This window comes from Stomoxys calcitrans, chromosome 4 (assembly GCF_963082655.1).
Source record: "Stomoxys calcitrans chromosome 4, idStoCalc2.1, whole genome shotgun sequence".
NCBI classification, from domain to species: Eukaryota; Metazoa; Arthropoda; class Insecta; order Diptera; family Muscidae; genus Stomoxys; species Stomoxys calcitrans.
In genome coordinates, this window is record NC_081555.1 from 97171776 (window position 1) to 97276287 (window position 104512).

At 37.5% G+C, this 104512-nt stretch overlaps 3 protein-coding genes across 8 annotated transcripts; 2 read left to right on the plus strand and 1 right to left on the minus strand.

The window, feature by feature from the left end:
- The first annotated feature begins 1485 nt into the window (after positions 1–1485).
- On the plus strand, positions 1486–9663 carry LOC106093352 (ubiquitin-conjugating enzyme E2 G2). Of its 4 annotated transcripts, none has more exons than XM_059367633.1 (6): positions 1486–1633; positions 1682–1981; positions 2087–2168; positions 2295–2413; positions 2490–2630; positions 9191–9663. In XM_059367633.1, the coding sequence occupies exons 2-6, from the start codon at positions 1939–1941 to the stop codon at positions 9307–9309; spliced, it is 504 nt and encodes a 167-aa protein (XP_059223616.1). In that variant the 5' UTR covers positions 1486–1633; positions 1682–1938; the 3' UTR covers positions 9310–9663. The 4 variants fall into 4 exon arrangements, with proteins under 4 accessions (XP_059223616.1, XP_013115853.1, XP_013115854.1 ...); XM_013260399.2 differs by having other exon boundaries at positions 1693–1981; XM_013260400.2 differs by having other exon boundaries at positions 1702–1981.
- Positions 9664–23821: 14158 nt separating this feature from the next.
- On the plus strand, positions 23822–79231 carry LOC106093351 (MAP kinase-activated protein kinase 2). Of its 3 annotated transcripts, XR_001222337.2 has the most exons (8): positions 23822–24245; positions 61303–61527; positions 61844–61983; positions 62057–62121; positions 65462–65668; positions 68438–68853; positions 68951–69108; positions 78660–79231. XR_001222337.2 is itself a non-coding variant. In XM_013260398.2 (7 exons), exons 2-7 carry the CDS (start codon positions 61348–61350, stop codon positions 69044–69046), a joined length of 1104 nt encoding a protein of 367 aa, XP_013115852.1. In that variant the 5' UTR covers positions 23822–24245; positions 61303–61347; the 3' UTR covers positions 69047–70419. The 3 variants fall into 3 exon arrangements, 2 of the variants coding, with proteins under 2 accessions (XP_013115852.1, XP_059223614.1); XM_013260398.2 differs by lacking the exon at positions 78660–79231 and having other exon boundaries at positions 68951–70419; XM_059367631.1 differs by lacking the exons at positions 23822–24245; positions 78660–79231 and adding an exon at positions 61164–61231 and having other exon boundaries at positions 68951–70419.
- Positions 79232–98559: 19328 nt separating this feature from the next.
- Positions 98560–103369, minus strand: LOC106093349 (protein arginine N-methyltransferase 1-B). Its single transcript, XM_013260395.2, has 4 exons — positions 103171–103369; positions 102247–102926; positions 102014–102190; positions 98560–99446 (listed from the first exon to the last, which is right to left on the minus strand). Exons 1-4 carry the CDS (start codon positions 103259–103261, stop codon positions 98919–98921), a joined length of 1476 nt encoding a protein of 491 aa, XP_013115849.2. The 5' UTR covers positions 103262–103369; the 3' UTR covers positions 98560–98918.
- Between the last annotated feature and the right edge of the window lie 1143 nt (positions 103370–104512).

Here is a 104512-nt window from a genome sequence, read left to right on the forward strand (position 1 = left end):
AGTTTAGAACCATCCGTATAGAAGTCTATGTAACTTCTGTTACCAGGGATATCGTAGTTGCAATCGGTTCTAACAGGAATAGTGGTACAGTATCAAAAAGCGGCTCAGGTAGGGTGTAATCCACACTGCCTGGAACATCGGATATTGTATCAAGTATCAATGAGTAGCTCCCTTAACCTCACGGCAATGGTCGCAGCAATTTGGGTAGCCACAATGTCCAGGGGCATAAGATGTAGCATTAAATTCAGTGCATCAGATGGTATAGTCCTCAGTGCGGCTGTGATGAACAAACAAGCTATCCTCTGGATCCGGTTAAGTATTGAGCAGTAGGTGGATTTTTGAAGCGCCGTCCACTAGACCACAACACCATATAGCAGAATAGGTCTGACAACTGCAGTATATACCTAATGTAACCCGGTACACGCGGTCTAAATCCCCAATGTCTCTCTTGTAGGTGTATAGGGCAAGAGTGGCCTTTCTTGTCCTTTAAAAAATGTTGGATTAAATCATAAACCGCCATATTCCCAATACTTAATGGAGCCTTAAAATAGGATTATTTGACAGTTCTTTAAAAGAAATCTGACAAATAAACCTCTTTCAAATCCACATAAAGTTTTGTGATTACCCAAGGGGGATTTAAAAAGGTGATCTCACGCGAACAGCTGCTAACAGCCGGCCAGATTTGACGGTATTAAGATGACAGATTTTTGTTTCCATTCTCTTTGTTGCTATCTTCTTTCTCGCATATTCTCTGCTCATGTACGCGCACGCATACACACACTCACACAAATTTCTGTGTGTGTTGGCAAAACGTCGATCAGATAGCGGATTGCTACCGTATGATTAGTGGTTGTTGAACAAATGAGACCACCTTTAATTGTTTCGCAATGGTGAATACCGGTTAAAGAATTTAACTTTCATAGAAAGTTTGGTCTTTTTATTTATTTTCTTTTTAAATTTCATTAAAATTTAAGTTTCATACATTTCTTTCGAATTTTTGAAAATAAGAAAATGGCCTTCATTTTTTTTTGTTTTTACTTTTTTGCAAAAATTGCGTTGAATTTACAGTTTTTAAAAACTCCCTATTACTTCTAGGTATGATTTCCCTTGTCATTTCCCTAAACTCTCCATGCAACTGAAAATTTGAGCTCATATTCGATTTGCATAGATGAAATGAGTTGCCAATTATTAGCCGTTACAACAAAGCAAATTTATATAAATTTAATATAAATATTTATTTAAAATAATTTAAATATACTTTATCAAAAAGACCTGAAAATCCCACAGAATTGTTTTATTATAAGGTATAATTTTATGAGTAAATTTATACTTCCAACGGCATACGAATAGCGTAGCCAACCCAGCCATTAGCAATAAAACATCACTGAGACACCCTGTTAAGCTGTCATTTCTTTATTTCTTATTCGCTCTCACCATGACCCCCTTTTGACAGTTTGTCATCGTTTTTTCTTTGTATGTAGTGTGACGTTTTTATTTAGATCTGTTTTTGCCCCTATACTTGAAGAAAGAAAAATTTATTTTCCCCAGAACATTCTCCATTATCGTAAAAAATACAAAGCAAAATTAAATAAAAATTACCAATATCAGCACAACACATCAAAATTAAAGCAGAGTGAGTTAAAGTTGGAAAAAAAATTAAACCAAATGTTTTTGTGGGAAGGTAAACAAAAGTCTCGTCAGCAGGCACACACATCACATCTCACACGGTCGCTGCAGCAGCGCAGCTACTTAATCGTAGAGACGTCTCATACCATAAATAAGGAACAATAACGACGTAACAACGAAAAGAAACAACAGAGCAAGCAGCCAGCTGAAGCAAATGTAAAATTGTAAATTTCCCGCAAAAGTAGAGAAAGTGCAAGGAAAATAACAAGTGGTGACCGAAAGGATAGAGAGTCAACCCACAGAAACATAAACATGGCAGGTTCAGCACTTAGAAGACTTATGGCAGAATGCAAACGTAAGAGAAAAAAAGAAAGCAAAGTCAAGCTGGCCAATCTTTGTGTTATTAGGTTACCCCCATTGTTGCATTGATGCGTAAAATGTTTTTTTCAAATCGTTTTAGAACTGACTTTGGACCCACCAGATGGCATAGTGGCAGGGCCAGTAAGCGAAGATAACTTCTTTGAATGGGAAGCGTTGATAGCGTAAGTTAATCTTTTGTCATACCTTATCGAGACAGGCATATGTTTAAGAGGTTTTCAATTCGTATCTACTACTTGGAGGGCTAAACCAAAGATGAAATTTTCTGTTCTTTTTGTTGTTTCTTGCAGTGGTCCCGAGGGCACATGCTTCGAGGGTGGCGTCTTCCCAGCCCGTTTAGTATTCCCACCCGACTACCCGCTTAGTCCGCCAAAAATGAAATTCACCTGTGAAATGTTTCATCCGAATAGTAAGATGTGTGCTTTATATCCATGCTTGTCATATATTTCATATAAGGATGTGTGTGTGTGTGTGTTTATTTATAGTTTTTGCTGATGGACGTGTTTGCATATCAATATTACATGCCCCCGGCGATGATCCCATGGGCTATGAATCATCCGCCGAACGCTGGAGTCCTGTGCAAAGTGTGGAGAAGATATTACTCAGTGTCGTATCAATGTTAGCTGGTATGTGAAAAATTAGGGAAACTATTGATGCAGTACCGATTTTCTGTACGCAAGTTATGTTGCAATTATTCACAGTTTGTAGCAAATGGGCAGGGGTACCATTTCTTTTACTACTCACTCCTGCAAACTGACAATTTATGCGACTAAAAATGTTTAACGTGAAAATTAGGACCTATTTTTAGCCTCTAAACACATGCTCTAATTGGTTTGCCTTGATTTTATTTTATATCTACACTTTTATTATATATCGGCTTATTTTAATTCTCCATTTAAGCTTTGCTTGTGTAGGTCAAAAGTGGACTAAAATTAAAATCCATTGTTCTAGAAAATTATTCAAAAACCGGAATGAGAATTAATTTTGACTCATGCATGTGGTGTCTGAAACCGGTTTCGTTTATTACCTAAACTGCAAATCTGATCAGTCTTTGTTCTGTTTATGCAGCAATTCAATTGCTTTAAAACAGTTTGATGTAGACTAAAATTTCGTGCACAGAACCCATAGTTTAAAACATGCCCACTTTTTGGGTTTTCTGGCTTACGTTGTGTACAAGGAAATTTCATTGGAAAATGCCGTTAAAAATGGAAAATCAAAGCTTCACCAAAATACAAATCAATGTGTAATCCCATGGCAGCCGGTTGCCTCAGTGTGCAACACACCGCTACAACAACAACAAATCAATGAAAATTTAATACCAGCACAGTAGGATGGCATGGGAGGCATCACCTTTTGTAATTATTGTTATAACCACATATCTATGTGGAGGTAGCAATCCTGGTCAAGCTCCATAGGTCAGCAAGCTTGTTCCGGTCCAATGGACCGATCGCCGCGGGAACAGGATGGCCATTGGTTATTTAAAGGCGCCAATAACTCACCTTGTCATATCGAGCATCATTAGAACTGGGTATTTACGCATGAGATCGTGATTGTTCGCGATTGCAATTGCAGCTACTCCGTATACGAGTAACTCAACTATTCGCAGCGTGTGAACGCATAGATTCTCGTGATGACGATGTATATGACACAAATCGGAGCTCAGAGTTCCAACCCATGTGGTGCGCATGTTGTTGTAGCAGTTTATTGTGTTCTATCTTTCGTCTGTTTGATTCTGTTGAGTGTCAAGACCCAGGAACTCTGCGACTAAGATGGGGTCTGTCCACAGGGATCTGGGTCTGAGTCGAGTGGGTCTGGTCGGGCAGTTAAACAGGTGACGTGTATCGTGCGGTCCCTGGTTACAATCGGGACATACATCTTGCACGTCGGCATCAATCCTAGCTCTGTGGGAATTGAGGCGGCTGCATCTGCCGGTAGCTAATTACCGCATCTGCTACCGTGTCTGCATGAATGTTGTTTAGGCCCGCTTGATATGCCGCTTGATCTAGAGATTCTCTCTTGTAGCGCTGAACCTCACGCCTAACTTAAGGCTTCTGGGCGATAGATATCTATCCACAAGATGATGATTTGGATGGTTTCTGCGATAACAGCCCAAAAGGGATTGATTGGACAGCATGTAGTTATGTCTTCGCACTGGTAGGATCTTTGTCTCCTGATGGAGGTGGTCCACATGAGAACTGAGGAGACAGCCCGTCGCAGTTCGGAGGGGTGCCGGGATCACCTTTAGTTGTTGTTGTTGTAGCAGTGTGTTGTGTTTCATCCATTCGTCTGTGTGGTTGTTGTTGTAGCAGTGTGTTGTACACTAACAAGAACTTCTTAAAAAAATTTTCAGCGGTGGTTATCCCCTCCTTTTGCTGGCGACATTTGTGAGGTACTATGCCATGTAAAAATTTCTCCCCAAAAGAGGTGTCGTACTGCGGCACGCCGTTCGGACTCGGCTTGAATCGGGCATCACTCATTGATATATGAGAATATGCCCCTGTTCCTTAATGAAATGTTCATGGGCATATTTGAAATATTTCAAATTGACTTAAATGGTTTGAAGCTCCTCAAGGATTTCTTCGACATAAATTCTGTAGTTATAAACCTTCGATCAACGTCATTATTCCCGTCGTATGTTGTGGAAATGGCGTCAACATGTCCTCCGTTGTCTCTGCTCTCATTCCCATGTCGTCTAAAAAAGTTTCAGTTTGGACGTGGGTTTTTGAGAGAAACTTTTTTATTTTAGTGGCGTCATTAACGCTATCGACCTGTTCGCAACATGTCCTCCGTTGTCTCTACTCTCATTCCCATGTCGTCTAAAAAAGTTTCAGTTTGGACATGGGTTTTTGAGAGAAACTTTTTTATTTTAGTGGCGTCATTAACGCTATCGACCTGTTCGCTTCCAGGAGACACGTTTTGCCGCCCTGGTATTTGTTGTTGCTACAATGTGTTGTACACCGAGGCGGCAGTCCTTGCCGATGAACGATTCCATCGGGTCAATCCGGTACGTACAACCGGCTGCCATGGGATTCGTTGTTGTGGTTGTTGTTATAGCAGTGTTTCGTGCTCTATTTTTCGTCTGCTTGATTCTGTTGAATGTCCAGATTCAAGATTGGGTGCGTCCAGAGGTATCTGGGTCTGAGACGAGTGGGGCTGGCTGGGCAGTTAAACAGGTGATGTGTGTCATGTGGTCCCTGGTCATAATCGGGACATACATTCTGCACGTTGGCATCAATCCTGGCTCTGTATGAATTGAGGCGGCTGTAAAAACCGGACTATAGTCAGAATTCAGAATTTCCACCACTGTTGTGTTAGCTTCGTCTTCTGACTCCACCAGAAGTTCTTCCTCACAAGATTCGTTAGAACTTGTCATGCTGAGCTTCCGTACGCATCCAGGGGCAGGCGAGAAAACTGTGGAACCACTCTTCATCAGGACCCGAATGTCGATTGTTACGCAGATACCTGCCATCCCGGCCCAAACCTGCGAGGCCCAAGGGTGAATACAATGCGTCTACCAACGCCCCCACATGTGGTAACCCACACATGAGTACCAATTTGATCCCACGTATTTGGACGTGTTCACCTCCTTGGTTAGGAGCGGAGCACTACCTAAAACTCCTTCCGATCTATGGGTCACGGCACCCGGTTGAAAACGCAACTCCACGCCGAGCTTATGCTCTACCCGCGATTTGGGTACAAACCACAGCTACCACGTTGCCTCACCATTGTCAGGCTGGAACCAAAGTTCCAGGGGCTCCTGACACCCGTGGTACCAGATTAAAGTCTCTGGTCAGACTTTGTAGCCTTAAAAGACTACTACCAGTTGAACCCCAAACAGTTCCGGGCTGGTCACCTGAATGAGAAAAAATCGGCCTAAGCCGACCTCAAGCCAGCATACAAAAGAATGCATCAAACATACAACGAGACGATATACACAAACAGGACACGGCAGCTCTCACGGGCTACGCCACATATATCAGCATCAACATGGGACTTTACAATCAACGCGGCCACCCTCACGGGTGACCGAACACAACCACAACAGCTAAGGGAACCAACAATGGGCAAACACCGCTGCATCAACATGGGCAAGGCAGGTGCCAGGCCATGTCATGCGCAGCACCAAATCACACAGTCGCGCCAGCACAGCATCGCCTCGTTATGGATAACTAGCGTGTATTCATGCCTCCACTAAGTCTAGTCCGCCTCCTAAGAAATACTTCCCGGGAAAAGGTGGCCAGCCTAGCAACAGTAGTCTCGTCTTCAAGGGCCCTACTGAAATCCCACACTGCCTCGCTAATCCCCATCGCGCCTAAATCTCTAATGTCTGCATAGTACGGGCATTCTGTCAGTACATGCCTCCAGTCCTTAGGTATCCCGCAGTCGCACAAATCAGTCGCGGACAAGTTCCTCTGATGCAAAAATGCATTAAAGGAACCAAGTCCCGTCAGAATGAAGCTCACACTTAGGCCGAAGCCAAAGTCCGGGCGGTCTCGTACGAACGTCGCGTCACGAATAAATTCGTAAGTCACCCGACCATTGTCACTGTTCGTCCATCTAGTCCTCCACCTATCAACAAGACGCTCCAAAAGGAGTGTCTTGAGCCGCCTAATATTCCCATCTGCAAGCTCTGAAGCGGTGAGCCAATCCTCACACACTAATGGAATTCCCTTTTTCAGACTATACAGAACGGCCATGTAACTCACGAGTAAATCAAGCGGGGCGCGCCAAGCAATACCTGTAGTGCGTCTGTCGAAACAGTCCTGCACATAGGAAAGCAAGTCAGCATTGCCACCCTCTGACAAGAGAGGATCTTCTTTCGTCCTAAGACAATCGCAGCAATTCCGTGCCATACAGGCGCTCCATAAGTTGCGCAAGCAACAATTAGACCACCATATATGGATCGAACAGCGCGACGACTAAGACCCCAATCGCTTCTCAGAACACGCTTAACCATACCGGCTACTCCAGTCATCTTCTCCTTCACCCGATCCAAATGGACCAGGAAACCCATTCTCTCCGAGACAGTCACTCTCAGATATTTGACGAGGACACTAGGCACTTGCGGTGTGGACGATTTATCCTTAGATTCTTCACAAACTGCTGCTGTCGAAGTACTTTCTGAGTTTCTCCCTTACCCTTTCTCCCTTCATTTTGTGTGCTCTCATTAAGTACCCTAAAAATAAAAATTTGGTATCCAAATTTCGGATGGGGTACCTAGGGGGACCGTCCCACCCTAAGACCTACCAAACATATATTTAGACCAATCACGACAATATGGGACTCAAATGAAAGGTATTTATGATAAGAAAACGTATCTGATATCCAATTGTCGGACCAAGTGCTAGGGGGACCACCCCTAGCCCCAAAACACCCCTAAATCGGACATATTTCCCGACCATGGCAATATGGGACTCAAATGAAAGGTATTTGCGAGTAGAATACGAATGTGATATCCAAATGTCGGACCACGTTTCTGGGGGTCCACCGCTTTCCCCAAACAGGACTTATATGCTGACAATGGCAATATGGGGCTTAAATAAAAGGTATTTGAATGTAGAATACGAATTTGATATCCAAATATGGGACCAAGTGTTTGGGGAGCCGTCTCTACCCAAAAACATCCCCAAAGGGCACAAATTTACGACCATTGCAATATGGGGCTCAAATGAAAGGTCTTTGGGAGTTAAGCACGAATCTGATATCAATATTCTGGAAAAGTTTATGTGGGGCCACCCTACAACACCAACCAAATAGTAAGTATTTTCTGACTATTGCAATATGAGGCTCAAATAAGAGGGTTTTTAAAGTGGAACACGAATCCGATATATATTTTCAAAGCCAACTCACTGAGTGACCGCCCATCCCACAAAACAACCCCCAAGCCGGTCATGTTTGCCGACTATGGAAATCTGGGGCTCAAATTAAAGGTATGTGGGAGTAGACCACGTATCTGATATCAACATTAGGTGTCATTTGTCTAGCGGACGTCCCACCACCATAACAACTCCCAAATAGGACATATTTGCTCACCAAGACAATTTGGGTCTTAAAGATAGTGGAACTAAATACTCATAGTTTTTAGGGCCAATACCCCAAACCGGACATATTTGCTGACTTTTGCACCAAGGAGTTTAAATGAGATTAGAAAACGAATTTGATATCCAATTTTGAGGGCAATGGCAATATGGGGTTCAAATAAATGATATATAGATATATGAGAATAGAGCATGTTGCTAATATATTTTCCGGGCTTAGTGTTTGGGGGACCACCCCAAGCCCCAAAAACACCCCTAAATCGGGCATATTTACCGGCCATGTCAATGTGGAACTTAAATGAAAGGAATTGGGGGGTAGAACAAGAATTGATACCTATTTTCGGCACCAATTTTCTGGGGGTCTACCCCTTTCCCAAAATATCCCACAAACAGCAATTTTTTACTGACCATCGCAATATGGGGCTCAAATAAAGGTATTTGGAAGTAGAATACGAATTTGATATCCAAATGTAGGACCATGTTCTTAGGGCATCACCCTTTCCCAAACCACCCCCCATAGGGAAAAAATTTTTCGATCATGCTAATATGTGGCTCAAATGAAAGGTATTTGAGATTAGAAAACGAATTTGATATCCTATTTTGGAGCCATGTGTTTGGGGGATGCCTCATCCTGTAAACTCCTCTTAAGCCAATAGCAATATGGGGTTAAAGTTGCGAGAAGAGCACGATGCTGATATTTTTTCAGGGCCAAGTGCCTGGGGGACTACCTCTCCCCCGAAAACACCACTAAATCAGACATCATGAGAATATCGGCATGAAATGAAGTATTTTAAGAATGGAGTACACCTTACTTCCAAACATAAATTCGGAGACCAATAAAGATCATGTGGGATTCAGATAAAGGCACTTATATTTGTAAACTGTTAGTCAAGTTTGCATGGTATTTCACTAAAAGATCTTTAATTGTCGGAAATAAATATTCCAAGGAAACTTTTGTTCCATATAAAGTAAAAGAAGGCTCAGCGGAGCGGGCCCGGGTCAGCTAGTTTAATATAATTATTTAAAAATTTCTATAAATAATATTCTTTATTAGCATAGTGTAATTGGTAGTTGATATGGTTCAGTGCATAAACTCGTTTAAACTTAACCAAACTAATTTTTCCACCCATTTGCCAATTTTTTTGCAGAACCCAACGATGAGTCTGGAGCCAATGTTGATGCGGCTATAATGTGGCGCGAAAAACGTGAGGAGTTTAATAAAATCGCCAAACGTTTGGTGCGTAAAACCCTGGGTTTGCCCTCATAAATAAACATACCACAAAATTTTAGAAATATGCAAAACGATTTAAAACAAAATGTAACTAGAGAAACATCATTGATTTATATATACAAAAAAAAAACTAAAAAAAAATATATAGTAATAGAAATGTACGTAGGTTTGTATCAGCTACAGACCTTTAAATGATAAAATCACCATTGTAACAAAAAAAAAAAAATAGAAACTTTAGTTAAAAACAAAACAAAATCTGTAATACTAATCTAAACGATAATTTTGTGTTCCCAAACACCAAAAGGATTTCACAGTAAACATAAATTTGATTACAAAAAACAAAACACAAAAAAAATGAATAAAACAAAAGAAAATATGATTTCTCAAATACGTGATTAATCTGTCATAGATTTTAAGAAATATAATGATTTGAATTGGAAAAAGAAAAAGGCCAAAGGCAATTTGAATTTGTTTTGGAGGTTCATGAAATGTTTAGCCAGCTACCACACAAGACTCTCTCTACGTACATACTAATAATGGCTATTTTTATTATAAACACCCATCTGGTTGATACGATTTAAAACGTGCGACCTTATTGTGGATTTTAGCAGGTAATAATAATAATAATAATAAATGCGCGATCTAAAATTCTTGGCCGGCTCTATGTGTGAATGTGCAATTGTATGCCAAAGATTATGGTGATGCCCAATTTATCCACATCTCTATAAAATTGGTTTGTTGTTTTTATTATTAGATAAATCATTTTTATATGAATTTTGTTTTTCAAACAAACTCCATCCCCTCCCCCCCCCCATTTCTGATTATTTCAATGTATTTGTTTACTCTTTTCAGTCTGTTTCTTTGATGGTATTTTCATTTAATTAGCAGCAGATCTAAAAGTTAACAAAATTTTTCAATTTAATGCTAAAACACCTGCCAGTATTGTATTCATATTTGGTTCTTAATGTTTCAATAACGCTCTATTTTGAACGGTAAATAGTTCCCCATTTTAGTTGTCGGGTTACTGTTGAAGAAAACGCCTAATATTTTCAAGTTTTCCTTCATAAAGGTTTTGAAAAAAGTTGATTTCCTTAAATTTGATATAAATTTCGAAATGGGTGTAAGTTTCACTATTAAACGTAAAGCAAACAAGTAAGCAGATAAAGTAGGATTTATCCACCTACGTATCAAACCACAAGAAACTGATTTGGATTACACTGTGGAACAAAATTCAACTTTTTCAATAATACCGAGAAAAACTGCACAGGTTATGGAAAGAAGAGGCAAAAAGAGAAAACACCTGTATCGGCGTTTTGAAAGATTGCTTCGAAAAGCAACCAAACAAGAGGGGGGAAGGTTTCTCCCTTCGAGATATTTTTCTAAATATTCGGCTAACGGATAACTTGTTATCCTTTCATTTTAGGTATATAGTGCGTATTCGGCAATATTACTGACTAGACAGCGAACAACATTATTGTATTGGTTGCCTAAAAAGTAATTGCGGATTTTTTAAAAGAAAGTAAATGCATTTTTAATAAAACTTAGAATGAACTTTAATCAAATATATAATTGCCATTTTGTTCGATAACCTTTTGCCATCTTCCTGGCAAATTTAGTATTCCACGCTCATAGAACTTCTGGCCTTTATCTGCAAAAAACTGAACCAAGTGCGATTTTATAGCCTCATCGTTGCCGAAAGTTTTACCATTTAAGGAGTTCTGCAAAGATCGAAATAAATGGTATTCTGATGGTGCAAGGTCAGGGCTATATGGTGGATGCATCAAAAGTTCCCAGCCAAGCTCACTCAGTTTTTGGCGAGTGACCAAAGATGTGTGCGGTCTAGCGTTGTCCTGGTGGAGTATGGCACCTTTACGATTGACCAATTCTGGTCGCTTCTCCTTGATGGCTGTATTCAATTTGTCCAATTGTTGACAGTAAACATCCGAATTAATCGTTTGGTTCCTTGGAAGCAGCTCAAAATATACCACACCCTTCCAATCCCACCAAACAGACACAGCATAACCTTCTTTTGGTGGATATCAGCCTTTGAAGTGGTTTGAGCTGGTTCGCCATGCTTGGACCATGATCGTTTTCGACTAACGTTGTTGTAAACAATCCATTTTTCATCTCCAGTTATGATTCGTTTTAAAAACGGATCGAATTCATTGCGTTTAAGGTGCATATAGGTGCACAAGCGTTGATTCGGTTTGTTAAATGAATTTCTTTCAATACATGTGGTACCCAAACAAACAAATGTAAACAAAATTTCGCGCACTTTTTTTCTAAAGCAAGCTAAAAGTAACAGCTGATAACTGACAGAAGAAATAATGCAATTACAGAGTCACAAGCCGTTGAAAAAATTTGTCAACGCCGACTATATTACTACTATATTACCGACAATTACTTTTTGGGCAACCCAATAGAACATTTTCCCTCCACCAACAAACTAACCTTCATTAATGTTGTTGTAGCAGTTTGTTGTGTTCTATTATTCGTCTTCTTGATTCTGTTGAGTGTCCTCCAGAAACTCTGCGGCTTAGATGGGGTGCGTCCAGAGGGATCCGGGTCTGAGACGAGTGAGTCTGGCTGGGCAGTTAAACAGGTGAGAGTGGCATGTGGTCCCTGGTCACATCCTGCATCAATCCTTGCCCTGTAGTAGTTGAAGTGGCTGCATCTGACGGAACGTAATTGAGCCAGAACTACTCTGGTGTGCCGGGGAGGTCAATTTCTTCAGGTGCAATGGGAGGCGGTCATTCTGCAAGGACTGTATTCACCCGGTAACTATTTACTGCATTTGCTATCGTGTCTGCATGAATTATGTTGAGGTGGCAATCCTCGTCAAGCTCCTGCAGGTGAGCAAGTTCGTTCCGGTCCAAAGGACCGATCGCCGCGGGAACATGATGGCCTTTGGTTATATGCAAATGCAAATTTGCCCATGAACGTTTCATTAAAGAACAGAGGCAAATTTCTCACATATCAATAAGTGTTGTCCGATTAAAGATTTTTGAAGCTCAATGATAAGGGGCCTCCTTTTTATAGCCGAGTCCGAACGGTGTGCCGCAGTGCGACACCTCTTTGGAGAGAAGTTTTACTTAGGGTAGTATCTCACAAATGTTGCCAGCATTAGAAGGGGAAAACCACCGCTGTACCTTTTATTTAACTCGAACCCTAGGATTCGAACCCAGGTGTTCAGCGTCATAGGTGGACATGCTAACCTCTGCACTACGGTGGCCTGCGGCTATTGGTTATATAAAGACGCCAATAACTCGCCTTGTCATATAGACCATCACAGGCACTCAGTATTTGTGCAAGAGCCGGTGCCGCCCGGCTTCTCACTAGGACTCTCCATTCAATACCGCTGATTGTCCGCGGCTGCCGTTGCAACTACTCCATATGGAGCATTCCACTATCCGCTTCACGAGACAGCAGTGAACCCCACACAGATTGCCACTCAATGTTGTCAGACTGTGTGGTGCTCACAGCTATTCCGTCCCGGGCCGTTGTCATAAAAATCCAAGATGATCTGATCATGTCCGTCTGTCCGTGTATCTTTCTGTTTGACTGCTGAAATCACGCTAGAGTCATTAAAAATACAGATATTGTGATGGAACTTTGTACAGACTCTTTTTTTTTGTACCTAATCAGGAAAATTGCCAAGATGGTTTGTTTTGGACTATATCTTACTAAAATGGCCGCCAATCTTAGCGAATATGGTTCAGATAGGACTATATTTGGATATAGCTGTCGTATATACCGATTTCCGATTTATGTTCTTGGACCCATTAAAAGCAAATTTTTTAACCGATTTCGCTGAAATTTGCCACAATAACTGAACAATCCCATGGCAGACGGTTGTACGTACCGGATTGACCCGATGGATGCCTTCATTGGCACGGGCTGCCGCCTCAGTGTACGTGTTCGTCTTTTTTTCGTCATGGGAGAGGCACAACCCGGGGTGCCTTCTCTGCAAGCTTCTAGTCCGTGTGGGGATTGAAAAGAACCCCGGATCCTGGTTCTGTTCGGGTTGCCAGAACCGCCTTGATAATCGATGGGTGTCGGTGAGGTGTAACCGGTGTATGGAGTGGTTCCGATTTTGCTCTGGCCTTTCATCACTACGGTAGTATAGTCATACTGGATATGTCGCAAGGTACTGTGCGAATATAGCCAACAGTGGGTCACAAGCGTCGTCGTCGTTGGACTATGTGACGCCCACGACCTCTCCCGTGCGTCAGTATACGCAGCAGCAGCATTCCAATCACTATATTGCCAGGTCAGTGTATCATTTTTGTAATTGAATTGCAACGGTCTCCTTGGCAAGATCGATGAGATTGTGGATTTTTTTTATGATTTTATGAGGAAAAATATATTGGTCGCAGAGATCCAAGAGACAAAGCTGGCCCATACCTCCAGCATGCACAGTTGTCACGGATACAATGTGCTACGTAAGGATCGCTCAAGGAATTGAGGTGGGAGATTGGCCTTCGTGATACACCATTCCGTGCAATATAGACCCATCTCGCCTGCGCCTGGCGCTATGGACCCCTACATGGAGTGCATGGGGATAGCCGTCAGGTCCGGTACTGTCGAGTTAGAGCTATACAACGTGTACATGCCGCCGGTTGGTAGCTGTATTCCAATTAAAGGACAAGCTTACAACCCCGACATAATATCCCCACTAGGACTAAATATTTCCATTGTATCCCCTGATCTCCTGAGTGACGTATCCTGGCAACCCGTCATCTCTTTGAGGTCAGACCACCTACCCATAATTCTCACCATCGACCGACCACCCGACTTCATAACTTTTGAGCGCCGGACGTTTATCGATCAGAAGAAGGCCGATTGGGCTGGCTTCAGAAAGTATACCAATCGCCGCTTCAGCGAACTGCCAACCCCCTCGGATGTGCTAGTGGCCTAGAGGAAATTCCGAGACATCTTTAACACAGCAGCCGCTCGCTCTAAACCAGCCGGTCGAATACCCCAAGTGCGGCCCAATTTCCCGGCACAGGCAGTGGTATTCGCGAACGAGCGTGATGGGATTCGTTGTATGGACCCCACTAACCCCAGAATCAGCGACCTCTTATAGTTCCCGATGTCTGGAAAATTGGCAGAGTGACCTTCTCTCACCAGTAGCAAAGGTTGAGCCATTACTCCTCCCGAGCCTCGTAGGAGAATTTCCATTCGCCGAGCATCAACATGGATTTCGAAGACTGCATAGCAAAACAACAACTTTGCATGCCATCACCGCAGACATTTGCCGTGGCTTCAATCAGCCCAGGCCATGTGATAGGACGTTTTATTTCATTCGACACGGTCAACCATGCCAAATTATTTGAGGACATCGCCAACACGTTCCTCCAGGCCTGAAACGCGGGGTCGTGAATTATCTGTATGGTCGCCATACAGATAATTGTGGAATTTAGCACCGTAGAGTGAAACGGGGAGTTCCCCAAGATGGGGTTATATCTCCGACACTGTTTAACCTCTACCTATCCTCCATTCCACCCCTCCTGAGGGCAGAGAGATCGTATCATATGCGGACGATTGTACGATCATGGCTTCAGCCCCCCACCCATTGTTGACATCTGCGATAGGTTGAACGTCTACCTCATTCACCGTGCAAAACGTGGAGCTTTCAATCTGCCATGCCATGACGTGTGATGCGCATTAAAGTCCCCTAGAACCAGACGATTATGGCCAGATAGCAACCCACTTATTTCGGGGTTGTAAGGCTGGCCAATAATCGGGGCACAGCTACCAACCGGCGGTAGGTACACGTTGTATAGCTCTATCTCGACAATACCGGACCTGACTGCTATCCCTATGCACTCCATGTAGGGGTCACTAGCGTTAGGCGCAGGGGAGTTGGGTTTATATTACACGAAATGGTGTATCACGAAGGCCAATCCCCCATCTCCATTCCTTGAACGATCCTTACGTAGCACATTGTAACCGTGACAACTGTGTAAGCTGCAGGTGTTGGTCATCTTTGTCTCCTGGATCGCTGCGACCAATATGCTCTTCCGACTCATAAAGTCCACAATCTCATCGATCTTGCCACAAAGTCCGTGGCAGTTTAACTGCAAAAACGATACACCTCCCGGCACTGGCCTGGTAATATTTGGGCTGGGATGCTGCCGTTGCGTAAATTGCCTTACGGGAGAGGTCGGGGGGTCACATAGTCCGACGATGACGCTTGTGACCCATTGCTGGCTATGTTCGCACAGCACCTTGCGACATAGGCAGTATGACTATACTCCCGTGGTGAAGTGAGGCCAGAGCAAGATCGGAAATGTACCCACTCCATGCACCGGTTACACCTCACCGACACCGACCGATGATGAAGGCGGTTCTGGCAAACCGAACAGAACCTTGTTGACCACGTACAAAGCAATTGGCCGGTCTGTGGTAAGTTATGCAGTGCCAGTGTTGTCTGCGATGGCTGTCTCCTCAGTTCTCATGTGGACCACCTCCATCAGGACACAAAGATCCTACCAGTGCGAAGACATAACTACATGCTGTCTAAGCAATACCTTTTGGGCTGTTATCGCAGAGACCATCCAAATCATCATCTTATGGCTAACGGCTGAATGTAGTCCTTAGAGAAGGACCGCCTCCCATTGTATCAGTTCTGGCTCAATTACGTTCCGGCAGATGCAGCCGCCTCAACTCTTACAAAGCAAGGATGGATGCCGAAGTGCAAGATGTATGTCCCGAATGTAACCGCGGGACACGCACGATGCACGTCACCTGTTTAACTGCCCTGCCACACCCACTCAAACAAACTATACGCGAGTTAATAAAAAAGAAGGAAACAATTTTAAATTTTACCTCTAGAAGTGAATCTATGGATGATTTGAAAAAAAGACACACAAAACAAATCTAAAAATCAAAAAGTTGATTTCGCAACATACGAATGGTTTCGTCGAGAAGGATTTTATGTCGGGCAAAAATAGTCTAAAGGCCTTAAATCGCACGATCTAGGCGGCCAATTGACCGGTCCGGAACGTGAAATAAAATGTTCATCGAACTTGCCTCTCAATAAGTCCATTCTTAAGTGTGCTATGTGGCACCCAATTTTCCGGCGTAAGCAGTGGTACCCCACTAACCCCAGAATCAGAGAACTGAATCTGGAAATAAAAAGGGTAGTCAACGAACATAAGCGGAATTTGTGGCTGGAACACTTGGAGCAATGTAACTTAGGCACCGGATTAGGCAAGCTGTGGTCTACTGTTAAGTCACTCTCGAACCCCGGTAGATGGGATGACAGGACCTCAGTCACTTTTGGCGAAATAACACCGAGACTGATCCGAAGAGATGCGCCAGGTAGTTCAACTGTCAATTTATTGTGCCTCCCGAGAGTGATAGTGCAAGGTGGAGAGCTATTCGCCGCATCCGTGGTCTCTGAGCCGATGGACAGCCATCACAATTTACCGTGGGCGAAGTTACGAATGTCATCCATGGCGCCAAGTCATCCAAGGCGTTGGGCCATATTTGACAAAGTTGTTGGAAAATAAAACACTTCATGCAAAAATTCGGCCTAATCGGATAAGAATTGCGCCCTCTAGAAGCTCAAGAAGTCAAGACCCAAGATCGGTTTATATGCCAGCTATATCAGGTTATCGACCGATTTCAACCATACTTAGCACAAATCCAATAGGAACTACGCCCTCTAGAGGCTCAAGAAGTCTAATCGGGAGATGGGTTTAAATAGCGTCTATGTCAGCTTAGACAGATTTAAAATAGGTTGCCCAAAAAGTAATTGCGGATTTTTTAAAAGGAAGTAAATGCATTTTTAATAAAACTTAGAATGAACTTCAATCAAATATACTTTTTTTACACTTTTTTTCTAAAGCAAGCTAAAAGTAACAGCTGATAACTGACAGAAGAAAGAATGCAATTACAGAGCCACAAGCTGTGAAAAAATTTGTCAACGCCGATTATATGAAAAATCCGCAATTACTTTTTGGGCAACCCAATATATCAGATACGTGTTCTTTCCTAAAAAACGTCTTTTTTGAGCCTCATATTGCATTGGTCAGCAAATATTTCCTATTTGGGTGGTGTTTTTGGGGTGGGGTGGCCCCATAGATACTCTTCCCGAATATTGATATCTGATTCGTTCTTTATTTCCAAAAACCTTTCATTTGAGTCTCATATTGCTATGGTCGTAAATTTGTCCGATTTTGGGGTGTTTTTTGGGGGTTGGGGTGGTCCCCCAAACACTTGGTCCGCCAACTGGATATCAGATACGTTATCTAATCTTAAATACCTTTCATTTGAGCCCCATATTGCCATGGTCAGTAAATAAGTCCTGTTTGGAGGGTGTTTTGGGGAAGGGGGGGCCCCCAGAAACTTGGTCCCACATTTGGATATCAGATTCGAATTTTACTCGCAATTACCTTTCATTTGAGTATAATAATGCCATGGTCGGTAAATATGTCCGATTTGGGAGTTGGGGTGGTTCCCCAAACACTTGGTCCGACAATTGGATATCAGATTCGTTTTCTAATCTTAAATACCTTTCATTTGAGTCCCATATTGTCGTGATTGGTGTATATATATATTTGGTAGGTTTTGGGGGTGGGGCGCCCCCTCCCCCTAGGTACCCCATCCGAAATTTGGATACCACATTTTTGTTTATAGGCTACTATAAGAGAGCACAAAAATTTCGCTTAAATCGCACCACCCATCTCCGAGATCTGGCGTTTCTGAAAATTAATGTAAGGGGGAGGGTCCGCCCCCCTTCAGATATCCCAAAATGTAGTACCCTATTTTTACAAACAAACAAACAAACACAAATTGATTTTTATATATAAGAAGATTAGACCAATATTTCGATGGGTTACAAACGAAATGACGAAGTTAGTATACACCCATCCTATTGTGATGGATATAAAAATGGATTTTGGAAAGCGGGCTCTAATTTCATCAAACATACATATATGTGGACACATGTCTGTTAAAAAAGTACAATACATACGTCAAGAAAACGTGGCGCATCAAATTGGCCCACCATCATCACCCTCGTAAACATGCAGATCTCAGTCTTCTCTAGGTTTGCGCCCTACGTCTAGCACAGACGTATGCCATCTCCAAGATTCTTTCGGCCCTTCTGCATAGCTTATTCGGGGTCTTACCTTTCAGAAGTGTGTATAACAACGTCTGACAACAATTGCGGCTTCCCATCGATCAAGATGTCGAATTAGGAGCTCGGAAAACAATTGCGGATTCGAGGGTCTCAATATGCCAAAACGGGAAATCAGTTTATATGGTTGCTATATAAGGTTATAGAACATAATGGAAACCTACATGCGAAGTTTCAACCTAATGGGATAACAATTGCGTCTTGCAGGGCTCAAGAAATCGAATCGAAGGACCACATTATATGGAGGCTATATGCAAATCTGAACCGATATGTTCCATTTGTTATCTCCAACGGCCTACATCAATAAGAAGTCTCTGTGGAAAACTTCATTTTATTTGGTTCGACCACTGTCGTAATTTCCACAGACAGAGGGACCGACGAAGGGGCATGGCTAGATTAACTTAGAATGTCAAGACGATCAACATGTTCCGAGGTGTTTCAAACGGAATAACTAGATTAATATGCCCCCCATGTGGGGGACATGCAGAGGTAAGCATGTCCGCCTATGACGCTGAACGACTGTGTTCGAATCCTGGTGAGACCATCAGAAAAAATTTTCAACTGTGGTTATCCCCTCCTAATGCTGGCAACATTTGTGAAGTACTATGCCCTGTAAAACTTCTCTCCAAAGAGGTGTCTCACAGCGACACGCCGTTCGAACGCGGCTATAAAAAGGAGGCCCCTTATCATTGAGCTTAAACCTGAATGGGACTGCACTCATTGATATGTGAGAAGTTTGCCCCTGTGCCTTAGTGGAATGTTCATGAGCAAAATATACATTTTGCATCCTTTGGTGGTGGGCATACAAAATCCATGGGGATTTCTTGTTATGACTTCCTATTATCCTAATTTAGCTCCTGCCTATAAAGGGAAGCCGTGCATACAAGATTCAGCCAAAACTAAATTGGCACGCTTTTACTTATTTCTAGTTGATTTCGTTATAATTTTGTATGAAAACGCCCATATGGTTTCAGTTTTACCACATTCCCTCAAATTCTCTAGCGTACTCTCTCTTCTTCGTGCAGCAGGGATGGAAAAGTTAATACTGTAGTACTTTTTCGACCCAGTTTCCCAAAAGAAAATTCTAATGTATTTTTTATGAATTTTAATAAATATAGTTTTCTTTAGGTGCTCAAGAAGTTAAATCGAGAGATCGGGTGATATGGACCGATTCAGGCCATACTTGGCAAAATGTTGAAAGCCATTGTAGTGGTCATTCCATCCAAATAGGATAAGAATTGCCCCTCTTATAGGCTCAATAAGCAAATTAGGAGATCTGTTTATATGGAAGCTATATAAGTTTTTGACCGGTTCGGATTTTATTTGAATCTACTTTTGTAGGCCAACGTAGTGCAGAGGTTAGCTTGCCCGCCTTCGACGCTGAACGCCAGGGCTCGAATACTGGCGAGTAAATAAAAAAAAAACAAGTAAAAGAGTGCTAAGTTCGGCCAAGCCGAATCTTGGAAACACACCACCATGGATTCTAAAATATGGGAGCTAAATTTGGTTATGGACTGATTTGGACCGTCCTTGGTATAGTTGTTGAGACGCAAAACATCAAATTTCAGCCAAATCGGATAAAAATTGCGACTTGTAGGGATCAAGAAGTCAAATCGGGCGATCGGTTTATATGGGGGCCACATCAGGTTATTGACCGATTTGGACCGTACTTGGCACAGTTGTTGGGAGTCATAATAGAACACTATGTGCCAAATTTCTGCCAAATCGTATGAAAATTGAGGCTTCCAGGGGTTCAAGAAGTCAAATCAGGAAATCGGTTTATATGGGAGCTATATCAGTTTATAGACCGATTCGGACCGTACTTGGCACAGTTGTTGGCAAATTTCAGCCAAATCGCACTAAACTTGCGGCTTTCAAGGGCTCAAGAAGTCGAATCGGAACATCAGTTTATATGGGAGCTATATCCAAATCTGAACCAATGTGGCTCATTTGCTATCCCCAACGACTAATTCTGGCGTCATTTCACCTCTTCTGATCTTCTCAATATCTATACTACCTACATCAGGCCGAGGATGGAATATAACTGTCATATATGGGCAGGAGCTCCACAATCATCCTTGGAACTACTTGACCGGGTTCAACGGAGAGCGATGGTGTTGATTGGGAACAGTAGAGTATCAAACTCTATAGCTTCAGTCGGAACGTGGGTAGCATTGTATTGCTCTATTGTTATCGTCATACCTTTTAAGTACCACTTCGATATTTACTTTTCCATCCCTGTTGTGCAGTGAAATACCTTTCTCTCTCTCTCTCTCTCAACCGAATAAACAGTGTTGCCAGCATTAATGATTTCTCCTTAGATTGCCAATTTATTTTTGAAAATGGGGACTAATTTTTTGACTTAGGGACTTGGGGATTTGATGAGGATAAGGAGCAAAAAATTGGTGATTTTTGTATGGTGATGTATTTTTTATGTAAGTTGTGCTCTTTCGCCCCAAAAACTACCTTTTAAGTACCACTTCGAATTTTGCTTTTTCCATCCCTGTTGTGCTGTGAAATATCTTTCTCTCTCTCAACCGAATAAACAGTGCTGCCAGCATTGATAATTTCTCCTTAGATTGGGAAATTATTTTTGAAAATGGGGGTTAAATTATTGACTTGGGGATTTGATGAGGAGGAGCAAAAAATTGGTGATTTTTGGGGGAGGCATTTTCGGACCATATTTTGTAGTTTATTTTTGTACCCACCATCATAGGATGGGAGTATATTAATTTAGTTATTCCGTTTGAAACACCTCGAAATATTCATCTAAGACATCATATAGTACATATATATTCTTGATCGTCTCGACTTTCTGAGTCGATCTAGCCATGTCCGTCCATCCGTCTGTCGAAATTACGATAGCGTTTAAACACGTAAAGCTAGCCGCTTGAAATTTTGCACATATACTTAATATTGATGTAGGACGTTGGGGAAAGCCATTGGGCCATGCCGGTTCAGATTTAGATGTAGCTCCCATATAAACCGATTTCCCGATTTGACTTCTTGAACCCCTGAAAGTCGCAATTTTTGTCCGATTTGGCTTAAATTTTGCGAGCGGTGTTTTGTTACGACTTCCAACAACTGTGCCAAATACTGTAAAAATCAGTCCATAACCTAATATAGCTCCCATGTAATATATTTCCCATCATATATTTCTAAGTTTTACCTACATGCCAAATTTCAGACCTCTAGCTGCATCTGTACAGAAAGTACAAAATGGTACCAATTTTGGTACCAAAATGTACGAATTACAAAAAGCTTATAGTCACCCATTAAATTTTTCCTAGTTGTACCTGCAGACCAAATTTCAGACCTCTAGCTCAATCTGTAAAGAAAGAACCAAATGGTACCAATTTTGGTACCAAAATTTACGAATTTTGAATAGATCATTTAGTCATCCATCATATATTTCTTAGTTGTACCTACACGCTAAAGTTCAGACCTCTAGGTCCATCTGTTAATAAAGTACCAAATTGTACCAATAGCAATTGCGGTACTAAACGTACGTTTTCTCCCATTATCAGGACTATTTTTTCATTTTTTCTTTTCCAATTCGTCCTTTTGCACCATATGTCTTTTAAGTCGAATTTCTTAATTCTATTTCTATCCATTCGCACCTAAATGTACAAATTTCCAAAAACTAAGTTTTGAAATTCAGAGCTCTAGTTCAATGTACAAAGAAAGTACTAAATATTAGTACCGAATTTCGGTACTAAACGTACTATTTCTCCCACTTTCGGTAGGATTTTTCAAAATTTTTTTACCAAACCATATTTTTTCGATACGCTCTTTAATTTGAGCTAGAGCTGGCAAACTATCGATATTCGCAACAATTGATGTCTTCGATATTTCTCATCGATACTATCGTTTATTTCCCATCACCTATATTTCAAATGAAAATTAGAGGTAAAAATCAAGTGATCGATTTATACAGAAGCAAGGCACCGACTGAATAAAACCAAATTTAACAAAGTCAGTTGGATGTCATGAGATATCATTGTACAAAATTTAAGCCCAATTGGATGAAAATAGCGCCCTCTATAGGCGCAATGTGTCTGATAGGATACATTCAGTGTCGGGTCGATTATTTTTGTTCAATTTTCCAAAGAAAAAACACCCAAAAGGAAGAGAGATAGACCCATTGATAAGTATACCGGTCTATCTGTCTGTCCGTCTGTCTATGTTAATTTGTGTACTAACTACAGATCGCAACTTTCATCCGATCGTCTTCAAATTTGGCGTGGGAATGTTTTTTGGCCTAGAGACGAAGCCTATTGAAATTGAAAAAATCGGTTCAGATTTGGATATAGCTCCCATATATATTTTCGTCCGATTTGCATTAATAATGCAATTAAATGGTAATTTTTAAAAAAAAAATTCTCTCGAAATTTTACAGGGAGGATTTTCTTACGACTCCCGACATTACAGGTGAATTTTATAGAAATCGGTCCAGATTTGTATATAGCTCCTATATATATGTTCTTCCGATTTGCAGTAATAATGCAATAAAATGGTCATTGGTTAACCGATTCCCTCGAAATTTAGCAGAAAGGATTTTCTTATGATTCTTGGCATTACTGGTGAATTTCGTGGAAATCGGTTCAGATTTTGATATAGCTGTCATATATGTATATCGCCCGATTTTTACTTCTAGAGCCACTGCAAGCGCATTTTTTGATCAATCTTGCCAAAATTTTGCACAACGCTTTTTTCGACGAGTACCAGAAAACTGCTCGAGATCGGTTTAGAATTAGATATAGCTCCCACATATATGTTTGTCAAATTTTGGATAATTTGAAATAATGTTGTCATTTGTGAACCGTAGTTATTACAGTTCGAACATATTTGCTCGATGTATGATGCGGATTGTTTAATAACCCATCTGAAAACATCCGGCGAGGTCCATTAAAATTGTTTCAGAATTAGACATAGCTACCATTTTTTTACCTATAGGGTAGGTGTAGGGTATTATAAAGTCGGCACCTCCCGACTTTTGCCTTTCCTTACTGGTTTTTATACAATACAGTGCAAAGCAAGTGCTATCGATTACTATTGCGATATTTCCCCTACACCTGATTTGCATTCTTTGTAAACATACCCTATTTCGCTATCCCTGTTTTACAAACTTAAAAATTTTATATCAATGCCTTCATGTGATACACATCCTTTTGTCGGTTTGGCTGTCAGTAGAAAATATTTGTGCCCAAGAAATGAATTCTCACTTTTTTTTAAAGCCTTTCACAATTTTTTGAGATTTTTATTGGGGAATTTTCGGATACAAGGTATGGAAAAACTCTGGCAACCCTGCTCACAAACATGTACAACACACACCACTACAAACAGTGACCACCAGAAAGATGAAATGGTTTTCACAACTTACTCTCTCACAGAAGTATCTTGTATCTCGCAGATACCCGTGAAGTAAAGAAGTGCGCCCAGTAAGTGCGGGTGTTACGAACGAATTCGTTCCATTATTATTTTTATTTATGACTACCTACTACTGCTGTTCGCTGCTGCTGTAGTTTGTGCTATTTTTTTGTATTGATGGACGTTAAATAAATAAATGCTCAAAAAATATTCCAAGAACATAAATAAAATAACCATTAAATCAATCAATATTTGATAATTGTGAACGGAAATAAGAATCTAAGTGAGACTAAAGAAAAAAAATTGCCGAAAATTAATACCTTCCAAGGAAGAAGGCAAGGCAAAACAAAAAGACAACGAAGACGTCGACGACAACGACAGTGTGACAGCTGAAGAAGAAGAAGAAAGAAGTGAAGAAGCAGTGTAAAGCCAATATACAATAAAACACCGACAGGTAAGAGCCGCCATACGACTACGACACCAATGTGATCAAATGAGTAAAAAACCTTCCCCCCGCCCCCTGCCGGAAATTAAGGTGCAAAGGTTAAAGTAGTTGAAACAAAAAAAAAACAAAAATCCTCAAAATCCCATTAGTCAAAGAAATGATCTAATTTCAAAAAATTGATAATTATTGAAAAAAAGGAATGATAAATTCTTAAAGAGCGAGAGATGTTCAAAGTGAACTCCAGTTTGTGTGCACGCGATTGAAATAAAATCTAAACCTTGTGATTGCGAAATCAGTTAAAATAAATACAACAACAAAATATCGAAATAAGATGTGAAGTGAAATCGAATAAAAATGAATGAAGTAAGTGTGAAGGCAAAATGCTAGCTATCTAGCAGTGTGTGACGCATTCGGCATAGCAGCATATATTTCATGTGCGTTCTTTTTTCTCCTATTGCCAGCCCGTCTTACTTTTCAAATCGTAAAATTGTAAAATAAATAAATTGTAATTCGATTATTTGGTGTTTTGTCACAATAGCGCTTTAAATTCTCGTGTGTGCATGTGAGTGAGTGAGTGATTTTTCTCCTAAAAGATTTCCTATGCTACCCCCTATGTGCTGCATATAGTAAACAAGCACTCAGTCGGCGAAAAACACCAACATTTTTATTGAATTGCATCACTTTTTTTGTGTCAATGTAATGAATGTATTTTGATGTACAACAGCAGCGGCACCAAACCAAACAATCCCCGCCCTCGACCGACTCACACCGACAACAATTCATTCATATTTGTATAGCCGTGATGAGCAAAGTGATACTACAGTCCTCCATCCATCCGAATCCAACAAGAAAAAAATCCCCAACACAATACTCAATACATCATATGTGTTACGCGGTGTACAGTGTTTTAAGGAAGAAATCTTATACATAAAAATCTATTTGTGTTTGTTTGTTTGTGTGTTCCTTATAGACTCAGAAACCGCTGAACAGATTTTCTTGAAATTTTCACAGATGGTGCATAATGATCCCGTGGTTAAAAAAAAGGGTACTACATTTTTTGATATCTGAAGGGGAGGGGGGCGGACCCTCCCCTTTACCCTAATAACGCCAGATCTCGAAAAGGGGTGGTGAGATTTGTCTTGTTTGAACCGTTGAGTGGAGCGGACGCGTTGTTAATTCCCTCCGGAAAAATTTTCTATAACTCGTAATAGGTCATTATTTTTGGAAGAAATATTTAAGTCACTCAAGGATAGCTGCGATAGAGGTATCCATTAGGCGATCGAGGATCAGCGTCTGTTTCCAGTGGAGCGACAGATCTAGAGCCCGGGAGCAGGCTTAGAATGGACTCCAAAGACTCAACAGCTGCGGTGGTGGTATCAGGCCCTAGAATGTTGTCTGCAACTGAAACCTCGAATGGTGGAGAGGCTCCATTAGCCGACAGACGACTGGGGGGCTTTTGACGAAGCCACCTGGTTCGAGTCTAAAGGACAAGGCCGAACCTATTCCTTCTTCGCCTCGGCCATCGACCTCCCACGGCAAACCAACACGCTCTTTAAGAGGTTGGAATAATAGAAGACGCATCGCTCTCAGGTTTATTGAGAGGCTTGGTGCGAATGATCCTAAGACTCTCACTGATAGGTAGAGAGATTCCCTAAATTGGGCTTGGGAATTCGCTGCACAGGCTACCCCAAAGACTACACGTCTAGATTCGGAAACTGCACCGGATACAGTCAACAAAAAGGCGGCATAACAGTAAGATGGGTCCAAGAGAACCTTTGCTAATGTCGCTAGGGACAGTTTGGTGATGGCAGTTTGGTCGACAAGGGAGAAGAACAGGGCTGCATACCTAGGAATAATTGGAGTGGGATAGTCAATGGACTGTCATCAGTATACTCCGATGTCCTTGCGGACACCTGTGACGATGCAGGTTGGTATCGAGGCCGATACAGACTAATTACCTTCGGCTATTAACGCTTAATTGAAATGTATCGTTGTGCGCTATAAAAGATTGGTGAGATCTGGCCAGGTTCGGCTCTACATTTAGTTAATAAGGAAGATATTCCTTTTTGACCAATGGCGCATGCTTGGATACCAAGGATTCCCTCAGATCCTGAAGCGATACTTGGAAGACTAAGGGAATGTAATCCCAGTATTTCAACCACCGACTGTAAGATTGGTAGATTAGATGAGGCTGATGGTGACCAGAGACATGCAGTATTCGTACTAAACTCTGGCTGTATCGCAGACCTCAACAAGTCTAAAGGGGTTGTATCCTAAGGAATCAACAAGCTGAAACTGAAGGTCTATAGAAGCGGTGGGGTTGGGGAATCAGGAGACGACTCAGCAGTTGTTGCTGAACTCTTGCCTGAGGAACTATCGACCACATCGACTAAATCTGGCGGATTGCAGGAGACTCAAAATCCCTCCAAGTGCGCTTTGAGGTGTACTCTAAAAATCTAGAACTGGTCATATCGAAGGGGTTACCCGACCAATGCAGTTTGTATCAAGCAGAGATCCTTGCAATTAAGGAAGTGGTTTAACGCCTTCTCAGACAAAGGCGCAATCCGCATCGTTTGGTTGCCGGACGGAGTAAGGGGGAATGAAAAGGCAGACGATTTGACGGTGAAGATCAGAGGAATGCCGTCAATAAACTTGGTTAACCTAAAGCCTCTCGGGACGACGCAGTTCGAGTTAGGGGCGTGGACTACTGTGAAACAGCGAAATAATCGGTAGGCGGCGAAAATCCTTTGGGGTGATCTGGATCGTGAGAGGACGAGGCTATTAATGAAAGGAAGTAAGAACGAGCTTTTGGTGTCATGACGAGACACAAAAGTGTTAATAGAGTCGTTTCCTCTGATTTTTTCATAATTTTTCTTGATATTATTGTTATTGGGTTGCCCAAAAAGTAATTGCGGATTTTTTAAAACAAAGTAAATGCATTTTTAATAAAACTTAGAATGAACTTTAATCAAATATACTTTTGTTACAATTTTTTTCTAAAGCAAGCTAAAAGTAACAGCTGATAACTGACAGAAGAAAGAATGCAATTACAGAGTCACATGCTGTGAAAAAATTTGTCAACGCCGACTATATGAAAAATCCGCAATTACTTTTTGGGCAACCCATAGATCTTTTCTCACTTATGGAAAGTGATAGCATGTGGGGAAGATGATGAGACGTTGTAGCATTTCCTAGGTCAACGCCCAGCTTTCGCGGCTAAAAGACAAAGTGGGCTATTCTGTTAGTTCTAATTTTATCTTTAAATGCCAAATATCTCAAATACTGTGGCCTTTTAGGATATGCTTCCTTCACTATAAGTGGGTACCCCGCATCTGTCCCAGTTTTTGCACTTTTCGCTTTGGACTTTTTAGTGTTGTAGATCTGTTCGTAATGCATTTTTTAATGTTGTTACTTAATTTTTTACAAAATTCGAATTTTGTATGGTCCTTAAGTGCACTTTTTGTCGTTTCTTCTTAGTTTTTTTCATTATTTTTCTTGATTTTATCCTGCTTAGGTCGTAACAGAGTGCTGCTAATTGAATGGGTTTGTGTCTCTGCTAGTTAAAGTTTATATTATCTTCACGGACATCTTCTTACTTCCTTTCAGTGTGAGTTTTCTTTCTCACGACCCGAATGTTCCTCTCTAATGATGTTCACAATCGACGTTTACGAGTTAACACCATATCACATCACGCATTCCGTGATTGCGCGGATCTCCGCCTGCAGGACTGCATTATGGTCAGGCAGTTTGATATAGATCTCAGTCTCTGGGTCCCCAATGTAGAGCCGCAGGCCCACTTTGTCCCCTGGCATGAATTGCAATACCAGAGTTCCGTCCATCGTTCCCCGTGCCGCTGGTAGCAGTGCCTCTCACTCGACCTCTTGTGTTGTCTCAGGTATCCGATCCGAAATCTCTTCCTTAAATCTCTCGCCCGCTGTGTCTGCCTCATACTTAATCAGTATGTGTATGGGGCGTATATTTTAAACAGTCTACTGTGCCCTGGTAGGCGTGGTCTTAGTCACTACGCCTGTGCCGTCTTTTTTTCCTATCTGTGTACTACATGTCATCACCTTATTGACAATGTATAGATACTTTGAAACAATGTTATAAATAAATTGACTTATTACGTGCGTCATACCTGACAGTTGTAAGCTAAAATCAGCACCTTAACAAATGATTTCGTGTATTACAAATTTAAAAAATGCATGCCATTGCTAGCAGTCAGATTACAAAAGTCATTAGCGCTTCAAGTGGGTTTTATAGAATAGAAAAGCATACAATTTCCAAGCCAGAACGACCTATTATAAGGGGTGATTTTTTAAAAGCTATAGGAAAGTTAAAAAAAAACACACACACACAAAATTCAGAAAAATGCATGAAACCTTTATCTGAATTGAGATTACGGTCCTTATAATTTAATGTTCGAAGATAATGTTTACCGTGACTGCGCCTCAACTGATCGATCGGTTTAGTCAAATTTTGCCCTACTCTTTCCAAAATTTCGGCCGGTATCCCATGAATAAATGCTTCAATGTTGACTTCCAATGCGTCAATTGAATCGGGCTTATCTGTATAGAGATGAGCTTTAACACAGTCCCACAAAAAATAGTCTAAAGGTGTTAAATCGCACGATCTAGGCGGCCAATTGACCGATCCCGAACGTGAAATAAAATGTTCATCCAACTCTCCTCTCAATAAGTCCATAGTTACGCGTGCTGTGTGGCATGTGGCACGATCTTGTTGAAACCACATGTCATGCAAATCAAGCTCTTGTTTTTTGGGTAAAAAAGAGGTTGGATATCATCTCGGGGTCGTTTGAAGAAGCACGGTCCAATAATGCCACCAGCCCATAAACCGCACCAAACTGGGACTTTTTCTGGATGTATTGATAACTCTTGCAATGCTTCTGGCTGTTCTTCACGCCAAAATCGACAATTCTGTTTATTTACGTACCCATTTAGCCAAAAATGAGCTTCGTCGCTGAAGAAGAAACTGCGCGCCATGAATTTTCTTAACAGAGCACGCATTTTGATTATAAAATTCAATAATTTGCAAGAGTTGTTCGATTGTAATAGAGGGATGATGATTTTGATACTTTGGTACTTTTTTGATACAAACATCGAAATTACCACGGTACCCCGTGGGTCATTTGACACTTTTTCGACAATAATCATATTTTATTATATGTATACGAAAAGTCATGAGAGAGAGAGTTTTAATTCTATGATTAACATTGGCAATTTTGTCCATGAACTTTCCACTAAGGAACAGAAGCACACTTCTCACATATCAATGAGTGCAGCCCGATTCAAGTTTTAAGCTCAATGATAAGGGGCCTCTTTTTTATAGCCCAGGCCAAACGGCGTACCGCAATGCGACACCTCTTTGGAGAGTTACTTGAAGTAACGGCATTTGCCAATCACAAACTTTCGTATACCCACGATTAACAACCTTACCGATACCTTATACTAATACTAAATTAAGAATTGGTTCGCTCTGTGAACTTTACTCGGGAAAAAATTAACTTTATAGGGCGCACCGAGCGCAAAGATGTACGATCGATCCGTGGAGCGAATATAGGTTTGGATCATTACCTTGTTGCAGCAAAGGTTCGCACTGGAATGTCCTGTATCAATTCCGACACAAGAATGTCCTGTAATGTCCAATGAGCTAAGATCTTGAATAAGATTGCACTCATAGACCCGAGACAAGTATTCCCCATGTTTTTCAAAGGAATTTTCATAGCCAATGTACACTTATATTATACACGCGTGGACTGACCCAAAAAATGATACCTTTTTGGCTCCATAAAGTACCTTTTTAACTTGTCTTTAATACCATTTCGCCAAACCTATTCATCCCTATTCATCATCCATGTTGTAAAAAGATTCATGGTTAAATTATAGACCAAACTGAAGATGTTTGACAGTTAAAAACAAAACACGAAACGTGAGTGAACTGTTTAACCCAGAGTTGCCAAACATCAAAACCATCAACCTTTTCTTCAATCTCAACTTTATGTTAAACAAACAATCTTTTTATAAATATGTATGCATATCAGACCATATTTTAAGCCATCATTTTCTACAACCATCAAAAAATTGTTAAATCAACAGTGGTTTTGTCTCCAAATTGCAACACTATTGTTGCCTCGGAGTAACTAAAATCTAATCTTTGACATCCTGAAATTTCTATTATTGAAAGAAAATGATAAAACTCTTGTGTAACACAAGGCAACACTACGAAGGCAACGAAGACAGTGTGCAACGACAATTTTCGGCAATCAATCACACTTCTTTCTCTCTCTCTCTCTCTCGCACTCTCCCTCGGGTCTCACAAGTGCTTTCACTCTTTCTCTTAGTATCCCGAGTTTAACAGAAAAGGCGCAGACAGCAAGACAACCAAATTAAAATCTGACCAAGATCAAATTAAAGGCAGACATAAAATGGGGGGGGGGGGGATGACGACAAACCGAGAGTCATACATACGGGTTGAAAAATCTCAAAAGCCAAACCAAAAAAAAACCCAATGGTAAACAAAACAAAAAAACCGAAACGCAATTAAATTTTCAATTAAGTGTTCATAGGCACACATGTTTGTATGTATGTGTGTGCCTAGGTTTGTGGATAAATAATTTCCCTTTTGTGCAAATTGCATTTGTTATTAATTAATTAAATAACAACAACAACAAATTCAATTGTTTATAACATCATTCTACGTGTCTTTTGTTTTTTTTTTTTCTATTCCACAAAGAGAAACAATTTTTATTTTTCACTGTGATTTCCAAACCATAAAAAATTCAACAGCCGCTCTAGCCCATTATCGCCAACGTACCGCATACATGCCATGCCATTTTCAGTTTTTTACTCATAAGGGGCATTTATAAAAAAAAACCAAACCAAATAAAAAAAAACAGCAAAACAAAATAGAAACGAGAAAATTTTAAGCAGTATGTAGCATCCCCCAAACAGAATTCCCAAAAAGTTTAGCAATAAACAAATGAAAATATTTCGAGTGGGTGACCTTCCCATATCTTCATTATTGCGGCTCTCAACAATTCCCAAAATGATAAAAAGTATTCTTGAAATCATTAGCATTTAACGCGAAATATAGTACAAGAGCAAAATTTTTTATAAACAATAGTGGGAATACATTAAAAAAAAACACACACACACACACAAATAGTGTTTGACCGTAGAATTATAAATAAAATTAAAATTAACACATTTCTGTATGGTATTCACATTTAATGGGAATTTATGCATGCACTCAAATTTAATGAAATTTTATATTTACTGACCTCTACAGAGGCACATATGGGTAGAAACAAGTAAAAGTGTGCAAAGTTCTGCTGGGCCAAGTCTTGGGAATCAATGGATTCTGCTAAAAATTTATACAAAGTAAATTAAGTTGAAGGGCATAATTTTATTCTACATACCAAATTTCCATCAAACAAGCAAATATTAAAGCTTCTAGGAACCGAACAAAAATGATAAGTAACCGGTTTACTTGGGAGCTATATTAGGTTTTAGTCTGAATTGGTTCGTATTGAGCTCACTTGTTGGAAGTCGTAACAGAACACCACATGCGAAATTTCAGCCAAATCGGACAAAAATTGCGGCTTGTAAGAGCTCACGAAGCCAAATCGAGGGATCGCTTTATACGGGAGCTATATCAGGTTAAATTCCGATTCGGACCGTGCTTGGCACAGTTGTTGGAAGTCGTAACAGAACACCGCATGCAAAATTTCAGCCAAATCGGACAAAAATTGCGGCTTGAAAGGGCTCAATAAGTCAAATCGGGAGATCGGTCTTCATGGGAGCCATATCAAGTTTTAGACCGAATTGGACCGTATAAAGCACAATTGGTGGAAGTCGTAACAGAACACCGCATGTAAAATTTCAGCCAAATCGGACAAAAATTGCGGCTTGTAAGGCCTGTAAGGGGAGATCGATTTATATGGGAGCTATATCACGTTATATACCCATTCGGACCTTACTTGGCACAGTTGTTGTAAGTCATAACAGAACACCGCGTGTACAATTTCAGCCAAATCGGACAAGAAGTGCGGCTTGTAAGGGTTCACGAAGCCAAATCGGGAGTTCGGTTTATATGGGAGCTATATCAGGTTTTAAACCGAATTGGACCTTATTACGCACAATTGGTGAAAGTCGTAACAGAACACCACATGCAAAATTTCAGCCAAATCGGACAAAAATTGCGGATTGAAAGGGTTCAATAAGTCAAATCGGGAGATCTGTTTACATGGGATCTATATCAGGTTATAGACTGAATTGGAACGTATTGGGCACAGTTGTCGAAAGTCATAACAAAACAACGCATGCAAAATTTCAGCCAATTCGGACAAAAATTGCGGCTTTTAATGCCTCAAGGAGTCAAATCGGGAGATCGGTTTATATGGGAGCTATATCAGGTTATGGGAAGGCCACCGTAGCGCAGAGGTTAGCAGGTCCGCCTATGACGCTGAACGCCTGGGTTCGAATTCTGGCGAGACCATAAAAAAAATCAGCGGTTCCCCTGCTAACGCTGGCAACATTTGTGAGGTACTATGCCTTGTAAAACTTCTCTCCAAAGAGGTGTCGCACTGCGGCACCCCGTTTGGACTCGGCTAAAAAAAAGAGGCCCCCTATCATTGAGCTTAAACTTGAATCGGACTGCACTCATTGATATGTGAGAAGTTTGCCCCTGTTCCTTAGGCGAATGTTCAGGGGCAATATTTGCAAATATCAGGTTATAGACCGATTCGGACCTTACTTGGCAGAGGTGTTAAAAGTTTTAACAGAACATCACATGCAAAAATCAGCCAAATCGGACAAAAATTGCGTCTTCCAGAGGCTCAAGAAGTCAAATCGGCTGATCGGTTTATATGGGAGCTCAACCGATATGGCCCATTTGCAATCCCCAACGACCTACATCAATGTTAAGTATCTGTGCAAAATTTCAATTGGCTAGCTTTACAAGTTCGACCGCTATCTAGAGCTGGCAAACTATTGATAATCGAAACATTCGATATTTTCGATAATTTTAATAATAAATATCGATAGTATCGATACTATCGTTAATTTCCCATCACCTATATTTCAAACGAAAATCAGGATATCGATTTATATAAAAGCAATATGAATGGATCTGTGCATAATATAAAACCAAGATTTATAAACTCTGTTGAAAGCCACGAAAGAAATCATTGTACAAAATGTTAGCCTAATAGGATGAAAATTGCTCCGTCTGTAGGCACAGGATACATTCAGTGTCGGATTGCTTTTTTAATCATAAAAAATTTAACCTTTCCAATAGTATCCCTCGGAAAAATATCAATCGATATTCAGTCCAAAAACTAAATATCGATAGTGTCATCGATATTTAGCCAGCTCTACCGCTATCGTGATTTCGACATACGGACGGACGGACGGTCGGAAATGGCAAGATCGACTCAGAACGTCAAGACGGTCAAGAATATGCACACTTTATGGGATCTTAGACTATATTTCGAGATGTTACAAACGAAAAGACTAGACTGTATACCCACATCCTACGGTGGTGGGTATTTGCTGGGAAATTTGTTTAGAAACAAACTAACCCATGTTAACACTTGACGGCGACCTAATACTAGAGCTGGCAAACAATCGATATTCGCAACACTCGAATTTTTCGATATTTATTTCGATTATTTACTATCGTTTATTTCCTATCACCTATATTTTAAACGAATGTGAGAAGTTACAAGTAGATTAGGTTAGATTAAAAAGAGAATGCGGATATTAATCCGCCTCATGACAATATGCACATACTCCCTAACCAGTAATCGGCTTGATGTTCGCTCTAAATACTAAACAAATCAGAATCATTAAGTTCGGACGGGCCGAAGGCGTAAAACTTCTCATTGTTTCAAATTTCAGCGACATCGGTTTAAAAAATAAAGATTTTATGGGTTTCAGGCCCTTCATCAGCAGATCGGTCTATATGGCAGCTATATGTAAATATAGTCCGATGTGAACCATATTTGGGTCCTATGTTGGGAGGCGTAAAACTACTCACTCTTTCGAATTTCAGCGAAATCGGGTAATAAATAAAGCTTTTATGGGCTTCAGACCCTTTTTCTGAATATCGGTCTATATGGCAGCTTTATCTAAATATAGTCCGACCTCAGCCATATTAAGCTCGGATATCGGGAGGCTCAAAACAACCCACGATTTCAAATTTAAGCGAAATTGGGTAGTAAATGAAGCTTTTATGGGCTTCAGACCCTTTATCGGCAAATCGGTATATATGGCAGCTATAATTTAATGTAGTCCGATTTGAACCATTTTTGGGTCAGATATCGGGAAGTCTTAAACTACTCACTGTTTTGAATTTCAGCGAAATCGGTTAAAAAATAAAGCATTTATGGGCATATATGGGTCTATTTAGCAGCTATATCCAAATATGGTTCGATTTGGCCCGTTCAAGAACTTAACGTACATCAACGTACATCAGAAAGACGTATCTATGCCAAAGTTCAGCTCAATATCTCAATTTTTAAAGGCTGTAAAATGATTACAACAAACGGACGGACAGACACACGGACATGGTTAAACCGTCTTAGATTTTTACGACGTTCCGAAATATATATACTTTTTAGGGTTCGAAATTGATATTTCGATGTGTTGCAAACTTAATAAAATACACACTCTATCCTACGGTGGTGGGTATAAAAAGTAACCTCAAACAAGTAAAAGCGTAAACGTACTAGTGGCACAGTTGTTGGAATTCATAACAAAACACGTCATGCAAAATTTTTGCTAAATTGGATAAGAATTGCGCTCTCTAGAGGCTCAAGAAGTCAAGACCCCTGATCCGCAAAATTTTTGTTAAATCGGATAAGAATTGTACACTCTAGCGGCTCAAGAAATCAAGATCCGTTTATATGGTAGCTATATCAGGTTACGGACCAATTTCAACCATACTTGGCACAGTTGTTGAAACCATAACCAAACACCTCATGCAAAGTTCCATCCAAATCGGATGAGAATTGCGCGCTCTAGCGGCTCAAGAAATTAAGATCCAAGATCGGTTTATATGGCAGCTAAAACAGGTTATGAACCGATTTGAATCATACTTACCACAGTTGTTGGAAGTGACAGCAAAACACTACGTACAAAATTACAGCCAAATCGGATTAGAATTGGCCATCTAGAGCCTCAAGAAGTTAAGATCCAAGATCGGTTTATATGGTAGCTATATCAAAAGATGGACCGATATGGCCCATTTATAATCCCAACCGACCGAAGAAGTATTTGTGCAAAATTTTAAGCGGCTAGCTTTACTCCTTCGAAAGTTAGCGTGCTTTCGACAGACAGACGGACGGGCGGGCATGGCTAGATCGACTTAAAATTTCATGACGATTTGGAATACATATACTTTATGGGGTCTTATACAAATACTTCGTGGTGTTACAAACATAATGAAGAAATAAGTATACCCCCATCCTATGATGGAGGGTATAAAAAGCAAATTCAAATTAGGTATTTCGTGCTACTTACAAAACCCTTAATTGTTTTTCATGCCACGCTCCTAAATTGGTTCATGTCTGGTATTGTGTCCCCACACAAGTGCCATTATCGGTTAGACGCGAAACCCGGGCAATGACATAGGAAATGCTCCATTCAATCCAATTATGTTCCGAATCGGACCAAAACTGGATTTAGCTCCAATATCATAGCAAATTATATCCACTATGCTTGGTTTGCCTAAAAAGAGATACCGGGCAAAGAACTCGAAAAATGCGAGCCATGATGGAGGGTTTACAAGATTCAGCCTTGCCGAAGCTAGCAAGATTTTACTTGTTACTTGATAAATAAATAAATAAAATATTTGAAATACTTCCTTAACGATCATCTAAAAAAATCATTTGCTTTTTTTCCATTCGATTACATCAATAGCTCATCTAGGCCATATGGATTTATTTGTTTACTTTACTTAATATTTTAATTAATATCTGATTTAATCGTTTGCACACCGCAGTTAGAACGTAGTGTTTTTCTAACTACACAATGACAGATAAATTTGCTATCTTGAATAACTTTCATAAAATACTTAAACAAATAAATCGATGTTGTGAATAGAGATATGACTAATGATATCTAAAACAATATGTGCGATGGATGTGTCCAAAGTAAGCCGTAACCAATCGGTTAGTTGCAGATAGCCATTGAAACAATTGTCACAATTTGCCCTCGATGTCATTTTAATAGCGAATTAAGAAAGCCATAGCAACAGTCTACAGTAAAAACGAGTAATGGAGATGAAAAATACTATGTTTAATTGGTTTTAATTTCATATGGTACGGTAGATGCACAGAAAAATTTTTAGTACTAATATTAAAGATTTGAGCAAAAGATTACCAATTTTCAGTTTAAGATGATAAATTTTCCTACATTTTAAGGGAACATTCCTTTTGCTGAAAATATTTTCCTTCATATTAAGGATTTTTTATTAAAAATGGAAATCCTTGACCTTGCGTCTTGTTACTAAAGACAAAAATCTAAAACGAAAGTCACAATATTGTTGAAGTATAGGAAATTGATCTTGGGACAAGACAACAGTGTAACGTAGTTAAAGACGCAAACCAACCTCACAAATAGGAGCTTCTTTAAAAGTTTAATTTCTTTAGGACAGCCATCTCTGTTAGCAAATAGGAAAATAAATTTAAAGATAACATCTTTATTTGAAAGTTTTACACCTTTGGCTCGTTTTCATTGCTAAAATATTACGAACAAAATCTTACATTTTGTGTCTACTTTTTTTTCTCAATGTGGATAATAAAACAGCAAATTTCAGGAAAATAATTTCATCATGATCAACATGAAATTATTAACAAATGTTTCCACTGCATTTCCATTAAGATAACACTATTTGTTCTCACAAACAATGTATTTTTAATTAAAACTTATTCTATTGGGTTGCCCAAAAAGTAATTGCGGATTTTTCATATACAATATATTCGATGTCAAGAGATAAGAAAGTTTATTTTTTTTTAACAATTATTACAAAAAAAAAAAAAAACCTAGAATGCAATGATTCATTACTTTGGGCATTATTATAGCCAAGGATATGTTGTTGTTTATATTTAATAGTTCTTTGTTATAACAACAACAACACCCACACACATTTCTTCAAAAATCAAACATGAAAATTCCAGGGAATTCTCAATTCTAACCTAAATTCCGGGAAAATTTTCACAAAATTTAAAATATATGTCTGGAAGTCACGTATATTATCGCTTCTCTTGCACCACCACATTTCTTCAAAAATCAAACATGAAATTCCAGAGAAATTCTCAATTCTTACATAAATTCCGAGAAATTTTCCAAAAAATTTGAAATATGTACCTGGAAGTCACATGTTTTATTATACCCTACACCACCCCTATGATGTTTTTTGCATTAGTTTGTAACACCCTGAAGGAAGAGATATAAATCCATTGATAAGTATACAGATCGACACAGAATCACTTTCTGATTAGATTTCGCTCTGTCCGTCTGTCTGTCCATGTTAATTTGTGTACAAACTAGAGGTCGCAATTTTCATCCGATCATCTTCAATCTTGGCAACACACCTTTTTTTTGGCGTAGAGACCGATTCTCTTCAAAGTTGGCAGGAAGATTTTTTTTAAGACTCTCGACATTAGTGATGGATTTCTTTGAAATCGGTTTAGATTTAGATTTAGCTCTCATATATACGAGGGTATTTCGGAAACTTTTTAGCTTAGCACAAAAAACGCGGTATAAACAGAAAAAAGTTAAGTGTTTTGGAAACTTCCATCTCTGTTACGAACACATGTTAAATTTTGTTTCAATCTGGCAACTCCTTCATATAAAAACAGATGTTCACAAAAGGCCAATCCGCCATTTTTTTGACAATGGAATAATTAGAAATACATGGTGTCATTGAATAGTTACATAAAAACAGTTTATCGGGACAAGAAATTCGTAATGATATGGTGAATGTGTTAGGTGAAAAGGCTCCTTCATATGCAACAGTAAAAAATTGGTTTGCTGAAATTAAACGTGGTCGTACAAGCATTGAAGTGAACCACGTAGTGGACTTCCAAAAACAGCAACAATAACAGAAATTTTAGCCAAAGTGCATGATATGGTATTAAATGATAGAGGAATAAAAGTGCGTGATATAGCTAATATCATGAGAATCTCAAATGGTCGACTCCATTTAATTTTGCATGAAGAACTACAGATGAAAAAGTTTTCTGCAAGATGGGTGCCGCATTTGTTAACAGTCGACCAAAAACACTTAAGAATGATCATTTCAAAAGCTTGTTTGGATAGGTTTAAGGGAAATAAAATGGATTTTTATGTCGTTTCATAACTGAGACATAGATCCACCACTATACTCCAGAGATAAAAAACAATCCAAACAATGGACTGAAGACGGGGAAGGCAAAAACAATTCAATTGTTTGGTAAGGTTATGGCAACGGTTTTTTTGAACTTCAAAGGTATATACCATTGAGATGTGTTGACTGAAGCTTAAGCTTTGGTCCGGAAGCAATCCAAGGTCTTTAAAACTATAGACTACTTTAAGTTGATTGGAACCCAAAAAGTAGCTAATTTTAAGAGAGGTTATTCTTAAAAATGATATGTGTCTGCATGTGGAAATGTTAAGTTCCACAAATTTCTAGTTGCACCATTCGTAAAGTGTATCAAGGTCATACTGAAAATAACACTGTTCATCAGAGTCTCTCATCCATCTGAAGATCTTTACATCATCTGCATACATCAAAATATTCGAGTGCTTTAAAGTAAAAGGGGAGATCGTTTATGAACAAATAAAATGGCACAGGGCCAAGATGACTACCCTGTGGAACACCTGAAGAGACAACGATTGATTGGAAACTGCATTTAACTCTTTGAGTACGTTCCGTCAGATATCATCTGATCCATTTAAGTAAAGATGGACTGAAACCAATAAGGTCTATTTTTCTTAACAGAAGGTTGTGGTGGACTTTATCAAATGCTTTACTAAAATCGCCATAGAAAGTATCCGTTTGGTAGCGTTCCCTAAAGCCATAGTTGAGCAAGACTACCACAATATCTATAGAGTTTTGTAGAAATTCGTTCAGATTTAGTTATGTTCGTCCAATCTTGAAAAATATTTCAATAATTTGCTCATTTATTAAGCGAAACTGGGCAGGAAGGATTTTCTTATGATTCTTAATATTTCTGAAGAATTTCATAGAAATCGTTACAGATTAAGATACAGCTGTAATATATGTATATTGCCCGATTTTCACTTCTAGAGCTACTGCAAGCACATTTATTGACCAATCTTGCCAAAATTTTCGACAAAGCTTTCCTTGAGGATTACCACAATATGTCAGAAGTTTTGTCATAATCTGTTCAGATTTAGATATAGCTCCCATATATATGTTTGTCAGATTTTGGGAAATTTGCAATAATGTTGTCATTTGTCAACCGTAGTTATGACAGTTTGGGGAGCCACCGTGGTGCATAGGCTAGCATGCCCGCCTATCGTGCCCAAACTCCCGGGTTAAAATCCTGTCGGTGAGAACACCTTAAAAAATTTTTTAGCTGTGGTTATACCTTCACCAAATGCTGGTGACATTTGTAAGTATTTCAGCCATGTACAACTTTTCAACAAAGAGTGTCACTTTTCAGTGACACGCAATTCGGACTCGGCATAAAACAGGAGGTCCTCTTATTTTTTAGCTTAAATTTGAAACGGGCAGCACTCTATTGATATTGTGAGAAGTTAGTTTCCCTCTAATTTGTTCCGCAAAGGGATGTTTGGGATACACTAAAAAAGTTATTAGAGTTTTAACATATTTGCTCGAAATGTGATACGGATTAACCATCTGAAAACATCCGCCGAGGTCCATCAAATTGGTTCAGAATTAGATATAGCTCCCACATTGTACTTATAGGGTAAGTGTAGGATATTATACAAAACCACCGCCTATGACGCGGTGGTTTTCCCCTCCTAATGCGGGCAACATTTATGAGGTACTATGCCATGTAACAACTTCTCTGCAAAGAGGTGTAGCCCATGCGACACGCCGTTCGGACTCGGCTATAAAAAGGAGGCCTCTTATCATTAAGCTTAAACTTGAATCGCACCGCACTCATTGATATTTGAGAAGTTTGACCTGTTCCTTAGGGTTCATGGGCAAAATTAGCATTTTTTGTAGGGTATTATACAGTCGGCACCGCCCGACTTTTGCTTTTCCTTACTGGTTTTTCGTTAACTCAGATATCTGTCTTTGCCTAATGTGTACAGAATATCTTATCATTCGTAAAAATTTGAAAAACAAAATAAACAATATTCACCATTTTTGGTTACGCCTCGTTCTTAAAACAAAAACTGTCATGGCCCAGCAAAACTTGTTTTCATTTCAACCAGTTTCAATTTTGTGGTTCATTAGGTAGAAAGTTTAAATGAAGTGTATAATAGATAGATCTCTCCCCACACTAAGAACACTATAACCATTTTGGGGCAAACAAAACCAAGGCTTTGAACAAAATACACAAATCCACACAAAAAAAAAAACAATTCATTCACCTCTCAAACTTTGGGTATGGTGATATTAAAGATGCCTTCCCAATACCAATGCAAGCAAGCATTTCATATCGATGATATTCTTTCACTTTTATTCTTTTCGTTTTCATTTTCAGGTTCTTAACTTAGTACAACAACAATATTTCAGTAGGAAAAAAGAGCATAAAAGGCACTTACCTAAAATCTTGACAACCCGGCATGGCTTATCAGCTGCAACAGTTTTTGTTGCAGTTAACTAAAAAAAGCCAGAGAGAGAGAGAGTTAGAAAACATTTTATTTATAACAACAATAAGACGCAGCAAATATTTAATCATACAAATAGAAAAATAAATAAATGATAAAGAATTTATTGTTAATAGAAAAACACACACAACATTAGTTAATGGACGAATGTGCGTTGTGCATGGGGTTTTAAATTCGACGCCATGAAACTATTGTGTTCCACACATGCATTACTTTCTTCCAACGTCACATCAATCTCAGCTCTATTGATAATGAGAGATGAGTATTTGAAAAACTGTATGATGACTCATAAGTTGTTTGACTTATAGATTCCATTTTTATTCACGTAACACAAGCTTGTATAGGAAAGAACACAGAAATTTGAGAAAATGAAAATCATCTAAACTAATATGGGGCATTCCGTTAAAAATAGAAGAATTCACATCATTAGAGACATTTTTTCAACATCTTATATATCTTCTTCTTATATATAACAAGTTATTGTTCATTTCGGACGATAATTGAATGGAATATTGGACACTATAGAAAAAAGTCATTGTGTAAAATTTCAGCCAAATCTAGTAAGAATTGCGCACTTTAGGGGCTGAAGAAGAGATCGGTTTATATGGGAGCTGTATTAGGCTATAAACCGATTTAGACCATATTCAACACGTATGTTGAAGGTCATGATAGAAGCCGTTGTACAAAATTTCGGCCAAATTGGATAATAATTGCGCCCTTTAGAGGCTCAAGAAGTCAAGATTCCAGATCGGTTTATATGGCAGCTATATCAGGTTATGAACCGATTTAAACCATACTTAGCACATTTGTTGGAAGTTACAGCCAAATTGGATAGCCAAATCGGATAGGAATTGCTGCCTGTATAGGCTAAAGAAGTCAAGCCCCAGATCGGTTTATATGGCAGCTATACCAGGTTGTGGACCGATTTGAAATGTACTTAGCACATCTGTAGAAAGTCCTAACAAAACACCTATTGACTAATTTCAGCTGAATCGGATAATAATTGCGCCCTTTAAAGGCTCAAGTAGTCAAGCCCCAGATCGGTTTATATGACAGCTATACCAGGTTATGAACCGATTTGAACTGTACTTAGCACAGCTGTTGACAGTCACAACAAAACACGCGATGCAAAATTTCAGCCAAATCGGATAAGAATTGCGCCTTCTAGTGGCTCAAGAAGTCAAGATCCAAGATTGGTTTATATGGCAGCTATACCAAAACATTTACAATCCTAACCGACCTACACTAATAAGAGGTATTCTTGCAAAATTTCAAGCGGCTAGCTTTACTCCTTCGAAAGTTAGCGTGCATTCGACAGACGGACGGACGGACAGACATGTCTAGATCGACTTTAAATGTCATGACAATCAAGAATATATATACTTTAACTTAATGGGGTCTTAGATGAATATTTCGAGGAGTTACAAACAGAATGACAAAATTAGTATACCCCCATCCTATGGTGGAGGGTATAAAAATCAATTTGTGTTTGTTTGTCAGTTTGTGTGTTCTTTAGAGACTTAAAAACGGCTGAACAGATTTTCTTGAAATGTTCACAGATGGTGCACAATGATCCCGTGGTGAAAATAGGGTACTACATTTTTTGATATCTGAAGGGGGGCGGACGCTCCCCCTTACCCTAATTTTCAGAAACGCCAGATCTCGGAGATGGGTGGTGCGATTTAAGCCAAATTTTTTGTGCTCTCTAATAGTAAGCCAAAAACAAAAAATTTAGTATCCAAATTTTGGATGGGGTAGCTGGGGGGCCGCCCAACCCCCAGAACTTACAAAATTTACATATAGACAATATTGGACTCAAATGAAAGGTTTTTAAGATTAGAAAACGTATCTGATATCCAATTATCGGACCAAGTATTTGGGGGACCATCCCGACCCCTAAAACACCCCTAAATCGGATATATTTACCCACCATGGCAATATGGGACTTAAGTGAAAGGTATTTACGAGTAGAATACGAATTTGATATCCAAATGTGGGACCGAGTTTCTGGGGACCAACGCCTTCTCCAAAACACCCCCAAACATGAGCCGCCCCACCCCCAAAACCTGCAATATATATATATATATATAGACCAATCACGACAATATGGGACTCAAATGAAAGGTATAGCACGAATTTGATATCAATATTCGAGAAAGTGTTTATTGGGCCACACCACCCCCATAACATCACCCATATAGGAAGTATTCGCTGACCATTGCAATATAGGGCTCAAATATAAGGTATATGACTTGAAACAGCTGTGTCAATTATGTTCCAAATCAGTCTATAACCTGATATAGCTCACATATAAACCGGTCTCTCGATCATCCTTGTTCGGTTCCTAGAAGCTTTAATTTTTGCTAATTTGACAGAAGTTTGGGTTTAAGACCTTATTTTGGGTTAAAATCTATTTTGTTTACCACAAAAACAATAATTTGATGGGCATATAAAAAATGCGTAATTTTATCGAACACTTTTTGCCTGTGCTCTTTAGGTTATTTTTTTTTTAACAAAGATTAACAAAATATTTTTATGGCGGCTATATCTAAACGTAGCCCGTTTTTGCAATCTCCGATGATAAGAACTATCTGTGCAAAATTTCGAGCGATATGCTTTTTTCGTTTAGACACAATCGTGATTTTCGCAGACGGACGAAGTGAGCGACATGGCTAGATCAACACAGAACGTCAAGCCTATAAAGAATATTTATAAAGGGTGATTTTTTTGAGGTTAGGATTTTCATGCATTAGTATTTGACAGATCACGTGGGATTTCAGACATGGTGTCAAAGAGAAAGATGCTCAGTATGCTTTGACATTTCATCATGAATAGACTTACTAACGAGCAACGCTTGCAAATCATTGAATTTTATTACCAAAATCAGTGTTCGGTTCGAAATGTGTTCATTCACCGTAACGTTGCGTCCAACAGCATCTTTGAAAAAATACGGTCCAATGATTCCACCAGCGTACAAACCACACCAAACAGTGCATTTTTCGGGATGCATGGGCAGTTCTTGAACGGCTTCTGGTTGCTCTTCACTCCAAATGCGGCAATTTTGCTTATTTACGTAGCCATTCAACCAGAAATGAGCCTCATCGCTGAATTTGTCAAAATTTGACAAATTTGTTTATATCTCTTAAACAAATCTCTTATCTTAAGTATATGTCTAATCCCTCTTACTGCAGAGTTCTTGCTGGCATGTTGAAGTGACTGTGCATCAAAATACAGCTGCTGTCAATTGCGCAAAGGTATTTTAAGAATTATCCTCAAGAAAAAATAACTGCAAAAAAACAATAACAACAAAAATGAATTGGCTGATGGCGACCATGTGCCTATATATAAAAAGAAATTGTATCGCAAAAATGAAAAAAAAGAACCATACTAAACAACCAACCATTACTATGACCTATTCTTATTATTAGAAATAGAATTCTAACTTGTGGTATTTTATTACGTGATTCAACTGGAAACGATTAGCTTGGGGTTGTGGTTTGTCGTTGGAGCAGTGGAGAAATAACCAACTTCTTTATATAAGTGTGTACTAGGGTGACGGATTTTTTAAAACCTCCTATTCCTGTATAATTTTTTGATGAGTTTTTAAAATTAGATAAAATCTGGCATATAAGGTGATTCGTAAGAAAACCCTTGCGCACAAAATAATTTAAACAAGTAAAAGCGTGCTGACTTTGGTCAGGACTAATCTTGGGAACCCACCACCATGAATTATGCTAAAATATAGGGGCTATATCTGGTTATAGACCGAATTGAACCGTACTTTGCAGAGTTCTTGAGAGCCATAATACAACACTTATTGCAAGATTGCAGCCAAATCGGATGAAAATCGTGGCTTGTAAGGGCTTAAGAAGTCAAATCGGGAGATTGGTTTATATGGGGGCTATATGAGGTTCTTGACCGATTTGGATCGTACTTTGCACAGTTGTTGCAAGTCATAACAAAACACCACGTACAAAATTTCAGCCAAATCGGACAAAAATTGTGGCTTCCAGGGGCTCAAGGAGTCAAATCGGGAGATCGGTTAATATGGGAGCTATATCAGGTTATAGATCGATTTTAACCGTACTTGACACAGCTATTAGCAGTCATAACTGAACACCACATGCAAAATGTCAGCCAAATCGGACAAAAATTGCGGCTTCCAGGGGTTCAAGAAGTCAAATCGGGGAATCGGTTTATATGGGAGCTATATCCAAATCTAAACCGATATGGCCCATTTGCATTCCCCAACGACATACATCAATACTAAGTATCTGTGCAAAATTTCAAGCGGCTAGCTCTTCGCGTTTGACCCCTATCGTGATTTCGACAGACGGACGGACGGACACGGCTAGTTCGACTCAGAATGTCGAGACGATTAAGAATATACTTTATGGGGTCCTAGATCAATATTTCGAGGTGTTACAAACGGAATGACTAGATAAGTATACCCCCATCCTATGGTAGTGGGTATAAAAATTTCATAAAAATTAAACTTCAAAGAGGTTTGTGCGTGACCTTTTTTATATCCACCACCATGTAATAGCGGGCATATTCATTTAGTCATTCGGTTTGCAATACATCGAAATATCCATTTCCGGCCCTACAAAGTATGTATATTTCGGATAGTTGTAAAATTTTAAGACGATTTAACGATGTCTGTGTGTCAGTCCGTCTGTTGTTATCACTCTATAGTTTTTAAAAATTGAGATGAGGGCCGAATCGGATATAATTGCCATATTGACCGATCTGCCGATTTAGGATCTTAAGCCTATAACAGGCGAATTTATTAACCGTTTTCACGGAAATTCAGAACAGTGAGTATAATTAGGTACGCCGATATCCGAACCAAAAATGGTGCAGATCGGAAAATATTTGGATATAGCTGCCATATAAACCGATCTGCCGATTTTGGGTCTTAGGCCTACAACAGGCGCATTTTGTACCCCACTTTGCTGAAATTTAGACCAGTTTGTTGTACCAAGACTTCCAACATCTGTGCCGAATATGGTCCAGATCGGTCCGTATTCAGATATAGCTGCCTTAGAGACCGATCTTCAGCTTAAGACCATAAAAGACTCATATATTCTCTCTAATTTTGCTGAAATTTGAAACAGTGAATTGCATTAGGGCCCTCGACGTCCTACCAGAATATTGTGTATATCGGATCATATTTACATATAGCTGCCATATAGCCCGATATGCCGATTTTAGGTCTTAGGTTTATATCAGGCGAATTAATTACCCGACTTCGCTGAAAATTGAAACTGTGAGTTGTATCAAGACTCCCAACATCTATTCCACATATGGTCTGTTGTAGATCGGGCTATATTTAGATATTGCTGCCATAGAGACCGAACTTTATAGTTTTAGGGTCTAAAGACCATAAAAGACGCATTTATTCTCCGATTTTTCTGAAATTTTAAACCGTGGGCTGCTTTAAGACTCCCGCCATCCAACCTAAATATGGTCCGATCTGGACCATAGCTGTCATATAGATCGATTATCCGATTTAGGTTTTAATCACATAAACAATGTGCGGACCAACACACTGATCTAATCCTAAGACCAGTACCGGGTGGACCCTGACCTTAGAGACTGGATAAACCATATTCTAAGGAACAGGTGGATAAATTGTGTGTCCCATAACATAAATATAAGGCAGAAAGTGCCACAAGGCATGCCCGAGGGGGGGAATTTTATCGCCACTCCTATGGGTGACCACCATAAATGACCTATTACGGATGCGGACTGAGGAGGGATTGGAACCCGTCTACTATGCAGACAATGTTATGATACTTCTAAAGGGTAAGGATCCGAACCAGCTATGCAGAAGGGCCGAAAGGGTGTCTTAAATAGCATATGACTGGGCTAGACCCAGAGGTCCTAATGTTAACCCAGAGAAGACTGAAATATACCTGTTCACGAGGAAGACGAAGGTGGGCCAATTTAACGCATCACGTTCCTTAATAATACGATTTTGATATCTGACAAGATCAAATGCTTAGGTGTGATCTTGGACACGAAACTGAATTGGAAGTTTCACATTCAGGAGCGTACTGAGATATTGGACACTGTTGGACACGGGGCCTGACTCCGAGGATAGTCCAATTGCTCTATAGAAGCGTGATTAGACCAATACTTACTTACGCCTCATTAGTTTGGTGGTGCTATGGAGAAAAAGTGCAACGTAAGGACCATACAACAGGTTCAGAGAACATGTTGTCTTGGCGTAGATAGAGCAATAAGGACCACGCGTACTAGGGCACTGGAGACTATTCTAGATATCCGACCCATTGGCATACAGAGTAATTGTGAGATAGCAGCTAAGAGACTTAAGGCGAACGGAGAATGGATTGAGGATGGGAGCAGCTCATACTATCGCGGTATAATCGAGGCGACGATAGGTAACCTGGAGGGAAGGGAAGTGGTTTCCGGTCGGATACCTGAGATTAACTTTGAAGTCGAGTGCGAGGCACTGTTGCGACCGGCACAGTCTTGGATTAACGGAACCCTAGTATTACCATCTGGAAGCTAATGTTACACGGATGGATCAAAGTCAGAGGACAGAGATGGCCTGGGGGTCTACATTGAGAACCCAGGGACTGAGATCTGTTTTAGACAGCCTGAGAGGTGTTGTGGTGCTAACGCGAGGAGTGTGATCATCTTTACGGACAGTAATATTGCCATAAGGGCAGTAACAAGCAGGACGGTAAGGTCACGAACAGTCTTACAGTGTAAGTAGGAGATTAATGCCTGCTCTGAGGATGGCAAAATCCGAATCGTTTGGGTGCCGGGCCATAACGGAGTAAATATGAATGAAAAAGCAGACGATTTGGCGGTGAAGGCCAGAGGACTGCCTTCAAAAAACTCGGTTAACCCGAAGCCTTTCGGTTCGACGAAGTCCGAGTTAAGGACGTGGGCGACGAATGCGCATGCAGCACTGTGGAGCAGCGAAACGGTCGGTAGGACGGCGAATATTCTATGGGGGGATCCACTTCGTGAGAAGACGAGTTTATTACTGAAATTAAGTAAGAAGGAGGTCAGTATAGCTATTGGTATCATAACGGGACACTTAGGACTACGAGCTCACTTATGTAAAATCGGTGCAGCAAGGTCTCTATATATAATAGAGAAGCGTGGTTGACTATGTGATGACTGACTGATCACTGCTAAGACCAAACGGCTAAAGCTAGAATCATGAAAATTTGCACGAATGTTGACCTTGGGTCGGAAGCGCGAGATAAGGACGGGTTTAATGATATTCGTACGCTAATGTACTAAATAGTACCAAATAGTATGAAAATGGATACTATTTTTCCTGCGCGAACGGATAGGGCTTGGAGAATGTTCTTGGGCTCAAATTAAAAAGCGTCTAGGAAAAATAAGTCTTTAAGAAAAAATTTTTGGAAAATCGTACCGGAAGTTGGAGAAATAGTACGTTTAGTGCCGACATGGTACTATTTTGTAACATTTTTGTTAATTGAGCTAGAGCTTTTGAATTTTGGAACTTACACTATGGCAATTTTAGTTGGGAGGCCAGATGAGTTTTTGGACTTTTGAACATTTAGGTACTAAAAAGTACCAAAAAAGGACGAAATAGGTGAACTTTGCATATGGCAAGCAAAGTTGCAAAATAAAGGGGGTAGATAGAAAATATGAAAAATAGTATTGGAAACGAGAGAAACGTACGTTTAGTACCGCATTTGGTACCATTTTGTACTTTCTTTACAGATTGAACTAGAGCTCTGAAATTTAACATGTAGGTTCAACTAAGATATCTATGGTGTCTGTCTATTGGGTTGGGAATCAAAAGATCGTTTGTTGTTGTTTAATATATAAATGCAATATATTTTCAGAATTAGTCATTGATAGGCAAAAGAAAGAAAAAAAAACTAAAAAAATGTTTACCCTAGTATACATGCTGCACTTATTATGGTCGATCGATAAACTCAAAAACGGAAGAACTTTTTTTAATACCTATATAAAATTAAGTACAATAGAAGTGTGTATTGTAATCGATGAAAATAGAAATATTTCAACATTTTGATTAGCTCAAAAGGCGACGGACAAGAAATGTTTTATTATTTCGATCAATTGGTGAGGTTTTGCAAAAACATTGCACGTTCGCGCTTAAATTTAAATGTAAGATAATTATTTTTACGCTAGAAATCATTACCAAAAGTTATTTGCTGAAAGAAAAATTTTGCTATATTTAAGATTTTTATTCCCAATACCATTGGATGGGGGCAGGGTTAACTAATCTACTCATCCCGTTAGTAAAATCTTGAAATATCAAATCAATATTTATATTGATTCTTATTATCACAATTTAAAATTAATTTTACTGTATGCAGCTGTGGTCAAAAAAATAGCAGCACAGAACAGTAAAAATTCTGTGTACTTAGGGCCACTATCTACTTGGAATTTACATGATAAAGTCATTTCAACATAGTATTTTGGAGCATTTCAATGAATTGGGATACAAAAATAATGTTTCGTATGCTTCACAGAAAAAATATTGACCTAAATTTGACCGATTAAATATGGTACTTAAAAAAAAAAACACTTTTTAAACAAGGTGTTAATTGCTTTAGTAATTGTTAACATAGAAATATGATTTTCTTTTGTATCACGGCAAGTATTTGGTAAACAAGACATACAGCGGTCAAAAAAAGTATTCATCATTCAATGTTTTTTTTTTAATAAGTCTACAAAAGACAATTGGAATAAAAACATATTAAACTAATGATGCAGTAGTGCTTGTGTGATATATATGTACACAATTTCATTGTTTTTAAAGAAAAAAATAGTATTTATTGGAACAAAAAGGGCCATTTTACAGCTGAACACAAAAAATTAAACAAAAAAAGTATTCATCATTGCAAAAAAACAAAAAAATAAATAACATAATTTAAAAAAATTAATACTTTGTTATTCGACCACCGCGTCTTATAACTTCTTTTAAACGGTTTGACATCGATTGGACTAATTTAGCGGTTATATTTTGGTCTATATTAGTCCATTCCTCCATTATCACCTGTTGCATTTGACTCTTGCTCGAAAAATTGCGCGTTCTCAATTTGCGTTCGAGATGTTCCCAAAGATGTTCAATTGGGTTCAAGTCGGGACTTTGAGGAGGAGTTTTAATGACTTTGGGGCAGTTATACAGCATCCACATCTTGGTATTTAAAGCAGAATGTTTGGGGTCATTATCTTGATAATATTGAAAGTTATTACCAAGCCCAAGTTTTACAGCACTATCTTTTAAATTCCTCTTTAAAATGTCAATGTAATACTTATGATCCATTACTCCATTAATAATTTCAAGATTTCCCGCTCCTGAAGCCGCCATACACCCCCAAACCATTAAACCACCTCCACCATGTTTTACAGTAGCAACTGTGTTTCGTTCTTCAAGCTCTGTATTTGGTTTTCTGTACACTATGACCTTTCCATCGCACCCAAAAAGATTAAACTTGCTCTCGTCTGCAAAAATGACTGTTTTCCAAAATGATTCGGGCTGTTTTACGTACATTTTTGCGAAGTTTAGCCTTTTCACTCGGTTTATTTTATTTATAAAGGGCTTCTTACGTGCAGTTCTTCCTCTGTAACTATGCCTTTTGAGTGTATTTCGAATTGTTTGTGTAGTAACTTCCCTTCCCTAAATATTCCATAGTGTTTTTACGAAGAATGGTAGCATTTGTCTTCGGAGTTTTCTGAACTTGCCGCACTAGCCAACGCACATCTCCAACTGAAAGTGCTTTTGGTCGACCAGATCTTGGTTTATTGTCAACAGTTTTCGTTTCTGTCCACTTTCTGATGATGGATTCTATAGTAGATCGTGGTCTATTTAATATTTCACCGATAGTTTTTTGAGTTAAACCATTCCTGTGGTGTTTTATTATCAAAACTTTTACCTCATCAGAAACCTCGTTTTGCTTACGACCCATTTTGACAAAAACTATATTTTCAATGAAATTAAATATTTGCTGTCAAGGGCAAAGCCTCCTTTACTAAATAAAACAGAAAAGGGGGATTCCCCAATAATATTTGAATTTGACTTTGATGATAGCACATCAATGATGAATACTTTTTTTGTTCTGTTTTTGGTGTTATTATATAAAATTGCATTTTTTGCGCTAATTAAATTTATTTTTTGAATTTATTTTAAAACATATTATGAAAAATAAACTATTGCATAAAACTGCATTATTTGTTTACTTTAAATTTTCTTCAATTACCCAAAATAAGTGAATTTATTATCAATTTTGCTAATGATGAATACTTTTTTTGACCGCTGTACGTTGAACATATTTTTAATTGTACGAACAAAATTTTTTGTTAATTGTATAAATTGTGCATTGATCAAGATTATATTGTGTTCCCTTTCACATAAAAGTAATGCGAAAAGAAGTAAGATTGAGTGAAATATATGTCTCGTTCCGTAAACCAGAATTGCCTTGATTTCTTCCGAAGTTATCCGCCGAGGTCTAAGTCTTCTTATTATCGATCATTATCCTTCAGTTTTGTCCATCAAACAACTCCCCAATCTCTCTCTTCGTCCGCTTTCCCGTAAATGATCTGAAATTTCTGTACATAAATAGTCACCCCGTGAAGCTGTTTCACAAAAGTGTCCTCTTCGAATATCCCTATTAGTGACTATAGCCCCAATAGTCATTGATTCCTGCCTATCTACTAGACGGTGAATCCTGAGTTGCAGGAGCCTATAACAGATGCATTTATTACCTGATATCGCTGAAGTTTGGCAAAGTGAGTTTTATAAGACCTGCCGATATCATATAGACCGATCTGCCGATTTAGGGCCTTAGGCCTACAACAGTCGCATTTATTACCCGACTTCGCCGAAATTTGAAACAGTTTGGAGCTGTATCAAGATTCCCAACATCTGTTTCGAATATGGCAAGGGTATCAAAAGTTCGGCATGGCCAAACTTATTGCGTTTTTATTATTTTCACACAAACAATTATTTGGTTATACTCAAGTACAGTCAGACCACAGATGATTTTTGTTGAATTTCGTACAGTGTTTATGTTAACGAATTCGAATATCTACTTTGAGTAATTTCATTGTATACAAATTGTAAACGAGCATGTCATTCAGACGAATATGTACAAAATCTAGTTTTTTTTTCCTTATATACATGTGATTGATAATAATAGTGTAATGTTGTTTTTTTAAATTAACATTGAATTAGAAAATCCATGCGTATGAAGGGCATTAATTCGATACAATATTTTGAATTATGATAGGTAAAAGCAAGCATTTATGGCTGGAAAACATTTAGGTTATGTAAGGTTAGGGATTTTTTATCCGCCCTATACCACTATGGGCATAAAACTAGATACCGAAAATAACCTCAAAGATATCTATGTTAAGAATTCCTTGCTACCCACATAATCCCTAATCATTCTTCAATGTAAGCTTTTAATTTGGTTCAAATCTCATATACAATTCGCACCCCTTTGTCGGATTTTGCTAGCTGCGAAAGAATTACTTGCTACTCACAAAATCACTAATCGTTCTTCATTCTAGGCCTTTAAGTTAGCTCAAGTCTCATATATAATCCGCACCCGGGTGCTAGATTTTGCTAGCTGCGAAAAAAAGGGGCATTGAAATAGGAAATGTTATAAAATGTCTCCTCATTTTCCCATATTCCCTACTCATTTTACCACTTGCCGCATTTATCATGGATAAGGGCTCCCGTAGTCCCATTTCATCCGTAATGATACCGACAAAAATACCGACTTCCTTCCTGCTTTCTCGGCTTTTACTGAATCCTCGTCTTCTTCCCATCCGGAACCCCCTATAGGTTTTTCCTCGTCTTACCGACCGTATGACTGTTTCAAAGTGCTGCATACCAGTTCGTTGCCTCCGTCTCGGATTACTTCGTCCTGAAAATTTTCTTATTCATCAAGTTACTCTGGCGCCTACCCCCAAATCGTCTGCCCTTTCTTTCCCCCTTACTCCGTTATGGATCGGAAACCCAAACGATGGAGATCGTGTCATTTTTAAAGAATGTTTTAATCTCGCAGATCATGACCTCACCGTTCTGGTTCTTATAGCCCCGATGGCCGGTTAACTGTCCTTTAAGATGTTCACACCCGACGTCCTCGCGTTAACACCATACCACCTCATACATGCCCTCATCACCTGAATCTCCATCTACAGGACCGTACTAAGGTAAGGCGGTCGGAATGGATCGTGGACTAAAAATTCGTGGATTTAAACTTGCAAAGAGCAGTCTAAATGTTTTTCTTCTTCCGTCGATAAGCACTTCAGTCTCATTACCGCCTGGCTTCCCTATATATGGCACACGATTCAGAGATGCCGCCTTCAAGTCTTAAGTTGATGGTTAAAGACTCTTCTGCAGGAAAAAAGACCGTAATTGTAGGAAGTAATGCTAACACACGCCACCAGATAAGGGGAAGCTCCAATATCAACGAAAGGTGTGAGCTGCTTATCGAATATATTATAAGTTGCAATCTGGCGATATGTAATAAAGGGAATCAACCAATCTTTATTATCAGGAACAGGCAGGAGATACTTGATGTTAGCTTTGTATCGGAGAATATAAGCGGTAGGATAAGCGACTAAAAAGTGTTGAATGACCACAGCTTCTCTGATCATAGGTATGTATATTAGTTTGAGCCTTCAGGAAAATACTGCAGAACTGGTCCCTACGATAAACAGAATAAAGGCGGATTGGGATAGATTTCGGCGCACATTCTGCACGACTATCCCTTCTAGACCAAAAAAGGAAGTGGAAACTGCACAGGATATAGACATAACGGTCAAGCGGATTACGAAGACCCTGAATGACATTCATCGGAGGCTATTGAGGAAATTGTATCTGGATCCTCGAAACCTATTACGGTGAGATACATCCAGAAAACAGAGAATGTCAGGACAATGTATAGTGAGGAAACACTAGACATACTCCTTGACACACATTTCCCGGGAAATTCTTCAATGGAAAACGTGATGCTATAAGAGGTTGTCACTGGTATGCATTCGTTGGAGTATATTGGGAAATCGATCTAGAAGGCATCCTCTTTCTCTTGTTCATGTGGTATAAGAATTGACGAAACGTGAGTCTCATGGCAGACTGCAACTTAAACCTCACATAACCTAAGGCGGTCGGTAACAAAACTCAGTACCTTGGTCTACATTGTAGACTCTTAGGCTTATTCTGTCCTCTAGCTGCGACCCATTCGTGCAGCATGAACTTAAAAGATGGCAACACCAGATTTTCTTCAATCGAAAACTGTGCCGCTGGTAGCAGTGCTTCGCACCCGACTTCAAGTATCATCTCAGATATTCAATACGAAACCTCTTCCACTCCATTCAGTATTTCTGTCGTCACCTCGATTATATCATGGTGTTATGATCTGCTCCTAACCTTAGCCGCAGTGGCTGCCTCATACTTAATCTGTGTGTTTTTGGGCGGATATCTAGACTTCAGAGGCCAAGTATGCGTAGTCCTAGCTTTCACGCCTATACAACATTTTTTTTAGCCAGTTTCAATATGCTTATGTTGCTTTTTTCCCATTACGGTCCACCAAACTACTCGGATATCGAAATCGTTCGCCTTCGTCTTTCTTATGGGGTTTTAGTTCAATATTTTGAGATGTTGCAAACAGAATGGCGTAGTTAGTGTCAGCATATCCAAATATAGTCCGATCTTGACCATACTCAGCACGAGTATCGAGGGGCCTAACACATATCAGAGTGCCAAATTTCAGCGAAATCCAATAACAAATGCGCATTTTAAAATCCCATACCCTCAAATTTGGGAGATCGGTATATATGACAGCTCTCTCCAAATATAAACCGATATGGACCATGTTGGACACGGTTATCGAAGGGCCTATGCACCAAATTTCAGCTAAATCAGTCTATAAAAAGGGTTTAATGGCCCTAAAACTTACCTATTATAGAATTTATAGGGTCGCAAATTTATATTTTGCAAACGGAATGACAAAATGAATATACCCCCTTCTTCGGTGGTGTGTATAGAAAGGATAATGGCTTCATTTATTTAACCCATCAACTAGAAAATTTTAGTCTCGCACCACAGTACAACATTAACATGGGGTAAGCAACAACTAGGGAAATGGACTAAACAAACTGCAAGATAAAAAAACACAATTTTTGACCAGACACAAATAATAAGCAATTTGTCTCGAACTACGTCTAAATGTAAGAGTAAATTTGTGCATTTTGTTGTGCTTGTATGTCTACGACGAAATCAAACACTTGTTGATTCATTGTGGAATATTTGTAAGATTAGCAATGCATTTGATTTGCAATTTTGAATATTCTACAAATAAAACACACACACTCTCATATGGTATGTGGATGGAAGAAAATTTAATGTGCATTTGATTGTGCACATTTCTGTCATTAAAAAACAGAATTAATAAATAGACGGAAAATTTTTGCTCTGTCATTCTATTCTAATTTCCCGTCAATATATGTAATTGGCTTAAATGACCTTTATAAAGATTACAAGGCAATGCACCATGGTCGTAAATTGCAAGAGTAAGAGAATTAGGGTAGTCCCCCCAGGGAGAGCTTAATATACAAATGCATTGATGCACTATGATGGTGTCTAGTGACGTCATAAATGCAAGTACCCCCTCGTGAGATAACGATAGTGTTGCCCCTTAATGCATGTACAGTCGAAACCGCATAACTGTAATACGCTTTTGTGAACAATTCTGCTTTAGTAGAACTTGATGGAATGAACCAATCGGTTTTGTTGTTATTCAATGGAATTTAATTCGCTTAAGTGAAATCACTTAACAGAAAATACCGCAAATCCGAAAAAGTTTTTACATCCCATTTTTTTTAAAATAAAACTGAAATCGTATAAGTGAAAAAGTTATTTCTATGGTAAACTATCTTCAATTTAAAAAATTCTCGTCATCGATTCGCATAAACATTTTTTGATATTTCGCTTATTGTGTCCGTCTTTTAAAGGATTCTACTGAGCATTGTTCTTATTCAACTCAAGTTTTAACTTAAATATTTAATACGTTGACATGAAAATTCGATCGCATTTATGATTATATCGCTTAACTTGAAACTAATTGCACTTATCCGAACTACGCTTAAGTATAACCAAAATCATGTATTTTTGGGTTTCACTTGTCCGGTTTCGACTGTACATTGTACATGCTCGAAAACATTTGACGAGTGTTGTGTGGGCTTATAGCTGTAGGAGGATGGTGATGATTGGAGGAGTTGTTTGGCCATTTACAAGTTAATAATAAACGAATACAGCAAAAATTACTCGTTTGGCCAAGTTGAATATAAAAAGTTTTTTCAATTGGGATGCATTACTAGTTTACAATAACGTTTGCTTTTAAATGCAATATTCTGGGAAATCTGTATTATTACTTTATTCACAATGAAATATTGCAAAAGTTCAACTTTAAGGGATAATGTCTTCTTCGGAATTTAAAAAAAAATATCACATGTTTAGCTGTGGGAACATAAGTAGCATAATGCTCAATTACAAGTAGAAAAAAATTAGCTTCTCGACAACATTAAATTTGGTGGGCTGAACCTTGGATACATAAAAGTAATTCTAAAACAAAATTTCCGCCCAAAAGCTTTGACATTAAAGATTTTAGATTTATTAAATCGGACAGGCGGATATGCCTAGAACGTCTTAAGATTCAACAGTAATGTCAAGAGCCATAAGAAAATCCTTTGTGCCAATTTTCATTTGTGAATGACCACATTATAGCAATTCCAGCCCGACTCTGTTGAATATATATGAGAGCTATATCTAAATTAAACCCGAAAATTATCACTTGTTCCAAATTTTAGATTAATCGGAACAGTAGTGTGATCTGGACTTCGTATCCAAACTGAATTGGAAAGACGGCTTTTGCTTAAACGAATTAGATACTCATTCTGAGCCGACGGTACATTTACCACTGGGTCCATCTCCTTTTCTTCTTCATTTCGGCACTACAAACGAATGCATGAAGTACCACACTTGCACTGTGTGGCGGTGTAAATGCATTAAAACTATGGTGAACGATCTCTCATATCAATGAATCCTGCACGATTCATTGAAATATCCTTTCAATATTATCTAGGCGACTGCCTAAATAAAGACCGTGTACAAGAGAATGAAGATGTGAGGTTAAGGAGTAACATTACACGAGGGAACACATTTGCTATTAAAATAAACCTGCGGTGTAATGTACACAATCTTCCCTGATAGAACTACCCCATCGTATCGGTATATTTCAGAATACCTCGCATGATCACCTAGGTAGGGAAATCCGAGCTATCTAACGAGGATAGCTTATGCCCCTACAGAAAAGTACATAAATACTGGCGATTCCTTTTGGAAGATTCAATAGTTATACAATTGGGCATATTTGCGAGACTTGCACCTACTCGCTCATCGCGGACAATCCATTCCCAACATATTCATTCGCCTTATAATTTCGCGGAATAGCATCGAATTACGAGCGCGCTTTCTCTTTCACCGCCGTATATCCCCGTCTTGTCACGATCCGGATCTCCCCATAGAATTTTTGCCACCGTTTACCGACTGTGCCTCACACTTAATCTGTATGTCTGTAGATCGGACATTTAGAACTGTCTCCATTGCCCGAGTAGGCGTGGTTCTCGTCGCCCTCTTGTAAAGTCCTTATGTTGCAGATCTTTTCCAACGCCATTTACCAAGCCTTGGTAGAGCCTGTTAACAATCCTTGGATTGAGCTCTACAGTTGGTCTAGGCAGGCAGATTTTAGTCTTGTGTTGTCGTTCAGAATTCTAGGTCTAGCCTAGTCGTATGCCATCTTCAAGACCCTCTAGGCTTTCCTGAATATCTGATTCGTATTTCTACCAATCAAGACCCTTTAGGCTTCCCTGATTCGAATTCCTACGACATGGAAGTATTATAACATGGCACATTGATAGAGCTGGTAAAATATCTTTCAATGCCAGATCCAAACGGTGAAAAAAATACAACGACATTCGTAGAGGAATGACATGATTTTTTCTATATCTCTAATATAGGCCAAGTTGACCACTTTCTTCAACTTTCGTGCGGCTATAACTTTTAATTTACTGCATCGATTTGCATGATTTAGGACAGTGAAGAAAGCTTAGGGAGATCTAAAAAAAAATTACCTGCCATTATTAGGATATTAAAATTTTGCCTTTGTTTTTGTGTTAATTTTGAAACTTCATACTAAAAATTGCACACAAAATGTGTAAAGATAGCAAAAAAGTATGTCAATATCTTAAGAGGTTTAAAAATCCCAGCATTTTCAATAAAAAAAAATAAAATCGTGCTACGTTCGGGAGTACCGAATCTTATACGCTCCCTACCATGGATCGCATTTGCCTAGTGGTTTGCCCGGCTTTTCTTTGCCATGCTTTTGGAGATATATCAGGACCAATTCCGATCATACTTGGTTTGGACTTTGGAGACGATAGTAGAGGTCATCGTACAATATTTAAGCCAAATCGGATAATTGAATTGCGCCCTATAGGGGCTCAAGAAGTTAAATCGGGAGATTGGTTTATATGGGAGCTATATCAGGTTATGGACCGATTCAGACCCTATTTCGCTTTTGCGATGAAGATCATAGAAGAAGTACAAAATTTAAGCCTAATCGGAATTGATTTGCTCCCTCAAATGTCTCATGATCCGAGATCGGTTTATATGGCAGCTATATCAGGTTATGAACTGATTTGAAGACTTAGCACAGTTGTTGCAAATCACAACAAATCAAAGCCTCATAATAATTTTCAGCTAAATAGGATAAGACTTGCGTCCTCTAGAGCATCAAAAAGTCAAGATCCAAGATCGATTTTTATGGCAGCTGTATCAAAAACTGGATCGATTCTGCCAATTTACAAGCCAAACCAAATTTCAAGCGCCTAGCTTTACTCATCGATAATTTTAGTGTTTTGGACAGGCGGACGGAAAAAGCTAAATCGACTAAAAATGTCAAGATAATCAAGATTGTACTTTAGTGGTTCTCAGATCACAATTTCGTTGTACTTCAAACGGAATGACGAAATTTCTACACACCCATTCTATAATGGAGGATATAAAATATTTTTTCTTCAAAAATCGGCAAAATTTTCCAAAAAGGTATTTCTATTTTCTTCGCCTGAAATTCGAAAAAAATTAAATGTTCTCGTCAATTTGCACGTCGTATTTGATCCAAATCGCCCTCTTCAAATGTCTAAAAAATATTGTGTCTCTCAGCCAAACAAATAAAAGATTGTGGACTTGTTTCCAATTTTTTTTTTAGTTTGACTTCTGTTCATCATCTTCATAGCAGGCAGATTCAAACCCCTTTTTCAGTCAGAGTATGTAGTAGACTATTTATGGTTTTAAAAACTTGCGATTTTTTTTCCAATAATGCACTATTGTATATGACTGAGTTGACAAATGAAATATTGAAAATTTTAAATCAAAAGCAGGAAATCAAATATCTTTCTCTTTAATTTGCATCCTGCATCTTATTAAAAAGAAACCTAAGTTTCGCTTAAGCTTAAGTTTTGTTAAAAGAAACTTGTAGGGATTTTTTAAAGATTAACTACATTTTCGAACGTCTCAACATTTAGTTTCGAAATAGGAATATATGTCCGGCAAATCAAACCTAATTTCAATATTGTTGCCTTGGTTTTACCTCTGAAAGGGACTAATAATTTTTCAAATAGAATGATGTAACGATTTTTTTTTGTAAAATACTTCTTAAATTTCATAAACATGATTTGTAAAGTTTGTAATTATATTGCTTAAATAATAACTTAAAATGGTCGCAAGTCCTTAGAAAGTAGTTGCTGGAAAATAGAAAAAATAAACGTTAGATACATGTATAAAGTATGTGTAAGATAACATATATGCGGTCACTGAGAGTAGCACAGTTTTTCGCCGAACCATATCACAAGACTAGTTATGGAATGAATGAGCCAATAAGTAGTTTAAATGTATGCAATAAATTTATAATAATTTTGATGTAAATATGGATAGAATTCTATTAAAAAATTAAATGGTTAAAAACTTTATAAGCATAAACTGCGGTTAAATTTAGTTATAACACAATTTAGAAGTAATTTGATATAGACTTAAGCTCTGTAGATTAAATAAAATAATTAAATAAAACTATAATAAGTTAGTACTAAGGATATGTTATTACTAAATGTTAGGAAGATAGAAATCGATTAAAGTAAACGTCAAGCGTTGGTAAAGCTAATATTCATAATACGTCAATACTCTTATATTCTTCATGCCATATTTCTAATAACTGAATGGTACTAAGGATTTTTATTCAGAATCTATCGTGTAGTAGTTCTAAGAACTACTGAAGCAGCATATTATTCAATTATGAATAAAGCCAGCAACACCGAAATGTGCGTTTCTGAAAATTGCTAATAGATTTCATTTGATGCAAATGGTCCTAAAGTGCATAGGTATGGCTTATAAAATAATTATTCAACAGTTGTTAAACAAATAACGTGACCTTTTGCCTGGCAAAGTAAACTTAGTTGACTTAGCATTTTTATTGTTTAGTTCGTTGGAATCCCTTTCAATGTTTGTTTGTTCAGCTAAAGGTCATTGCAATTGAAAATAGGTCTTAGGTAAGGCTTATGACAAAGACAATTAACCTCGGAAAACATTACATGAACATATATACCTACTGCTGTTAAAAGTATGCAATTTATAACAGTCAATTCGTTTACACAATTGCTAAAGAACACCACAACATTTTGTGACACATGGCACGTTGACCTTCATGAGCTGTGAGTTACGTGAAAATGTCGCCCACCCCTTCTCCCCCTGTCGAATCCTAGAAAACTCTCTCAATGCTCATTTCTACCAGCTTATGACATTGAAAATACGCACGAGTAGGACCTGTTGCACATAAAACACTAACCCTAGACCACCACACAAAAGAGGAAAAAAGAGAACAAAACGTATTGCAAATGAAAAGGAAAACTGGAATAAAAACCCAGTATGTACAAATAGATGTCATTAACTAATGAAACACAAATATTCATCAATCCTTGAAGAGCTCATTAATATTTACCAAACAGCACAACTTAGGCCATATTTCGAATAAATATTCGTATAAAAGAAATAGAAAAGTTGTTTTTCAAATTTTATGGAAAAAAACTAGATTAATATTTTAATTATTTATTTTTCTTTTGTTTTTCAGAACCAAAGAACACAATTCAAAGCGGAACCGGTCAACGACGTTAGCATGTTTAAAATGGCTAAGCCTCCTATGAGTCAAGGTGCAGCCTTGCAACATCATCGACAGCCTAAAACAACTCCTCTAATAGATGACTATGAAATTTCAAATACGGTCTTGGGTCTGGGTATAAATGGAAAAGTTGTGCAATGCACAAATCGCAAATCAAATCAAAAATATGCACTAAAGGTATGTTTATTATTATATGTTAAGTTAATATTTGATCTGAAAAAGAATTATGTTGGAAATAAATTTCTAATCCTAAAAGATGGTATTTCAACATATTTCTTTTTTTTCCCCCTCATATTATGGGCCAGTCTAATATACATATAAAATACTTTTTTCGGACAACAGATGAAAATACCATCAACGGAAACTTTTATGCTTAAAACCTCCATTTATTCATTAATTATTTAAAGAAACTATATATTACGTTATTGAACGTTATTGAATTGAACCCAATTAAAATTCCATATTTATTCTTTAATTCTAATTAATTGCACAGGTCCTACTCGACAGTCCAAAGGCTAGACGTGAAGTTGACCTACATTGGCGTGTCAGCGGTTGTCGTCACATTGTCAATATAGTCGATGTTTATGAGAACACCTATACTGGCAATAAATGTCTCCTAGTAGTGATGGAATGGTAAGTACAAACAAATAACAATCGCCATAAACGCAATTATAACATGAACAAACACGTTATCTGTGTTTTGTAGCATGGAGGGTGGCGAACTTTTTGAACGTATCCAAAGTAATGAAGATGGCGCATTTACAGAGAGAGGTAAGTAAGCAAGTGGGCAATATTAATCTTATCGTAATACACTAGAGCCTCGATTTGCGTTACTCGAAGTAAACCAAAAGCGCGCAAATCAAATTTTTTTTTTATAAAAACCGTTACAATGACACGCAGGCGGCAGGGCCCCATCTTATATACTCCCAGGCTGTTTCAAATATATGACCGACTTGTTTCAAATATATGACCCTTAAAAATACCAAATTTAAAATTTAAGACAAATCCGATAAGTGCACCCTTTGGAGGACCAATAATTCAAATCGGGTTATGGGGGTTATATCAGGTTATGGACCGATTTGTACCATAATTGGTACGGCTGTTGGAAGTCAAAGCTATTCAGTCCAATCAGTTGGTAATTGCACGGTCAAGAAGTCAAATCTGAAGATCGGTTTATAAGGCAGATATATCGGAATATAGACCGATAATATGGACCGATATATGGACCATACTTGAAAATCATAGAAAAAGTCATAGTTCAAAATTGCAGATAAATGGGCTAAAAATTGCGATTCAAGAAATCAAGATCCGAGATGTCCCTATATGAAAGCTTTATCAAAAAAAAAAAATCATAGGAAAAGTCATAGTTCAAAATTTCAGAAAAATGGGCGAAGAATTGAGCCCTTTAGAGACTCAACAAATCAAGATCCGAGATATGTTTATATGGCAGCTTTACCAAAAAATGGGCCGATATATTATAAACAGCACATTAGAAGACGTATTACGTTGGACACGGGATAAATTTTTGGTGATTAGGGCAATCATGTTTGGGTTACCGCATCAACATAACCTAAATCTGAATGTTAATATCGCCATTGGAAACATTGGCATAACCTTTGCTTATAGGATGAAATGCTTAGGTCTTCTTATTGATTCCAAACTTACGTTTTGATCACACATTGACGCAGTTTCTTGTAGAATATGGAGCTCATTAAGAAGGATTTATTCAGGTGGGATTTTTATGCCTCTTCCCGTTAGGTTCTAATGTCACAGGTTTTGTACGGTCTAGAGATATTTTCAGCTTCTATTGAGGAAAGGATTTATGAGGTTTTACCGCAATTTGACGAAAAGTGAATACTACAGTGCGTTTCGTTTATAACGTTCGTCGTCGTGATCATATTTCAGAGTGTGTGAGGGGTTTCCTTGGATGTTCTTTTTCTGACTTTGTAAAAATTCGTTTATTGAGTGTCTTTTATAACACTATCAAGCCTGGCACCTCTACTACCCTAGTTAGAAGATTTATTTTCAGAAGACCAAAGCGGAACACACAAATTTTGATTCCAAGAATCCGAAATATGATCTTCATGACATCGTATCTTGTAAGGATTACTAGGTGTTGGAACATTTTGCCTTTAGCATTGCGTATTTGTATTTCGTCTGAAATTGTTGGAACACTTTAATAGTTAGATCTTTAGTACAATATTATGTAAAGCATTCCATAAACAGAACAATTTTTTTATTTTGTCAACAATCAGGACCAACTCTCTTTTTGTTCTTCTTTAATAAATATGCTCATATTGAAACTGTATGGGCATTATGGTTGGGGTATCAAGAAACATTTGTTTGCTAGATATGTTTGAATGTACATTCATCTTTATATTGGGTTGCCTAAAAAGTAATTGCGGATTTTTTAAAAGAAAGTAAATGCATTTTTAATAAGACTTAGAATGAACTTTAATCAAATATGCTTTTTTTACAATTTTTTCTAAAGCAAGCTAAAAGTAACAGCTGATAACTGACAGAAGAAAGAATGCAATTACAGAGTCACAAGCTGTGAAAAAATTTGTCAACGCCGACGACAACCCAATAATTAATTATATTAAAATATAGATTTTATTGATATTTTTTTACCCTCCATCATAGGATGGTGGTATACCTTTTTTGTCATTCTGTTTGTAACTCTTCGAAATATTCCTCTGAGACCCCATAAAGTTTATACATTCTTGATCGTTATGTCATGTAAAGTCGATCTAGCCGTGTCCGTCCATCTGTCTGTCGAAAGCACGCTAACTTTCTACTACTTCTTATTAGTGTAGGTCGGTTGCGATTGTAAATGAGTCATATCGGTCCATGTTTTGATATAGTTGCACTATAAACCGATCTTCGACCTTGATTTCTTGAGTCACTAGAAGGCGAAATTCTAATCCGATTTGGCTGAAATTTAGCATGATGTGTTTTGTTATGACTTCCAACAAATGTATCAAGTATGGTTCAAATCGGTCCATAACCTGATATAGCTGCCATATAAACCGATTTCGGTTCTTGAGCCACTAGAGAGAGCCACTGAGCCACTAGAGAGCGCAATTCTTATCCGATTTGGCTGAAATTTTACAAGCGGTGTTTTGTTATAGCTTCCAACAACTGTTTCAAATATGGTTTTAATTGGTCTATAACCTGATAATGCTGCCATATAAACCGATCTGGGATCTTGACTTCTTGAGCATCTAGAGTTCGCAATTGTTATCCGATTTGGCTGAAATTTTGTACAACGAATTCTCTCATGAACTTCAACATACGTGTCAAATATGGTCTGAATCGGTCTTTAGCCTGATACAACTCCCATATAAACCGATCTCTCAATTATACTTCTTGAGCCCCTTAAGGGTGCATTTTTACTATGGTCTCAAACATTCAGTTCAATTATGATCCAAATCGGGCGATAACATTATAATATAGCTCCAATATCATAGCAATTCTTTCCTTTTATCATATTGACGTGGTTAAGGGGGCAAAACGAAATAAAACGCCAACAATTAACAAATTTATGAATATTTTTAATTTTGCTTCCTGACACGTCACTTATATTTTTTCGAATGAATCAAATTTTTCTGTACAATGAATAGAAAAGAAAATGACAATCGAATGCCTTCTCAATTTAACATATTTTTTAAAACTCAAAAGTGTTATCTAAACTAACAAAGAAAATGAAAACTTATCCTACTTTGTTAAAAATAAATAACTTAAACGATTGAGAATAATAAATGTGGATACACCACAGTACTCCCTCAGTATTTGTGCAAAATTCCAAGCGCCTAACTTTACTCCTTCGAAAGTTAGGGTTCTTTCGACAGACGAACATATATGGCTAAGTCGACTTAGAAGAAATATATATACTTTGTCTCAGATGTATATTTTTCGATATGTTTCAAACGGAATGCTAAGTTTTTATGAGTTTTATTAAACGGCTTCTAAGAAGGAACGAAATATTGAATATTCGAAGCAAATTGCTTCGATGCAAACTGGGGCTCTAGTGTAATATGTATACAAAATTATCATTATACAGTTTTTGGTTATTACATTTTAATATTATCTTGATTTTTTTTTGTTATAGAGGCCGCCCAAATCATGCATGAAATCTGCGTAGCAGTTCATTATCTACATAGTCGAGATATTGCTCATCGGGATTTGAAACCGGAAAATTTGTTATACACTTCACCAAACCCAAATGCCATACTGAAATTGACAGATTTTGGTTTTGCCAAAGAGACTTTGATAAAGGACACACTGCAGACGCCATGTTATACACCCTACTATGTGGGTAAGTAGTGTTGTTGATACACAGAAAAAAAAATAACTCTAAGAAAAAATCAACTACCAAATTTGTATGTGAAAAAGGTAATACTAAACATGCATGTGTGTGAAAATTAAAATTTACGACAGAGCGCCACCTACATGGCAAATACAAAATCATAACACAGAAAGCCTAATAGAATTATGTAAAAATCCTAACACAAATAACACACCCTACTATGTGGGTGAGTAGTGTTGTTCATACACAGAAAAAAATAACTCTAAGAAGAAATCAACTACCAAATTTGTATGTGAAAAAGGTAATTCTAAACAAATTGAACAGTGTGAAAAATAAAATTTACGACAGAGCGCCACCTACATGGCAAATACAAAATCATAACACAGAAAACCTAATAGAAATATGTCAAAATCCTATCACAAATAATGTGTAAGAATTTTTTTAAATAAAAATGACAAATATTCTAATACAAAAAAAAAAGCCGAGCCACCGTGGTGCATAGGTTAGCACGCCCGCCTATCGTGCCCAAACGAACTGGATCAAATCCTGGGGCGAGAACACCTTATGACATTTTCAGCGGTGGTTATCTCCTCACCAAAGTCAATGCAACCTTAAGAACAGGGAGCGGACGATAACACCATCACCTACTCCCAAGGAGCCCATGTACTCAAGATTTGGAAGACTAGGATAGGCAAAGACCCTAATATCAGGCAACACAGGCACGGCAAACTCAATATAGCCTAGCGAACAGCGATCCGACGATGAAACCATTACCGACTTTATCAAGATTCAGAAGACCAGGATAGGCAAAGAAGGTAATACTGAGACATCAGGCAGTGCAGTGACAAGAATGTCAATGCAGCCTAAAGAAAACGGGAGCAGACGATGAGACCACCACCCACTCCCAGAAGCCCATCGTTCCAAATCAGTCAAGAACCTGGTATATCTCCTATATAAACCTATCTGCCGATTTGATTTCTTGAGCACCTGGAAGCCACAATTTTTGTCCAATTCGGCTTAAGTTTGGCATGTCGTGTTCCGTAATGACCCCAAAAAACTGTTCTAAATAAAGTCCAAATCGGTCAACAACGTGATATAGCTCCCATTTAAACCGATCACCCGATTTGACTTTTTAAGCCCCTGGAAGACGCAATTTTTGTCCGATTTAGCTGACATTTTCACATAGCGTTCCGTTATGACTCTCAACAACTATGCCAAGTACGGCCCAAATCGTTCTATAACCAGATATAACTCCCCTATTTTAGCAGAAATCATGGTAATGGGTTCCAAAATTCGGCCCGGCCGAACTTAGCATGCTTTTACTTGTTCTAGAGCACGGTGGAGCATACCTGGCATCACTTTATCTGTCTTTCGACTATCCGACACCGCCACCAATGTCGGGAGCTGCAACGGCTGGTGAGAAAAGCAAAACAAAGAGGAAACAAACTACAAGGAGTGTTATTGGCGCCTTTAAATATCCAATGGCCACTTTGTTCCCGCGACGATCGGTTTTTTGGACCGGAATGAGCTTGCTCATACAGGAGCTTGACGAGGATCGTCACCTCCACATGAAGATGTGGTTACAACAACAACAGCAACAGACCTATAAGCCATACGTCCTTTTTACTCAAAACCATGGAACCTATTGTGGACAACACGATAAAGAGTATGACATCCAAAGAACTGCTCAAACACAAGCAACATGCCTATGTAAAGAGAAGGTCGGTGAAGGCTGCCCTGCATGAGGTTGTGCATAAAGTAGAAGAATCCTTCGATGCCAAACGTACACACTGGCGGTATGCATTGACATCGAGTGGGCTTTTAACAATGTGCAGCCCGACACACTGATCCAATCCTTGGACCAGTAGCGGGTGTGCTCTGTCCTTAGAGACTGGATAAACCATATGCTAAGGAACAGGTGGATAAATTGTGTGTCCCATGACATAAATATAAGGAGGAATGTGGCACAAGGCACTCCATAGGGGGGCATATTAGCGCCACTCCTATGGGTGACCACTATATGCTTAGGGCATTACAGGAAATATCAAGCAGCAGGCACCCAAAGAATCAAAGAACCCAAAATATTGACATTTTTCGCCAATATTTACCCATTTTCCTTTATGTTGCTCTAATTTTCGAACAAAATGGCCCACTATGGCCAACGGCGAAATAGTATCCTGAAGGCGCTTGCAGGGAATATCAAGTAGGACATGCCTTTGGAGAATCAAAAAAATTTGGTACCCAAAGTTCAAGGAACCCAAGATATTGGCATTTTCACCAATAATTGGCCACTTTTTCTTATGATGCTCTATTTTTCACGTGGTCATCTGGAAAATAGTGAAAGCGCTTACAGGAAATATCAAGTAGGCTATGACTTTGTAGAATCTAAAAAAAACTTGGTACCCCTTTTTCACATTTTTCGACAATATATGACTATTTTTCCTTTAGATGCTCTATTTTTCGCACAAAATGGTCCACTGTGGCCATTGGGCTGAAAATTGCTGCATTTACAGCATATGGAGCATACCACTATCCGCAATCTGTGGATGCACCCGGGAGCTCTCAGCTGAGCTTCTCGTGATGCACATAAATCAGAGCTCAAAGTACCAGACTGTGTGGTACTCATAGTCATCCCGTGCCCCTTCCTATGGTGTATTAAAAGGTTTACCAAGCTAAATGGCAATAAGAAATGATATCATCCATGCATTCCTTTACTTATTACTTAATGCTGATTTCAATTTAACCATTCCAATTTTTCCTTATTTTTTTTTCTTTTAGCTCCCGAAGTCTTAGGAGCCGAGAAATATGACAAAAGTTGTGACATCTGGTCCTTGGGTGTGATTATGTATATATTGCTCTGTGGTTTTCCACCATTTTATAGCAATAATGGTTTGGCCATCTCACCAGGCATGAGGAAACGTATACGAACCGGCCAATATGATTTCCCCAATCCAGAGTGGAAAAATGTTAGTCAATCTGCCAAAGATTTAATCAAGGGCATGTTGAATGTTGATCCCAGCAAACGTCTACCCATTGAACAAGTTATGCGCAACAAATGGATTGCCCAATATACAGAGGTGCCACAAACACCACTGTGTACTGGACGCATGTTGAAAGAAGGCGAAGAAACATGGCCGGAGGTTCAAGAAGAAATGACCAGATCATTGGCAACAATGCGTGTGGATTATGATCAGGTTAGTAGGGACATAAGAAAAACATGAAGGGAATATTTGAAAAATATTTTAGAATGGTTTAAAGATTTATTGTTTTTTTTTTATATTTTTCTTTTAGACACACATAAAGGCTTTGGATAAATCAAACAACCCCCTGCTAAGTAAAAGACGAAAAAAGATTGAAGGTATTGCAGCTGCTCAAAATAATAAGTAAACCACCAGTCACTATGTCACCTGTGCTATTCTTGTTGGTTTCATACTTACTACAAAACATTGGTTGGTAAACGTTACATACTACAGAACGATTTAATAAGTTATTAATTATGAAAATAAAACATGAGAGGAGAGAAGATTAAAAGAAATGAACATAAACACAATAAGCAAAAAAACAAATAATTCTTAAAAAATATGTATGTCCTACATTTTGCTACTAAACATTATGAGTCCTGTTCTGGTTTTCGATTGGCAAAACGAAGGAAAATTTTTGCCTTTTATTCCCAAACGGTGTGATTTCACTTGAAAGTCGTCTTACTATACAGTGCGCGAAATAAGTATAGGTTCACTCAAAAATACAATGAAAAAAGCGAAAATGCAAGAAATTGATTTGGAATTATTTAGTATTTATCAGGATTCGCTGAATAAGATTAAGCCAAGCGATCAGCCGACAAACATTTTTTTTTAATTTTTGGCAGTACTTGGCATTGAGGAAGTCAACTTGTTCTCTTCAATCTTTGTTTTACGTTTACGTTTTCTCCTACATGATGACATTTTCAATCGGCAGATTTGACATCCCTTATAATGTTCATGGGGCCTATCCACTTTATGTTTTCGCAAGTGACTCAAGGCGGATTTAAAAAGGTAATCTCACGCGAACAGCTGTTAGCAGCCGGCCAGCTTTGACGGTATTAAGATGAAAGATTTTTGTTTGCATTCTCATTGTTGTTATCTTCTTTCTCGCATATTCTCTGCTCATATACGCACACGTATACACACACGCACACAAATTTATTTGCGTATGTTGTCAAAGGTACGATCAGATTAATGACAACATGGCAGATTGCACCATATGATTTGTGGTTGTTGTACAAATGAGACCACCTTTAATTGTTTCGCCATGCAAGTGACCTAACCTTTTATAAGTGAAACCTGAGTATTTATGAGCGTGTTCATGGTAAAATTAAGAGTCAGCGTCATCAGCACAACAAAAAAAATATACCCCCAACGAAACTACCTTGAATGGCAAATGCCGTAAATTGAAATGTCAACTTGTTTTTAGAAGTAAACTTTGTTTTACAACTTATCTTCTTCATATATGCTTTATATTTGTATTTTCATCATTATCAAACTGTTTTGTAGCTTATGTGTGGAATATCGGACCAAATAGAACATCTTTTTAAGATTTTAGAAATAAAAATGCACAGCTGTCTTGTCAAACCTTTGACATTTATATTTACTACAAAATCAACAAAAATAAAAAAATTGTACTCAGCTGTTTGTATTACCTCACCTTATAAGTGCATCCTGAATAGAGTTAGTTATTTATAAAAACTTAACCTTAATTAGCAAAAATACTTCAAATTCCAAGAAATTTTGTGCGAAATAAATATTGCTTAAGTAACGAAATATGACATAGGTCTGAAAAAAAATTTATATGTATTAATTGATTCTGCCTCCTTTGCATTTCTTAACATCAAAAATACGATTTTTTATCGAGTGGATCAAATTTTGAAAATTTTCTATCCGTATTTCGGCCTATGCGGTTCTACGCACATGTTTTAGTGCGGAAGTAGATTTGTACTGCTTTCCATTGGCAAAAACATTTCGTTCTAAGACACCCCATAGGATTTTGATGGGATTTATGTCTGCACTAAGTGCGGGCCAAATTAAAACTTTAATATTTTTGGAAGAAAGACAAGGTTTTGTGGCAGGCGACTTGTGGATTTTGGCATAAGTCTGCAGAAAAATTATGACCGGATCCATTAATTTTTCACCAAATTCCAAAAATGATAATTCTATCATATATACACAATTCTCAAAGATAATTATAATTTTAATCCAAGCCAGGGGAAGCTTGCCATGAGAGGAAGGGCTACCCAAATCATGACGCACCACTCCCAAAATTACGGCTTATTTCTTTTGGGTTTTATTTGCCACGCCAGCAATACTAGAAACCATCGGGTCCATCAATATCGAACGATTTTTCAATATATTTAACAAAACCTTTTTCTATTTTTCCCCAAAGCCGCCTTTTATCTTTATAAAAACTATGCAGCACATGCCAATCTCTTCGTAAAAAAGGTGATACGAAGACTTTAAAACCGATTTTTTTGAGTCTGGCAGCGAGTGGGAGGATAGACAAGTTTTTATTTGTGATGCCAACATTTGTGAAAATTGATTATAGTATGAATTTCAAGATAGATACGGCGAGATAGGTTTGCAAGATATAAGGCAAAGAAAATCTTTCGTTTTGCGTTTTTCAAAATCCGGAACAGACTTGTATATATAACTTTGAAAAAAAAAAAAACAAATGATGTCACACCAGGTTATTTTTGTGCGCCATAGTAAGAGTTTGTAACCCAATCCCCAGTGATTTGTGATATTTTTTGCAAAATTGTACCAATATGACTATAGATAGATAAGTCCTCAAAATGAAGATGAACTCTTTGGCTAATAGATGTTTAAATGGTTTGACTCTTGCAGTCTTATTCACAAAACTTAATGTAAATTTGAAATAGGTTTTTTTGATAGATTTCTTTTATAGAACTGCTAAATAAACCTATTTCAAATGTAAATAAAGTTTTGTGAAAAAGGCCTTAAACAGGATTCACTGAATAAGGTTAAGCCAGGCGATCAGCCGACATACAACTTTTTTAATTTTTGACAGTACTTGGCATTGAGGATGTCAAGCTATTCTCTTCTAACATTCAATCTTTGTTTGCGTTTTTTCCTATTTGATGACATTTTCAATTGGCAGATTTGACATCCTTAATGGTAATCATGGTGCCTATCCACTTTATGTACCTAACCTTAGTGAATCCTGGGCCTTAAAGGACTTTTTTTATTTGAAATTTTTAAATTAGGCTTCTTTTAGTTAGTTATTTTTATATTTACCACAATAAACAACAAAAGTGATAACGAAAATATGCTCCTCATATGTTGTTTATGCTGTGTGTTTTGTATAATTTCTGGATAAAACATGAAATTATTTAAAATCCTAATTTTTAACTAATTACCCATATTATTTCTATATAAGGTTTATATTTATTATGAATATTGAAATTTCCTTTTTTTGTTTTTACTCAACAAAAATACATAATACATAATTTATAAAGGGCATATAATCAAAGCAAAAGTAGAGGTGGTGATTTTCCAAACATCTGGGTCTGGAATTTATCTAAGGTGAAAGCAGCCTGTGTAGGTTGTGCTTCTATGAGTTTGAAATACATTTGGTGTAATATAAGCAATAGCATAGTTGGGTCATGTTGCATAACCTGTAGAGTGGATACATTTTGTAGGTCAAATGACAATATGTTTGGAACACTCAATTTTGTTGACGCAGTACCATACATTGGTGATGACAGACCACAAGCTGTACCAAGCATTGAAGGTTTTAATAAGCATTTGATGGGTCTTCGCTCTTAACACAATCATTCTGACGTTCGTCACTACAGATAATTTTTTGATTAAAAAAAAACTATTTCGGTCATAACAATAGAATTCAATAATAACATTGTAAAAGTCAATTTTTAAAACTGCACTGAAAACCTTAAAATAACCCCAAACCCTTATTTGAGATTTTTTTCTACATTTTATAATTTTAACATGAATATTGTACAGCTCTGATCCATTGGTTTTTTTGTTGCTATTTAAAGAATAGAAAAGAAACCCTCTTTAAAAAGTTAAGCGAAAGATTTTGTTGCAAAATCAATTTGCTGGTCACAGTTAGGGCGTTTTCAATACAATCTGACAGATTATCAGTCGCGCTTTCTTAACAAGACTCATGAATCCTGCCCTTATTGATTTATTCAAGTAACCAACACGCAGGGTATGCCCCCTATATATGCAGTGCATTGCGTTGGCAATAAGGAAAGTTAAGGGTTGGAGGGGGAAAGAGGGAGTAGTGTTTATTGATATTCGTCTTAAATTTTTGAACGTCTATGACGGTGGGAAAGATATTAATCGGAAATCGATTCCACTTACGACTGGTTCGGCGAATGAATTTTGGTTCGGACGACTGGCTAATCAATTACAAACGGCTGTGAGTTCCTGGCAAGTCTTGTATTACTGGTGAACATCCTAACGTCGGGGATAAGAAGACGAATATCCCTGGAACACACGCCATGAAAATGACAATAGAGCAATGCAACGCTACCCACATTCTGACGATGTTCAAGAGAAGCAATAAAGCTGGATACTCTACTGTCCTCAATTAACACCATCGCTCTCCGTTGAGCCCGGTCAAATAGCTCCAAGGATGATTTTGGAGCTTCTGCCCATATATAAGAGTTATTTTCCATACTCGGCCTGATGTAAGTAGTATAGATATTGAAAATATAGAGGTGTAATATTTTTTGCACCGCTTAAGAAACCCCAAACCCAATACGTGTTTTGACCAACCGACATCACATATCTTCATGCCCAGAACATCAAGACTGCACTAATTCTATACCTTCGATAGATATCGACGATTGTAGTGTGCCAGTCAATCGCTTGTGAGACAAGTAACAGCACTGCATCCTCTGTGCGTTAAAGTCTACTCTGTTCATTCTACCCCACTCGGAAATGGCCATCAAATCCTGGGAGAGCAGTTCATCCATAATGCGCCTCTTGTCCACAATTTCTTGAGGACTGGGCCTGTGATCGAATAAATATGAATGACACAGACTACTGTCATCGGCAAATGAGTAGACTGGATTTGAAGTCTGACCCAATAGATCGTCAATAAAAATAAGAAAAAAGAGAACGGGAAAGGACAATTGTGGCACACCTGCAGTCAATGTATACTTATCGGATGAGAACCCATCTACAACAACCCATATAGTGCGATCTCTGAGAAGGTTAGGTTAGGTTTAAGTGGCAGCCTGCCATCAGACTCACTTAGACGTTTTCGTCCATTGTGATACCACAGGAACGGAAAAAGGAAGATGCCTTCTAGTTCCCACGGTTAAACCACCCAGATCGCTTTAAAAAGCCCAATAACTTGCGCATGTTCACATCCGCTTAATCAGACAGGTTCTCAAAGAAATGAGAACCTAAAGTGGAACTCCTTCTAACTGCTAATGCGGGACACACACACAGAAGGTGTTCTATAGTCTCTTCTTCCTCGATGTCCCTACAGCTTCCGCAAAAGTCGTTGCTGAAAACCTTCATGTTTTCCGATTAGACAGTGACCTGTCATGACGGACACAATGACTGCAAAGCAGTAGACCTCTTCAAGTCTAGATGAGGCCACATAGTTTTTGAATGCTCACAGTTCCCTCCTTGTGGCCATCTATCATTCGTTACCCTTCGGGCCTGGTCCTGAAAACTTAGCTTAAATGTCGTATACCCAAAGATTCCAGTGTCCCTGGAGTGTGTAAGGTAGTTCCTAGTCTCGCAAGCTCGTCTGCTTTAGAATTCCCTGGGATATCTCTGTGGCCCGGCATCCAAAACTGGTGAATTTATAACTGCTCAGCCATCTCATTGAGAGATCTGCGACAGTCGAGGGCGGTTTTTGTGTTCAGAAATACGTTCTCCAGGGATTTAATGGCTGCCTGGCTGTCTGAGAAGATATTTATGCCAATCGTCGTAATGACATTATATCTTAGCCATTCCACCACTTCCTTAATTCCAAGGATTTCTGCTTGATACACACTGCAGTGGTCGGTCTCTGATATAAATCGAACAAAGTTATTACCTACTCCAAAAGCGGCAAGCTTTGATAAAAATGCACCGTGCCAGGCCCTATCAAATGCTTTGGAAATACCAGTCACGAACTTACTCTCACCAAACTGGTAGATAGATCGACTCCATTAGGTCTCCCGTAGAGCGATTTCTGCACAACCCATACTGTCTATCGCTTAGAAGGCCATTGGACTCTATGTATTGGACAAGATGATGTTTAACCATACTCTTCATAACCTTGGAGAGCGCCGAGCATATCACAATTGTCCGGTAATTCGCAGTGTTGTTCGCCCCACCTTTTTTGGGGATGGGCTGAACGTTCGCAAACTTCTAACGCGCCGGGAAAACTCCCGCACGGCTGCGTAGTGGACGAGCAAACGTCGAAGAACACCTACAAAGAACAAGTGTTCATATACCGTCCGGGCTCGGAGATTTATTAAAGTCGAGATCCACAAGGACCCTTTTAACAAAGTTACCATATTTATTGCAATTAATGTGGATATGATAAAATTCAACCTAGACGAACCAAAACACTACACGTTCATAAGCATTTCGTTTGCAATCTTTTCGGATTTTAATGCCAGACAATTTCACAAGTAACAGCTTTTAATGAGGACCGCTTCCACAATTAGTTTTGATGTGATATCATTGAAATATCGTTTTTTACGATATTAAAATTTGTTGAATGCATCTTCAGACATGCATAAAAAAATTAGATTAAATTTTATTTTTCTAATGGGGAATGGACATGTAACCAAAAGCATTTAGCTTCATTTAACACTTTTTAAACAAATAAAATATCCATAAAATACCAATTAATAAAAGCTTATTTGGTTTAAAAATTTTAGTATGTAATTTTACCTAATTACGTGAATTGATTTAAAATATTAAAAATATAATTTTTGGCGGATATAGGGAAAGCAATTTTTGGCATTTTGCGAATTCGTATGGCAAAAACTAAGCCTGGTAGTTCTGTAGGCTATACCACAGCCACAAAAATCAAAAAGGTTTGTTTTTGACAAGACGTATTTAATAAGGTGGCCGCATTGGCGAATTTTTTACGACAAAGCATATTTTTTTTTGGATTTTGATATGTTAAAATTTGTAAACAGGGCGAAGAAAATTCGATTCGCCCTGAATTTTCGGCAAATTTGTTTCGACCAATCAGACCAAGAAGAAAGAAGTTTATTAATTTTTGAGTTTCAAGAAACACACATATTTAAAAATGTTCAAAATACCAATTAGCTCCAGAGGCTTCACCCCAAAAGTGGCTGGAACATTGAGGTCCGATCTGCGTGGTGTTTATTGTTGTCACGAGAAGCCTAGGCTGCGAGCTACCGGACGTGTCCACAGGTTGCCGATAGTGGAATGCTCCAAACGGAGTAGCTGCAACGGTAGTCGTGGAGAGGCCGGACGGCACCGACTCTTGCACAAATACTAAGTGCCATGACAAGGCGTGTGATTGGCGACTTCAAATAACCAATTACTCACCTACAGCAGCTTGACGAGGATCTCCACCTTCACATGAAAATGTGGCTACAACAAGAACAACCCACAAAACCACCAAGATGGCAGGTTTAAATAGTTTTCATAAGGTCATTGTAGCCGTAGTTAGCTACCAAGTGGATTATGGCTGTACAAATTTTATTTTCCTGTCAAAATTTTTAACTGCTACCTCTTGTTTTATTGTTGTCTTAGTTACATACTTGCATGTTGCGGCAGCGATATTTGGCAAGCTCCATTCGGGGAGCTTAGTCGTTGCAGTACATACACCCCATTACGGGAAGAACGCATTGCTACAACTCAATCTTTTTAATAGCCAGGACAGCTACTACTGTAGCAATCCTCTCTGTCTAATGCAACAATAAGACGACGTTGTTGATAAAATTTTAAAATTTTGCAACGTTTTTTCACAACTTGCCTTATGCTTTAAATTTAACTTCTTTCCATTCCACATTGTCTTAAGACTGTCCCTACTAATTTCATGAAAACAGAATATGAACATGAATTGTTGTGTGCAAAAAAACATAACCTCAAATTGCATTTACTGTGCAGGAGCTAACAAATTGCAACAATCATGCAGATCACAAAATCCCGTGAGTGTATTTAGAAGATAAAGAAACCATTCTAGTTGCACTTACCACTGCACAATTCCAATAGGAAATTCGCTTATGAGATAATAACAAAAAGGAAGTGCAGTTTGTAGCGGGAATTGCATATTCTTATGCATTGAACAATGTTAGTTAACCCGATAATTTTTGCAAAGTCCACGAAAGTTAATATTCACACGCGCAACTGTTCGATACTAAATTCCGAGACGCACACTTCTTTATTTCTTAACTAAATAAATTGCACAATGTATAACATTTTTCACAACACAAAATAAAAGACCCGAATCGCTCGAATTGTTTTCCAGAAACTAGACCGCTTCCTTCGCGAATTCAATCAAAACTAAATTTTCTTTCATAAGTCACAATAAGTGCACATTAGCCAGACTACACCAATACCATGACATGAGCCCTATTGTGATTTCGAGTAAAATGCGTGCTATTAACTGTTATTGCATGAATCGTTTAGAACATGAAAAAGCTCAAAAACAAATGAATCGTTAACTATATAGCACAGCTTTCCAAAGAAAATTGTTACAGTTCATCTGATTTGTTTGTGCTTATAGCAAAACAGTATATAATTTGTAAATCGCCTAGAGAATAAACGATAAGAAAGGTTTTTAATTTCCAATCGTTTTTTGCAACTTTTTCTGGAAATTTGCAGCAATTGAAGTTAATGGCAAATGGCCAATTGTAGTATTAACATCTAAAAGATAATTTGAAAATTGTTAATTTTTATACATTCTAGTGCCTGCAATAAATTACTACTAACAACATTCTTCAAGAAATCACAATAACTATGTCGCAATGAGTACAAATTGCCATCGCATCGAGATCTTAGAATTTTTGTGAATGAGCGGATGCATTATTTTTAACATAACGACATAGTTGTTGTGATTTCCCGAAGAATTTTGTTAGTAGTGTATTTATCGCTGTTTTAAATTCATGCGTAATAAAAATCTGACATGCACCACATAATGCCAAAGGAAAATGGTTTCATAGTGGTCTATTGAGGAGGACACCGGGGCGCATGACAATGTAAAAATATTGTGGGAAATAGCAAAATCGATCAAGTTAAATCCTAATTGATAGGTATTTTTTAAAATTTTCCATAAGTTAAATTTTTTTTCCTTTGGAAAAAATTTGGTTTATTTCAAAAATTTGCTTTAATTTTTCATTAATCTCCCAAAGGGGAGAAATATGGGCTGATTGACCTTGAGAACTAGCATAAAAAGTTTTTTTTTATTGATAGCAGAAAATAAATTCCCAGACACACAGGCGCAGCAGACACAGAAACGAACAAACCATTAGTGGACGTTTCGGCAGTTGGTTAAGCCGCCACTTTCGACACTATCGTTATTGTTGTAGCAGTGTGTTATACACTGAGACGTCAGCCCTTGTCAATGAAGAACTCCATCGGGTCAATCCAGTGCGTACAACCGGTTGCCATGAGATTACACTATCGTGTTTTCTCTGATCCTCCTGCCTGCCGGCACACACATACACAGTTCATAGGTTGCTTTTACTCGTGTATATGGTTAGAAAATACAAGGGAATTCATGTGGAATCTAAGGTTACCGCAACAAACTAACAACTGTGACCGGCTGTTAAATATAACATCCCTTTATGTGTAATTGACATTCAATCTATTTTTGACTGAGCTAGTGTTTTTCTAGCATCAATGTTATTTTTCTGTTATTCTTAGTATCAGTTTAACAATTTCAGCAAGTACACTCATATATGAGGCATTATAATTTCATAACACAAAATGAAAAAAAAAATTCCATTAAAACACATTGCAAAGCCCAATAAAGAAAAACTTCCTATGTATTTTAGAAAACCAGAATTGTGTCCGATTTTCAGCCGCTGTCAACCCCTAAGAATTGTATTTCTTAATTAAGTTCTAAACTATTTTATTTATTGTTTTTAAGAAAAACTTATTCTTTACTATGTAAAAGCTTAAAAACAAAAAATATTAAAACTTATTTATAATCATATAAAAAATATTTAAAAAAAGTATACATACATACATAACAGCAAACAAAATACAATAACAATAAAGTCAATATATTAAAGTTAACATTTGCTCTATTATATACTTATTATTATTATACAAAACTGTTGAAAATAATATTGAAGAAATGAAAAAGTTATATACAAATATTGAAAACGTTCAAACCTACTTTTAGTTACAAGTATTGGCAAAAAGTGCATCTGCCGCTAAATTTTATTATAAAATCGTTCATTTTTTGTTTGGTTAGTTTATGAATTATACATAGCATTATAATAATTATTGTAAAATTTGTTTTTTTGAAAAACGAATTGCTTTAGTTTTTGTTTCTTTTCTTTTTCATGCAGTCATCAAATAATAAAAGTATTTTTGTAGCTCTTTTAGCGCGTATAAGTGAAATAATTTCAATAAATATTTTAATTAAAAAAAATCAAAATAAAATATTGCATAGTTTTTACTGCAAATGTTTTAATTGTGGATGTTTGTGTGTCGGTGTGGATTTTAATGATCTATGAGATAGATGTATTTGTGTAAATTGTTAATAAAAAAATAAATAAGTGTAGTTATAATGATGAAAAACATGAAACGAATACAAATAAAATTTACAATGAAAATTTTGAACTGAAATGTTAAGGATTTTATTAGTGTCTGTAATAACGGAGGAGCCAAGACCATCGAGGGTCACTTGCAGTGATACCAACGATTTACCAGCAAAAAGCGTAACAAAATTTTTAAAAAGGGTAAAAAAAGAGTAAAATTTTATGTAAAACAGGTAAAAGCGTGTTAAGTTCGGCCGGGCCGCATCCCTCCACCATGAATCGCATTTGTCGAGTTCTTTTCCCGGTATCTCTTTTTAGGCAACAAAGGGTGAATGAAAAGAATTTCTATGCTATTGGATCTATACCAAGTTATGGTCGGATTCGGACCACAAATGAAATGAATGTTGGAGATTTTGGTAGGACTCAATGCGCAAACTTTTAGCCAATTCGAATAAGAATTGCGCCTTTTAGGGGCTCAAGAGTAAAATAGGGAGATTGGTATATATGGAAGCTGTATCAAGCTATAGACCGATTCAAATCATATTTGATACGTATGTTAAAGGTCTTTGGAGAAGCCTTTGTACAAAATTTCAGCCAAATCGGATGGGAATTGCGCCCTCTAGAGACTCAAAAAGTAAAGATTCCAGATCGGTTTATATGGCAGCTATACCAGGTTATAGACCGATTTAAACCATACTTAGCACAGTTGTTGGAAGTCATATCGATACACGTCATGCTGTATTTCAGCCAAATCGGATAAGAATTGCGTCCTCTAGACATTCAAAAAGTCAAGATACCAGATGGGTTTATATGGCAGCTATATCAGGTTATGGACCGACTTGAAACATATTCCACACATTTGTTGGAAAACATAACAAAACACCATGCCATGGCGAATTTCGGCTAAATCAGATAGGAATTTCGCCCTCTAGAGGCTCAAAAAGTAAAGATCCAAGTTCGGTTTATATGGCAGCTTTATCAGGTAATGGAACGATTTGAACCATACTCAGCACAGTTGTTGAAAGTCATAATCAAAAAAGGCCTTGCAAAATTTCAGCCAAATCTGAGAGGAATTTCGCTTGCTAGAGGCTCAAGAAGTCAAGATTCAAGATGGGTTTATATGGCAGCAATATCAGGTTATGGGCCGATTTGAACCATATTTGGCGCAGTTGTTGGAAGTCAAAACCAAGCACGTAATGCCGAATTTCAGCCATATCGGATAGGATTTGCACCATCTAGAGAAACGGCCCATTTACAACCCCTACCGACCTGCACTTATAAGAAGTATTTTTGCAAAACGGCTAGCTTTGCTCCTTCAATAGTTAGCATGCTTTTGACAGAGAGACGGACGGTTTGAAAGACGGACAAACGGACGGACATGACTAGATCAATATAAAATGTCATGACGATGAGAAATATATAAACTTCATGGGGTCTTAGACGAATATTTCGAGGAGTCACAAACAGAATGAAGAAATTGGTATACCCCCATCCTATGGTGGAGGGTATAAAAACACTAACGTCGATTTGTAGAAAATTTTACAAAAGTAATATCTATTTTTCTTTTTATAATTTTATTAAAAAATATTTACGACTGGGGATTATAATTTGAAGAGCTCTTGGAGTAGGCCAATAAGCTAAAAAAAATACAAACATGGTACAAATAGATGCACAATAGTGGGATGTTTTAGAATCTTTTCGCTTCTACCTTCCATACATCAGCACGCCTGGCTTCAATACCGACTCGAACATCAAACAAAATGTTCAGCGGTGGTTATGCTAATTCTTTACCAATGCTGGCGAAATTTGTACGCTATTCAGCCATATAAAAATTCGATACAAAAAAGTGTCGTTAATCGGCAAAAAATGGTTAGATCATTGAGCTAAAACTTTAATAGGACTCTGTTCATTGATATGAGCGAAGTACCACAAGTCCTTTAAAGGATTGTTTGGAGGAAATTTTCAAGTTGTGGCTTAATAAAAAAAAACTAAAATTTCAAATATTCCACTAAGTGCCTTTTTTTGTTTTTGGCACTAGGTGGTACCTTTTCGGGTTCTCCACGACCTAAAAAGCAACAAATCTAGAGCGAAAAGCACAAAGTTGGCATCCCTGGTCAATTCTAGAGTTTTCGGCTGTTTAACTATTGGCATTCTTTGTCCAAGCTCCATCGAAACGTCTATCGTCTAGGTGGTGAATAGTACAGCAGACGATTTCATAGGAGAAGGGGATTAAAATTTAACTAATTTGACATTAGCAATAACAATTTCTTAAATTTTCCAAATAGGTGTAAAAACCCTCAAGATCCCGTAGGTCCTTCCCGGGTCAAAATTTCGGACCTTTGTTTGCATTTTTGTTATCAATTAATCAATACCATTCATTTGATACCTATATTGCCAATGTTAGAGGTGGGGTCCACGGGCTCGAGCGCCAAAAGCGTACATCATATTCCTGTTCCTAGGGTCATTTATGGAATTATGCAAAAAAAAAATTGATTTTTTGCGAACTACCCCGTAAAATAAACAGTTTTACCGCGGTTCCTTCGCAGAGCCTTTTTTTTGGTTCAGGCGATATATGTGGGGTGATAGCGGTAAGCGCCGGTTGTCTGCTGGGAGAAGGGATGAATTTGAACCGGATAGGTTAGGCGCCTCAAGGCATTTGACCATTAGCATTAATATTCTGTCAAGGCGCTTAGCCTTTGATGGCTTGGCCCGCCTTATGACTTTGGCTTCGAATAGTTGTAGATCTTCGTTGACTGGCAACTTCTTTATGTTTCGTAGCATGATCATTTGTCAGCTTAGTTGCCTTGTCATTTAATGGGTATTCGACAAATTGTTTACCAAAATGGGCTATACACCGTTCTGGGTCTGGTAAATGAATTTAATTAAAGGTTATCACAACTTGGCTTTATTGGCTGTTGGGATAATTTATCGTCGACCACATTTTATTGACACCAGAGCTTATGCTAAAGCTGTCGATATGCTTAAACCACTTTTTTCGCTTGTGTTCGCCGGCTAACTGCTAATCCACTGGTTTTGTTTATTTATCATGGTGTTGTCAGGATTTTTTCGGCGAAGTTTATTGCCTTCATCCGCTTATTTCACTGCTTCTGTCGGGAAATTTTGTCTCATCATAGACTGGCCGGGATAAAGTGGCTGGCTGTTACCGTAATTGTTGAGCGGGGATAAGAGGTGTGCATGTGAGTTTTCGTGTCACGCGTGAATTACGTGATTCGCAAGTGAGATTCAAATTCAATCACGTGATTGTATGTTTGAATTAAAATTCTTCGTGCGTGAACATGAGTGAGTGAAATCCCGCTCAATACACAAATTTTGTAAAAATTATTCTATGTTTAACGCAAAAAAAAACATCAGTTACATGCAATAAAAAATACCTTGAATTGGTTATATCAGGACTTTAGCTGAGTTTATATTTAGTACCATAAAGTGTAAATTATTGCATGATATCGGTAGCTCTCAGGATTCACTAATAGAAGGATAAGTCACTTACAAAAACATAAAGTGGATAGGCCCCATGAACATCATTAATGGGTCTATTATGGATAGCAACCAACGTTCAGTTTAGTGGTTGTCTGACAACGCAACCAAAGTAAGAATTTGTATTATGAATGGCAAATTTTGTCAATTGATGCCGGTAATAGTGTTTTGGAAGTCCCGCAGCAAGAAAATGTACAAAAAAAGAATTAAACCACCACAAAAATTTATGAAATACTATGAATAAACACTTTTATTTTTATTTAAAGCACTGTTGAACTAACTTTTTATTTATTAACGTGTAAAATATCATTTTATGTCGCTGTTTGCAGCTCTTGGCTCAATGGTTTTCTTTAGCTGCTCCAAACCATTTATTTTTTTTTAACAATTGAGAGCTCGACTACTTAGTTAATATCCAAGATAACTTGCGACGATCTTTCGCAAGCACCATTTGAGGAGCTAAGTCGTTGCAGCACGTATACCCCATTGCTGGAAGAACGCATTGCTGCAACTCTATCATTTTAATTGCCAGGACAGCTACTACTGTAGCAATCCTCTCTTTCTAATGCAACAGTATGACAACGTTTTTGATAAAATTTCAACACTGTGCAACCCTCTTTCACGATTTGCCTTATGCTTTAAATAGAACTTCTGTTGATTCCACATTGTCTAGTTTTAAAAATCTTAAGACTGTCCCTACTAATTCCATGAAAATAGAATATGAATTGTTGCGTGCACAAAAACATAACCTCAAATTGAATTTACTGTGCAGGCGCAAACAAATTGTAACAATCATGCAGCAATTTGATCACAAAATCCCGTGAGTTTATTTACAAGATAAAGAAACCATTCTAATTGCACTTACCACTGCACAATTCCAATAGGAAATATGGCTTATGAGATAGATAACAAAAGGAAATGCCGTTTATGGCAGGAAGTGCATATTCTTATGCATTGAACAATGTTAGTTAACCCGATAATTTTTGCAAAGTCCGCGAAGGTTAATATTCACAACTGTTCGATACTAAATCCCGAGACGCACATTTCTTCACTTCTTAACTAAATAAAAAACAGGTTGCACAATGTATAAAATCATAACCCAAACTCAAAGACCCGAATCGCACGAATTTTTCCAGAAACTAGACCGCTTCCTCGCGAGTTCAATCAAAACTAAATTTTCCTTTATTAGTGCAAAAAGTGCACATTAGCTAGAGTACACTAACACCATGACATGAGCTCTATTGTGATTTCGAGTAAAGTACGTGCTATTAACTGTTATTGCATGAATCGCTGAGAACATAAAAAAGCTCAAAAACAAATGAATCGATAACTATATAATACAAGTTTCCAAAGGAAATTTTTCAGTTCATCTGATTTGTTGGTGCTTATAGTAAAAAAGTATATAATTTGTAAATTAGAGAATCAGTGATAATATGGGGTTTAAATTTCCAATCGTTTTTTGCAAATTTGCAGCAATTGAAGTTTATGACAAATTGCCAAGTGTAGTATTTACATCGAAAATCTAATCTGAAAATGATTAATTTTTATACATTCTAGTACCTGCAATAAAGATACTACCAACAATATTCTTTAAGGAATCACAATAACTATGTCGTTAAGTTAAAAATGTTGCATCCGCTCATTCACAATATTTCTAAGATCTCTATACGATGGCATTGAGTCAATATCAGCCCATTGTGAATGTTAACATATGGCAGTAAAATATGTTTTCCCTTATATAATTCAACATATTGCACATCCACACATTATTTTGTCTATTTATTTCACATCTTTCAAAATATGGCTTGAAATGCTCTAATTTTGCTAGCTTCATTTATCATGTTTTAAAAAAATAAAAAATCCATAAAGTATAAATCAAAAAAAGCTTATTTGGTTTAAAAATTTTAATATGTAATTTTGCTTAATTTCATGAATTGATTCAAAATCTTAATTTAATTCTTGGAAGATATAGAGAAAGGAATTTTTGGCATTTTTCGAATTCACAAGACTGGTAATGGTTTAGTTCGACAATCTTAAGATTTAAAAAAAAACAATTCATTTTAAATCTTCCAAGATCAAACTGTAACTCCCACAGTCACAAAAATCAAAAGATTTGATTTTGATGTCCCTTAGTATGCCCCATTTTTAATGATCAACATGCATATTCGTCTACACATCTTTAATTAGATACCCGTATTGCATAAGTAAAAACCCACTAGGCTAGGTTTACCAGCCAGCCAAGTTGTACCTATACCAAATTTAATCGTAATGAATGTGTTTTCGTAATTTTGCAAAATTTTTAACTGCTACCTCTTGGTTTATTATTGTCTTAGTTATATACTTGCATGTTGTGGTAGCGATCTTTGGCAAGTTCCATTTGAGGAACTAAATCGTTGCAGTACGTACACCCCATTGCTGGAAGAACGCGTTACTACAAATCAATCATTTTAATTGCCAGGGCAGCTACTACATAGCGATCCTCTCTGTCTAATGCAACAACATGACGAGGTTTTAGATGAAATTTTAACATTTTGCGACCTTTTCACGATTTGCCTTATGCTATAAATTAAAATTCTTTTGATTCCACATTGTCTAGTTTTAAAAATCTTAAGGCTGTCCCTAGTGATTCCATGAAAATAGAATATGAACATGAATTGTTGTGTACAAAAAAACATAACCTCAAATTGCATTTACTGTGCAGGTGTTAAAAAATTGCAACAATCATGCAGCAGTACGATCACAAAATACCGTGAGTGTATTTAGAAAATAAAGAAACCATTCTAGTAGCACTTACCACTGCACAATTCCAATAGGAAATTCGCTTATGAGATAATAACAAAAAGGAAGTGCCGTTTATAGCGAGAATTGCATATTCTTATGCATTGAACAATGTTAGTTAACCCGATAATTTTTGCAAAGTCCACGAAAGTTAATATTCACACGCGCAACTGTTCGATACTAAATTCCGAGACGCACACTTCTTTATTTCTTAACTAAATAAATTGCACAATGTATAACATTTTTCACAACACAAAATAAAAGACCCGAATCGCTCGAATTGTTTTCCAGAAACTAGACCGCTTCCTTCGCGAATTCAATCAAAACTAAATTTTCTTTCATAAGTCACAATAAGTGCACATTAGCCAGACTACACCAATACCATGACATGAGCCCTATTGTGATTTCGAGTAAAATGCGTGCTATTAACTGTTATTGCATGAATCGTTTAGAACATGAAAAAGCTCAAAAACAAATGAATCGTTAACTATATAGCACAGCTTTCCAAAGAAAATTGTTACAGTTCATCTGATTTGTTTGTGCTTATAGCAAAACAGTATATAATTTGTAAATCGCCTAGAGAATAAACGATAAGAAAGGTTTTTAATTTCCAATCGTTTTTTGCAACTTTTTCTGGAAATTTGCAGCAATTGAAGTTAATGGCAAATGGCCAATTGTAGTATTAACATCTAAAAGATAATTTGAAAATTGTTAATTTTTATACATTCTAGTGCCTGCAATAAATTACTACTAACAACATTCTTCAAGAAATCACAATAACTATGTCGCAATGAGTACAAATTGCCATCGCATCGAGATCTTAGAATTTTTGTGAATGAGCGGATGCATTATTTTTAACATAACGACATAGTTGTTGTGATTTCCCGAAGAATTTTGTTAGTAGTGTATTTATCGCTGTTTTAAATTCATGCGTAATAAAAATCTGACATGCACCACATAATGCCAAAGGAAAATGGTTTCATAGTGGTCTATTGAGGAGGACACCGGGGCGCATGACAATGTAAAAATATTGTGGGAAATAGCAAAATCGATCAAGTTAAATCCTAATTGATAGGTATTTTTTAAAATTTTCCATAAGTTAAATTTTTTTTCCTTTGGAAAAAATTTGGTTTATTTCAAAAATTTGCTTTAATTTTTCATTAATCTCCCAAAGGGGAGAAATATGGGCTGATTGACCTTGAGAACTAGCATAAAAAGTTTTTTTTTATTGATAGCAGAAAATAAATTCCCAGACACACAGGCGCAGCAGACACAGAAACGAACAAACCATTAGTGGACGTTTCGGCAGTTGGTTAAGCCGCCACTTTCGACACTATCGTTATTGTTGTAGCAGTGTGTTATACACTGAGACGTCAGCCCTTGTCAATGAAGAACTCCATCGGGTCAATCCAGTGCGTACAACCGGTTGCCATGAGATTACACTATCGTGTTTTCTCTGATCCTCCTGCCTGCCGGCACACACATACACAGTTCATAGGTTGCTTTTACTCGTGTATATGGTTAGAAAATACAAGGGAATTCATGTGGAATCTAAGGTTACCGCAACAAACTAACAACTGTGACCGGCTGTTAAATATAACATCCCTTTATGTGTAATTGACATTCAATCTATTTTTGACTGAGCTAGTGTTTTTCTAGCATCAATGTTATTTTTCTGTTATTCTTAGTATCAGTTTAACAATTTCAGCAAGTACACTCATATATGAGGCATTATAATTTCATAACACAAAATGAAAAAAAAATTCCATTAAAACACATTGCAAAGCCCATTAAAGAAAAACTTCCTATGTATTTTAGAAAACCAGAATTGTGTCCGATTTTCAGCCGCTGTCAACCCCTAAGAATTGTATTTCTTAATTAAGTTCTAAACTATTTTATTTATTGTTTTTAAGAAAAACTTATTCTTTACTATGTAAAAGCTTAAAAACAAAAAATATTAAAACTTATTTATAATCATATAAAAAATATTTAAAAAAAGTATACATACATACATAACAGCAAACAAAATACAATAACAATAAAGTCAATATATTAAAGTTAACATTTGCTCTATTATATACTTATTATTATTATACAAAACTGTTGAAAATAATATTGAAGAAATGAAAAAGTTATATACAAATATTGAAAACCTTCAAACCTACTTTTAGTTACAAGTATTGGCAAAAAATGCATCTGCCGCTAAATTTTATTATAAAATCGTTCATTTTTTGTTTGGTTAGTTTATGAATTATACATAGCATTATAATAATTATTGTAAAATTTGTTTTTTTGAAAAACGAATTGCTTTAGTTTTTGTTTCTTTTCTTTTTCATGCAGTCATCAAATAATAAAAGTATTTTTGTAGCTCTTTTAGCGCGTATAAGTGAAATAATTTCAATAAATATTTTAATTAAAAAAAATCAAAATAAAATATTGCATAGTTTTTACTGCAAATGTTTTAATTGTGGATGTTTGTGTGTCGGTGTGGATTTTAATGATCTATGAGATAGATGTATTTGTGTAAATTGTTAATAAAAAAATAAATAAGTGTAGTTATAATGATGAAAAACATGAAACGAATACAAATAAAATTTACAATGAAAATTTTGAACTGAAATGTTAAGGATTTTATTAGTGTCTGTAATAATGGAGGAGCCAAGACCATTGAGGGTCACTTGCAGTGATACCAACGATTTACTAGCAAAAAGCGTAACAAAATTTTTAAAAAGGTAAAAAAAGAGTAAAATTTTATGTAAAACAGGTAAAAGCGTGTTAAGTTCGGCCAGGCCGCATCCCTCCACCATGGATCGCATTTGTCGAGTTCTTTTCCCGGTATCTCTTTTTAGGCAAACAAAGGGTGAATGAAAAGAATTTCTATGCTATTGGATCTATACCAAGTTATGGTCGGATTCGGACCACAAATGAAATGAATGTTGGAGATTTTGGTAGGACTCACTGCGTAAAATTTTAGCCAATTCGAATAAGAATTGCGCCTTTTAGGGACTCAAGAGTAAAATAGGGAGATTGGTATATATGGAAGCTGTATCAAGCTATAGACCGATTCAAATCATATTTGATACGTATGTTAAAGGTCTTTGGAGAAGCCTTTGTACAAAATTTCAGCCAAATCGGATGGGAATTGCGCCCTCTAGAGGCTCAAAAAGTAAAGATTCCAGATCGGTTTATATGGCAGCTATACCAGGTTATAGACCGATTTAAACCATACTTAGCACAGTTGTTGGAAGTCATATCGTTACACGTCATGCTGTATTTCAGCCAAATCGGATAAGAATTGCGTCCTCTAGAGGCTCAAAAAGTCAAGATACCAGATGGGTTTATATGGCAGCTATATCAGGTTATGGACCGACTTGAAACTTATTCCACACATTTGTTGGAAAACATAACAAAACACCATGCCATGGCGAATTTCGGCTAAATCAGATAGGAATTTCGCCCTCTAGAGGCTCAAAAAGTAAAGATCCAAGTTCGGTTTATATGGCAGCTTTATCAGGTAATGGAACGATTTGAACCATACTCAGCACAGTTGTTGAAAGTCATAATCAAAAAAGGCCTTGTAAAATTTCAGCCAAATCTGAGAGGAATTTCGCTTGCTAGAGGCTCAAGAAGTCAAGATTCAAGATGGATTTATATGGCAGCAATATCAGGTTATGGGCCGATTTGAACCATATTTGGCGCAGTTGTTGGAAGTCAAAACCAAGCACGTTATGCCGAATTTCAGCCATATCGGATAGGATTTGCACCATCTAGAGAAACGGCCCATTTACAACCCCTACCGACCTACACTTATAAGAAGTATTTTTGCAAAACGGCTAGCTTTGCTCCTTCAATAGTTAGCATGCTTTTGACAGACAGACGGACGGTTGGAAAGACGGACAAACGGACGGACATGACTAGATCAACATAAAATGTCATGACGATCAGAAATATATAAACTTCATGGGGTCTTAGACGAATATTTCGAGGAGTCACAAACAGAATGAAGAAATTGGTATACCCCCATCCTATGGTGGAGGGTATAAAAAACACTAACGTCGATTTGTAGAAAATTTTACAAAAATAATATATATTTTTCTTTTTATAATTTTAACAAAAAATATTTACAATTTGGGGATTTTAATTTGAATAGCTCTTGGAGTAGGCCAAAAAGCTAAAAAAAATACAAACATGGTACAAATAGATGCACAATAGTGGGATGTTTTAGAATCTTTTCGCTTCTACCTTCCATACATCAGCACGCCTGGCTTCAATACCGACTCGAACATCAAACAAAATGTTCAGCGGTGGTTATGCTAATTCTTTACCAATGCTGTCGAAATTTGTACGCTATTCAGCCATATAAAAATTCGATACAAAAAAGTGTCGTTAATCGGCAAAAAATGGTTAGATCATTGAACTAAAACTTTAATAGGACTCTGTTCATTGATATGAGCGAAGTACCACAAGTCCTTTAAAGGATTGTTTGGAAGAAATTTTCAAGTTGTGGCTTAATAAAAAAAACTAAAATTTCAAATATTCCACTAAGTGCCTTTTTTTGTTTTTGGCACTAGGTGGTACCTTTTCGGGTTCTCCACGACCTAAAAAGCAACAAATCTAGAGCGAAAAGCACAAAGTTGGCATCCCTGGTCAATTCTAGAGTTTTCGGCTGTTTAACTATTGGCATTCTTTGTCCAAGCTCCATCGAAACGTCTATCGTCTAGGTGGTGAATAGTACAGCAGACGATTTCATAGGAGAAGGGGATTAAAATTTAACTAATTTGACATTAGCAATAACAATTTCTTAAATTTTCCAAATAGGTGTAAAAACCCTCAAGATCCCGTAGGTCCTTCCCGGGTCAAAATTTCGGACCTTTGTTTGCATTTTTGTTATCAATTAATCAATACCATTCATTTGATACCTATATTGCCAATGTTAGAGGTGGGGTCCACGGGCTCGAGCGCCAAAAGCGTACATCATATTCCTGTTCCTAGGGTCATTTATGGAATTATGCAAAAAAAAAATTGATTTTTTGCGAACTACCCCGTAAAATAAACAGTTTTACCGCGGTTCCTTCGCAGAGCCTTTTTTTTGGTTCAGGCGATATATGTGGGGTGATAGCGGTAAGCGCCGGTTGTCTGCTGGGAGAAGGGATGAATTTGAACCGGATAGGTTAGGCGCCTCAAGGCATTTGACCATTAGCATTAATATTCTGTCAAGGCGCTTAGCCTTTGATGGCTTGGCCCGCCTTATGACTTTGGCTTCGAATAGTTGTAGATCTTCGTTGACTGGCAACTTCTTTATGTTTCGTAGCATGATCATTTGTCAGCTTAGTTGCCTTGTCATTTAATGGGTATTCGACAAATTGTTTACCAAAATGGGCTATACACCGTTCTGGGTCTGGTAAATGAATTTAATTAAAGGTTATCACAACTTGGCTTTATTGGCTGTTGGGATAATTTATCGTCGACCACATTTTATTGACACCAGAGCTTATGCTAAAGCTGTCGATATGCTTAAACCACTTTTTTCGCTTGTGTTCGCCGGCTAACTGCTAATCCACTGGTTTTGTTTATTTATCATGGTGTTGTCAGGATTTTTTCGGCGAAGTTTATTGCCTTCATCCGCTTATTTCACTGCTTCTGTCGGGAAATTTTGTCTCATCATAGACTGGCCGGGATAAAGTGGCTGGCTGTTACCGTAATTGTTGAGCGGGGATAAGAGGTGTGCATGTGAGTTTTCGTGTCACGCGTGAATTACGTGATTCGCAAGTGAGATTCAAATTCAATCACGTGATTGTATGTTTGAATTAAAATTCTTCGTGCGTGAACATGAGTGAGTGAAATCCCGCTCAATACACAAATTTTGTAAAAATTATTCTATGTTTAACGCAAAAAAAACATCAGTTACATGCAATAAAAAATACCTTGAATTGGTTATATCCCGACTTTAGCTGAGTTTATATTTAGTATCATAAAGTGCTAGTTATTGCATGACATCGGTAGCTCTTAGGATGCACTAATAGAAGGATAAATCACTTACAAAAACAAAAAGTGGATAGGCCTCATGAACATCATTGATGGGTCGATTATGAATAGCAACTAACGTTCAATGGTTGTCTGACAACGCAACCAAAGTAAGAATTTGTATTATGAATGGCAAATTTTGTCAATTGATGCCGGTAATAGTGTTTTGGAAGTCCCGCAGCAAGAAAATGTGCAAAAAAGAATTAAACCACCACAAAAAAATGAATGAAATACCGTGAATAAACGTTATTATTTTTTATTTAAAGCACTGTTGAACTAACTTGTTATTTATTAACGTGTAAAATATCATTTTATGTCGCTGTTTGCAGCTCTTGGCTCAATGGTTTTCTTTAGCTGCTCCAAACCATTTATTTTTTTTAACAATTGAGAGCTCGACTACTTAGTTAATATCCAAGATAACTTGCGACGATCTTTCGCAAGCACCATTTGAGGAGCTAAGTCGTTGCAGCACGTATACCCCATTGCTGGAAAAACGCATTGCTGCAACAGTATGACGACGTTTTTGATAAAATTTCAACACTGTGCAACCCTCTTTCACGATTTGCCTTATGCTTTAAATTAAACTTCTGTTGATTCCACATTGTCTAGTTTTAAAAATCTTAAGACTGTCACTACTAATTCCATGAAAATGGAATATGAATATGAATTGTTGTGTGCACGAAAACCTAACCTCAAATTGAATTTACTGTGCAGGCGCAAACAAATTGTAACAATCATGCAGCAATTTGATCACAAAATCCCGTGAGTTTATTTACAAGATAAAGACACCATTCTAATTGCACTTACCACTGCACAATTCCAATAGGAAATATGGCTTATGAGATAGATAACAAAAGGAAATGCCGTTTATGGCAGGAAGTGCATATTCTTATGCATTGAACAATGTTAGTTAACCCGATAATTTTTGCAAAGTCCGCGAAGGTTAATATTCACAACTGTTCGATACTAAATCCCGAGACGCACATTTCTTCACTTCTTAACTAAATAAAAAACAAGTTGCACAATGTGTAAAATCACAACACAAAATCAAAGACCCGAATCGCACGAATTTTTCCAGAAACTAGACCGCTTCCTCGCGAGTTCAATCAAAACTAAATTTTCCTTTATTAGTGCATAAAGTGCACATGAGCTAAAGTACACTAATACCATGACATGAGCTCTATTGTGATTTCGAGTAAAGTACGTGCTATTAACTGTTATTGCATGAATCGCTGAGAACATAAAAAAGCTCAAAAACAAATGAATCGATAACTATATAATACAACTTTCCAAAGAAAATTTTTCAGTTTATCTGGTTTGTTGGTGCTTATAATAAAACAGTATATAACTTGTAAATTAGAGAATCAGTGATAATATAGGTTTTAAATTTCCAATCGTTTTTTGCAAATTTGCAGCAATTGAAGTTTATGACAAATTGCCAAGTGTAGTATTTACATCGAAAATCTAATCTGAAAATTTTTAATTTTTATACATTCTAGTACCTGCAATAAAGATACTACCAACAATATTCTTTAAGAAATCACAATAACTATGTCGTTATGTTAAAAATGTTGCATCCGCTCATTCACAATATTTCTAAGATCTCGATACGATGGCATTGAGTCAATATCAGCCTATTGTGAATGTTAACAAATGGCAGTAAAATATTTTTTCCCTTACATAATTCAACATATTGCACATCCACACATTATTTTGTCTATTTATTTCACATCTTTCAAAATATGGCTAGAAATGCTCTAATTTTGCTAGCTTCATTTATCATGTTTTAAAAAAATAAAAAATCCATAAAGTATATACAAAAAAAGTTTATTTGGTTTAAAAATTTTAATATGTAATTTTGCTTAATTACATGAATTGATTCAAAATCTTAATTTATTTCTTGGTAGATATAGGGAAAGGAATTTTTGGCATTTTTCGAATTCACAAGATTGGTAATGGTTTAGTTCGACAATCTTAAAATTAAAAAAAAAAACAATTCATTTTAAATTTTCCAAGATCAAACTGTAACTCCCACAGTCACAAAAATCAAAAGATTTGATTTTGATGTCCCTTAGTATGCCCCATTTTTAATGCCCAACATGCATATTCGTCTATACATCTTTTATTAGATACCCGTATTGCATAAGTAAAAACCCACTAGGCTAGGTTTACCAGCCAGCCAAGTTGTACCTATACCAAATTTAATCGTAATGAATGTGTTTTCGTAATTTTGCAAAATTTTTAACTGCTACCTCTTGGTTTATTATTGTCTTAGTTATATACTTGCATGTTGTGGTAGCGATCTTTGGCAAGTTCCATTTGAGGAACTAAATCGTTGCAGTACGTACACCCCATTGCTGGAAGAACGCGTTACTACAAATCAATCATTTTAATTGCCAGGGCAGCTACTACATAGCGATCCTCTCTGTCTAATGCAACAACATGACGAGGTTTTAGATGAAATTTTAACATTTTGCGACCTTTTCACGATTTGCCTTATGCTATAAATTAAACTTCTTTTGATTCCACATTGTCTAGTTTTAAAAATCTTAAAACTGTCCTTACTAATTCCATTAAAATAGAATATGAACATGAATTGTTGTGTGCAAAAAAACATAACCTCAAATTGCATTTACTGTGCAGGTGCTAAAAAATTGCAACAATCATGCAGCAGTACAATCACAAAATCCCGTGAGTGTATTTAGAAGATAAAGAAACCATTCTAGTTGCACTTACCACTGCACAATTCCAATAGGAAATTCGCTTATGAGATAATAACAAAAAGGAAGTGCCGTTTATAGCGAGAATTGCATATTCTTATGCATTGAACAATGTTAGTTAACCCGATAATTTTTGCAAAGCCACGAAAGTTAATATTCACACGCGCAACTGTTCGATACTAAATTCCGAGACGCACATTTCTTTATTTCTTAACTAAATAAATTGCACAATGTATACAGTTTTTTAAAACACAAAATAAAAGACCCGAATCGCTCGAATTGTTTTCCAGAAACTAAACTAGACCGCTTCCTTCGCGAATTCAATCAAAACTAAATTTTCCTTTATTAGTGCAATAAGTGCATATTAGCTACACTAATACCATGACATGAGCTCTATTGCGATTTTGAGTAAAGTACGTGCTATTAACTTGTATTGCATGAATCGTTGAGAACATAAAAAAGCTCAATAACTAATGAATCGTTAACTATATAGTACAACTTTCCAAAGAAAATTGTTACAGTTCATCTGATTGGTTGGTGCTTATAGTAAAACAGTATATAATTTGTAAATTAGAGAATCAGTGATAATATAGGTTTTTAATTTCCAATTGTTTTTTGCAACTTTCTTGCAAATTTGCGGCAATTGAAGTTTATGACAAATAGCCAAGTGTAGTATTTACATCTGAAAGTTAATCTGAAAATTATTAATTTTTATACATTCTAATAACTGCAATAAAGATACTACTAACAATATTCTTTAAGTAATCACAATGACTATTTCGTTATGTTAAAAATGTTGTATCCGCTCATTCACAATATTTCTAAGATCTCGATACGATGGCATTGAGTCAATATCAGCCTATTGTGAATGTTAACAAATGGCAGTAAAATATGTTTTCCCTTACATAATTCAACATATTGCACATCCACACATTATTTTGTATATTTATTTCACATCTTTCAAAATATGGCTTGAAATGCTCCAATATTGCTAGCTTCATTTATCATGTTTTAAAAAAATGAGAAATCCATAAAGTATCCATAAAATCCATAAAAATTTTAATATGTAATTTTGCTTAATTTCATGAATTGATTCAAAATCTTAATTTAATTCTTGGTAGATATAGGGAAAGCAATTTTTGGCATTTTTCGAATTCACAAGACTGGTAATGGTTTAGTTCGACAATCTTAAGATTAAAAAAAAAAACAATTCATTTTAAATCTTCCAAGATCAAACTGTAACTCCCAGAGTCACAAAAATCAAAAGATTTGATTTTGATGTCGCTTAGTATGCCCCATTTTTAATGCTCAACATGCATATTCGTCTACACATCTTTAATTAGATACCCGTATTGCATAAGTAAAAACCCACTAGGCTAGGTTTACCAGCCAGCCAAGTTGTACCTATACCAAATTTAATCGTAATGAATGTGTTTTCGTAATTTTGCAAAATTTTTAACTGCTACCTTTTGGTTTATTATTGTCTTAGTTATATACTTGCATGTTGTGGCAGCGATCTTTGGCAAGTTCCATTTGAGGAGCTAAGTCGTTGTAGTACGTACACCCCATTGCTGGATGAACGCGTTACTACAAATCAATCATTTTAATTGCCAGGGCAGCTACTACTATAGCGATCCTCTCTGTCTAATGCAACAACATGACGAGGTTTTAGATGAAATTTTAACATTTTGCGACCTTTTCACGATTTGCCTTATGCTATAAATTAAAATTCTTTTGATTCCACATTGTCTAGTTTTAAAAATCTTAAGACTGTCCTTACTAATTCCATTAAAATAGAATATGAACATGAATTGTTGTGTGCAAAAAAACATAACCTCAAATTGCATTTACTGTGCAGGTGCTAAAAAATTGCAACAATCATGCAGCAGTACCACCACAAAATCCCGTGAGTGTATTTAGAAAATAAAGAAACCATTCTAGTAGCACTTACCACTGCACAATTCCAATAGGAAATTCGCTTATGAGATAATAACAAAAAGGAAGTGCCGTTTATGGCGAGAATTGCATTTTTTATGCATTGAACATTGTTAGTTAACCCGATAATTTTTTCAAAGTCCACGAAAGTTAATATTCACACGCGCAACTGTTCGATACTAAATTCTTTATTTCTTTTATTTGTTAACTAAATAAATTGCACAATGTATAAAATTTTTCACAACACAAAATAAAAGACCCGAGTCGCTCGAATTGTTTTCCAGAAACTAGACCGCTTCCTTCGCGAATTCAATCAAAACTAAATTTTCCTTTATAAGTGCAGTAAGTGCACATTAGCTACACTAATACCATGACATGAGCTCTATTGTGATTTTGAGTAAAGTACGTGCTATTAACTAGTATTGCATGAATCGTTGAGAACATAAAAAAGCTCAATAACAAATGAATCGTTAACTATATAGTACAACTTTCCAAAGAAAATTGTTACAGTTCATCTGATTTGTTGGTGCTTATAGTAAAACAGTATATGTTTTGTAAATCGGCTAGAGGAACATAATAAGGTTTCAAATTTCCAATCGTTTTTTGCAAATTTTGGAAATTTGCAGCAATTGAAGTTTATGACAAATAGCCAATTGTATTATTAACATCTAAAAGATAATCTGAAAATTATTAACTGGCTGCAATAATATTACTACTAACAACATTCTTTAAGAAATCACAATAACTATGTCGTTATGTTAAAAAGGTTGCATCCGCTCATTCAAAATAATTATATAAATCCCTATTGTGAATGTTAACAAATGTCATTCAAAATTTTAATTGTTTTCTTTCACCGTGGTACACGCAAACCGGCAAGACCAAAAGCCCGATGTAAGGATCATGTGGTGGGGGACACCTCGAAACTTGGTGTCAGAGATTTTAGAAAGAGCACAGAAAATCGAGACGCTATTATTGGTTCGGCTAGTGAAACAAATATTTTGTCATTGCCAATTGAAGTAAAAAGTAAAGTATGTCGTTATGTTAAAAATGTTGCGGCCGCTTATTCACAATATTTCTAAGATCTCGATACGATGGCAATGAGTCAAAATCTGCCTATTGTGAATGTTAACAAATATCAGTAAAATTTTTTTCCACGCATTAGTTTTTCTATTTATTTCACTTCGTTTCCAAAAACGGCTTGAAATATTTTAATTTTGTGTATTTATCAATTCAATTTGAATTTGAATATAAACCAACGCACCTTGCAGCAAGTAAGAAAAACGTAAACAATGACAAGTTTGACAAGCTAAATGACGAAAATTCAAAAAATTGTACGACGGTTGATCGCTTGTCTTAACCTTGTTGAGTGAATCCTGGGTAGGTCTATTTGGTACGATTTAAAATAAAATCTGTTTTTTAACCGTCAAACCTACATATTTTCCCATTAAAATTCAAACAAACGAAATATATTTTTTTTATTCATAACATTTCGATTTATTCACTAGAGGTGATTGCCTTATTTTAGAGACATTTTACTAATTATATTATAGGATACGAATAGGAATCAAGAAAATGTTTTTTCTATGCCATAACAAAATTATACAGTCGAAACCGGATAAATGCAGCGCTTTAAATGCGTCTTTTTTGTTTAACTTATATGCAATTTTCAGTAAAGCGTAGTTCGGTTAAGTGAAATCGATTTCCAGTTAAGCGATAGTTATGCCTACAAGTAAAAGCGAATTTTTACTCCACAGTCCTAATTATATAGGAAAAAACTTAGTTCAAATAGAGAAAGAAAAATAGAAATAGACGACAAGATGTGTCTTTGCGATGCTGGCTTCATATAGAAATGAAATTTTAAGCGTAAGAACTTTTTTAGTTAAGCGGCATTTTTGCTTTTACAATTATTATCCATTAATAACTTTTACAAATAATATAATAATAAAATAGTTAATCCGGAATAAAAAGAATAATAATAATAATGTAATAATATATTCTGTAGAACAAGTGGTATATAAAATAAAGATAAATAATGACGAAAAGATGGCATGAAAAGCGAAAATAAAAAAAAATTAGTTTTACAATTTTATATAATTTAGAGGAAGAAAACATTAAGTATTAAACAAAAACAATTGATACCAAAACTTTAATCTACTAAGAATTGTTGTATAGTGGTTTAAAAAAAAAATATTGCAAATATTAATTTTTGCATAATACCCCAAAAACAACGCCAAAGTTAAATAATTAATTTTTATAAATTATCCATTAATAATTCGTATATAAAAATTATCATAAAGTTGGCATATAATTTTTATAGAATATTAAATTAAATTAAGTATGGCTTTTGAAAAACTTAATTATATTATTGTGTATTGTTGACCTATTCTGATTATAATTTCGTGGAATTATAACAATATTGTACATTGCTTAGTTTTTTAAGCTTGACTGGCTTAGCGCTAGTTTCAAACTCTGTGCCGACATTCGGTACAAAATTAAATAAAAAATAAAATTCAATACTATAAGGATATAAATTCACTTCACAGTTTTGTACAGCTAATAATTCGTCGTGTTTGATAGCAAAACAAAATGGAATGCTTTAACCTTTCTTGGTATTCTTTTTTTTGTTACGTCTTTGCTTACGGCATACATAAATTTGGTCGCCTAATGTAAAGGTTCGTGAACCTTTGGGATACTGCAAGGCAGGTGTTGTGGAATGCTGTGATTTATTCATGGGACTAAAAGTAAAATCCTCTAGATTATTTGTTTCTAAATTTGACGGATAATCGAAACTTGCTACATTTCGATTTTTCTCTAAAACATTCGACTCTTGAGCTGTGGGATTGTCGATAGCTGTGGAATTTGCAAGGGTTTCCTCTGAAGTTATCAAAGGCTCGATGGGAGCAGTTATTGGCTTGAAATTCCAACTCATTTCCATATCAACATCTGGTGCTGCTGGATCACCTTTTAACATTTCTAAATTAATAATCATATCACACATATCAGGTGGAGTTTTACGAGAGAACATCTCTATTCCACCATAATACATAGAATTCGGTTGCACTGTTAGAGATGTGTCCAAAAATAATATTGTTTGCATCCAGTTTGTACCAGGTGACCAGGGATCCTAAAAAAATAGGTAAAAAGACTAGATTACTCATGCTTTCAAACCTTCAAAAAAAAATTGAATATATTATTTTATTCTTATGGAATAATAAAAGCAGACCTTTATTCTGAATAACAATTGCCTGGGAGTTCTTTACTCCCTTTTCTCTCATTCAAAACAAACTTCGAAAAAGAGGAACATCAACCAGGGAAAAAAGTAGGTATTCTGAACGAAATACCTACTAGATTTGTGCCTCGCATGTAAACAGGGACAACACGACACAATTAATCTATTTATCTGTCACTCAGACCACTCTGGAAGCATCCCATTTAAGCCAACGATTATTGAATGAAGACGGAAAATTGTTATCACAACAGAGAAATATCGTGGCTGTGGGCCATAATTGTGCACAATTAAAATATAAGAAGTACAACAAACATTACAAAAGCAACACTTAACATGTTTCTAAACTTTTTTAACAACCTTTATAACATCTTTTTGCTTATTTTTCCATTTTATGTTCTTTTTTCCAAAAAATATTAGTCAAATATTTAGCGATTTTTCGGAGTTGGACTGGTGGTCAATGTCAACATATTCAGCTCCCATGCTGACCAAGAATCGCCGCAAATCACCAACTGAAGGCAGAGGCACATCTGCTCAGGCGGTCACCGACATATCCGCTTAAAATCAATATAGTTTAATAGATGTAGCCGGTGCTACCTCATGCGGAAAGCCTAAAATTGATCACGCCTCAGCATTAAGAATGACTGGCATAGACAGCACAAGGCCCCCTGCTGCTCGAATCAGAAAGCCCAGGCCTCCTTCTAATGTTCACAGCGCTGAGAAGGTTCAACAAGGCTACAAAAACAATGACCTTGCTGCTCGAATCAGAAAGCCTTGGCACTTTTAAACTTCTCGCAGCACTCATGGCAAAAGCCATACCTTTCATCCCGGCCGGTTCAACAAAATTAGCGGATGAACATTATGGGCGTCGCGATCCAATTCTGGGAGCACGAGAACAAATTACATTATCCAGGAGATTAGCATATCGGCTTAAGCATATCGGAAGCTGCAACCCAAGATCAGGAGTGAATATACTTTCAATCAAGAAACATAAGCCAAGTCACGGTGCTAAATGCTAGATACGTCGAATCAACGAGCTGAATCTGGAAATAAACGGGGTAGTCAACGAACATAAGCGGAATTTGTGCCTAGAACATTTGGGGCAATGTAACTTTGGTACCGGTATAGGCAAGCTGTGCTCTACTGTTAAGTTACTTTCATTACCCGGTAGACAGGGCCTCAATCGCTTTTGGTGATGTACCTGTGACTGACACGAAGAGATGCACCAGGTTGTTCAACCGGCAATTTATTGAGCGTCCCGAGAATGACAAGGCTAGGAGCAGAGCCATTCGTCGTATCTGTGGTCTTCAAGCCGATCGAAAGCCATCACAATTTACCGTTGAAGAATTTTAGAATGTTATACGTGGCGCCATCCTAGGCGTTGGGCGCAGACGTTATCTCTATACTGACGCTGAAGAATTTTGATCTACCTGGAGTAGGGTGCTATACACTTATAGTACCTGATATCTGGAAGATGGACAGTGCTCCCGCTACTGAAGCCAGGAAACGGCCAGAGATAGTAGGAGCAGTGCAGACCGATCTCCCTTCTTTCACAAGTAGCCAAGACGCTTGAGAGACTATTCCTCCCCAGCCATGTTGGAGAATTTCCATTTGCCGAGCATGAGCATGGATTTTGAAGACTGCATAGCACAACAATTGATTTGCACACCATCATCGAACTCATTTACCGTGGCTTCAATCAGCCCAGGCCTTGTGAAAGGAAGGTCCACGTGGCACTGGACCTATCGAAGGTATTCGGCACTGACAGCCATGCCAAACTATTTGAGGACATGGTCAATATGACCTCCATCCAGGCCTAAAACTGTGTCTCGCGATTTATCTGTGAGGTAGCTAGTCATTCGACGAATTTAGGGATAAAAAATAGAAACACGTAGAGTGAAGCAGGGATTAACCAAAGGCGGCATGATATCTACGCCACTGTCTAAGCCCTACCTTGGGGAACAACCGCCTCCCATTGCACTTGAAAAAATTGACCTAACCCAGCAAACCAGAGTGGTTTTAAGTTAATTACGATCCGACAGATGCTGCCGTCTCAACCCTTCCAGAGCAAGGATTGATGCCAACGTGCAGGATGTGTGTCCCGATTGTGACCTGAGAGCACACGACGCACGTCAACTGTTTAAGGGCGCAGTAAGACCCAATCATCTCAGACCCAGATCCCTGTGGACACACCCCACCTTAGTCCAAGAGTTCCTAGAACTGGTTTTTAACATAATCAAGCAGACTAAAGATAGAATACAACACACTGCTACAACAACAACAAGCAGACGAACGGACGTATTTTACGACAACCGAAAATATGGCACGGCCAGAACACCAAATGTGTTAAAAGGAGAACCACACAAATAAATAATTTAATTGCACGCAATGCGAAGTCATCAGGCATATAAACAACCACACTATAAATATCATCTAATGTTATATTAGTAACATGTTATACATACCGTACTAAATCCTAAGGGTGTATGAGATTTTGTAAAGTAAACATGAAAATACAAACAAATGCCATCCATTTGTCCAGCCCTCTCAATTGGCAACATGAATTTACTGCGAAACTTCAGGTCATCTCTAGTTGCAGTATTCAGATCTAGTAATTTCAAAGGGCACTGTTTACTGAGAATCTTCAAAGATAAAAAAGTTGTAATTACCAATATCACTATTTAATCTTCATCTATACCTGTTTTGGTTTGATTAGTTGATGTCGAGGTTCTTTCAATGCTACTTCCCTTAGGCATTGCATGTTGAACCCGTATACACCTTTCCACCAATCGATATTTTCATTCTTATGCTTTCTATCCTCCACAGCATTTATAAACAATTTAGCTTGATCTGGAAATATAAGGCCTCCTGGCTTTCTTAGCCATTTATCGCGGGCATAAATAACATCTTCACATGTTGCCTGAAATAGCATTGCATATCCCATCCATTCGCTTATGATAATGTCCACTTCCTTCACAGGCAACTCAATTTGTTGAATGTTGCCCTTCAGCACATCTATAACATCATCATATCCATTAGCCGACACAATTTTCTCCGCATAATACACCACATTGGAACGTTCTACAGCATAGACTTTAGCAGCACCAGCTTTGGCGGCAAACATTGAATATATGCCTATGCCACAATTAATGTCCAGAACAATTTTTCCCTTAAACAAATGTCGATTAAGTAGAATGGCTTCTTTGTACTTCAGCACTCGAACTTTGTCTTTCAAATGTTGATGTATCATTTCAACGTGAGCCTTGACATCGAATTGGAAATCTTTGGAAGTCATCAAGTCGACAGGACTTGGATAGGTTATTGTAAGTGTTGTAGAAGCCGTGGCATTGCCAGAATCTGAGTCTTGTTTTTCTCCATCTAGAAAAAAAGTAGTTTTCGTAGAATTAAAAAAACGAACAGAAGATGTGTTGAGTCTGAGTCTAGTTCATGGGCGCACACAAACCGGCAAGTGTTGGAGCTCCCTTTCTTATGGGAATAATCAAATGTAGTTGCATTGGGAATGCTACTTAAACCAATCATAATAATAAAAAAATATAAATGTCCCCATTTTTGCTCATTTTTCACCTGTTGCCCGCCATTCATAAACCAAAAAAAAACTCACCATCATTAACATCAACATTTGTTTTGTGGGAATCGGGTTTTTTGTTAAACTTTTGTTTCTTCTTCCGAACTGTTTTATTAACTGTACTCATCTTTAAATGTAATACTATATTCCCAGAAACCGATTTAAAAGTATTCAAAAAATCAAATATATTGAATTAGACTTCAATGTTGGTTTCTAATTTCTTCGTCCGTCCATCCAAAAATGAACATATGATAAGTGACACTTTAACGTAATAGATTAGTTGGTCTGGTTTGGCATCTATTACAAATCAGAGACTGAGGCTTAAATAAAGGCGAACAACATAGCTACGTGGCTTGCACACGAAGTGCACAAGTGTATTTTCATATTGTATGGTTTGGTGCCAGGATTTACCGAAAAAGCTGAATTCAAGCGATCAGCTGACACATGTGTAGGGCATGCGGGGAAGAATGATGAGATGTTGGAGCTTTTCCTTTGTCATTGCCCCGCTTTCGCGTCTAACAGATACCGGCACTTGGGTGGAGACACAATACCAGACATGAACCAACTTAGGGGAGTGGTATTGCAAACAATTAAGGATTTTGTAAGTAGTAGGGAATTCCTAACTTAAAATTTTCTTTTTAGAGGTTACTTTATAGTTTTTAGAGCACACAACAAGCCGATTACTGGCTTAGGTGTATGTCCATAGTAGCATGGGACAAATTAAAATGCACCCCTCTTTTCAACCTAAGCTAACCTAACCATCTCGGCAGTTACAGCGTTGAGTTGAGCCTCGAATGCATTAGTAATTGGTCAAAATTCCACATATCCTCTACACGTGGTTTCCTTCATACCACACTGTCTTGAATCACAAATGGTCCGTCAATTGAATTTAGGAATCCTTTGTTTGGGTTAGATTAGAAGAACCGCGCTCGGCAAACGCAGTCACCAATATGTTCACTCGAAGACCTCTGGTCCATTGTGTTTATCCTAGATAGAGAAGAAATAAGAGAGAAAGTAGGAGAGAGAGAAATTTCGGCTTTTAGGCACGAACATGTGACTGAAGACAAAAGTGAAAGAGATACGAAAGGCCGGCACGGAGACCGAAAAATGGCATTGGTACAGCAGATGCTCGACGGTCTCCAACTTCTCCCCATCTACACAGATTTTGCAGGTGTCCACGTATTCTCGATTCCACTGCGATGTCAGCGACCAGTCAGTACTCCCACCAACAGCTCAACCGCTGCTCGCAGCGCCAGGCCACGCCAAGTCTGCACATTCGCCGTAGTAGGGATCTATCTGCCGCCTCGTCCCCACCCCAGGGGTATAATCAGTATAATCTGACAGCAGTCAGGGCCGACAAACAAGAAGGCGGGACGCT

Bases quoted from the DNA above. Each gene is read 5' to 3' on its own strand.
- LOC106093352 (XM_059367633.1), top strand. From the start codon at position 1,939: ATGGCAGGTTCAGCACTTAGAAGACTTATGGCAGAATGCAAAC. The intron at 2,414-2,489 runs GTAAGATGTGTG...GTTTATTTATAG, and splicing joins TGAAATGTTTCATCCGAATA to TTTTTGCTGATGGACGTGTT. The intron at 2,631-9,190 runs GTATGTGAAAAA...ATTTTTTTGCAG, and splicing joins TGTCGTATCAATGTTAGCTG to AACCCAACGATGAGTCTGGA.
- LOC106093349 (XM_013260395.2), bottom strand. From the start codon at position 103,261: ATGAGTACAGTTAATAAAACAGTTCGGAAGAAGAAACAAAAGTTTAAC. The intron at 102,191-102,246 runs GTATAGATGAAG...TTATCTTTGAAG, and splicing joins AACTAATCAAACCAAAACAG to ATTCTCAGTAAACAGTGCCC. The intron at 99,447-102,013 runs GTATGTATAACA...CTATTTTTTTAG, and splicing joins CACCCTTAGGATTTAGTACG to GATCCCTGGTCACCTGGTAC.
- LOC106093351 (XM_013260398.2), top strand. From the start codon at position 61,348: ATGTTTAAAATGGCTAAGCCTCCTATGAGTCAAGGTGCAGCCTTGCAA. The intron at 61,984-62,056 runs GTAAGTACAAAC...TGTGTTTTGTAG, and splicing joins CTCCTAGTAGTGATGGAATG to CATGGAGGGTGGCGAACTTT. The intron at 65,669-68,437 runs GTAAGTAGTGTT...TTTTTCTTTTAG, and splicing joins TTATACACCCTACTATGTGG to CTCCCGAAGTCTTAGGAGCC.